Genomic DNA, 133,189 nt, shown 5'->3' with positions numbered 1-133,189 from the left:
AGTGGGGAAAATGTGGGGAACAAATTGTAAAGCGCTTTGGATAAAAGCTGTTATATAAATGCACCATTTACCATTTTAAAAGTCTACTTGTGGCATGTTTAACTTACTTCACTTGATGATGAATCTCCCTGTGGCCTACTGTATATACTTCACATTTTGGCACCAATATTTCCACTGTTAATATCGGACACATTTGTGGAAGATAAATGTTACAACCTTGCATGCATGAATACATTTACATTTAGTAATTTAGCTGACGCTTTTATCCAAAGCGACTTACAGGTTCTGTACAACGGGTCAGCAGGAAGGGTACAACTCGGCTAAGTAACTGTTTGTCAAACAGTTTTGAACTTGGCTGCTACAGTCTTGAGTGCATAGTAGGTAGTAATATAGGCAAGGACGATTATTTAGTAGCAAAGTGTATGATAGTAAAAGACAGTACAAAGGTTAGTTTACTTTTTATCTTTTTCATTTCAGATATTGATTGAAGAAGTGTGTTTTTAGTTGACAGTGGAAAATTGGTTTCGGCTGTCCTGACTGGTGGAAAGTTCGTTCCACCATTGTGGAGCAAGGACTGAGAATAGCCGGCTTCTCTTTGATGACCTCCTGGAGCTCGGATAGGAGTGGGTCTGAGGTGTCCAGAAGATGCAGAGCGTAGGGGTCTTGAGGGTGTGTAGTTAGAGACCATTGACCGGAGGTAGGAGGGAGCCATTCCTTTCGCTGCACGGTATGCCAGTTCAAGGACCTTGAAGTGGATTTGTGAGGCAATGGGAAGCCAGTGCAGTGAAGGTTCAAATGTGAGCTCCAGCCTCCAGGTTGACAATGCAGATGCTACATACCCTACCACGTGATGGCCACCACAACTCAACATGTAGAGAGATAGGCAGCGAGAGCCAGCATATCACCAGGGTTATCAATTGGGCTGCGCACAATAAAAAAAAAGTTTTACATGAAAATGAAAATAAACGGTAGACAAAAGGTGCAGATGAGGGTCTGTATGCCTTATCGGTCATAATATACAGTGTAGGGTTTAGTGGTTAAGAGTCGAGACATTTCTAACAGTTCTCAAGTTCTGCCACCATTCCAGCTGTTGGTAGCAGTCCATGCCCCCCGGTTGTGGAGCCTGATGACCGCTGGTGTGTTGGTGGGGGTAGAGTCTGTGGATGAACGTGCTCCTCATCTTGGCTAGTTCCTCATAGAGGGGGTGGGAGGAGTACTCCAGGAGAGCGGCCAGCTTTTTGGGCCGAAGGCCATTGCAAATCTCTGTTTTATTTCACCAGGTAAGAAAAAACGTACCTTACCAAATAACAGGTCATGTGTTCCTTTTTAATCCCCTTGGGGAAATGCAGGTGTCATAGCAGCTCACGGGAGGGGGAGGGGAGGTACAACCAGGAAGAAAGATAATAATATAAATAGTTATAATACTATTTCTATAAATAATGTCAGATGGGGGCCAGTAAAGTAAACAAAGGGTAAGAGTATTCCTTTTATTCATGTGTGATATTGGTATCAGGATTGATTGATTGATTGAAAACTTTATTAACAGATTGCAGAATGGGAACAATACAGTATGGCTCAATACACACAATTGTTAAGGGGATGCAGACCAGAGAAAGACTTTCATCTTGTTTACATCAGGGTCCCCCATTTTCAATTCATAATGACATTTATGACATACACAACATACAGATATATTATATATATATCATATGTACAGTACTGTTACATTTGTGACATACAAGATATGCAAATATACAGTAGCCTACTGTTAAACAGAGATCCTAACATAAAATATATACCTACGAGGGGGAGGAAACTGTACATTAGGAGGGAGGGGGATGGGTCTTCGGCGTATTTAGACCACTATCAGTAGGGCACGTGCCCACGGGAGGTGCCCACTTCTTTTTTTTTCTTTTTTTTTTTACAATCAGTTTTACAGCATCAGTTCAACATCAATACAAAAATAAATGCTGCCAACTGCCCCCCTCCCCTCCCCTCCCCTTCACCCCGAGTTACAGAAAAATAGATACAAATTAACCCCCCCCCCCCCTGAAAGAAATAAAAAATTATATAAACAAAAAGAAAACCTCAAGACCAGACCCCCCCCCTCCCCCAGACTAGGACCTCAACAAAATCAAAACGTCTATTTATTTTTTTTACACAACTTGAGAATTTAGTAAGCCCAGCTACACCTGTCTGAGCAGGTGCCCATACTTCTATACCAAACAAATAAATATCTAACGGTACATCTTTTCTCTTCAAAGAGCAAATAATAACATTTACAGTATCATTCATTGCAATATATACCCATCAGAAAGACAAAAGTGAGCATCATTAATAGCATACATCATCAACCTACTATGTAATCTGTTCCAAGTAATGCCTAAACCCAGCCCAGCATTTATCGAAGAGATGTGGTTTTTTTCTTAAGATTGAACATTATTTTCTCTGATGCCATGTACGAAGAGATTTCACTAAGCCACATAGACAAGGGGGGGGATTCAGCACTTTTTCACAGCATGGCAATACACTTGTTCCCAGCAATCATGGCCAATTTAATGATCCGCACCTTGCTTCTCTTATCAGGAGAGATGTCAGACATGTCTCCTACTAATGCTAATTTAGGTGTACATGGGATCTCAAACCCTGTGATCTCTTCGAGAATCTCCCAAATTGAGCCCCAGTAAGGTCTTAGTCTGTTACATTCCCAGAACATGTGGAGCAGGCTACCTGTTTCAGTTGAGCACCTAGGGCAAAGGTCAGAGATAGCGTCATTCATCCTGTGAAGTCTTTCTGGCGCAAAATAGGTTCTATGGAGAATGTTAAATTGCATACGTTTATGTCGAGTGTTAAATGAAGGGAGGTGCCCACTTGATAACCCTGCTGTGCTGGCTCTCGCTGCCTATCTATCTCAAGTTCAAGTTTCTTTATTAGTTGTCATACAGAAATACAGGATACTTTTGTATGAAATGCTTCTTTCTGTTTTGCTAGGTAGTGTGCTAGGTAAAAATAATTATAAAAAGTATAATAAGTATGTAGCACCCTGAATATGTGACTATTATTCAGAAGTGCTGACTTGCCTTTTATCTCCCCTTTGTGCACAAAGACATATTAACTAGTTTCCATTGATATTCCCTCGAACAATGACGCAGGTTTCTCCTTCTCTCACCGGCTGGAATATGGATTATAAACAGTAAACTGAATCATATTCTATCCACCCAGTTCTTCCTGTGGGGCTAGTTGGCGGTACCAGCAGGGGGCGGCGGTGGCAGGCGGAGCGCACGAGAGAGGCATAGAGGGAAGCAAGTCAACTGGAACGGAAGTGAGGAGAGCCAACCTCTTCGACATTGGACTTGGACCCGGTCGGTCGTGTCTTGAAAGAGCCCTGTTGTGGACCACACGGGTGAACGTTATTGAACTTGAATATATTACGGGTTATACTAGAAATATAAGCGTAGTAGCGTGTTGCATGTCCCCACTGAATAACCCTAGTGATACAACAAGTTATCCTAGAAGAAAGCGGTATAGCCAAGAGTTGGCTTATGTTAACGTTATCCCCTCCAGTGAGGTGCCCAGCCAGTGTGGCTTGAAGAGGACCGGTGGTTAGAGGCACCCTGCGTCGTTGTATGTTTCGGCTAGCAGGAGGGCTGTCCAGGACCCACAGAGTAGCTTCAGTTAAGGTAGGGCCCAGATTATTATCACGCGTCAACCCAGCCCCGGCAGCCAGCAGCCTGTCTTCACCGGCGTTCTACATCTGCTCTGCACCGGCGGTCGTCCCGTCCAGCAGAGGTCGCCATCACCCAGCACGCGCCTTCAGCCCGCTACTGCTCCCTCTGCCCCACACCGCTTGCTAGCTCCTGTGACGAGAGCGTTCGACGCCATCTTACCACCCGGACAGTGGTGGTGCGGTGAGGCCGCCATCTTGGTTGAGTACATTAGCGCTTCGGTGCTCAGGATCCTATTGCACAGTACACAGTGTGGTGCGGCTTACGGGCGAAGCTAATGTTGCTAACTACAGTTCATAGGGGTACCCCATAAACATTACATGCCGGCATTAGTATAGGACTTTTGTTTGGTAAAGTGGGCCCACCTTTTTCATTTTCTTGGAGTGTGATAACGTGTTTGTTCTTTAATAATATTTTCCCATCTAATTAACCCTTCCCCTGTGGGGAGGTTACCGACCTGTTGTATTATAAGTAAAGCCTTAGAGAGGTATTATCACTACCATATAATTAAAGCCTGAGAGAGGTATTATCCCTGCTGGTACTAACCCAGACGTGGGTGATGAGTCAAGCACATTGAAGTATACTATACTTGGGTCGGCAATACCGGGTTCTATACGGTGTGGGTGTATAATTGTCTATAAGGTATTGAGTTACAAATTGGGTAATAGTAAGACTTCATTCTATTTGACCCATTGCTATTAAATCTTTGTAACTGACCAGTATAAGTAACGATAAAGAATTAGATGGGAGTTCTGTGTGCGTGTCCATTCCTGAGCCTATGAACAACTCTTTTGGTGTGGGTAACGTTAATACAATTAACCCCTTCCTATCCAACTTTTCCCTTTTTACTATAAGGTTTCTAATGTCACAGAGGGAGGGTACTGCTTGCGGGAGGAACTAAGTTATCTATTTACAATTCAGTCACTAGGTGTGGGAGGGTTAAAGGAGGTATTGGGGGAAGTGAGAGCGAGTTGGGGAGTACTGCTGACCGCCCTGGAAGGGCGAGGAAGACCAGAGTACCAGACCAGGTTGGTAAATCCCGGGCCCCATCCACTCCCACTGCCGGCCTCCAGTTGACGCTCCAGACCCAAAGACGAAGGTGCAGTCAGACGGAGCTCTACTGTGTCTCGCTACCCAGTGGCTGTGCACACCCGTTCCCACGAAGCAGGGATAATCCACCCTGCTACATTTGGCGTCACGAACAGGATCAACATCCTAACCTACTCCCTCGAACGTGACGACCAAGAGACCTACGATGTCGGAGAGCGACGCCCCGAAGCCGGAGGTCAGAGCAGAGTCGTCCTCAGCGGAGCGACGAGGTGACTCACCGGCCGTTCTCAAGGAGGAAAGAGAGGAAGCCGAGACGATGCGGACCTTGGCCGCACAAGTGGAGTCCCTGCGGGGTCAACTCCAAGACCAAGCAAGCGTCCTGGACCACCAGCACGAATGCCTGGAGCAGGCCCGGCTCGGCCAGCGAGAGACGCTTGCCTTGGCGCAAGCCGTGCTCCAACAGCACCCTCCTGGACTCCCAGCGACCCCCCCCGGTGGTGTACGTCCAGTGGGAGCGGAAGTGCAGTGAGTTTGGAGGAGAAAAGGAGAGGGGAGAGCTGCCTGTGGAGGACTGGATCCAGGCAATGAGGACCCATCTCCGTGCCAGTCGAGTGCCGGCGGAGGAACAAGTGGAGGTCGTACAGCTCCACCTGAAAGGCGAGGCGAAACAGACGGTGTGCTTCCTGACAGAGGGAACCGCCCCCGACACAGAAGCCTTGTTCGCGCTCCTCGAAGAGACCTATGGAGACAAGGCCCCTGTCAGTGTCCGCCTGGGGGAGTTTTACGACCGGAGGCAGGCCGCCGGGGAGACTGTGAGACAATTCGCCTACGACCTGCTAGAGAGGATTCGTCGCCTACGACGTCGGGCGCCCACCCAGGTCACCGACGCCGCCGCCCTGCTGCAGGAACAGTTTGTGGTGGGCCTCCGAGACGAGACCCTGAGGCGGGAAATGAGGAAGTACATGAGGGAGGACGGGACGTGGGCGTTCCCCCAGGTACTGAAAGCGGTGATCGATTGGTCGGAGGAGGAGCTGGTCCTCCCCCCCGTCAAGGGTCCCACCCGGGGCTTGGTCCACGCTGCGACCCCGGAAAGACGAGAGGCCCCGATGAGCGAAGACATGCTGCAGGAGGCTATTAAGCAGCTCTTCACAGGACAGGAGCGGCTGGGCGCGCGCCAGGAGCAACTCTTTCAGGCCTTTCAACAGGAGCGAGACGCGCCCAGAGAGGCGCCACCGGATGGCGACGACGCGCCCGCCGCTACGCGGGAACCGCCCCGCCGAGACGAAGAGGGCAGGCTGATTTGCTATGCCTGCAATCAGCCGGGCCACATCAGCAGGGATTGCCCCCGCCCAGCCAGCGGGCCACGCCCAGCCTCTGCTCCCACCCCCGAAGCTCCGGGCCCGTCGGGGTACCGATCCGGACCACGAAGGGCGGACCCACCCGCCCGCCCCCAGAGGAGCACCAGAGGTCGGCTACCCGCTCGGTATCGCCAGGACTACATGCTAAAGAGTGTGTTTGTTGAACAGTGTTTCCAATTCATGAAGGAGTGTGTGAAACTGTTGGCCTAATGTGTGACTGTCGATATATGTATGAAACTGTTGGCAAACATCATTCAACAACAATACAGAAGGCAGTGTAGGTATAAAAATTCTGATAATTGAGTGGTTACTTTTTCCCAGAAAATCTTAACAGGAGGGCATTCCCAATACATATGCATAAATGTACCAAGAGCACTGTTTAAACACAAGGAGCATCGAGGGTCTTGTCTGAGACCCATTAGATGCAAACGTCTAGGAGTCAGGTAAGTCCTATGAACAAAATTAAGATTAATCTGTTGGTGATCCGGGTTGCGTGATGATAGCCGAACGTTTGCCCAGACTGCATCCCAATCAAAATCTACTTCCAAGTTTGGGATATCCTTCCTCCAAACCGAGTCTAGGGGAAGGACCTCATATGAGGACGTAAGTAAGTGACGATAAAAGTCAGAGACGAAGCCTCTCGATGTCTCCTTTTCAAAAAGAATTTGTGAAATCTGTGGTGCTCAAGTGGAATATTTAATGGGACTCCGTGAGCCTTCAAAGCTGCTCTTAATTGTAGATAGAAAAAATTTGTGTAACTGGTGAGGTTAAATTTGTTAAAGGGGCTATGTATTATAAATGTCATTTTTGAGTCTCTAGCATTGTATTATAGTAATAGGAGTTCGTATCAATGTGTTTTAGGGTCTAAATACCATATTGGCGGATTGCTCTGGGTAGCGCACAGTGATGCGATTGGCTCTGTGGTTGGAGCTAATGCCCGCCCCCATTCTACCTAGACTGACTGTACACAGCGAAACCATTTCCTCATACTCGAGAGGGAGAGAAAGGAAGAGAGAGGGAGAGAGATAGAGAGCACTTGGGGGGGGGGGGACCTGCAGCGCGCCACACACACGCAAACGGGAGATTGAAAGAAAGAAAAAAAAAAACACAAGCTGCCGGCGGACTCTCATCACCGAGAGCCGAGAGGGAGAGAAAGGAAGAGAGAGGGAGAGAGATAGAGAGCACTTGGGGGGGGGGGACCTGCAGCGCGCCACACACACGCAAACGGGAGATTGAAAGAAAGAAAAAAAACAAGCTGCCGGCGGACTCTCATCACCGAGAGCCGAGAGTGAGAGAAAGGAAGAGAGAGGGAGAGAGATAGAGAGCACTTGGGGGGGTGGGGGGGGGGACCTGCAGCGCGCCACACACACGCAAACGGGAGATTGAAAGAAAGAAAAAAAAAACCACAAGCTGCCGGCGGACTGTCTTTTTTTTCTCTCTCTCTCTCTCTCTCTCTCTCTCTCTCTCTCTCCCACCCCCTCCCTCTCTCTCTCTCTCTCTCTCTCTCTCTCTCTCTCTCTTCCCCCCCCTCCCTCCCTCCCTCTACCAGTGCAGACTGTGTGGCACTGTCACTCAAAGTGCTTATGGGCGGAGCCAGGCCATAACAGCCTGATTTCTTGAGGCTGAAAAATGATGGTTTTGAGTACTTGATTAGAAATATAAAACAATGCATTTTTTTGAAAAAAACCTTACAAATGTCTTCAATAGACTAACAGGAATTGTGTAAAGTTGCCCAAATAGTGCTAGGAATAGCAATACATAGATACATTGATACATTGATACATTGATAACTGCAGAAACCATGGTCATCGAAGATATCCCCCAATGTGTGTATGCCTTTCTTTTCCCATCTAGGAAATCTGATAGGTTGTTGTGCAATAAGGAGTAAATTGTTATTAAATAGGGGAGAATGACTGTGCCATTTATTTTGATTTTTGTTATTGATCTTTTCCCCCCTCCTTTTTTCTCCAATTTTTTCTCCCATCCCAATGTTAGTCGTTATGCCAATTCCCAATCCCCTTCCTGGTCGCTGCACACTTACCCCCCACAGTCGGTCTGGGAGAGTGGAGGCTACCACGTGCTTCCTCTGACACACGTCCAGCCAATCAACCGCTTCTTTTCACCTGGCAGCGCGGATTCTCACTGAGAGGGCGTAGCGTGTGGAAGGATCACACTATCCCACTTAGATCCTATCCGCGCTTAGCAGGCGCCCCGACCGAACTGTAGGAGTCGCTGTTTACAACGACCCGGACCCACCCCGCCAGCTTCTCCCACCCTCTAATACTGCCAATTGTATTAGTGTGAACGGCCAGCCAAGCTGGTGACAACCCCGGAGCTGTGAGCTGGATTCGAACAGGCGAATCCAGCCGCTCCGGGGTTGGTGACGAACGCAATCTCCGTTACGCCACCTGACCGCCCCGACTGTGCCATTTATGGTGGTTTCTGTGTGTCACGCCATATTCGGATCACATGTGTAATAAGAGGGCCAAATCTCAAGTTGCATTGCTTAATTGATAAGTTGGTGTACACTATATCCTGCAGTCTATGTGGTGCCACTATGTTCTCCTCTAATGGTCTCCAGGATACCGATGCTTGAGAATAAAACCAGGTGATCAGTGGTCTTAAAGAGAACGCTTTAAAATAATAGTTGAAGTCTGGAAAGGCTAAACCCCCGTCGGCTTTATTTCTCTGTGCAGTGGATCTTTTTATTCATGGACATTTGTTGTTCCAAATAAATTTATATGCAGCGGAGTGTAATTTTTGCCAGTAACCAACAGGAGGGGGTAACGGCAACATCGAGCTGAAGAAGTAAATTCTGGGTAAAACATTCATCTTAACTATTGACGCTCGGGCCTGTAATGAGTTTTTTTTTTATTTTGACCACCTGCCGAAGTCATTTGTGATCCTATCTAGCAATCCGGAATAATTATACTTCACCGTTTGGCTTATAGTGGGGAATATTTCAACTCCAAGACATCTAAAGTGTTCTACCATGGGTATATTTGCTGGGAGGATGGTAGCCTTCGCAGTCACATTAAGTGGAAGGAAGGCCGATTTTGGCCAGTTTATCTTAAATCCCGATAGATTGCCAAAATCATCTATTAGTTTGAGAAGATGAGGTAGGGAGGTGGTAGGGTTTTGCATGAACAATATTACATCGTCCGCATATAAGCTAATGTGATGCTGTGTGCCCTTAATTGAGATTGGCGCTATGGACTGGGATTGTCTTATGTACTGTGCCAAAGGCTCTAGGGATAGAGCAAATAGTCCGGGACTAAGAGGACAACCCTGTCTGGACGAGCGCGACACAGGGAAGTGTGGGGAGCAGAATTTACCTGTTAAAATCATGGCAGATGGATCTGTATATAGTACTTTGATCATATTAATGAACCCATCCTTCTAAGTACTGTCCATAAATAAGACCATTCCAACCTGTCAAAGGCCTTCATCGCATCCAAGGATAATACAGCTGTAGGAGGCGCGGCATCCTTGCTGGAATCTATCACATGCAGTAACCGTCTAATATTATCCGTGATCAGGCGGCCTCTTATGAAGCCTGTCTGATCAGGGTGAACTAAAGATGTCATATGCTTTTGAAGTCGGATGGCTAGTACCTTAGCGTACAGCTTGAGATCGGTTCCGAGGAGGCTTAAGGGTCTATAACTACCGCATTCGGTGGGGTCTTTATCTTTTTTAAGTAGGACAGAGTGCCATATTGACATCCCTGGAGAAGTTCCCCTCTTTGACTGAGTATAAAATCATATCAAGTAATAGGGGTCCAATTACATCCCAACATGAGAGGTACAGTTCGGGTGGAATGCCATCCCAGCCAGGGGCCTTACCACTTTGCAATTCAGATATAGCCTCCCTAAGTTCCTCTAGTGTAATAGGTGCATCTAACCGTTTAGCGTCTTCCTTTGAAAGTTGAGGTAAGTTAATTTGATCACGAAATGTATCCAGTTTACAAGATCACTTCTGACTTGTACAGGTTGGAGTAAAACGTATGAAAAGTCTCATTGATTTTTTTGGGGTCTGTAATAACAATTCCCTGTTGGTCCTTAATGGCAGGGATATCAGCAAATTGTTCACTGGATCGTATCTTCATAGCTAGTAGGTGACTAGGTTTAGAACCATGAAAGTAATAATGTTGTCTTGTTCTGCGTATTCGAAATTCAGATTGTTGTCTTAAAATGGAGTTAATCTCCTTTTTCAACACTTTAATTTGAGACTCCAGTTGACACGAGTAGTTGCGTTGTAAAGAGGAGAACAACGAAGAGTGAAGCACTTCCAGCTCTACCAATTTGGATAGATGTTTCTTGCGGAGGTTGGAGGCAAAGACAGTAGTGTTATCCTTGATAAAACCCTTTACCGATATCCATAACGTTCTGGGGTCTTGTACCGAACCCGCATTAATCTGCAGGAATTCACTGAGTTTATTTTTGAATTGTAGGTTGAATTCATTGTTTTTCAACAGTGTCGAGTTAAAGCGCCATCTTGGGGCTCGGGATGTCATTCTACTGAATGAGCACTTTAGGAGTAAATAATTGTGGTCTGACAGTGCAATGGGCCCCAATTCAACGTCAAAGCTAACAAATAGTCTAGGGGATGCAAAAACATAATCTATTCTAGAAAATGTCCTGTTTTGCTGAGAAAAAGGAGTACTCTCGCGCCGTTGGATTGAGCGATCGCCACAAATCATTTACTCCTGTATCCTTGGACCAGGCCTGTAGTGCCGGAGAGGCCTGTTTCTGGTCATAGGATGTGGTGAGACTATATTTATCAATCGAGGGATCCCAGATGGCATTAAAATCCGCACCAATTATAAATGAATACCCAGGGAGATCTAACATCGCTCTAGTGAGTGAAGCGTAGAAGTTAGCGTCGTAAACATTAGGGGCATAAGCCGCTACCAAAGCAATTTTCCTGTTACAGTAATCTATTTGAGCAATAGTTACTCGGCCATCTGCATCAGACCATACGTCCAACAATTTAATATTCAACTTCCGTTTCACTACTATAGCTACACCACAGGATTTAGTGCCAAAAGAGGAGTAGCTTATGTTTTGATATACTTTATCCGCCAGCTTTACATTGTCAGCCAATAAAAGATGCGTTTCACTTAAAAGAGCCACATCAACCTGTTGTCTTTTCATCCATGTAAACACGCTTTCGCGTTTATGATGTATATTAAGACCCCCTGTATTCCAAATCAAGATATTTAAATTAGCCATAGTCTAAACAGGTTGCAGTATTCCTGTGTGTAATTCGTCTGGAGTAGCAATTCATAATAGATATGTTAAGGTTCTGTTGAGATCCGGAGCATAAAAACAAACATATAAAATAAACAGACATATAATCCCCTATTCCCACCCCCCTCCCACCATTTAAAATACTTAACCAGTATCCCCATATCGAGTAAATCAACCATAACTCCCCTATGCAAATTGCCATAGGGTCTAAAACTATCAAATCTACCATTAGTAGATTATTCTCAGTGGCTGCTGGCCACTCTCCTGTTAAATAAAAAGGAGATAAAAAATAAAAGATGCCTCAAAGAGTAGAGTACATTCACTTAAACCTTATAAGAACTTGGCTAAGTTTAAACACACAGAAGAAATAGAAAGGAAAGGCATTGGAGTTATTGCAAAAGAAAAGAAGGAGGGGTTAAATACGTGTATGCAGTACGTCCACCATGAAGAGTTTATCGCCGGCCACTAGGGGGCAGCGTCTTACCAGCACCCAACCGGACATGCCTTGATCTGCGCTGTTATTGCTGAGCGGCCATCTTAGTTCTCATTCCCTCACTCGCCTGCGGCAGAGACGTTTCGTTCACTCATTCATGTGAGATGCTTATTGCACTATTGCTGTTCATACATATTATATATATTATATTATATGCATTATACAGATATATATATTTATGTTACCATAGTGTTATTATGTATTCATGTTACACATTGTCAGCTGAGTGTGTTGTCTTGTCTGTTTCAGAGTGTCTTCATCTTTGTCTGTTATTAAATACTGAAACTGACATTGAGGAGTGTGTTTCTTCATGAAGACACCATGGTCGTCGTTGGATGCCCTGCCCCCGGCTGCGAGTTCAAATCCCAAGACTTGTCTGAAGCACTCGTCAGTGCTATATTGACTATTCATGGCCTGAGCCACCAGCACGCAGCGCCTGTCATGGCCGCGCCGGCCCAGGCCCCAGCCCCTCGCGGCCCGAGACTCGATCGGCCCAGGGTTGACGTGGGTGTGTCAACAGAGGAATGGAACGTGTTCATCCGACGTTGGGACGTATTCCGCACCGGCTCAGGCATAGAGGATGCCCAGGCCCCCGTCCAATTGTTTCAGTGCGCCGGGCCTGTGCTTGGAGACAGCCTGCTGAAAGCCGCCCCCGGCACCGCTACCGGACCTTTGCAGGACCTGATCGCCGTCATGCGCTCTCTGGCTGTCATCCCGGTCGCTACATGTGTCCTGCGCACCGAACTACTTCAGCTACGACAGGAACGCGACGAGACATTCCGCGCACTCGCTGCCAGAGTGCGGGGCAAAGCAGAGACATGCGCATATAGTGCGGCATGCGTGTGTGGTGCGAACGTCGACTACACCGACCACATTATCCGCGATGTCCTGCTCAATGGCATTTATGACTCGGACATACGGCGCGAGACGCTGGGGACGACTGACATCCTGGTCAAGCCAGTTAACGAGGTAATCGCGCTCGTCGAGAACAAGGAGATGGCCCGTAACGCTCTCCCGTCGCCCCCTCCCTGTCAGCCATGTCGTCATTTCGGGCGCCTTAAGACGACTCCACAGACGAGCCAGGTGTGCATCGGCTGCTACAGGGCCCGCCGACAACAGAGGCGTCAACAGCCACCATCCGACGGTCAACAGGCCGCCGTGGGGTCGGAGCTGATCTCCCAGGTCTCATCGGTTCAAGCTGGAGCCCGCCCTGGCCGACGTTGCAGGGGCCATCGCCGACGCCACGCCCCTACGTCGCATGGCTGTGTTAACAGACCTGCACCTATCAGACTCGAGCACCACATCTTCTCCAAGGGCAAATGGAAACGAGCCAGGCTGAGAGACCACCCCCGAGCACTGATCACTATCTCGGTGGACATGCCAGTCGGACTGAGGGATGGCACCAGCAACCGGGGCTCAGCCAAAGGGGCTCGGATATCTGCCGTCGCAGACACTGGCGCGCAGTCGGACCTTTGGTCTCTGGAGGAGTTCCTGGCCTGCGGTTTCACGCAGGACGACCTGCGACCCGTCAGCCTCAGCCTGTCAGCCGCCAATCAATCCCCCATAGCCATCGAGGGAGCGTTCTTCGCTAGGCTCTCGACGACCTGCAGCGGGGGGCGCGTTACGTCCTGCCGTTCCATGGTATACGTGAGCAGCTCAGTCCGGGCCATGTACCTCTCCTACGAGTCGTTGCTCAACCTCGGCCTCTTGCCTATGAGCTTCCCGTCGGACGACGTTACAGGGGGGCCCAGGGACAGGCGTAGCCCTGACACGGCTGACACGCCAGACCAGCCGTTGTCCGTCAATGCTACAAGGTCAACCAACGGCGGCTGCGTAGGGCCAGGTGACCCCCAGGACGCACAGTGCTCATGCCCCCAGCGCACGGTCCCCCCCGCGCGCCCTGCGGCACTGCCGTTCCCCTGTACGCCAGAGAACAACAGCAGGATGAAAGGGTGGCTACTCGGGAGGTATGCCTCGTCGACGTTCAACACCTGCCCTCATCGGGCATTGCCATGCATGGAAGGACCGCCTATCGAGATGCACGTGGACCCCGCAGCTACACCCAAGGCATGCCACACCGCGGCCAACGTGCCTCTACACTGGCAGCGGAGGGTCCACGATGACCTCCTGCGGGACGAGGCCCTTGGGGTCATTGAACGTGTGCCATACGGCGAGCCTGTCACGTGGTGCCATCGTATGGTGGTCACTCGGAAGCACAACGGTTCCCCCCGCAGAACCGTGGACCTCTCCCCCTCAACAAGTTCTGCCAACGTGAAACCTTCGCCACCGAGTCTCCGTTCCACCTCGCACGCCGCGTCCCAAAGGGCACCTGGAAGACCGTCACGGACGCCTGGAACGGCTACCACAGCGTCCCCCTACGTGAGTCGGATCGCCACCTCACTACCTTCATCACGCCCTTCGGCCGTTGGCGCTACACCAGGGCACCACAGGGCTTCCTGTCGTCAGGGGATGGCTACAACGGCCGGTTCGACGCCGTCCTCTCGGACTATGAGCGCAAGGAACGCTGTGTGGATGACACCATCCACTATGACACTGACCTGGAGCAACACTGGTGGAGGACCATCGACTTCCTCACGCGTGTCGGCCGGTCGGGCATCGTGTTGAACCCGGATAAGCTTCAATTCGCGGAGAGGTGCGTCGATTTCGCTGGCTTCAGGGTATCGGAGTCTACCATCGAACCACTCCCGAAATACTTGGACGCCATCCGGGACTTCCCTACACCGGGCTCCACGACGGATATCAGGAGCTGGTTCGGCCTTGTTAACCAGGTGGCTAACTATGCCCAGCTGCGTGACACGATGGCTCCATTCAAGCCATTCCTCAGCCCACGTTGTGTGTTCCGATGGTCCCCCGCTCTGGAGGAGGCCTTCCAGACGTCCAAGCAGGCCATAATTGGGGCCATCCGTGAGGGCGTGGAGATCTACGACATGCAGAAGCGTACCTGCCTCCGCCCTGACTGGTCCAAGCTCGGCATTGGCTACTTCCTGCTCCAGCAGCACTGTCACTGTGCCTCGGGCATACCGGACTGCTGTTCAGGAGGATGGAGGATCACCCTCGCGGAGTCGCGTTTCCTGTCCCTGGCGGAGCAGCGTTATGCGGCTGTCGAAGGAGAGGCCCTGGCCGTGGCCTGGGGTCTGGAACAGACGCGGTACTTCACACAGGGGTCCGACAACCTCGTCGTGGTCACCGACCACAAGCTGCTGGTGAAGATCTTTGGCGACCGCACGCTGGATGAGATTACGAACTCGCGTCTATTTAGACTCAAGCAGCGCACCCTCCCGTGGTGCTTTGACATTGTGCATCTGCCTGGCAAGAGCAACTATGCCGCTGACGCCACTTCAAGGCACCCCTCCCCCTCGGGCTCGACGAACGGCATCTCACTGTGGCTGCCGAGCGAGCCTGACGCCGTGGAATCAGCACTCATGGCCTCCATCCGTGACGATGCACGAGAGCTCGGTGCCGTCTCTTGGCCCCTCCTCGCACGAGAGACAGCGGCTGACGAGGGCCTTGGCCACCTCCTCCGCCTCATCGAGCAGGAGGGTGGAATTGACGTCAACGACCCCGCCCTGGCGAGCCTGTCATCGGTCTGTGAGTCCGTCTACGCACAGGACGGCGTCCTGCTCTATCAGGACCGCGTCGTGGTTCCCCCATCCCTCCATGAGAGAGTCCTTCGGCATCTCCACGCCGCCCACCAGGGGACTTCAGCGATGGGGCAGCATGCCCGAGCGATAGTCTACTGGCCCGGGATGTCAAGGGACATTCAAGCCACCAGGGACGGGTGTGCAGACTGCAACCGCAATGCTCCGTCACAGGCGGCTACACCCCCCCTGCCATCATCACCCCCATCCACTCCGTTCGAGGCGGTGTTTGCGGACTTCTTCGACTATGGGGGCCGCCACTACCTAGTTGTTGGGGACTGGCTCTCGGGCTGGGTAGAGGTCCTGAGGTCCTGGTACTGCCCTGGCAGGCTCAGCGGGCCTGGTCCAACACCTCCGTTCGTTCTACGCCACCTTCGGCGTACCGGAGGAGCTCTCAAGCGACAGCGGTCCGGAATTCAAGGCGAGCCACACTGAGGACTTCCTCCGCCTATGGCACGTCAAGCACCGTATATCCTCCGTCAGCTTTCCACAGTCGAACGGGAGGGCAGAAGTGGCGGTGAAGACTGCTAAGCGCCTCCTGATGTCCAACACCGGCCCGTCGGGCAGACTTGATCAGGACCGCTTCCTGCACGCGATGCTGCAGTTGAGAAACACACCTGACCCCGACTGCAACCTCTCGCCAGCGCAGATCATCTTCGGCCGCCCCCTTCGGGGCTCGCTCTCCTTCGTGAACCGTCTCGAGAAGTTCTCGAACCCGCATATCCGCCTGCTGTGGCGCGAGGCATGGGCGGCAAAGGAGGACGCCCTTCGGACCTGTATGTCCCGTACCACCGAGTCTCTGAGGACTCACTCAAGACCGCTCCGCCCGTTGGCACTCAGCGAGAGAGTATTCCTCCAGAACCAGCAGGGCCCGAGCCCTCACAAATGGGACAGGTCAGGGGTGGTGGTGGAGTCACTGGGCCACGACCAGTATCGGGTCAGGGTCGACGGTTCGGAACGCCTGACATTGCGCAACCGGCGTTTCCTCCGCACCTACACACCGGCCACACCATGCGCCCATCAGCAGTCGGCTGCGCCGTCGCCACCACCTACTGCCATGGGACGTCTGCCCCCACCCGTTGTCCCCACCCCGGCCCCCACCCATCAGCCCCCGCCCGCGATGCCCCAGGGGTTTACTCAGCAGCCGGCTGATGGGCCCCGTGACTCGGCTATGGGCGCCTTCCCTACGGCGCCTGCTGATGAGGCGGCATCTGACCTCACCGCTCCTGCCGGTGCCTTCCTGGGCATGCCGCTCCCGGTGCCACGGTCACCACCGACGCTGCCCCTGCCTACTCGGCCGGGCCGCGTGAGGAGGCCGCCTGCACGTTACGAGCCCGAGTCCGGCAGCTGGATACAGGATTTAGACCGTTAATCTATTCCAACCCTTAGCTTTCCGGTCTGGGGGGGATGAAGAGTTTATCGCCGGCCACTAGGGGGCAGCGTCTTACCAGCACCCAACCGGACATGCCTTGATCTGCGCTGTTATTGCTGAGCGGCCATCTTAGGTCTCATTCCCTCACTCGCCTGCGGCAGAGACGTTTCGTTCACTCATTCATGTGAGATGCTTATTGCACTATTGCTGTTCATACATATTATATATATTATATTATATGCATTATACAGATATATATTTATGTGTTATCATAGTGTTATTATGTATTCATGTTACACATTGTCAGCTGAGTGTGTTGTCTTGTCTGTTTCAGAGTGTCTTCATCTTTGTCTGTTATTAAATACTGAAACTGACATTGAGGAGTGTGTTTCTTCACACCAGGCCAGGGAGGGCGATATTCCGCTGTGAAGACTGTTATTTCCTCCGAAGGTGACCTATGCCGTGTGTTTGGTCAACAGAACGAATGTAAAAGTTACAGAATATTCCATTTCATTTTAGTAAAGTGCCATTAGTCCATTGTATCAGGAGAGGGCGCTGTGCAACAGCTCATCTGACATTCTAGAATCTTCTGTACTGTTCCATTATGTCTGGTCGAAGCCTCCAATATGTCAACAACAGCAATAGCAATTGACTAAGGCCCTGTCCACACGAGCGCTGGATTTAATATAACCATGATTGTATGTGCGCAGTTGCACTGTTCGGCCACACACAACCGGGGATTTGCTACACTGCAACCGCGGTCTTGAAAACCGGAGCCCAGGGTGAAGTTTTGCGGTTTTGCAGTTGCGTGTGGGCATAGCAACCGAGGTTATTCCCAGTGTTTACAGCAGAGCTGTCGCAATTATTTCCCATGTTCACGGCAGACTGTCAAACAATAGCAAGTTAGCAACCGAGTGCGGGGGAAAGAGAGATTAGAGAAGAGCCAGCTACACCAGTGTTTACAGCAGAGCTGTCCCAAGTAGCGTTATATGAAAATGATTGTAACAAACTTTTGTTCGAAACGTATCGTCTGTGTTGAAGAGTGTTGTGATCGACTGATGTCTGTTGTCGCATTCCTGACCTGATGCTCAGAGTAAACATGTAGCTGCGGCTAAACTAAACTCATGTGTTGTCAAGTTATTGTTATAAGGAACCCAGTCCAGACTGCATCCCCTTAACAATTGTTTGTATTGAGCCGTATTGTATTGTACCCATTCTGCAATGTGTTAAATAACGTTTGCATCCATTCATAGCGGTAACGTTACCACATTACGTTAGCATTTAAGCTATATACATAGATATAGCCATTCACATTAGCATGTAGCTAACAACACCGGCGGTCTTTTGTGAGACTAAACTATCCGCTCTTGGTGGTAAATTGTGTTGCTGATGGTTTTGTTTCATCAACAAATGAGAGGCAGAACACACAGTGAATGTATCCGTTTGTTTATTGCACTTTTATTGCAGTTTCTTTCTTTGCTGAAAATATATGTTCCGTTGGCAAAATGATGGCTATGGTGTTTCTAAACAGGAAGTTTAGTTTAGTGAGCGTTCAACCTTTTCTGATTGGTTGAAATGGCCTTCATGTCTGAACAACATCGCCGCCTACTGTTTTGGCATTGTACTACATGTATCGGTTGCTGGTTTTTCCAGATGCCGTGGGAAGCAATTATATGGGTTGTTCACCTGTGTGGACAGAGGTTTATTTTTTTCAAACTTCGGTTACATTAAATCCAGCGCTCGTGTGGACAGGGCCTAAGCCGGTGGTGGAAATCACTATATGTCGAGTGAGTGGACGGTAGAACGTGCCCAAAACGTCAATAGATCTCGAAGTCCAATACAAACATGTACACACACGGGGAAAACATCAAAATAATAATAAAAAAAGAACCTCCGGAGGTATTGCCCAGTCATGGCCCAACACGATGACTTGCATAAAAATCATAGATCATTTAAACAGAGCTAACGTTAATCTCCCCAGCCTTAGTGGACGTTCAATGATTTATCAAAACAAATAAACCGGACCAAACCCCCCTTATATCAGATGTAGCGAAACATTAAAATACAGTATCTATTCTAGACGATATCCAGCGTCACATAGTTAACCTATTTATAAAACAAGGTTATCAAAATTTATATGACGCCGTTTGGCGTTTAAGCCATAACGAAGTGTTCTGCACAAAAACAGTATACTGTAGCCTATTTGGACGAGGTGTCCTCCTGGCTCTTCAGGAAGGGTTTAGCTTCATCAGGCGAGGAAAGATGCTTCCTCAATCCGTCTTTAGTGACGATGGACAGCCTCGCAGGGTACCGGAGGGTCGGTCTGAAACCTTGACTGTAGAGTAATGGCATGACGGTTTGCGTTGGATTGCGTTAGCTCTTCGATTAGCTTTGTAAGGTACTCCGTATCGGTTGAAGCGTCATCTCTCTTTGGCTCGTTTGATTTCTTCGGTGCCATTGTGGTTCTTTCAGTCAATATAGTTAGTTGGAAACCTAAGGTGATATATACGTACAGGTTTAACCGAATTGGGGGTATAAAAAAAAGGCTTTTAAAGGCAAAATATAAAAAAACGGGAGAAGCAGCTGTACACAGTGCGACTCTACATACTCGACCCGGAACCGGAAGTCCGAGTATAAAATCATATACAGTGTGTGAATGTGAGCATATAAATGCAGTCCATTTATAAAGGTTAGAGAAGTCTGCTTGTTGACAGGAAGATCACCAGTTCGATCGGCAGGAAATAATTGGGGTAGGAAAGTGAATGAATAGCGCTCTCCCCTCGTTAATACACACCATAGCCCTTGAGCAAGGCACTTAACCCCCAACTGCTCCACAGGCACCTGTGACTGCCTAGTGCCTACTACTTCTAAATAGTTAGGATGGGTTAAACACAGAGTACAAATTCCTGGTCTATGTAAAAATGTAGGCCTGCAATTAAGAGATTATATTCAATGTTGCTCTTCATATGCTCCTGAACATTGGTAAAACCAAGGAGCTGATCGTGGATTATAGGAGAGGACAGCAGGAGACACACACACCACTGATGATTAACGGGGCTACCGTGGACAGGGTGAGCAGCTTTAAGTACCTGGGGGTCCACATCTCAGAGGATCTGACATGGTCAACACACATAGACACAGTAGTAAAGAAGGCGAAACAGCGCCTCTACCACCTGAGACAGTTAAGGAAGTTCAGAGTATCGGGGAAGATACTCCAGTCCTTCTACTCAGGAGCTGTAGAGAGCATCTTGACCGGAAACATCACTGCCTGGTATGGAAACAGCACGGCACAAGACAAGAAGGCCCTACAGAGAGTGGTGCGCTCAGCCGAGCGTACCACGGGTATTGCACTACCTCCCCTGCAGGTTCTATACAACAAGAGGTGCAAATCCAGAGCCTGCAGGATAATGAAAGACCCTCACCACCCCAATAACAGCCTGTTCCAGCTGAGGTCAGGCAGACGCCTGCGAACCCCAGCTACTAGGACAGAGCGGCTTAGGCTCAGCTTCTTCCCCCAGGCCATCAGAGCCCTGAACAATGAACATTGAGTGCCACAGAACACTGAACTATCCACACACAAGCACACATGAACACACACACGACACGCACGCTGTGCACGCTCACACACTAGCAGCCACTTAACACTTTAACATGAGCGGGCACACACTCATGCCGCACACTTATGGCCAAAAGGAAAGGCCACTTTAAATTAGAATAACAGGAACAGTGTATTGCACTACCAAAGCTACCTAGCATGTCCTATATGCTCTGTAAATAACTATGTACAGATACCGAGATGTCACACCATGTTACCTGTTACCTGTTTATTGCACAATGTTTTTTTTTTATTGGATTCTATTATATGTTGTAACACTGTATTGCACATCGTTGCGGGCAAGACCACCCGCATTTCATTGTATACTTGTATGCCGTGACAATTAAAACTCTTGACTTGACTTGACTTGACTTCATACTGTTACTGGTCATGCTTCTCTGTATCAACCTATAGTTACTGTAGTTACTGGTCGTGCTTCTCTGTAACTACAGGTTGATACAGAGAAGCACGGCCAGTAACTACAGTAACTACAGGTTGATACAGAGAAACACGACCAGTAACTACAGTAACTACAGGTTGATACAGAGAAGCACGACCAGTAACTACAGGTTCAGGCACGTGCACACATAGAGGCCAAGGGGTGCTTGAGCACCTGCCTTTTTGAGCCTCGTCAAAAAAGTGCCCTTTTTGAAAAAATAAATAAATAAAAATTATTTTTTCGTTACACATATAGACTGCCCTTCCAACTGAAAAATGTCAGGATAGAATCAAAATATTAGGTAGGGGGGGGGGCAGGTGGCGCACGGAGACTACGTTCGTCACCAACACCGGGATACACTGGATTCGCCTGTTCGAATCCAGCTCCCGGCGTTGCTATCAGCTTGGCTGGCCTCTCACACTGATACAATTGGCTGTATCAGAGGGTGGGAAAGCTGAAGGGTGGGTCCTGGGCGTTGTGGACAGCGACCCCTACAGTTCGGTCGGGGCGCCGCGCCTGTTCAGCAAGGGTTGGAACTAAGGAGAGATAGTGTGGCCTCCCACACGCTACACTCTCCCCGGTGAGAACCTGCGCGGCCAGGTTGGCCTGCCGGCAGGCTGCACATGCGTCGGAGGAAAGCATGTGACAGTCTCCGGTCTCCCGGACCAACAGTAGGGGAAAGTACGCAACAACCAGGAAGGGTGGGATCGGAGAAAAATCGGGGAAAAAAGAGGGGAAGAAAGATAATAATAAAAAAAAATATATATATATTAGGTAAAGAGAGAGAGATGCCCCATATTCCATTGCAGTTTGCATGGCCTCCTCAGCGTGCCTCTTCGCGGACCTATATTTTATGCATAGCGTGGGTGGTGATGATGATAGAAACCACTGTGGCGCATACAGTTGAATGCTGGTATTATACTCATTGAGGGACACGAAGAAGTCAAGTCCGATGGGATTTAGGAATCTCAAATACAAATCGGGATTGGAATAAAAAATGCATTTATATTAAACAATACAGAATATACAGCACTTCTTGGGGTCTGTAGGGTAAGCACTTATTCCCTCCCCCCTGAACATTTATGGAGATGTATGGGCCTTTTAAGTCAGTTATAAAAGTGTCTTTCAAGGATAAGTGAGCTCCTGCACTGATTATTATAGTTCAATATTCAATATTTGATCACCAAAACCCCCCAAAAAGCATAAAAAGGGGGCCCCCCGCCCGAAAAGGGCCCTTAAAAATCGTGCTTGCGCGCTATGCGCGCTCGGTTAATATATACACACAAGTGTAGTGCCCTTTTCAGCCTTTGAGCACCTGCCCCTCTAAAGTTCTGTGCACGTCCCTGTACAGGTTGATACAGAGAAACACAACCAGTAACTACAGGTTGATACAGAGAAGCACGACCAGTAACTGTCTACAGTAACTACAGGTTGATACAGAGAAGCATGACCAGTAACTATAGTAACTACAGGTTGATACAGAGAAGCACGGCCAGTAACTACAGGTTGATACAGAGAAGCACGACCAGTAACTACAGGTTGATACAGAGAAGCACGACCAGTAACTACAGGTTGATACAGAGAAGCACGACCAGTAACTACAGTAACTACAGGTTGATACAGAGAAGCACGGCCAGTAACTTGATACAGAGAAACACGACCAGTAACTACAGGTTGATACAGAGAAACACGACCAGTAACTACAGGTTGATACAGAGAAGCACGGCCAGTAACTACAGTAACTACAGGTTGATACAGAGAAGCACGGCCAGTAACTACAGGTTGATACAGAGAAGCACGGCCAGTAACTACAGTAACTACAGGTTGATACAGAGAAGCACGACCAGTAACTACAGTAACTACAGGTTTAGTTACTGGTCGTGTTTCTCTGTATCAACCTGTAGTTACTGGTCGTGTTTCTCTGTATCAACCTGTAGTTACTGTAGTTACTGGCCGTGCTTCTCTGTGTCAACCTGTAGTTATTGTAGTTACTGGCCGTGTTTCTCTGTATCAACCTGTAGTTACTGGTCGTGTTTCTCTGTATCAACCTGTAGTTACTGTAGTTACTGGTTGGGTTTCTCTGTATCAACCTGTAGTTACTGGTCGTGCTATAATTATAACCAAGATAATTCAGAATACTCTTTCCACATGCTTGCAAACAATCTCTTCATTGCATCTGTTTATGTTTACCATTCATTTGGAGAGATTGTAATAAATGATAATAAGCGTTACAGGGTCTCTATTTTGGAGACTGACATATAACACCTCCTGGGAAGGTAGGAGAGGCTGCCTGCAAAGTACTACATGTGACCGACGCTACACTATTTATAACAACTGAATGGCCAGGCCCCAGTCAGCCACATGCAAGGACAGGGTGACACGAGAGGACATTACACACATATAATATATACCGGCACTATACCGAAAGGTTGAATCCTGGAGGTTTTGTCTCCGTGCAACAGGTATGGACCCGTTCCTGTACATGCTGTAGGACCTTAACACACTAATGAAGGAGTTACAGAACATGTGTTTTGATTTGTTTTGGACCTATGTTCTGTTATAACAAGCTAACAACAGCTTTTAACTAACACAAATGTAAATGTAAACATGAAAGAATTACCCATTTGCAGTTTCTTTTGTTAACATTACCAAAAGGGAATATTCCACATTGAAGCACGACCAGTAACTACCAGTAATGGTTAAAATAATCTTTGCATAAATATATTGATAAAAATCAAAAAGCTAGACATAGAAATCTTTGTGAATTATGTTGTGGGTAATCCTTTTGAATATATAGTTTTATAATTAATTGCTTTGTATTAATCATAGTTTTATAAAGATTGCGTTACTATGCATATAAAACCCCTGCTTGGGTATGTATTTGTATGTGGAACATGTACCAGACTACTGAAGAGTTCATATCAAGTCATATGACCTGTCCTCTAGGAGTATTTTGGGCTCTGTTATGAAACAGACACTGTGTACCTCTTATATTGCTTTCCCGCGTTCTTTCGGCTGGTCTGAGGTCAAGACTTTGCTGCGTAAAAAAAAATTTCTTTGTGTTCAATGATTAGAGAATTTGATTCAGCAAAGTTTCAGACAAGTGCATGTGTTCTGTTTGATCTTTAAAAGTGGGCAATAATAATTACACAACCTTTTAACTGTGATCTTAATGTGGACCTTGCAGATAAACAAGTGTGTACGAGGTCATAATGGATGACTTGGATCACAGCATACACATCGCAGAGTGTGACTGGACGTACTTCTACGCGGAATGTGAGGAATGCTGTTTCCGGCAGCCTTCCCTCGCTGGCCTTGAGAACTCGAGCCTCAGTGACTCAGAGGATTCTGAGAGTCCAGCCACAGACACAGGTGAACTTGACGTACAGCTGAGCCCCATTACGACGACCAAGACGTGTCAACCCAGCGACTGCTACAGTGAGGTATCAGTGCAGATCAACCAGTGTGGCAGTGGAGAAGGACAACAACATGACCTCACAGTCCAAACTAAAGAGGGTACAGTGGCCCTTGAAAGTCCACTTGAATCAGAGTGGGACTCAACAATATGTCAGCAGTATCATGGAGCAGATATCCTCAACTCTAAGCCAGTACAAGGGGAGACTGCGGAAGAGATCATGCAGGTGACAGACCACAGCACGACACATATGTTGATTGCACAACAGAGAACCCATGACGACTCAGCGTCGACGGACCTACAAGAGGCAGACGGCGGTATAGAAAGAGAGAGTGGCGTAATTGAGCTTACATTCATACAAGAACCTGCATCACTCGTTGGCCAACATGCAGAGCTGAATGTGGATATGCACAACGCAGATAGAACTACGAGTGTGAGGAAAACAGACAGAAGTGTTGCCCTGTCGACAGAGAAAGAGCGTTGGTTCGTGACACTCGATGGCGGTCCTTTACGGCAGCGAGTGCCCGCTGGCGCTGGTGCTACTAAAAAGAAAAGAAGGAGAAAAAAGTCTTTTAAAAACACTGACGCTGTGCGCAGCGACAGACCGGAGCTTCCACCTCTAAGTGGCTCAGAGTTCCAGAGAGATGAAGTCAATGGCTCGGAGGCAGAGGAGGATGACGAACACTTGGGACACCGAACCTCTGGGACGCTTCCTCGTCCTCACATATTACCCGAGAGGAAAGAATCACGCAAAATGTCCACAGCCTCTTCGTTTTCTGATGAGGAGGGGAACGTCCCACAAAAGATGTGTTTGGAGGTGTCTCCTCACCCCCCCACTGTCCTTGCAGAGTCATACATGGACAATAACAAACGCGAGACGCGCTGCTCAGCGGTGAGTCTCGAAAAGCCGAAGCCGGTAAGCCTTCCAACGCCAATGATACATGACACACTCAGAAATGGAAATACTAAATGGCAAGACGACGTGGAGTCTGAGGATTTTGAAGACAGTGCCGAATTCTTCTCTACCTATGATTCAGAAAACTACCTCTCAGCCGCAGAATCAGCAACAGACGACCCTGAGCACATAATCAGAGATTGTCTCACAGAACGACCTTCAGATGTGAAACACTTGCCACAGCGGTGCACGTCGTTATCCCAGACCACACTAAGTAATCTCTTCATGTTCCCTGAGACGGCTCACGTCCACAATACAAAGGACACAGAAGTGTACCCGTGTGACATCCAGGACGTACATTTGAATGCCGTCTCCAATGACAAAGCATCTACTGTACTGTCTGAAAATAATTCCCCACAGGTCCCCCGACAAAGTGAAGGTTATGAAGACACAGTGGACCAGACTCCTGCTAAGCCTGCCACGACGTTTCCATCGACTGGTCAAAGTGCGGATCTAGTGCAAGGAGAGGACAACACCACCATGTCAGAAAACGAAAAGCAGAGCTCAGCATCCCATGAGGAGGCACCTGGAGGACACGAAACACCTGCAGACAGTACGTCTTTCACCCACAGTGACCTGGTGGAGGATCAACCTAAATCTCCTCCTCCTATTCCAGATTTCACAGTAACACCTTGTCCCGAAGAGTACGATGAACCGCTGGGCCCCAATCGTCCGGTGTACGCCATCTCTGCCTTCTGGGATGAAATGGAAAAACTGACGATAAAAGACATTTTACAGCTTAGGACGACTAGAAGTCCATCCCCCAAGGAGAAACTAAATGTTCAGGAAACAACGATACCACGGGTGGATGTTACAGATGCCCCGACGAGTTCTCCCGTCGATACCGCGGATTACCTTCTACCTGACAACGCTTCGATGGACACGTCAGATACCGCTGACTCTGGCTACTTCGCGCAGCTCGATGACTCCAAGCAAGATCGCTCGAGCTGTGACTTTTCCATCTCGGATGTTGATGAGGAATACTGGCAGTTTCTCGGTACCAGTAGAAATCCCACCCCTGAACCTCAGGACCTGAAACAAGGAAGCCAAAGCACAACCGACTGTGAATTCCAGGAGGAGGGGGACACCGACGGCGTTGGGACGGAGACGCCCGTTGACGTTGAGCAGCTCCCAGGGCAGTGTTTTGAAGATCGCCGGTCAAATATTTTCCTGTCCAATGAATTTCCGGGCTCCAGAACGATGACGAGAAGAAAAAGCATGCAGAATGTACTCGCTCACGACACGGAGACTCAAGAGGCACCTTTGGAATCTACACCGGAGAAGGGATTAGCGGAGAAGGGATTAGCGGAGAAGGGATTAGCGGAGAAGGGATTAGCGGAGAAGGGACTAGCGGAGAAGGGACTAGCGGAGAAGGGACTAGCGGAGAATGGATTAGCGGAGAAGGGATTAGCAGAGAAGGGATTAGCGGAGAAGGGATTAGCGGAGAAGGGACTAGCGGAGAAGGGATTAGCGGAGAAGAGCGACCATCCGGCCACAGATGAGAACACATGCGCCATGCTAAGAATGAGGACGCTGCCGTCTGTTCTGTCCTACACGGACATCCTCAATGAAAATTACCAAATATCCTTCCCTGAGATATTTGAATACCTTTTTATGGAAGATGAGCCAAAGGATCACTCTAGGACCGTCAAAGTATACGGTTCAAAGGCCGCGCCAGCGGCCGAGACGTATGACGATGCTCTTTCTCAGTACGAAAGTGAGATCTTCCTCCCTCCACCGCAGTATGCCCTGTGCAGTGACGGGAAGCCCGTCCCCATCTTCTCTTGTGCTCGTCCTCCTGTTAGAGATCTCACATTCCCAGAACTGGATTATCTTTTTCTCCCACAAGACCCGTACGCTGAATCAGAGGAGGACGATGACAGCTCCCCTATCCGAGTTGTGTCTCGCTCTCACGGCCAGGCCAGAGATTCTACATACTTCTCCGCCACCCCGGATGGACAGCTGTTAAGGAAACGAGGATGGTCGAGAAATTGGACAGGCTGGTTCTCGCTAAGGAACGTCTGCATCCCCGACAAGGGCAGGAGCTGGTGTCGAAGGTCTGGTGCCTGGGTGTTTCCGATTCAGGACCAGAAGACGCCCATTCAGACGGCCATTGTCATTGATTCAGCAGCGCAGCAGAGGCTATTCAGAGGCAAAACGTTTTCATTATCACGTGAGTGGAGTTTAGAGTTGTTTTACACGTCAATGTTTACATTACTACTCTGTTAGACTGTATTTAAAGGGTCAGTTCACCCAAAATAATAAAAGAAAAAGGAGATGAGAGATGTCTGCGATTACAATGGAGCAGAATGGCATTGGTTTAAAAATACATTTGAAAACCTCAACAACAGTGTCTCTTTCCAGAAACCATGACACGGTTACTAAAGCTAATAAGATAACCCACAGACCTCGTTTCATTAAGGACTATAAATAGTTCTCAATGAAATTGTCCACAACGTTTGTGAATTATCTTGAGAGACCATGTCATGATTTTTGGAAAGAGACATCGCTGTTGACTGTTGACAATATATAATGCCATCAACTCTATATGGCAGATATCTCCAAAACTCTGCTAATCACACTGAGACTACACTGCTAGTGGTGAGCAGCAATGTATTAAAATTCACTAATCCTATGTAAACGTGTCTTTCATGTAGAACAAGAGGGCCTCTTCTCCACACTGAGGCAGTCAGACATGTGTTTGGTCTGCATTGCCGTTGCGTCTTGGGTACTGAGGTCCTCTGACCCACAGGCAGCGGACACCTGGAAAGCAGGTATGGAATTTCTTGAATCATAAATGGTATTCAGATGGTTGTTTTGACTAATCTATAACACAGTATAAAGTGAAACATAAGATATAGGACTATTCAAATTGTCTAATTTCTGATTCTTTGAAATGCTATTCAGCTCTGCTGGCAAATGTGAGTGCAATATCGGCCATCCAGTACCTGCGGCACTATGTAATGAAGAATCCTCCTCAAGATGATCCCTGATGCACACAGTATACAGAACCTCCTCAAGATGAGCCCTGATGCACACAGTATACAGAACCTCCTCAAGATGATCCCTGATGCACACAGTATACAGAACCTCCTCAAGATGAGCCCTGATGCACACAGTATACAGAACCTCCTCAAGATGAGCCCTGATGCACACAGTATACAGAACCTCCTCAAGATGAGCCCTGATGCACAGGATATACAGAACCTCCTCAAGATGAGCCCTGATGCACAGGATATACAGAACCTCCTCAAGATGAGCCCTGATGCACAGGATATACAGAACCTCCTCAAGATGAGCCCTGATGCACAGGATATACAGAACCTCCTCAAGATGAGCCCTGATGCATATACAGAACCTCCTCAAGATGAGCCCTGATGCACAGGATATACAGAACCTCCTCAAGATGAGCCCTGATGCACAGGATATACATTTTAAACTAATATTCTAGTTTCAGAGTGAAACTTAAGTGGCTTGACACAGTAGAACATTTAATGAGGGCATGGTCTGCAGCAGGGTACATAGCTTAGCTTAACAGTTCTGAAAGTTGAAAGAATGTTGATCACAATAAGAGTATGGACCATAGAAGATTTTCTCACAACTTGTCTCTTGCAACTGTCCCGTTGATGTGCTGGCCTCACATGGGTTTGTACTTCATACAACGACAGAAATATTTCACTATACGTAGCATGTGTAAATGTTTAGTTTAGTTTATTTGTGCAGATATATTTTTTTGTGTGCAGAATTACATTTTTGTAATTCAAAAATACATATCACAAATACAATGCAAAAAGAAATAAACTAAAGGAAAAAGTTGAACTTGCACAGGTGAAGGAAAAAACCCTAGTGTGATTGTGGGCACATCACCCGTTAAACAGCTACCAAGAGTGCCTATTTATGATGTATAGATAATATGCAAGATGTACGTGGGAAGTCTGTGGGAAGGGAAAATGTGGTGGTGGTGTGAAAAGAAAAAAAGAGGCAGGATGTTCTAGACTAGAAGATCTCAGGCTGCTTTATGTAAATGTTTGAAGAAAAGCTTAAGAATGTATTTGCTTGTAGTATGTGCTGCTAAAGAGACGTGGTCTTTGTAAGACCTGGGGCCAGTTGCATAAGTTTAGTTTAATTAGACTGATCTAAGCCTGAACTGAAATTCTCTAGTTAAAGGTGCTATAGATAACATTCGGCCGCTAGATGTCGCACTATAGCACTAGCATGTCATTTATCCAATCAGGTGCATTCCATGTGGGGAAATGGGAAGTAGGGAGGGGATACATGCATGCAACATGTAAACAACAATGTTCATTTTGGACCCGCCACATTTTTTGTTTTATTATAGATTCATTATTTAATATTATTTTGGGGGAAAAGCAATACTTTTATTCCACACCTTTCTAAAAGCTCTGTGGATGTATTTTTTTTTTATAATTACTCTACATATAATGTTATCTATAGCACCTTTAAGACCAGTCTACATATAAATAAGTTGCATAAACATCAAGGCAGACTTATTTTGAGGCAGACAATCTAGCCACCCTCCACCCTGGCTAAATGTGAGTTACCGGTAATTAAGACTGCTGTTGCATAACAGCAAAGCAACCAAACTAGAAATGTTTCTATTTCTCAAACCTGTTTTTCTTGTGTTAGTTTATGGAAACATTATGTTATGTTCCTTTAGTTAATATATTTATATATATTATATATATTTAGTGTGTTATTGATTTAGAATGCAGCTAGCTGACTTTTTTAAGCAAGCTAACGTGATACAATACAAATACAGTATGTCAATCTGTTGTGCAATAGAATGCTAAGAAAGAAGAATGTCTCATTAATGACTTGTACATTGAATAGAGAACATCTATTTATGAATAGAGGATATTTAGATCAGTGGTTCTCAACCTTCTTCATGTCAAGGACCCCCACATTGATACACATTAGGACCCCCATATTGATACATATTAAGCCACAGACCCCCATCTGATATGTTTGACATTAGATATGACACAGTCTCTATAATGCAGGTGAAGAGATAACAGTGGAGAGAGTGAACCCTATGATACTCATATATTCTCTCATTCTAAATTCTAGTTCATGAAATATTGAAATTAGGGGTCAGGCCCCTCGTTGAGAACCAGTGATTTAGAGGATAAACTCATTGTTTTATGTCGACACTGTATGGTAAGAATAAAGGAAACCACGGTACCAACATTTCCCACAGCGACGAAGTGTTTTGACTGATGGCCAATTGATGTTCAATTGTATGTCACTGATAGAAAACTATGATGTCATGTGCAGCTGTACGTCCAAATGACTGCTACCAAAAACGTACAGTATTTCTTGTCAAGTAAGTCTAGATACAGGTACATGTATGGTTTTCCATAGATACAGGTTCATGTATGGTTTTCCATAGATACAGGTACATGTATGGTTTTCCATAGATACAGGTACATGTATGGCTTTCCATAGATACAGGTATGTATGGTTTTCCATAGATACAGGTTCATGTATGGTTTTTCATAGATACAGGTTCATGTATGGATTTTCGTAGATACAGGTTAATGTATGGTTCTCCATACATCCATGGAGACCCCATTTGGGATGTTTATGCAATACAATAAACCATCTGAACTTCATAAAAGTCAGACAAAGCTTTCCAAAAGCTCAAACAGTGAACTCCAAGCCCACGTGGTTGAACTAAAAATTCAAAGAAACAGACTAAGAAATGACGTAAACACCATGATCAAAACCGCAAAAAGAAATTTCATCAACGACAAAACTGAGGAAAACAAAAACAAACCCGCAAACTTTGGAAATGACTCAATAATCAACTAGGCTGCAGTAAAAAACTTAAAACCAGATTCTCAAACATAAACATAAAGACGGACAACACGCTCATCACAGACAAGCTGGATGTAGCCAATTACTTAAACATCTTCTTCACAAACATAGCCACAACACTGGTAAACAAACTACCCTCCCACTCAGGGCATTATGGGGTAGAACACATAGTAGCATACTACAAAAACCTAGGGGTCCACAAAGACGACTTCAAACTTGAAATGGTAGCAACCGATGAGGTACTCAAAAAATTGAGCGCCCTCCAACCTAACAAGGCCACTGGCCATGACAACATCCCCTCCAAATTCCTCAGAGACTCAGCAGCCGCCATCACCCCAGTCATCACACACATAATAAACCTCTCTATAAAACAGGGACACGTCCCCAAGGACTTCAAAATTGCGAGTGACCCCTCTGCACAAAAAGGGCAGCAAATTAGACCCAGGCAACTACCGCCCTGTTTCTATTCTTACCTCCATCTCGAAAGTCATGGAGAAAATAGTCTACGAACAGGTCGAAAAGTACCTGGCGGAAAAAAATCTAATCTACGAATTCCAATCTGGCTTCAGAACGTCCCACTCCACTGACACATGCCTCCTCTATTTGAACGACCACATCAAACAAGAGGTGGACGCGGGCAAATACTGCGGCATGGTCATGCTGGACCTACAAAAGGCCTTCGACACTGTCAATCACTCCATTCTGATTGACAAGCTAAAAGCAATTGGTTTTGATAGTTTATCAGTGAGCTGGATGCAATCCTACCTGGAGGGGAGAGAACAGATGGTAGAGGTAAACGGTACTCTATCCCCCCCCTCACAGTGAGCTGTGGTGTTCCACAAGGAAGCATACTAGGACCGCTACTCTTCCTAATTTATGCAAATGACATGTCGTCAGCCTGTGACTGCAACTTGTTCCTGTTTGCGGACGACTCAGCCCTGCTGGTCTGACAAGAACAAGTTGCAGGTTGAAAAAACCCTCAGCTCGGAACTAGGCAAAATCTGCATATGGCTCGCTGATAACAAACTATCATTACACATGGGCAAAACAGAGTCCATTCTCTTCGGTTCAAATAACAAACTCAGCAAGACCGACGGCTTCTCAGTTACAGTGGGTGACAATATTATCACAAGGCAAGACGAAATTACCTACCTGGGTTCCATCCTAGAGGCAAATATTTCCTGTGACAAAATGGCATCCAATGTAATAAAAAAAGTCAACCAACAAACTAGATTCTTGTACCGGATCTCCTCTCTGGTAAACAAGAATACCCTGAAGACTCTGGCAGGAGCACTCATTCAAGGGTACTACGACTATGCGTGCACCTCATGGTACCAAAGCACCTCAAAGGCGCTTAAAACAAGATTACAAACATCACAAAACAAACTGGTCAGACTACTACTTGACCTTACCCCCAGAACCCACCTCACCCCTGCCCACTTTGACAACCTAGGATGGCTTAGAGTAGACGACAGAGTACAGCAACTTGCAATGGGCCTGGTCTACAAGATACACTATACGACTAAGGTACCCATGTACATGTCAAAATACTTCCCAAAGGTCAGTGAATACCACAACCACTACACCAGAGAAAGCTCAACAAATCATGTTAAACCCAGATTCGGCTCAAACAAGGGACTAAACACGTTTCGCAATTATGCCACATCAATGTGGAACGCCCTACCCAAAGCTGTAAAGGAATGTGAATCCTTACCCACATTCAAAACCGCTCTTAAAGAGCACCTACGGGAGGCTGCAATTCGAAACTGGCCACTGTAAATGCCCAAAACCCCCACCACCTCCTAATAGACAGTCTCCTCCCCACCGCATGTATATATTCCCTCCCCGCCGTATGTATATTTCTCTCCCACCCACCCACCCCCTCCTAAAGTACAGTCCCCTCCCCATCATATGTATATACTCTGTCAGGATCTAGGGGTAACAGTACTGTATATTTGAATACCGTTTATGTCACAAATGTATCAGTACTAAATACCTATATGTCCCTATGCCATAAATGTCATGTATGTTGTGTATGTCATAAATGTCTATATGAATTGAAAATGGGGGACCCTGATGGAAACAAGACAAACGTCTTTCTCAGGTCTGCATCCCCTTAACAATTGTGTGTATTGAGCCGTACTGTATTGTACCCATTCTGCAATCTGTTAAATAAAGTTTTCATTAATTCATTCATTCTGCTGTCTAAATCCAAAGTTGTGGGACTTAACAGCACCGCCAAGTGGAGAAACACTGACACTACTTGTGTGAAAACCTCTTAAACTCCAGATTTAGCTATTATATTATACAGCTAGGATTTACACGATCCGTTATGGGTTTAGACGGTTTCATTACCCTAGGGCAGTGGTTCTAAACCATCTTAGTTTGTGGCCCCTCCACTCTTTGTGATTAAGAATGCCTATTATTATGGTAAAGCAGGGCCAGAACAGTGAACTTGGACACCAAAGAATGATTTTTATTTACCCCCCTCAGGTTATTTAACTTGATTAATAATAATAACTATTATTATTTAACTTGATTCATAATAATAATAATAATAATAATAATAATCATTATTGATTAATAATCAGGCTATTTAACTTGATTCATAATTGGCTTTAGACTTCAAGTATCAATTACTTCACAAGAAAAAAAATAAACATTTATACCAGATTATAAATATGATATCTTTGTAATGATTGATTGAACATTTTATTAAGATTTCAGAATGGGTACAATACAGTACGGCTCAATACACACAATTGTTAAGGGGATGCAGCCCAGAGAAAGACTTTCGTCTTGTTTACATCAGGGTCCCCCATTTTCAATTCATGACATACATGTACATGTATGGTTTTTCATATATACAGGTTCATGTATGGTTTTCCCAACCAAAATGATCTTGTGATCCCCAGATTGCTAACCACTGTCTTACCTGTACTGTACAGCAAGAAACCCATATAAAACCCATTGTATAATGTAAACAATGTGAAAAATGATGATCGATCGTCTCACTTCCAGACAAATCGTCTTTGTGGAGATGGAAGGTTTTCGCAACACAGCACAGAAAAGCAGTTATCGCTGCGTCTCTTAGCACAGCTGCTGCACACAATAATAACTCAAACAGATCTAGACGGACAGATGGATGTGTTATTGCAGAAGTATTTATTGAAATAAATATGCAATGTATACACTTTTTTCCTTTTCTTATTATTACACATAAATATTGAATTTTGGAAACAGGTTTTTTTTAATTCCGTTATGATGCCAAGGTTTTGCTTCCTCTTGTATACTCCGCTCATCAAGACACGCCTCTAACACACTTTTCGGTCGGGAGTGACAAGTGGTTTTCCAATTTACATTACTTCCCCACTTAACACTATTTACTGTATATAAGCTAAATGATTCATCTCTATTGTGCCAGATTGAGGGTCAAAGAGTTCACACCTACTGGAATATCAATAAGAATCAATAATATAGAATATTGAACATGTATTATTTACAACCTCAAAAAAATGAGTGAGTAAAAGCTTAGGTTACATTGTGAAAAGATATCTTGAAATATAAAACTTTTTTAGGATTTAGACAAATATTTAGCAGATTCTTAGAATAAAATCGATTTCTACTATGCTTTTTCCAAGTCTAAACACACAAACAATGCAACTCTCTACTCTAGGTCAGTGAGAAAACGGAGGACAAACAGTCATGCTAGGAGTCAATCGTTCAAACACTGATTTTAAATGCCATTCTGTACAAGGGGGATTAGTCAGAAAAATCAAAAGGAACAGTTCAACTAAACATCAGTCTGTCAGATACTTTCATACCCATTTGAGAATGACTCATTATTTCAGCGTATTTATTGTTACTGCATATGAAATCGCTTAATGATATTATTCATATTAGAGAAAACCTACAGTCCCGAGACATCCCACATGAAGGGGTGAGACTGGAGCCAGATACAGATAAAGAGACAGTGGAAATTCTTAACACTATTGACTATTATTGATATGAAAATCTCAGACAAACCTTTTGTTAGACAATCCCATTAAGTGCTGAAGAAGGAATGAACATATAGATCCACAAAGATTTAAAAAAAAAAAAAAAAAAAAAAAAAAAAGACAGTAATATTCTCTTTATATACTTTCCAAAGTACACAGTATTCTATCCATTATGTATAGTATATTTTTCATGCACCATCTGGAGACTCATGACGGCTTGTCACCTTCTTTCTTCAAATGGCTACGGAGACAAAGAAGAAAAAGACATGGAATCACATGGGGGACCGTTAACTGTGCGACACACATTTGCAATCGTAATGAATGTTGGTTCCATGTTGGTTCCATGTTCAGAGCACAACAGCCAATATTAGGACAGCCGAAACACATCCAATCTTTCGCCGTCGACTGAAGACGCACTTCTTCAACCATTATCTGAATAAAAAATAAAAAAAATAAAATATATATATCTAACCCTAACTAACCATACTGTCATGCACTTTTCCTAATAAACTAACCTACACTGTAGCACTCAACACTTTGATGAACATTGTTACTCAGCTGATAGAGTTGTGCCCTTCCTGATGGCTTGTCGTACAGAACTTGTAAGTCGCTTTGGATAAAAGTGTCAGCTAAATGACAATGTAAATGTAAATGTAAATGTGCAGCATTTCCCCTAGACTTGTTTCCAGGCGGGACTGTAGCCGCTCCCGAAGCTACCCACAGTATCGCCGCACGGATGTGTCGTCGCATACAGCAGTGTTTCCCACAGGGTTGTAAAGGCTGGCTGGCCTCTCTGTCGTCAGACTGAGAATACTACTGGTACTATGATGAAGCCACTTTCATACAATATTTGTCCCGGTTCAGTCCATTTTATTATGGGGAGAGTAGGTCTGTATTACGCTCACCTGTTGCCTCTCTACTGTCAAACTGCCACCTGGTTCTCACCTGGTTCATCTCTGTCACACCTGGTTAATCTCTGTCACACCTGGTACATCTGTCACACCTGGTTCATCTCGCTCTGTCTCACCTGGTTCATCTCTCTCTGTCTCACCTGGTTAATCTCTCTCTGTCTCACCTGGTTCATCTCCTGTCTCACCTGGTTCATCTCTCTCCGTCTCACCTGGTTCATCTCTGTCACACCTGGTTAATCTCTGTCACACCTGGTTCATCTGTCTCACCTGGTTCATCTGTCCGTCTCACCTGGTTCATCTCCCTGTCTCACCTGGTTCATCTCCCTGTCACACCTGGTTCATCTCTCTCTGTCTCACCTGGTTCATCTCCTGTCACACCTGGTTCATCTCTCTCTGTCTCACCTGGTTCATCTCGTGTCACACCTGGTTCATCTCCCTGTCACACCTGGTTCATCTCTCTGTCTCACCTGGTTCATCTCTCTCTGTCTCACCTGGTTCATCTCTCTCTGTCTCACCTGGTGCATCTCCTGTCTCACCTGGTGCATCTCCTGTCTCACCTGGTTCATCTCCTGTCTCATCTGTAGGGCTGTCACTAACGATTATTTTGTTATCGATTAATCTGTTGATTATTTTATCGATTAACAACAATTGATTCTATTTACAAATTAGTATTTAAAATGTTTAACGAGTATCCTCATCCTTTTTAGCTTTAGATTTAAAAAAAAAAAAAAAAAAACTACCAGCCAGAGAGATTTTTTACCGGCCAAAAATTATAAATAGCTTTTTAGTATATGTCCATGAATTGGTTATGGTAGTGCTTGTGCCAGCACAAAATATACTATTAATTTTGTATATATTTAGGCTATATACATATTTAAATAAATATCTTCCTTTTGAATAAAATAGGCTCAGGAATCAGGATTGTTAAATATAATTAGCGTAATACATGTAAAAAAGAGTAGCTTATAGTAAATGTATGCACACACACAAGAGAGAGAGAATAACTTATAGCAGACCTAATGATTTTACAATATTTTTGCTAATGAAGTGAGATATTTATTATCATCAACTATCCAGTTCGTTTTTGTAGTGTAACTTTTGGCTACTTCATTGATCATCATCATTGAACGTACAGAGAGAAAGAGAGGGAGAGAGACGGGCTCAGCCCTTTCCTCACTATTGGAACTCCACGAAACTGATTTATCCTGTGCCTGTGTCAGCGTTAGTTAAGGTTTTTACCGTGACGGGCATACAGGAATGGCAAGGATGTAAAGCATGTTAGACGCATTTATTGGAACTGTTGCTCGTGGAGTTTACATAGAAACAGCGTGACTCGCAAGAGGAGTTATCACAGGCTGTAGAACGCAGGGCTGAAGAGCTGCCATAGCTTCTAACATTTAAGGTGGGGGTATCGGGCTCAGACCCTCCCTTCCAGCTGGAGTGAAACACGGAAGTTATCAAATGCGAGCGAAATGCGCACGAAACGCGCACTGTGACTGTCGAGTCCTAGCTCTAGGCAGAATCACGAATAGTGGTTTAAGAGAAGTTATTTATATTTTTTACATGATTCACTGCACATTAGTTAGATTACACGTTGCACATGTTATGACTTTGATTTTCCACCGCAAAAGGCACATACAATTAACAATACGATGCATCATGAATATGCAAATCGACAAAGTTTCAGTCGATGATGTCGACATCGCCGACTAATCGTGACAGCCCTACTCACCTGGTTCATCTCTCTGTCTCACCTGGTTAATCTGTATCTCACCTGGTTCATCTCTCAGTCTCACCTGGTTCATCTGTATCTCACCTGGTTCATCTCTCGGTCTCACCTGGTTCATCTGTATCACCTGGTTCATCTCTGTGTCACCTGGTTCATCTCTCGGTCTCACCTGGTTCATCTCTGTGTCACCTGGTTCATCTCTCGGTCTCACCTGGTTCATCTCTGTGTCACCTGGTTCATCTCTGTCACACCTGGTACATCTCTGTCACCTGGTTAATCTGTATCACCTGGTACATCTCTGTCACCTGGTTAATCTGTATCACCTGGTTCATCTCTGTGTCACCTGGTTAATCTGTATCACCTGGTTCATCTCTGTGTCACCTGGTTCATCTCTGTGTCACCTGGTTCATCTCTGTGTCACCTGGTTCATCTCTGTATCACCTGGTACATCTCTGTCACCTGGTTAATCTGTATCACCTGGTTCATCTCTGTGTCACCTGGTTAATCTGTATCACCTGGTTCATCTCTGTGTCACCTGGTTCATCTCTGTGTCACCTGGTTCATCTCTGTGTCACCTGGTTCATCTCTGTGTCACCTGGTTCATCTCTGTCTCACCTGGTTCATCTCTGTCACCTGGTTCATCTGTATCACCTGGTTCATCTCTGTCACCTGGTTCATCTCTGTCACCTGGTTCATCTGTGTCACCTGGTTCATCTGTCTCACCTGGTTCATCTCTGTCTCACCTGGTTCATCTGTGTCTCACCTGGTTCATCTGTGTCACCTGGTTCATCTGTGTCACCTGGTTCATCTGTCTCACCTGGTTCATCTCTGTCTCACCTGGTTCATCTCTGTCTCACCTGGTTCATCTCTGTCTCACCTGGTTCATCTCTGTGTCACCTGGTTCATCTCTGTGTCACCTGGTTCATCTCTGTCTCACCTGGTTCATCTGTGTCACCTGGTTAATCTGTCTCACCTGGTTCATCTGTCTCACCTGGTTCATCTCTGTGTCACCTGGTTCTTCTCTGTCACCTGGTTCATCTCTGTGTCACCTGGTTCATCTCTGTCTCACCTGGTTCATCTCTGTCACCTGGTTCATCTGTCTCACCTGGTTCATCTCTGTGTCACCTGGTTCATCTGTATCACCTGGTTCATCTGTCTCACCTGGTTCATCTCTGTGTCACCTGGTTCATCTCTGTGTCACCTGGTTCATCTCTGTGTCACCCGGTTCATTTCTGTCTCACCTGGTTCATCTCTGTCTCACCTGGTTCATCTCTGTCTCACCTGGTTCATCTCTGTCTCACCTGGTTCATCTCTGTCTCACCTGGTTCATCTCTCTGTGTCTTGCCTGGTTCATCTCTGTCTGGCACTCTCTCATTTGTCCCTCTCTCATCTGCTGCTGGTGGAGCATTCTCTGAATCCTAGATTCAAAGAAAAAAGCAAAATCTCACATTTTAAACAGAATCCCCAGAACAGCATTCCTCAATATTATACAATGACCAATATGACCACCTGAACCATTTCTTTTGTGTTTAGATGAATATTACATAAACTAAAATTACATAAACATAAAGTAAATAAGAAAATCTTTCCATTGGCTGGCTTGCTGTAGCTTAATATGCTCACCAGCTCTCTCTACCTACCTTTCCCTGCGATCTACACTGTCTCTCTACTTGATCATTTTTTAAAAGCTCGTCAATATTCATGATCTCAAAATGAAGGTGGCAATATTTCAGCTGTCAGAAGTCCTGATCATATGATCCTGAAACCATGGTGTTGTTAACGTTAACGTCACACATCACACACTGCAGATCACACTTTGCACTCAGTAAAAGTCTGGTTAAGTATGAAGTAAGGACGATAACTAAAAAGCAGTGGCTATGTAAAAATTAAATTATAATAATTGGCTCTATTGCACTGTAAAATCTCTCGGCAACAAAAAGTTATTATTGACACCCGATGCCTCTTGAACGAATGACTTGGGCCGTCAGGGTCGCAAACACGTTTCATCACGTCATAATTTCTTATCGATTCCCCAGACTTATATAGATAAAGACACGGCAGGCGACTGGCCCTCGCGAGGCCTCACCTGTAGTAGTCCTCTTGTCCCGGCAGAGGACCTCCGTGTAGGTGGTGGTGGCCGTGCAGCCACTGCTGCTCCATGGCCATCCTCTGCAGCTCTGCAGACTGAGCGTGCATGGCCTGCAGCTGGTGGGCGGCAGACATCTGGGGCATGTGGCCCTGCAGCTCCCGGGGGTACGCTGCGACGAGACACGGGCACAAGAGAGAAGATCACTTCGGATTAGAGGGATCGTTTGCTACCTTCGGGTTAGGGCTGGACGATATGGAAGAAATAAGTATCAGCTTTTTCTTGATAATATACAGGTGCATCTCAATAAATGAGAATATTGAGGAAATATATTGGTTGCCTCCGTGCCACGCCGCATTGATTCATGCAGAAGGAGCCCTGACCAAGTATCGAGTGCATATACTTTTCAGTAGGCCGACATTTCTGTAATATAATACAGTATATATATTTTTTATTGGTCTTATGTAATATTTACAATTTCTCAGATACTGATACTGAAATTAGCTGTAAACCATAATGATAAACATTTTAAGAAATAAAGGCTTTAATAAATATATAATATTTATAAATATTTAACTCTGTAATGAATCTATATAACAAATGATTTTCACCTTTTGAATTGAATTACTGAAATAAATGAACTTTTCCTCGATATTCTAATTCTATGGTCATTTGTGTGAAATCACTGGTTATGTAATCCAGTTGATGTTAATCTAATTGAACTGTATGGTAAATGTAAAGTGTGACAAAAAAACAAAACTGCAATTTTCAAATGACATGCAAATATCTTAGTAATCTTTTTTTTTAATGTTTTGTTAATATGCGCTCGTCATTATCAATTTACCAGTTAACTATATTGTATATTGTTTACACTGCCTTTTTATTCTATTTGTACTTCTCCACTGTACTATAATTCTGTGACCTGTATGTCTTCTACTACCTGTACCTCACCTCCCCTTCCCCCATGCTGATAATGCTATGTTACCTGAATTTCCCCAAGGGGATCAATAAAGGAATATCTTATCTTATCTTATTTAGACAACAGAGTTGAGCATATCCTGACCATCTGCCCCCTATACAAACCACGCTCGGAAGCAAGCCTCTTTGACATGGGACCAGAGTTAAGGGCATGGCTACAAGATACGGAGTTGGACCTCTGACGTTACACGAAAGAAGGAGATATCATCGTTAAGATCCCATTGAAACACGATAAATTATCATATTGAACACCCTAATTCAGGTCCTGCAGGGGGAGGTAGACATTCTCTTGACTTGTTAAGTACCGTTTATGTCAAGCCAGTCAAGGTACCAAAAACAGAGGAAATCAAGTTACTTCTCTTGGATTTCTGGCACGTCACAGATGGTTCTGGGTATTGATCAGATACTGATGTAAATCATAGATCATGTTTTATACTGGTATCAGCTGGATATCCAATGTCAGTATCGCTAATGCTGCATCTTTACTCTAGGGTTGTCATGGTGATGTGGTATTTCTAGGGCTGTCTTAAATACTTTCGAAGCTTCGTTCGATGGGCACGGGATTAGAACGGGAAAATAAAATTTGAATATATTAAAAAAATATATATATATATTTTCTTTTATTATCTTTTTTTTTCTCCCACCTGCAAAATCTTGCGCCTCCAATGCAACAAACGCCATACGCCTCATTAACTCTGCCTCTCTTTGTTAACTACAACAAGCAATGCTGTTTGTTATTTAAGATGAGTTCGGACTCGGCACTGACAGATTTGTGTTCATTGTGCTGCTTTTATAAAGCCTCAAATGATGGCTTACAATATTTCATAAAAGCAAAGTGTTTAGTTTGTCTAAGATTTAAAAAGGTTTAAACTTTACAGCACTGACAATTCTCTATAGTATTTTTTATAGTGTCCCGACCCATATAAAAACATGTCTTAATAAAAAATGAAGTTGAATTCTGCCTTTGTCTCCATTAACTACATATAAATATTTATATAATTGTTTGCTTTATAGACAAAGGTTGCAACATAATTATGTAATGTAATGTTGTTGGATGTGTAACGGAGAGCAGTCGCCCAGGCAGCGCAGCTCCAGACTCATTATTAATTTAATTAATTAATCCAATCCACTTTATTTATAGAGCATATTTAAAAACAACAAAGTTGACCAAAGTGCTGTACAAGTCCCACAAGATAAGATTAGAATTAAATCGCGTCCAGAAGCTTCGAAGGCCAAAAAAAGCTTTGAAGGTCAGCCCTAGGTATTTCCCATGATTAATAAACTTAGAAATGACAACACCGGTATTACGGACTAAGTCGTTTTTTTTTTTATCCATTTGTTGGACATAGAGTTGACGTTAAATTTAAGGATAAACCAATTCCGTAAAATGTCTATCCGTTCATTGATGGATCAATGTAGCTGCAGCCTTATTTAGTGCATCGCGCAAACATACTGTTGCTGGTCTGGACTGGTCCTCTGAGCTCCTCTCCAGCTTTCGCTGCTGCCGTGTTTAAATCTGAAAGATTGCCAAATCATCTGCCATCGTTGTGTAACCCGTCCTGTCGTCTCTAGAACCTCCTTTCTCTCCTTCATGTGAAGTTAAATCTACTCTAAAAGTGAAAGTGAAACTTAAGCTGCTATGTGCTGTAACAGGTCTAGTATTTTACATATTCATTTTTTATTTGATGAATGTGAGCACTTACTGTATATGTAAAAATTAACTAAGTGGGTCTAAAGGAAAAAGGCAGACACCGGTGGGGGCAACTTGGTGGAGCCGGAACACTGAGTAACACCAGTATCACAGACCACCCTGGCAAGCCTACTCTACTCCCAACCACTATAGGGAGGTGTAGTGGTTACGCCATTGTTGTTTCCGGCCGGTCCACCTCGCTTGAAATCGCAATGTATTTCCCCATTGCCCATTTCTAAATCGTCCCGTTTAAAACAATTAAAGCATGAACATTTGCATGGTGTACCTTTCTGTGCATATTCATCCACAATCTATAGCTCAACATGAAAATATTCGCAATTAATCGTAAAATAATTACGTAAAATTTTATTTCAACCAAAAATGCTTAAAGGGGAACTATTTTACTATTTCTTTCACTATTTGGGCACTTTTACACAATTCCTGTGAGTTTATGGAACACCTCTGTAATTTTCTATTTTTTTTAATTCATTGTTTTGTATTTCTAATCAAGTCCTCAAAAACAGCATTTTTCTACCTCAAGATCTTAAGCCGTTTTGAGCCTGGGCACCTAAACCACGGTGGGGCCTGATGATTATCATGCAGCGGAGTCTCTCTGACATCACAAATCAGCACATTTTCAGATGACTCAGTTCAGTGAGGGTGAATATTGTGAGAGGAGAATTGGAAGAATGCGCCAATATGAGAATTAGAGACATAGATCATATTAATATAAGTCCACATATCTAGGAAACAATGCTAAACACTGAAAAAGGCCATTTATAAGATAGTTCCCCTTTAAACAATAATGTTAGTGATAGAAGGGAACTGATTTTGTGCAAAAATGGATAGCTTGCCAGTGTTCATGAGGCATAATTATTACAATTGCCGATAATCAATTTTCCCAATGATAAATCCATAAACGGGTGGACCGCACGGGCGGTCCAAAGTGATGTCAGATTACACCTCCCTATTCCTATATAATGTGAATCCTGGAGTCTGAAGCCATGTGTGTATATTCGTTGCTAAAGTAAGATACTCACCAAACAATGGGTGACGCAGCATATCGTGATCGTGAGGCAGATCATTGAGTAGAGGGTTGGGCATGGGGCCGGTGGGGAAGGGGAACCTGGCCAGACGTGGTCCTGTAGCCAGAGGGTCCACCAGCTGGTGAGGGCTGGAACCTGGAGGATGGTAAAATGGTGCATTCATGTAGCGCTTTTATCCAAAGCACTTTAAAACGTTTCTTCCTCACATTTGACCCATTCACTCACACATTCACACACCGACGGCGAACATGCAAGGTGCCAACCCGCTCATTGGGAGCAATTGGGGGTTAAATGTCTTGCTCAAGGACACTTCGACACACTGCCCGGGAGGAGTGGGAATCAAACCGGGAACCTTTCCGATTACCAGATGACCGCTCTACCCCCTGAGCCACTGTCGCCCACCAGCAGATACATGTTACACGAGCAGAGCTATGAGACACTCACCCTGGTTGAGGGGGTCCTGCTGGTGCAGGTGCAGGTGTGAGTGGATGTGCGAGTGCTGGTGGTGGTGCGGCGTGACGTTGAGCATCTGGAGCCGTGCCGCGGGGTCGTTGGCCACGGACGCCATCCTCTCCGCGTGGAGCCTCTCCGCCGTCAGCCGCTCGGCGTAGCTCAGCTCCGGGCGCAGCTGCTGCCCGGCCAGCGCCATCCGCTCCCGCTCCAGGTGGCTCAGGTGGAACCCGGCGAAGGGGTGGGGCGGCCCGGCCAGGTGGGGCAGAGCCAGGGCTCCGTGCCGGGCGAAGTGCTCCATGGGGTTGGCCGAGGGGTGGAGGGTCTCCATCTCCGGGGGCTTGACCTCGAAGCCGGGCTTCATCCGCTCCCGCAGCTCCCTCTCCCGGAGGTTCCTGAGCTCCCGCTCCCGCAGGCTGGGCTCGGCGCTGTACAGGCCTGGCATGTGGTAGGCCATCAGCGGGTCCCCGGGACTCAGGGTCATGAAGAAGGGGTGGTTGCGGTTGGTGGGCGACATGACGTGCGGCCGCGCGTACTCGCTGAGCGTGCGCAGCGCCGGCGTGTCGGGCCCGATGTAGGGTGGCACGGCGGCCACGGTGGTGGGCGGCTGCTCGAAGGAGGAGCGCATGTGGCCCTGGCACGTCATCTGGGGCTCGCTCATGCGGCTGTCGTGGGACGAGCTGGAGGCCCTCTGCAGGCAAGAGCGAGAAGACGGGAGATCGGAATCAGAAAGGTCTTTATTGCCAAGTAAGTTTGCACATACAAGGAGTTTGTTTTGGTCGTTTGGTGCAACATTCACAGACAATTAAAGTAGAATAAAATAAAATTGAATATATAAACAAAAATACTAATAAAAGTAGAATATAATATAGGACAGGATAGTTGACACATGCACTGTGCGACACTCAAGTAGATAGAGACGGAACAGATGCGCGGCGGTGGTGGTGGTTCTACTCACCTCCCTCTCTCGCTCTCTCTCCCTCTCCTTCTCCCTCTCTCGCTCCTGCCGAGCGCTGAGCTCAGCCTCTCTCCTGGACTTCTCGATCACCTCCTCTCTCTTCTTGGCCAGTTTGGACGACGCGAGAGGAGTGAAGAAGAAGTCCGTTCTGGCGCAGGAGTTGTAGCCGCGGTCCAAGTGTTTGATAAACCTGAGAGGAACAAGACGATGAGAGAGATGAGACGATGAGAGAATAAGACGAGAGAATGAGACGATGAGAGAAATGAGACGATGAGAGAATAAGACGATGAGAATGAGACAGAGAATAAGACGATGAGAGAATGAGAGAATAAGACGAGAGAATGAGACGATGAGAGAATAAGACGATAAGAGAACGAGACGATGAGAGAACGAGACGAGAGAATGAGACGATGAGAGAATGAGAGAATAAGACGATGAGAGAATAAGACGAAGAGACGATGAGAGAACGAGACAATGAGAAAATGAGAGAATAAGACGTTGAGAGAATGAGAGAATTCAAATGTTGAGGGCAGGTTCATCAAATTAATACATGGCAGCCATGAGAGTACATTATGAATTCACATGTTTAGACTCGGGGTGTAAAAACCTACAGACGCATTGCGATGCATCGATGTGGAAATCCGACAGCATCGATATGTGAAATTGATTGTCAAAATGAATGTCTATCTATTTTATGAATCTATAAACACAATACTGTGACCTTGATTATAATACCTCATAATTACATACATAAAGCATTAGTTGACTAAATCAGTCCCGTCACATTTGTGGCAATTAACCTTTAAAAAGAATAATGAAAATCAATCAACTAAAACTGAACTTGGGTCAAAACTATTAAATTTTCTGACATTACTAAATCTTTGCAGAAGTGTCAAACCGTCGTTGGGCTGAATCGTTCCAACCCTAGTTTCAGACATTAGCAACATGTAATGTCTTTCCAACACGTACCGCGCTGACTGGCTGGCGTGGCTGGCGATGTTCACCACGGAGGGCTCCGGCGAGGGGCTCCTGGCTGGAGGGGGCGGGCTTTCCGCCTCCTCAGAGTCGTCCAATGGCTCCTCTTTGATCTGAACGTGGGACCCCCCGAGGAGGGCGCCGGACGAGGGCCGCAGGGGCAGGGAGGGGAAGGAGGGCTGGAGGCTGGGGACGGGGCCCATGCTAGACGGCGGGGCGGAGGGCACGGGGTGCGAGGACGCGCCGGAGCCGTGAGAGGAATGATGGGCGTTTCTGCCGGGGTGGCCCTGCAGCTGGGAGAGCACCGGGGGCTGGGCCGGCAGGGGCTGCATGGGCAGGGACTGGGGCATGAGCTGGAGGGGGGGCGGAGGCGCGCCCGGAGGGTGCTGGTTGGGCAGCGAGTTAAGCGGCTTCAGGGCCGGGGGAGGCGGCAGGTTGGAGGGTGTCTGGGGGAACGGGCTGGCGGACGGGTGCGGCTGCTGCTTGTGCGACGGGGGAATGGGCGTGGTGGGAGGCGGCTTGATCTGGGGGCCGGAAGAGGGCGTCTGTGGGAGCTGGGACTCCCTGGGGAAGTGAGGGGGGCGCTGCGGGACCTGAGGAGGAGGAGGAGGGAGAGGGGGAGGAGGAGGAGGGGGAGGAGGAGGGCCGTGCATCGGAGGTGGCTGGGCGGAGAGAGGGCAGACGGAGGGAGGAACCTGAAACGGGGACGATAGATTGAAACCCACTGGTGGCGGCAGAGGAGGCGGAAGAGGGGGAAGAGGAGGCTGGGGGCCTGACCCGGGGTGAGAGGCAGGCTGCGGGCGGCCGTGTGGGACAGGCACAGGACCCGCCGGCTGAGACGAGGCTGGCTGGGGAGGGTCTGGAGAGGGCGGGGGAGGAGTGTGGGCCGGCTCGGCGGAGGAGGGAGTGCTTTGGTGCGGCTGGGGGTTGGCGAGGGGTCCTTGTTGGGACGGTAGCGCCTGTGGGATCTGCACGTCAGCCGGGACAGCGGCGGGCTCCGCCGGGAGGCCGTGCTGCTGCGCGGAGGAGTCGGAGTCGCTCTCGTTGCCCTGGTGGGGGCTGGGGATGCTGGGGGAGGAGCTGCGGTTGTCCTGATCAATGTCTTTGGTGTCGCTGCTGCCGTCATCATTAGCACTGCGGCTGTCAGAGCTCTCCTCCCCCGCCTCCGCCTCCCCCTCTGATCGAGAGCCCTGGGCTTCCTGGGAGGACAGACAAGCAGGATTAATAATAATAATGATCTTTATTTGTAGAGCACCTTTCATACAAGGAGCCCAATGTGCTTCACAGCAGTAAAATAGACATACAATTTGCATAAGATAGACAGAATAAAAGCAATGCAGAGAATAAGAAAAAGGGTAAAAAGCAATGCAGACAATAACAATACAATGATCAGAAATAGCAATATAGCTGCATAAACAACAATAAAATAGCTCTAATTTGCAATACAATAATCACAGTGTAGATGTAGTGAGTGCAAAGTGGCAGAATGCATAAACACAATGGCCGCCAACGAGTTTACTCGTTATTGGCCGCCAATCGAATAACGCCAATAATGAGTTTACTCGTTTTTGGGATTGTTATTTCGTTTATTCGCTATATCTATTCATAATTCATAGCTGCAGCCTCTGCAGACCCTTCAGAGCCTGTCTGAGCTGGCAGACGGTCAACACCGCCCTCTACTGCCAGGCCGAGCTATTGCATCTCATTGAAAATGAGCTGGTGTGTTTTAGGAGGCGATCTGAGCCGGGCGGGCAGGGTTTAAATATTCAGGCGAGCCTGTTCTATACAATGATGGCATGCAACACTAACCCCGCCCGCCCGTCATTGTGAAACGGTCGGTAATGTGGTGCGGACCTCCACAAGCATTATTTGGAATTACGATCAGATATTTGGATTATCTCTTTTGCATTACATCTAGGGCTGTCCCCGACTAAGGATTTGGATAGTCGACTATGATTGGCCGAAATTAGCCGATTCACTATTAGTCGACTATAATTTTTTATTTAATTTTTTCATTCCATTTGGGCTGTGGGGGGTGCTTAATGTCTGAAGGAGTCGACTGAAGGCTTCTTGTGCTCTGCAAAAGCATGCAATTGGTCCACTGATGGATACATCTTGATATTTGTCTAGTCTAGTGTGTTCATTAGATGGGTGAAATCCTCTTTCAGTGCCTCTGTGCCTGTTTTCTTAGGCAGTTAGCCTCTGGTATGCGTGCCATTAGCGTGCCATTCTAGGCCTCTTTTCTTTTGGAAAGAATGATATTTTTTTTTCCCGACTAAGAGGTTGGTGGGGGGGGGGGGAGCGCCACGTTACGACGGTCATTTCATGTATGGACGAGGAGACATACTAATGATAATCTAGCGTTGATTTCAGGATGATTAGATAATCAGCCGAAAAATTACAACGTGATGACTGGATTACAGTAAAATGCCTTTTCTCACCTTTTTCCTGGAATTACTGAAAAACACCCAAGCCATACTCTATTCAAAACGGTATAAAACGGAAATGTACTGATGAAAAAACAATCTGTCTCTGCAATGTTGACTAGAAGCAGCTCACTGAGACCCGACGGCGTTATTAGACCGATTGATATAATATAAGATATATTTTAAGCACTCGCAAATGTCACAGTCTAAAACTATATCCATTGAATAAAGACCTGGCAATGAATGGGGTATAAGCGCCCCCTGCTGTGGCGGTCAATGTGTCAAAAGGCTACAGTAAGGAGATGCGTTATTTCTTTTATTCAATATTTTTATTCATTTCAGGCACATGGACCTTGGGGTTACCATAGGGAATCATTCTGAGATCGCCAGAGTGCAATACCGGCCGCATCCCGCATCACACCGGGTGTTACACTTAAATCCCTCCGGGCGCCATATTTTGGGTCAGGCGAGTCTAGCGGTTCACCCGATCACATTGAAACTCGTCCAATGACCCTCCCATGCATGTGTGTGCCGGATTATGTTGAGGACACGATGGACACCAATACTGGAAATCGCAAGCAGACAATTGGAATATTCTTTTTGGAATACCCCCGATCAAAGGTAAGGACTATCTGACGTCAATTCCAGCTTGATCGTACAATGTTTTCATATCGATCCAGCTGATCAGAGTGTGGTGATCAATACGAATGCCGTTACTGGCCATCAAAGCATAAAAAACGACCCCCCCCTCATGATGAAACATAATACCTACTATTACCGGTATATACATTTGATTTGGAAATAGTAGCGTGTCCAGGCAAGAAACGGCAATGTTTATAGTAGAATTCACGTAGCGCCCTATAACTCAGCTTTTCAGGAATGATCCCGGATCACTCCTAAACTATACAATATTCACTATGGGATAACGCGTGCACGTATACATGAAAAAATTCTCTTTTTTGCATGTTCGACGGAAGAAAGTCACTGTCAAATGACCATAGTATTGTCTCCATAGCTATAATATAGAATATAGATATAGCTCTCCAAACATAGTGACGCACAGTGAAAGTAGGCATGGAAGTCTGGAGCTCTAGCTACAAGGATAAGGCTAATGGCTGGCGCCCCAATGTGTTAAGAGTACATGTTTTATATAATTTAAATGTGACAGTCATTTAATTTCAAACCCCCCAATTGCTGAAGGGCTCTGGGGCTGCATAACTTATTTTATTTTGTATAAGGAAGTTGCATTGTTCATTTCAATACCTGTAATAGTACAGTAGTCCACACACGTGTGCATTCAGTTAAGTTGGAATATGACTGTAATACAAACAGTTCAGTTTGTCAGGTACATGGAACACAGATGAGTGTTGACATCCGTCTGCTTGAGAAAATCCCATTTGTTGCAATACAAATTATTGAAGTGAGATGAACAGACTGAAAACTTTATTTTATTAGACAAAACATGTTGACAGTTTTACTTGCAGTTGAAAAAAAGTTATAAATCGCAATATATCGCAATATTAATATCGCAATACTCAGCATATCGCAATATATTTTGAATCGCAATACTATCGTATCGTATCGTGACTTAAGTATCGTGATAATATCGTATCGTCAGTCCTCTGGTGATTCCCACCCCTACTAATGACCATAGGTAACGAAATTAGCCAAGGCTGCATCCCTGATTTTCTTTTGGCTGTTGCTGGGAACCTTCAATAAACCAGTAGCAGATGGTCGTAGTGTTCCTGGGGGCATGTAGTTGACTTGGCTATTGGCCAAGAGAATTGGCAGTGTAGATTGGTGCTGTTCCATTTAGGGCTTTGTATATAAAGAGGAGCTGAAAATAAATTCTATATAGACCATTTTGGCACCAATGTAACCAGAGGAAAAGTTTGATGTCACTACAGGAAAGAAAGTGTACTCTAGCGTGCTGGAGTAGTCTGTTAAAAGTGTGTGGTGCTGCTCTCTCACCTGTGTCTTTAAAGAATAACACCACTCAAATTAAACATTCTAATATGTTGTTTCCATGGCCTAAGACTCCTAAGGCTCCTGAGCAGCACTCTCTCGAAACACGTTTCGTCGTCTTTGGTAATGGCGTCTCCTCCTTAACAGCCCTCTCTCCACTGCCCTCCACTCAGCTCTCACCCATCTGGACACTAAAAACTCAAGACTCCAGGATGCTGTTCATAGACTTTAGTTCAGCATTTAACACCATCATCCCCCAACAGCTGATAGTGAAACTGGACCTGCTGAGGCTGAACACCTCGCTGTGCAATTGGCTGCTGGACTTCCTGACCGGGAGACCACCGGCAGTTCGGGTTAGCAACAACACATCCAGCACAATCATCCTGAACACTGGGGCCCCCCAAGGATGCATGCTCAGCCCCCTACTCTACACACTACGGACTCACGACTGCACACCAAAATATAACACCAACCTCTTCGTCAAGTTTGCGGACGACACAACTGTGGTGGGGCTCATTAACAACAATGATGTCTCACTACAGGGACGAGGTGAGCCAACTGACCACGTGGTGCACTGCGGGAACAACAACCTCATTCTCAATGTGGAGAAAACTAAGGAGATTGTTGTCGACTTCCGGAGAGCACACACCCAGCACCCTCCACTGACCATCAATGGTGCAGTGGTGGAGAGTGAGCAGCACCAAATTTCTGGGTGTGCACATCACAGAGGACCTCTCTTGGAACACCAACACTGCATCACTGGCCAAGAAATCTCAGCAGCGCCTCTACTTCCTCCGCAAACTGAGAAGAGCTGGAGCCTCAGTTCCCATCTTGTGCTCCTTCTATCGGGGCACCATCGAGAGCCTCCTGACCAGCTGGTTAACCGCATGGTACGGCGGTTGCACGGCATTCTGCCGCAAGACCCTGCAGCACACGGTCAGAACAGCTGAGAGGATCGTTAGTGCCCCTCTCTCCTCCCTCCAGGACATTTACAACACACGCCTGGCCTACAAAGCACTCCGCATCACGGGCGACATCACCCACCCCTTACACCTCTCTCACCTGTGTCTTGGCTCTCTTGGGGGTGCTCTTCTCAGGCTCGTGGGGCTCCTGAGCAGCACTCTCTCGAACACGCTTCGTCGTCTTTGGTAATGGCGTCTCCTCCTTAACCTTCTGTCGACACAAAACAACGTTTACACATCATTAATTCATGCGTCGCGGAGGAACCCAGACCGGTGATACTCAAACAGTCGAGGCTGGAGGCCATATTCAGTCCTTTTGTTAACTGGTCGAGGGAAACAATTCCCAGGAATAGGCACATTTCTTGTGGCAGCATCAATGACACCTGTATCCTATAGCAAGTGTATTTGAAACTAATATGTTTGTCTTCGTTTTGATGGTGGAACGGTATTTGACAGTATTTGCTCTTCTAAATACTGCTTCATGGAACAACTTTTATTAACATTAACGCTTTTATCCAATTAAGCAATTAGGGGTTAAGTGTTTTGCTCAAGGACACTTCGACACACTGCCCGGGGAGGGCAGGAATCAAACCGGAAACCTTAACTACCTACCTAAACAATGGTATAGAGGCACAGCACCACTATGACAACGCGCCAGCACCACCATGTGTTTACATAAAAAAAATTCTTAGTTGTTTCTTTAAAAGTTAAAAGCGTTGGGCCAGTTTAGAAACAGACGCATCATTGTCTAATACGTGACTGCTCAGTCCTCTGTTCCAGTGTGTGTGTGTGTGTGTGTGTGTGCGCGCGCGCATATGTGCGTATGTGTTCGTGGTCAACGTTATTAAATAAATTACTTATTTGGAACTTACCCTTGTGTTTGCTATTTAATTGTAATTATGATTTAAAGTTGCAGGAAATTTAGAGCACATGACTTTCTTTATTGGAAATGCTTTGCCTCCCGGACAGGGGGCCCTCCGGACCAGCCACCAGGTTGCGACTCCACACCATCTTCCTTGAGGATCCTGGGGAAAGCCTAGCCTCTTTCGGGACTGTGATGCACCGAGTGAATACACTGTCCCTTATACCTGCATTGAAAAATCCTACAATTAAGTCTGTCTCGCTTTTCTCTATCAAAACGCTTGTCGCAAAGACATTTCAAAGGTACTCACAGTTGCACGAGGGTTTCGGACAGACAAACACTAGGGTTTGAAAGCTCAGCGTTGCTAATAAACATTTATAATAATTTTTAGAAACTGGTCAACATGGCTCAAAGCGGCTTTATTTCCGGCTTTGGGTGCCTGATGCTGTGATCACGTTTTGAGCCGCTGTGATCACGTTTTGAGCCGTATTGACCAGTTTCTAAAAATTATTTTAAATGTTTATTAGCAACGCCGAGCTTTCAAACCCTAGTGATTGTCTGTCCGAAACTCTCGTGCAACTGTGAGTACCTTTGAAATGTCTTTGCGAGGGGGCGGCTGGGTGGCGTAGCGGATATTGCGCTCGTCACCAATGCAAGCGATTCCGATATCGAATCCCAGTCTCAGCATTGCCTTCGGCTTCGGCCGGCCGTCGTACTGGCTTATTTGGCAGAGTCAGCGGGTGGAAGTCGATGGGTGGGGATTGGACGTTGTGGACAGCGACCCCTACAGGTCGGTTGGGAGACGCCTGCACAGCAGAGACAGGAAGTGGCGAGGGTAGTGTGAGCCTCCCATGCGTTACACCTCGCCAATGAGAGTCCGCGCTGGCAGGCGAAAAGATGTGACAGGCTGCCTCCTCGTGTGCCGGAGGGAACACGTGATGCAAGGCTTCTATCCTCTCTACAACCGACCAGTGGGGGGCATAGTCGAGCAACGTTCAAGACAGGGGAGGGGAGAATTGGATACACGAAATTGGGATGGGAGAAAAATAGAAAATAGGGAGAAAAAGTGGATACAAACAATTCTTTGCGACACCTGTATGACAAGCGTTTTGATAGAGAAAAACGAGACAGACTTAATTGTAGGATTTTTGTAGGACGGTGTATTCACTCGGTGCATCACAGTCCCGAAAGGGGCTAGGGAAAGCCCTGTTACCACACTGGGATACAGAGGATAAAATGTGTACCTTGTTTGGCTTCTTTGTGGAGTCATTCTTGCTGTCAGCGGAGGAGGTTCTGGACGTGTTGGACAGAGAACTGGCTCCGCCCGGGGAGGGCTGGCTACTGGACTGCTGCTCCTCACTGGGGGGAGAACCTGTCAGTCTCTTGTGGCCACTCCGCAGAGACGACAGCTACAGCAAATCACAATGAGAAGAGAGATCGGTTATTAACACTATGGTTGCCGAAAACGTAGAACTACGTTTCTGGCACCCAACCGTTGAGTGCCAGAAACGTAGATCTACATTTTTCTCACGGTATTTCTTTTAATCGCTATTGCCATTCATAATTCAGCGGGGCACCTTGTGCATACTGTTCTGAGTGTGTCTGAGATGGCAGACTGTCTTATACCACCCTCTAACGCCTTCGGCCATTATTGCACTCCATTAGGAACGGGGTAGTTTATTTTCTCTACCGAGCTGCGGCGCGGGTCCTAAACACTCCGGCAAAACACACGCTTGTAGGGATGGTTTGGACAACTGACCCCGCCCGCCCGTTCATGTTGCAATGCCCAACAATGTCGGAGACAGGATCGCTGTGGATATGGAATGGCGATCAGATAATTGGATTTTTTTATTTACATTACATTACATCAGATACAAGGAAGGACGAGAAAGGATAATAATGATGATCTAGCGTTGATTTCAGGAAGATTCGATAATCAGGCGAAAAATGCACCCAGAAGCACCCAAACTATATTCATATTCAAAACGGTATAAAACGGAAATGTACGGATGAAAAAATAATCAGTTTTTTGCACGTTGACTGGAAGCAACTCACTGACACTCGACCGCGTTATTAGACCCATAGCTATACTATAAAATATAGGTTTAGCTCTACAAACTACAACTACGTTTACATGGGGTTAATGGACGGCAAGGCCAGGTCACTTCCCGGAAGGGGCGTGGCACTCAATGTGTTAAAGATGCTATAGATAACATTCATTCTGTAGTCAGGGATGTGATTGCGCCATAACACATTAATTGCCAAAAGCGAGAATTCTCGTTTCTGTGCCCCAACCGTTCAGTGCCATAAACGAAGATTCTCGTTCTTTTTTTTCTCGATTCTAATACCCTATTCAATCTCAGGGAGCTGTGTGTTGGCTGAAAAATGCATAGTGGGAATCCGAAGGTGCAGTACAGACCGCATCCTACCAGGCGGCGGTATCAAGCTACATTTCTAACATTGTATCCTGGGCTGTGGAATGACCCCAGGTCTCGGAATTCATTTTTTGTTCTCGGGGAGGCGCACAGTTCAGCCGGTTACATAGAAACCCGTCAACTATGCTTGATCCGTATGTTATGGTCGTTTATAACGTCGAGCAAATGGGGATTGCATCTATCAGATGGCGATCAAGAAATTGGAATATTCTTTATGGATTACTTTTGGCCAAAGGTAAGGGCGATTTGACGTCAATTCTAGCTTGATCCTGCAATGCTTTTATAGCGATCAGGCTGATCGAAATTTTTTAGTGTTCAATGCGAATGCCGTTTACGGACGCTCGAAAAATGAGAAACGACCCCCTCTTGTGGCCACTCCGCAGAGACGACAGCTACAGCCAATCACAATGAGAAGAGAGATCGGTTATTAACACTATGGTTGCCGAAAACGTAGAACTACGTTTCTGGCGCCCAACCGTTGAGTGCCAGAAACGTAGATCTACATTTTTCTCACGGTATTTCTTTTAATCGCTATTGCCATTCATAATTCATGCATTCATGATGGAACATAATACCGATAATGTGGATTTGAATCCGGAACAATAGCGGGTTCAGGTGAAGAACCCTAGCGTCTACAATGTAATCGATGTGTAGGACTCGATAGACGGCTCTAAAACCATACTTATATTCACCACGGTATAACACGGGAACGTATGGATGGAAATGTTTTTTATTTTTTGCACTCGGTTTGAATGAATGAACACATTTTATTTGTATAGATTGAACTTTTCACAGGGAAGAGGAACGTGGGAGAGGAAAGGGACAAAGAAAATGTATCAGATATCTCAGTGTCCCCCTAAAAGATTTAAAGTAGGGATGTCCCAATCACGTTTTTTTGCTCCCGATCCGATCCCGATTGTGTGATTTTGAGTATCTACCGATACCGATCTTTCCCGATCCGATCAAAAACATTTAAAATTTAAAATATTAATATATATTTTTTTTTAATCCCAATTTCTCACATTACATTCACCCTGAATGTTGACGTTATCCAGGTGAAAAGTTTACTTCATTCAAGCGAGGCATTGCAATCCTTGACATAAATCATTTGATGTATACCGTAATTCCTCTAATAGTAACCGGTATTCAATTAAAAACCGGGTCTCTATTAATGACCGGGTGCGCTGTTGAGCTAAGCAATTATAAGCCGGCCTCCTAATACAAGCCGGGTTTAATGTATAATTTTTTTTAATTTTATTATTTGCAGCTGAACTTGACTGTTATTAGCCTAACTGTATATAGGCCTATATACAGGTATTTGAATGGGCAATAAATAGGATGGACCACAGTATTGTGGTAGTCTACCTCAGTTGAAGTTAAAGTTAAATTGACACTGTTGCACTGTGTTGATGTTTTTATGGTATTTACCATAGGCAATATATTTAGTTATTGTTGTTATATGCTGGCCTGGCTGTGTAGTAAATACCATATAATGGTATGGTGTTAATGTTTACCAAGAGAGTAAGCCTACCTCAGAATTGTATAAAACGAAGTTATTATTATTATTATACCAGTATTGTGATTGCACTATTTTACTTTTTTTAACTTTTTTTGACCACCTGTAATTGCACCGTTTACTACCGTATTTCATACAGTACTTGCTTGGTTTCAATAAATGAACCCAGTACATTTTACTGGGTTCAAACTGACACAAAATGTTGATTTATTCATTATGATCTGTTTGAAAATTAGAAATATAGGCCTCTCTCTTATACATGCCTCCTCCTAATACAAGCCTGGTATCCGCTACAGTTGAAACAAATACAAGCCGGGGTTACTATTAGAGGAATTACGGTAATTAAATCAAAGGAAATGTGTTTGGGTCTGAGTGTGGCTGGTCTGCCGTTCTGCAGCTGGATACTATTGGTTTGTTTTGGCAAAATTCTTCTGCTCTGTGTGACAATAAATAAATGAATGATATGCAATTTAAAACCAAAACTAAGGCCTCAGTATGAGTTTAAGACGTGAACATGGTCATGTTTGTTGAATAAAAAAATATATATAAAAAGAATTAAAAGAAAATTCGATTTTCACGTGATCGGATCGGGACATACCTAATTTAAAGGGGGTCATCTTGACCCCTCCCAAGTCATCCTGGCTCAAACACTAACGTTAGGACCTTATCTTTTCTTCTTTGCAACCAGATTGTGCAACACCTGTAACCGCCTCCTCTGGAAGTCTTGCCTACTGCGAAGAGCTGCAGTTGGACTAATGGACTATGAACAATGTCTGTAAAATTTGTCATACTATTGTCTCCATAGCTATAATACAGCACACACAATGGGTCTGCAAACATAGCTAAAATGGTAATTAACGCTGGCCCCAAACAGCGCAGATGGCGAAAGCTAGTGGCTGTGAATGAGTTAATCTAAAGAAAAAGAAAAGTAGTAAATCTGAATATTGTTCTTCTTATTGATTGATATTATTTGATCTCCCGGTAAAATAAAATAAGATTCAATAAGTGAAGGCAGATTCTGTTCAATAAGTGTAGAAATATAGGAATGAAAACTTTCTCAAATACAAATCCAACTCATGGTTTCCATTTCTACTGGTTTGTGAACCCACTGCTGTGGACAGGATTAATGAGAAAACATTGCTGGTGTGACTCAATTTCACGTTTAAAGGTTTGTATGGTAAAATGACTGATTTAAAATATATACACTCAATTTCACGTTTAAAGGTATTGTATGGTAAAATCACTGATTTAAAATATATACATTTTTCTGGTCAGTTTCACTTTTGAATCTAAATGCAAAAAGTGGGCTCAACAGATGTTCTGTGGGCTCTACCAGACCAACAACAGATGTTCTGTGGGCTCTACCAGACCAACAACAGATGTTCTGTTTATTGTTTGTTGTTGTTTATTATTTAAAAGGATCCCCATTAGCTGCCACCTAAGTGGCAAGCTAGTCTTCCTGGGGTCCACACAGAAAGACAACAAAAACACAAAACATAATACATGAGATACATATGACAATCACAATTCACTTAATTAACAATGATAATCTAAAAACAGTAAAACATTGTAGACATCATTATAAACATCAGAATATTTTGCTCCCATATTTAAGTAGTGCATTCTCAGGTGGTATTTGAAAGACACTTTGCTATTCAATTTACTTGAGTGGGCAGTTATTCCAATGATTGATGGCACGATAAACAACCGTCCTCTTTAAAGCATTTGATTTTGGACGTGGTAACATAATCTGTTAGGGATGCCCCGATCATGTTTTTTGCCACCGATACCGATCACCGATCGTCTATGAGCCATATCGGCCGATACACTGCCAATACCGATCGTTTTTGGTTTTTGGACAGAGATTCAGAAAACAAAGGTGAAGTCAATCGATGGATTTTATTGACAGGAACACACAGAGAACGAGGAACAGTCCTGGAGCCCAGCCCTCCACAGGGCTGAGAGGCTCCAGAATGATGACACAACCATGGCTTGTATACTATGTGGGTTCCAAATTTAGCGAGCCACTGGTTAATAATGGACGATCCGACAGGCTTGGCATATAAGGTAGTCTAAGGATGAATATGCCATCATGTTCAGGTTTGCTCCTCCTCACGGTGGCCGGAGGCCCGAGTATTTCTGGGTGCATGGCCTGGCTTGGTCACAGCCTGCACATTCCAGAGTGAGGGAGACCTATGCACTCATGATTAACCAGAGGAGCTGGATGTAAGATATTAGATATTATTACATGGCGTTTTAACATTCGCCAAAATGCTTGATTGTGATTGGTCAATAGCGCTCAGTTGCCCCTAGCAGCGGTCCGTTATTACTCGGACCGCTGCCGAGCAATAATGGCCGCTGTTCGCAGCTGGAGCAATCAAGCCCACTGACACACACTGCATCAGTGCAATCAGACAGCGCGGAGCGACAGAACAGAACTGCGCCTGCATTTGATCTCGTCTTGTCGATGGTGTAAAATGAATTAGGTATATTGTTAGTAAGTTAGCCATGTAATAAGCGGGATAATGTATAGCTATACTCGGTCATTGTCGCAAAATAATTTACCTTCACTACGTTTAGAACACCTTGGCGAGGCGCCTCGGTATTCTAAACTCTGTGTCGGTCAATTATTTTGCGACAATGACCTCGTAGCTATACATTATCCCTTACTTAATGAACTGAAAATACCTATCAAACCTATACATAATAAAAAAGACTATGTGCCATTTGAAATCGAATTGAGCTGAATTCAATTAAAAAAGAAATTCTTGGTCCACTTTTTTCTCCTCCTGTTTTTCTCCCATCCCAATTTTAGTCGTTATGCCAATTCCCCCCTCCCCTTCATGGTCGTTGCTCGCATGTGCCCCCCACTGGTCGGTCTAGGGAGCCCTGAAGTCTATCAGATGCTTCCTCCGAGACATAGGAGACAGCCAGCAGCATCTTTTCACCTGCCAGCGCGGACTCTCATTGGTGAGGTGTAACGTGTGGGAGGTCACACTACCCTCATCATCTCCCTCCCTCGCTGGAGCGTGTCTGTCTGTCTGTCTGTGTGTGACTCTGGTCCACTCTGTCTGTGGTCCAATCACATTCCCCCACCCAGTCTGCGAATCTGAAGCAGAGTAGGACGGGTATTCGCAGCATGCTTGGTTGTCTCTCAGCGACCTGCACTGCTCTCACCTGGGGCAGTGTAGCCATAATGTATATATCTATGGTGTAGCGGGGCTCCGTCGTCTCGAGTCTATTGCACTTAGTAAGTAACTTACTCTCATGCTCGCTCGCACATACGCGCTCTCACACTCGACTCGCACACACACGCTCTCTCTCACGCTCGAGTTGCACACACACACACACACACACACTCGCTCTCCACTCTCATTCCAACTCCGCTGAGACTAGAGTTGTGTTTGTTATGTTTTTCACGCGCGTCATCAATCGGTTTCCGCGATCGGCGAGTAGGATGCATTATCAGAATTCCCGATCTCATATTTATACTGATTATCGGCCGATACCGATCGCTGGCCGATCGATCGGGGCATCCCTAATCTGTCCATCATCGGCTGACCTAGTAAAATAAGAATAAGAATGAACCTGACTGCATCTGACAATTTGTTTGTATAAGAAAACAGGTTGAGACAAAAAGACAGTGTTACTGAAATTTTTTACTGTGGGCTCTACCAGACCAACAACGGATGTTCTGTGGGCTCTACCAGACCAACAACGGATGTTCTGTGGGCTCTACCAGACCAACAACAGATGTTCTGTGGGCTCTACCAGACCAACAACAACAACAGATGTTCTGTGGGCTCTACCAGACCAACAACAGATGTTCTGTGGGCTCTACCAGACCAACAACAGATGTTCTGTGGGCTCTACCAGACCAACAATAACAACAGATGTTCTGTGGCAGGGAACAAACTTAACTTTTTGACTTACCAGCCATTTGGCTGGTAGATTTTAAAAACTACCAGCCAGGCAGATTTTTTACCAGCCAAAAATTATAAATAGCTTTTTAGTATATCGCCATGTGTTATTATTACTATATAATACTCTCATATGCTATTTTCCAATTAATATCATAAACAACATAAGGAATATTAGCATAATTTTGAGTGGACTGAAGGAATGAGTCAGCGTTAATAGTTTTAAATGCAAATAATTTATTGAAACATAGAAGTGGGGTCGGGACACACACACACTGTTTCAACTCACCACCCCCGCATCATATTGTAGTCTGTCTTCAAACTTCCACTCCTCTCGAAACTTTTTTATATTTGAATATCAACATTATCCGTCCATCCTCAGTAATCCTCAGTTTACTATAATATACTCCTGTCCTGAGTCCTGACTAGTGACTTCATCGTCTTTCCAAACGCATGCACGCACACACACAGGGAAGGGGAGAGTGCCCCCCCATTTCCCTTTCCCCAGTCCACACTGTGTCTGCTGTTCTCTATGGCTCTGCGCCTCTGCTTCTGATCAGGATTAGCTTGTTAGCTTACGCTAACGTTGTAGTGATTGTAATGGTACATAAACGTTAATTTCGGGCGATGTGGGCATAAAGGAATGGCGACGGTGCAAAGCATGTAGATGCATTTGACCCGTTGTGAGAAGAAAAAAAACACCACAGACTTATTTCGGGTCGTGTAGGCACACTGCTGTGTAGCGCTGCTCTGCTTTCAAGAAGCACGGACTGGGCGGATATGACGTTCGGAGTTGCTACAGGGTTTTTCAAAATAAGAGTATAATATGAACTGAACGTTGCTAGCTGCCGGAGCCATAGATATTATGACTGGAGCTGCGCTTGGGGCGGAAATGAGACCAGCACAGGATTTTCAAAATAAGAGTATCGATATGAACTACACGCCAGGTGGCGGGCAGACCTCTCATTTTTACTCGCCAAACCTTAAATCTACACGCATTTGGCGCTTGGCGGGTGCTTATTTTGTTCCCTGTTCTGTGGGCTCTACCAGACCAACAATAACAACATCAGTTCTATCGGCTCTTCTCTAATGATGAAGTTGTTGGTTGTGTTGTATGAGGCAGCTTAATGATGAAGGTGTTGGTTGTGTTGGCAGCTTAATGATGAAGGTGTTGGTTGTGTTGGCAGCTTAATGATGAAGGTGTTGGTTGTGTTGGCAGCTTAATGATGAAGGTGTTGGTTGTGTTGGCAGCTTAATGATGAAGGTGTTGGTTGTGTTGGCAGCTTAATGATGAAGGTGTTAGTTGTGTTGGCAGCTTAATGATGAAGGTGTTGGTTGTGTTGGTAGCTTAATGATGAAGGTGTTGGTTGTGTTGGTAGCTTAATGATGAAGGTGTTGGTTGTGTTGGCAGCTTAATGATGAAGGTGTTGGTTGTGTTGGCAGCTTAATGATGAAGGTGTTGGTTGTGTTGGCAGCTTAATGATGAAGGTGTTGGTTATGTTGGTAGCTTAACACTTTGAATGCCGACGACGTGTATTGTCGTCTTATCATGCCCCCCATTGAGTGCCGACGACACGATTTGTCGTTTTATTTTTTCATTCATATTTCATCAACCGAGTCTCCCGTTGGTACAGCAGCCCCTCTAGGAGCCCCGATGGGAAAATACTACCCCCTATCGCCTATCCCTGTGTAACTGCAGGTCATTCGATTATACTGCTGGATCCCTGTGGGGGGGGGCCTACTGGCTCCACTGTGCTGGCAAGCCATCTGATGATGAGGGAAATGATCGCGAGTTGGAAAGCAGCGTGGAATATATATTTACAGCCAATAATCAATCAATAAACGCGATCGATATTTGGAATGGCGATCAGGAATTGGAATAATCTTTTTGGAGAACATCTGATCTAAGGTAAGGAATCTATGTTACCAGTTTTAGGATAATCAGAGCTGTATTCACTGAGATATCAGCATGTGCCGTGTGTGTGTATGTGTGTGTGTGTGTGTGTGATGTTGAGGAAATGAGAGAATAGATTTTTCAGCTATAGCGTGCATAAGTACACATATACTATCGATAATCTAGCGTTTATTTGAAAACTATTCATAAATAGGCCGACAAATGACAACGTGTTTTGTGTATTACAGTAAAGGGCATTTATCACAGAATCTTCTGAAAGTTTCAAGAAACTAGCGTTTTTCAAAATGGTATAAAACGGAAATGAACCGATTAAAAAACAATCCGTTTCGACAATGCTGACTGCAAACAAGTCATTGATAAGCGACGGCCAGATTAGACACATAGCCATAATTTAAGATGTAGTTTATGCGTTCGCAAATATGAGAGCGCCATCATTGAAGTGGGTGGTGGCACGCAATGTGTTAATGATGAATATGTTGGTTGTATGAGGCAGCTTAACACTTTGAGTGCCAGCCACGAGAAACTCGTTAGTTCATGCCATACGTTGGGTGCCAATGACAAGAAATCTTGTTATTTAATCGTTATTTTTTTTATTAGCGATTTCCATTCATTTTTCATCAATCTAGCCTCCCGTTACCATTGGGACTGGCTTTGAGCTCGAACAGGGAAAATACGGCCCCTATCGTCTCCTGGATGGTAATGCACCCTTTGGATTGGACTGAATGAAAATGCATGGGGAAAAGAAAATCCGGAATCCACATTATACTTATATATATATAACCCGAGTCGATTGCAGTCATTGTGGTCCCTCAGAACAGCGTGGAATGTGTGTTTCGAGCACCCAGCGTTGGATCAATAAACGTGATCGATATTTGGAATGGTGATCAGGAATTGGAATAATCTTTTTGGAGAACATCTGATCTGAGGTAAGGAATCTATTTTACCAGTCGTGGGGTAATCAGAGTTTTTTTTCACATATATATCAACGTGTCCCCTATATGTGTATGTGTGTGTGTGTGTTGATCAGGAAATAGATAATCGATTTTCAGCCCGCTTCTCTAGCGTGCATAAGTACACATATACTATCGATAATCTAGCGTTTATTTGAAAACGATTAACAAATAGGCAAAAAAATATCGTTTTTGTGTATTCCACTAAAGGGCGTTTATCACAGAATCTTTTTTATTTTCTGGAAATTTCCAAAAACAAGCGTTTTTCAAAATGGTATCAAACGGAAATGTACAGATGAAAAAACAATCTGTTTCGTACATGTTGACTGCAAGCAAGTCATTGATAAGTGACGGGCGTATTAGACACATAATTTAAAATATAGTTTATGCGTTCGCAAATGTGCTCGCCCTCCCATTGACTACAGCGCTGGCACTCAAGAGCTAAATAATGCGCCCCCTGCTGGCACTCAGTGTTAATGATGAAGGTGTTTGTTGTGTTGTATGAGGCAGCTTAATGATGAAGGTGTTGGTTGTGTTGGCAGCTTAATGATGAAGGTGTTGGTTGTGTTGGCAGCTTAATGATAAAGGTGTTGGTTGTGTTGGCAGCTTAATGATGAAGGTGTTGGTTGTATGAGGCAGCTTAACACTTTGAGTGCCAACGGCGCTATATGTCGTTAGTTCATGCCGACCGTTGAATGCCAGCGACGACATATAGCATGTCGGTTTTTTTATTAGCGATTTGAATTCATATTTCATCAATCTAGTCTCACGTTAGTGCTGCAACCTCTCTTTGAGCTCCATTGGGAAAATACCGCCCCCTATCGTCTCTCCCTGTTGTACTGCACCCCATTGGATTAGACCGATGGGGGGGGGGGGGGAATCCAGTTTCCTCATTTTACTTATCCGGCAAGCCATCCGAAGAGATCCAAGTCTTCGCCGACCCTCAGAACAGTGTGGAATCTGTATTTCCAGTACCCAGCGCTGAATCAATAAACACGATCGATATTTGGAATGGCGATCAGGAATTGGAATAATCTTTTTGGAGAACATCTGATCTGAGGTAAGGAATCTATTTTACCAGTCTTAGGATAATCAGAGCTGTTTTCACAGAGATATCAGCGTGTGCCATATGTGTGTGTGTGTGTGTGCGCTGATCAGGAAATGAGAGAATAGATTTTTCAGCTCGCTTCTCTAGCGTGCATAAGTACACATACTATCGATAATCTAGCGTTTATTTGAAAACTATTCATAAATAGGCCAAAAAATGACAATGATTTTTGTGTATTCCAGAATATTCCAGTAAAGGCCATTTATCACAGAATCTTTATTTTCCTGAAACTTTCAAGAAAACAAGGGTTTTTCAAAATGGTATAAAACGGAAATTAACCGATTAAAAAACAATCCGTTTCGACAATGTTGACTGCAAACAAGTCATTGATAAGCGACGGCCAGATTAGACACATAGCCATAATTTAAGACATAGTTTATGCGTTCACAACGCTATCATTGAAGTGGGTGCTGGCATTCAACCATGTTTTGAGACTGGGACCAGTGGCATCCAAAGTGTTAATGATGAAGGTGTTGGTTGTGTTGGCAGCTTAATGATTTAGGTGTTGGTTTTGTTGGCAGCTTAATGATGAAGGTGTTGGTTGTGTTGGCAGCTTAATGATGAAGGTGTTGGTTGTATGAGGCAGCTTAATGATGAAGGTGTTGATTGTATGAGGCATGTTAATGATGAAGGTGTTGGTTGTATGAGGCAGCTTAATGATGAAGGTGTTGATTGTATGAGGCATGTTAATGATGGCGGTGTTGGTTGTATGAGGCAGCTTAATGATGAAGGTGATGAAGTTGATGAAGGCAGCTTACCGGCGCTCTGCTCCGCCGCGTCCTCATGCCGTGCTTGCCGCCGTGTGCCTCCTCTTCCTCTTTAACCGGTTTAAACATGAACGGGGGATCGGCGACAGTCAGTTTCTGAGCCGGCGGCAGGCGTCCGTGTTTGCTGTAGTGTGCACGGCAGGTCGTGCACAGCAAGACGTTGTCCTGCCCCCCACGGTGCCAATCTTTAGAAGCTGAAGAAGAAGAAGAAGAAATGGCTTTGTGGACAGGGTTTGTTGAACTTTTCAAATATCAAATTCAAGCACTTTTCTGGCACGATCAAGATGAATTAATTACATTTACCCGAGTTATTAACACTGTAAAGTAAAACATATACAGTACCAGTCAAAGGTTTAGACACAGTTTCTCATTGAACTGAATGAGAAGGTGTGTCCAAACTTTTGACTGGTACTGTAGGCCTGTTAACAGTACCTATAAATACCTAAATGTTGTGAAGGGCCAGATTAAACCGAATATATATATTTATTTATATATATATATTTAATTGTATCTGTATATTCTCTAATATTCCCTGATATCCCTTGTATATTCCTTGTACAATATGCATTGAATATCCATTCTAGCCTACTGAACATCCCATAATAGTCTCCATTCTACTATTGGTCGAGACCTTGGTGCCAGGCTGCCATACCCCCCAGACCCAGTTCAAACGTACCGCTCAACATGTACGAACAAGTCCTAGTTCCGCGTAGGAATCTGGCTACCGCACCACTAATGGGACTATTTGTTCATAGTGCGTATATATACTGCGCTACTAAAGTAGGACTTCCTTTTCAGTCCAGTTTCTTACCCTCCAATAGAGTGACAGACGTAAAGCCTCCCCGCGACGCCACGTGTGGGAGTAAGGCCAAGTTCGGCCTACCATCGGTATTGAGACATCGTGTATATTAATATTTGAATAGTCATATTTGGCACTATATCGTCGAGTTGGACGTAGTCTATTAAGCTAATAATAGTCTGTTAATATATAGTGCTTCGTGCGGTGAGAATACTACCGTAGTCAGCACCCCATCGTTTCGGGCAGAAAACTGGCTGTTTATCCAGGATGATCGACCCCATGTGAGATTGCACCCGAGGAGCCCCAGAGCCGACGAGCGAGTGGACCTGTATACCGGATTATTCTACCGACGACAGCCCGCCTTCCCAGGCACGGATTATGCTTTGTATACGTTGATTATTCCATGGATAAAGACCCCCGACACTGCCGTGTGTTGGAACCCCCCCCCTGGAGAGGACGCAAGGTGAGGAGACGCTCTGCAAGACGAGGTCGCTTCACGTCTCTCCTCCGTGGACCGGAGGACGCCGGCCCACAAAGAGTCCATCTGCTTTCATCTGCGGTCCAAGGATCGCCGGCGCATTGAACGGCACTACAGTGGGTTCACCTGGGATACCCTTGGCCGGATGAGGCAGCCGGACTCTATCCCCCCCCCCCCTTCCTACTCCTGTCGGCTTACAAGCGACCGGATTAACCCCCCCTAGTGTATCCAGTCTATAATCATTAAAGTATCATTGCTGTTATTCCTTAACTATTCCAGGTCGTATATGTACCACCTGCGCCTTCAGAGATTGGACATTCTCTATTGATATACCGACGAATACTCTTGCCATAAAAGTGCATACTAATTCCCATTCATAAATGTGATTGATTTGATTAAGTGCTTGCTCTACACACCATCGCTGTGTAGAAATAAAGACCTATTTCTAATTCGTACATTTGTGTTGGATCCGTTTCATCTACGTGACAGTGTTCATCATAATATATTTATGCCGAGTACTGGGTGGCCGAATATTAAGTACAAAGGTAGTGGTAGTAAGTATCATATCTAGTAATACAGTCAGGGAATTGTACCCCTCAGTTACACTAAACATTGGTACTTGGCCAAGCCTATTAATCTGTATTCTCAACATTACAGTGTTTCATTTAATTTGCCTTTTTACATGTATTTAAGGAATGGCTTGATGTTTTGAATGTTAGTCTGTAATTTCTCTTCAGCACTTAACACATTGGACGCCAGACCCGAGATAGGTCAAGGTAACTCGCCATCGCTTGAGCACCAAACCCGAGAAAAGTCGGGTTTTGGTCGTTATTTCTTTTATTCACTATTTCCATTCATAATCTGAGGGAGCCTGATGTTATCATTGGGAATGGATCTGAGATCGCAAACGTCCAATACTGGCGCCTAACGCCTTGCGGCCGGTATTGCACATCCTTGGAATCTCTCTGGCTTGGCCTGTACGTCGATCTAAAAAGTCCGGTCCGGGCTTTCCTAGTCGGGCAGGAGTAACGTTTATAACACATGGATTGGGGAGAATCAAGCACCGCCGATTCATGTTCTTTGGTGGATTATGTTGGCAACATGATCGACATCAATACTTGGAATGGCGATCAGATCATTGGAATATTCTTTTTGCAGTACATCCTAGTCATGGTAAGGGCTATATGGCATCAATCTTGCGTTGATCCGAGCATGCCTTTGTTGTGATCCGAAAGTGTTATTGTAACGTTACTCCACAACGTATGCCGTTGGTGACGATCGAAGCATAGAACCCCCCCCCCCCCCTTTCATGATGAAACATAAAACCGATAATATAGCGTTGATTTCAGATTGATTGTTGATCCAGGCGAGGAATGGCACGGTTTCTAGTGAAATGCACTAAACGCTGCTTAGCTGCGTTTCCTGGGATTACACAGAATTACTCAACTATACTCATATTCACCATGGTATAAAACGGGAATGTATGGATGAAAAAATTATTTCTTTTTCACAAATTGAACAATAGATACTCGATGTCAAATGGGCAATAGTTTTATATCCATAGCTATGATATTTAATATAGTTTTAGCACTGCAAACACCGGCATGTATCCCCATTCATTAAAGCGCTGGCACACACGGCCATACGGCCCACAGCAACCTCTGGCGCTGAATGTGTTAAGAGGCACATAGAGGAAAAGTGTATAATACTTGTTCTTTACCTAAAACAGGCTTTAGCATTTTAGCATTGTTGGTCTTTCTCATTGTAAACTAATGTGTATGACTAGCTTCTGTAGCCTAAGCAACAGGCGTTTGCATCGCTTACTGTGTTACGAATTTAGTCACTTTTACCAAATGCGTTCACTAGGTCGATATTTGGTTGATAATTTTTTTTTGAATTTTTTTATTATCTTTATTTTTTTTCCCTGGTCGTGCAGGACCGACAGCTTTTTCTTGGCCACGCAGGACTGACAGAGGAGAGAGGGAGAAACGGGAGGAGAAGAAGGGAAGACATGCGGCATATGGTCACCGGGTGTGGGAAACGAACCCGGGACGACCGTGTCGCGACTCAGCGCGCTATGTGGTGTGCTACTGGAGCGCCCCTGTGGTCAATTCTTGTAACGCTCTGAAACTAGTGGAGACGTCGAGACAAAGGCTACATTCAGGATATAGAGCAGTAAAATACAGACGTCTGCGTATCAGTTTACTACAGGGAGAAGTACAGATGCAGGCATGATGCACACAAAGCAACGCAGAGGAGAGACATCTGCATCCAGTCACTCGACTTTATTTGACATTTCACTTTAAAAAAAATAATAATAATGATTGCATCCTGATGTACATCTACGTGTAAAACAAAAAACACACAACAAAGTCCTAGGACACATTGTGGTCATTGTTGTCGCTGTACTATAAACTATCTACAGCACAACAGTAAGTTAAATGTATTTGATCACATTGCCTTGGCAGATAGTTAACAAGATAAGCAGTTGACTTGGGATGTAGTATAGTATAGAGATTGAAAGGGTGACTGACTTGTGATCAGTGTTAATTTAGTCAACGAAAATGATGACTAAATATGGTCGTCAATGAAGCTTTTTTCCCCTGACAACGAGATGAGATGTCACATTAATGGAGATCATGTGACACTAACGTGACTACCGTACTTTTCGGACTATAAGCCGCGGCTTTTCCCCCAATTTTTCGACCCTGCGGCTTATATAACGGTGCGGCTTATATGTGACTCGACGTGACCAAACCCGAAAATGTAAAAATCTAAATATTGCTTTTTTGACTGCATTGAAATGTTATTTATCTGTTCCCTTATTTGCTAAACTTAATACAACTTGTAAATGAGTTAATTCTTGTTATTTGTCCGACAGTATTGTGTCCCGATGCTAATTACATATGGTAATTAAACATTAAAACACCTGCGGCTTATAGTCCAGTGCGGCTTATATATGTACACATCATTCAATTTAGCTGCTGCGGCTTATAGTCAGGTGCGGCTTATAGTGCGAAAAGTACGGTAAATCATTCATGCAATGTCGTTGACTACAAACAACGACACAAAATGTAGTTTACTAAATAAAATCTTGCCGAAATCTCTCCTCATTTTAAGACAATTATAACTTTTTAGAATAATTCATGTTATTATTAGTGCAGCATTTCCGTTTCCTATGTGTGCAGCGCAAGCGCTTTGATTAATTTCCTCACCTGCGTTATTTGTTCTTAGCCAGCATTCTAGATAGCAGTAACTGCACACGACAGGGGTTTAATGGAACAATGGTGGGGCAACAGGGTCTCGGTGGTCTTGTATGCAATGGACTTGGAAGAAAACAAAGACCAGACCTCTGGGTATACTTTAAATATATAGAGCTCAAAGAAGCTACAGTCGTTTTGGGGAAGAGTGGGGCGCATGCCTGTGACAGGTCCGTTGTTGTGTTGTGGAGTGGAAATAGGAAGAAGGTGAATAAAACGGTTATGTTGATCACCAAACTCAAGTCAAGAACCGTTTCCAATTCTTATTGTCCAACGGCGAATGCTGTCTAACTATACTTTGAAACTAACTGCTACGTTACTGTTAGCATTAGCAACTAGCTAGCTGTCAAATCATCTCTAACAGCATTCCCTTTTCTTCTCACGCTGGACACTAATGCAGGAAACAATCCCACTGCTGCCACAATTGTAACCGAGGAATAGTCCGTCGATACTTTCAGACTATACTAAAATAAAATCACGGGAGAATTGATATCTTCCTCTTTCCACTCCACAAGACAACAACGGACCTGTCACAGGCACGCGCCCGACTCTTCCCCAAAACAAAACCCCAAGAGGGCAACTCCACCTAATAACGTCAGCATCAATAATAACATAGAACACATTAAATAGCTTACATAAGTCTAACCAGCTAGCACTAACGTATTTGTTTAGAAAAAGCTCACGCCAACTTATGAGGCTGTAACTGAGTGGCGAGACTAAACAAAAAAGACTAAATCGAGACTAAACTAAAAAGAAGACTAAATAAGACTAAAATGCTCAACCTGCACTTGACTAAACGAAAAATAGATAACGGTGACTAAATATGATTAAAACTAAAAAGAGCATTTGACACATGACTAAGACTAAAATAAAAAATAGCTGACAAAATTAACACTGTTTGTGATGTAGTATAGTAGAGAGACTGGAAGGGTGACTTGTGATGTAGTATAGTCAGGCATGCGTTGTTCATGGGACGGGGTAGCACGGTGTGCAAGCTCACTGAGTATTAAAGATTTGAGCAGAAGCGCGTGCACGCACATGCATGGTTGTGCGCGCATGCGCGTGCACTCAAGAACGCGCTGCGCTCGACTCGGCTCGTCGTGTTTACCTGCCTCCCGGCGCTACCTCGCATTATCATAACAATAGCCGCTAGGCCGGTGTCTTCAACCACGTCCGCACATACAATGTATAAGTTAACAGTATCTGACTACCTGTCTTCATTCACCATCACAACTGCAAGGATCATGCCATCCAAGAAGAAGATGAGGACGAGTGCGACACTCGTTCAAAGCAAACTTAGTTTTGCTAAACCAGGAGTGGACGCCAGGAGCAGGAAGGCAAGTAACACTAACCTAACAGCAACAGCATTTGAACAGCTTTAATTTTTTAATATAGGCTTTTGTCCAGATTGACTAGCTAGGTTATTTGCCTGTTTTGTTTCTCTTGAAAATAATCGTGGTTCATGATTGATGAGACATGACAAATGCGTGTTTACAGTCTTACAGAGTCCATCAGACATCAAGACATAATCATGTTATTATTCAATGTGATTCACTGCTTAATCTTGTACTGACAGAAATGCAGATATATTATTCTGCTATCATAACAAGGCCAGCCAAAGAAAAATGTATTTGCCACGCGATCACATTGGAAGAATAATAATAAAATAAAAAATACGAATCCTAATGTGAAAAACTGATTTTATATGTCTGCACTTTATGTGCTCATTTTATGCCTGTCTTTCTTCTGTTGTGAAGCACTTTGAGCTGCAGTTTCTGTATGAAAGGCTATACAAACAAAGTGTATTATTATACATGTGCGCAAGGGAACATATGCGCATGCGCGCGCGCGTGCGCGCGGCGTCATTATCCTGCGTGCCGGCTCAGTCCATATTAACAACGCACCACTGAGTATAGTATAGAGACTGGAAGGGTGACTTGTGATGTAGTATAGTAAGACTGGAAGGGTGACTTGTGATTAGGGCTGTAACGAATGTCATTTTTTAACATTCAAAGCTTCTATTGAAGTATTCGAACGAAGCTTCGAATGTCTGTACATTTCTTTGATTTTTTTTAAACACTTTAACTGCCGGAAGACGCTTTTAGGCGTCCTTCCCCGCCATGCTCAAGTTGCCGAGGACGCCGTAACTCGTCTTTGATATCAATATTTCAAAAATCTGTGATCGAAATCATATTTTCTTTCCGGAGCCCTGAGATGTACTGGTGAGCTCCCATCAACTGTTTAACGGTTCGAGAGCGCCATCTGGTGGCCGATCGGCAGATCGGCCAAGAGGGAGGGGCTCGCCAAACAGGAAGTGCTCATCCTATGTGCTCCGGGCACTCGCGATCGGTAGCCGGACTCCATCTCAACACACTGGATGATCAATCGCTCGCCCTAACTCAATAAACAACGTTATTTGGACGTATATAGTATTATACAACCTGAAAATGGTTCATCTGGATAAACATCCCATAATCGAAAACGGTCTACACCACGCTGATCGTCCAACGGCGCGAGGAAGATACGGTAAGATTCAGCGTTATTTTTGAACGTGTTCGATATAAACTGCTCTGATGAACATATGACCCACACTAGATGAATGATATAACGCTGCCCACGGAATTATAAACGATCCCCCGCACATCCGGTCAATATCAGATGATACGTAGAAACTTCTAGAAGTACGTCCAATTGAAATTTTTTATATCGCGCCGATTGCCATCAAACTGTATTTCATCATCAATATAATGCATTTGGGGCTATAGATCACGTTCTGGAGAAAGCTGCAGAAAGAGATGAAAACATACTTATACATTAGACCATATTTTACTATGAATATGTGAATGAAAAAGTTTAACGTTGCTACACAATGAACAATACATATAGGACTTTGAATGGGCCATAATAATGGCAATTTAGCAATAGAATTTAAAAAGTTATAGCCCTGCAAAGAAGGGGTACTTATCCATAGACAAATAGAGCTGGCAACCTATGGTATATCATGAATTTAGCCTTAGGCAATCAAAGTGTTAATGTTAATTTAGAATTCGAATGTCAACATTATGATCGAAGCTTCGACGCATTCGGTACAGCCCTACTTGTGATGTAGTATAGTAAGACTGGAAGGGTGACTTGTGATGTAGTATAGTAAGACTGTAAAAGTGACTTGTGATTAGGGATGGGTACTGTTCACATTTGAACCGATACGGTACCGGTGAATCCATACCGGTACCCAACGGTACCTTTTTTCCGTACTTTAGTCCCTAAAAATGTAATCTACCTACCTCAGTTGTATAAAAAAAATCCAAACTTAATATTTAATTAATAAATAATGTATTATTATTACTTTATTATTATTTACATCTTACTGAGGTAAAGCACTTTGAACTGCAATCCCCTGTATGAAAGGTGCTATACAAATAAAGTTATTATTATTTATTTAGTACATATATATATATATATATTAGAGGTGGGCATAGATTACTTTTTTTTAATCTAGATTAATCTATCTGCAATCCTGGAGTTAATCTAGATTAATCTAGATTAAAATGGCTCATTTGAAGTCTGCCGAAGGCATTCAAAATATGTGTGTTCTACCTAGGGATGGGTATCGTTAGAATTGTATCGATACTACTACTCTTATCGATACTGCTTAACGGTTCGGTACTTTATCGACATTGCTTTATTATTTATAACTTTATAAATAAATATTATTTATTCAGCAACAGCAGCAGCAATGTTCTTTTATATAACTTTATAAATAAATTATAAATAAATATAATAAATAAATATTATTTCTTCAGCAACAGCAGCAACAATGTTTTAAATGTGTCTGAATTATAGACTTTTTATAATAAACAACAAATGTAAAAAAACTATATACACTGAATGATTAGTTGTTACCTAAAGCCCTTGGACTCCACTGTAGAGAAGGGGTGCAGGCCTTTGACAACAAACTGGGTCACTGCCCTGTGACACTCGTTCCCCCTATCCTCGGTCATCCTTCCTAGCTGCTAGGGTGAAGGGACTTTGTGCTTGGCTGGGACCGGTGGTGGTAGAGGGAGGAGGGGTGGGCTGGGACATGGTGGCTGCAGCCTCAGCCTGACGATCTATAAAAAGTTGTCATCTTTCAAATATATTTGTAGCTAAACAATTAGCTAAGCAATTATATTTTATTTATTAGCCTATTCGTAATAATTTGTTATTAGCCTAGCTAACTCCGTATCTTGGCTGCTTACCTGCAGTGGACGTGGATGGAGATGGAACACTGCGAGCAAAGCAGTAGAAAATGGCGCCTTTCTGCAGACTAATGTTATGTTTTGACAACAGATGTTTTGACTTTCGTTTTGTTCTCTCCGCCATGATGAGCGCAGAGCTCGGTCTGGGGGAATTCAACACGGAGCCACGGACAGGCCCCTCCCTTAACACTTTGAGTGCCAACGACGATAATTCTCGTTATTTCATGCCAACCGTTCAGTGCCAACGACGAGAAATCTCGTTATTAATCGTTATTTCTTTTATTCACGATTTCCATAAATTTTTCATCAATCTAGCTTCACGTTACCACTGGGACTCTCTCTGAGCTCGAACAGGGAAAATACCGCCCACTATCGTCTCCCGGATGGTAATTGGATTGGACTGAATGAAAACGCAAAAAGAAAATCCGGAATCCACATTTTACTTGTCAGGCATGTAATCCGAGCCGATTGCAGTCTTTGTGGTCCCTCAGAACAGCATGGAATATGTGTTTCAAGCACCCAGCATTGGATCAATAAACACGATCGATATTTGGAATGGCGATCAGGAATTGGAATAATCTGATCTGATGTAAGGAACCTATTTTACCAGTCTTGGGGTAATCAGAGCTTTTTTCACAGATATATCAACGTGTCCCCTATGTGTGTGTGTGTGTGTGTGTGCTGATCAGGAAATCTAGTGTTTATTTGAAAACGATTCATAAATAGGCCGAAAAAAGGGCGATTCCTGGAGAATCACTTTTTTCTGGACATTTCCAAAAACAAGCGTTTTTTCAAAATGGTATAATGGTATAAAATGGAAATGTACCGATGAAAAAACAATCCGTTTCGACAATGTTGACTGCAAGCAAGTCATTGATAAGCGACGGGCGTATTAGACACATAGCCATAATTTAAGATATAGTTTATGCATTCACAAATGTGCTCGCCCTCTCATTGAATAGAGCGTTGGCACTCAAGCGCTAAATTGTGCGCCCCCTGCTGGCACTCAGTGTTAAGTACCCGTATGTGTATTTTGTGTGTGTGGCTCGCTGAGGCGCCACGGCTCGCTTCTCGTGCAGACAGAGAGAGGAGAGGAGACTCAACTTTTGAGAATAGATTAAGGGCGGCAATTTTTTTATCGCGCGATAACAGTCCGCCGTTAACTTAGCCCGGTAACGGCCCAGCTCTAATATATATATATATATATATATATATATATATACACACAGTCAGTCACACACATATCAAATTATTCTTTTCATATGTATTATCTGCGAGACAGCGCCAACATGCAACAAGTCGAAATTGTCCGCTATCTCAACTGCAAGCAGGAGCAGTGTCTCTGCCACTCTGCATGTCGACTGCTTGTCTGTGTGTCTGTCAACTGAACTCTGCTTTGGTCCAATCACATTCCCCCACCCACAGTCTGCAAATCAGAGGCAGAGTTGGGCGGGTCTTCACGACACATTTGGTTGTCTCTCACCTGGGGCAGTGCAAATAAAACTCTGTGGTGACCAATGAATAATGAATCTTTTTAGAAGGCTCTGGGGCAGTGTATTGCATAATTATGTTTATTATATATATCTATGGTGTAGCGTATGTTAGCGGGCCTCAGTCATCTTACTACACTTAGTAAGTAATTTACTCTCATGCTTGCTCACACACACACGCTCTCTCTCTCTCTCTCTCTCTCTCTCTCTCTCTCTCTCACACTCACACTCACACTCGTGCGCACACACACACACAAATTGCCAACGCTTGGTTTGCACAAGCTGAACCAACGTGTGGTTTCGTTTTGCGGTAAACTAAATAAATAAATAACCGAAAATTGGCACTGTTGGATCTCACGTGAATCGATACTCGGTAGTACCGATGTGTTTCGGTAGGTACCTTTAAAAGTACCTAATTCGGTACCCATCCCTACTTGTGATGTAGTATAGTAAAACTGGAAGGTGACTCGTGATGTAGTATAGTAAGACTGGAAGGGTGACTTGTGATGTAGTATAGTATAGAGACTGGAAGGGTGACTTGTGATGTAGTATAGTAAGACTGGAAGGGTGACTTGTGATGTAGTATAGTATAGAGACTGGAAGGGTGACTTGTGATGTAGTATAGTATAGAGACTGGAAGGTGACTTGTGATGTAGTATAGTAAGACTGGAAGGGTGACTTGTGATGTAGTATAGTATAGAGACTGGATGGTGACTCGTGATGTAGTATAGTAAGACTGGAAGGGTGACTTGTGATGTAGTATAGTAAGACTGGAAGGGTGACTTGTGATGTAGTATAGTATAGAGACTGGAAGGTGACTCGTGATGTAGTATAGTAAGACTGGAAGGGTGACTTGTGATGTAGTATAGTATAGAGACTTACTTGTTGTGGCACAGTGGCCGCAGATGTAGCTCTTCATGTCCTGTTCGCTGTCCTCACTGTCCAGGTCATCTTCACTGGCTGAAGTCATGTCCACTGCAAACGACAGGGACAACTCAGATAAGACCTTGTCCTCCGACTTCACACACGTCAGCAGCATATTAAGTATTTTCATCCGCCACAGTCAACCAAAGAGGGCAATCGTGAGAAAATTAACGGGAGCTGGCGTCCTCACTGAAAATCAGCACCAACGAAGAAATCTGTCAGAAACATGTTTGCACCGGCAATCGTCTGTAGAATAGCAATCAACTAGGGATGTCCGATATTATCGGCCTACCGATATTGGCATTCAAATGTGATCTCGGAAATTATAGGTATCGGTTTTCAAAAAAATATATATATATATATTTTTCTTTTTTACACTTCTATAACCTTTATTTACCCAGGCAAGCAAGTAAGAACAAATTCAGATTTTATTTATTGTCAAAAGTATGCATAATGTTGTGTTAATTCCACAACAAGAGATATGTAATGTTAATTACCTGAAATTATTCCGTTTTGGGGGGGGGGGGGGGGGGGGGGGGCCCTGCATATATCGGTATCGGTTGATATCGGTATCGGAAATTAAGAGTTGGACAATATCGGCATATCGGTATCGGTAAAAAAGCCAATATCGAGCATCCCTACAATCAACTGCTTCTATATTAAATGTCAATTTCACCATTGCAAATTAAAACATTTTGCCATGTTGATTTGTCAACTATATTACCCTAGCCCTCTTCGTGTGCATCGGCATAAAAAGGTCAAATACATCATCAATATAAAAAAGAAAAGACCCTTTTAATAAAGCTGAATGACAATCTTATTGTTAAATATATGAAAAAATGTCTAAGACCCTAAACATTGTAAAGCTCTCGATCTAACAAATACGGTGTACTTTTAAAGGTATACGCTATTTCATGTTGCCCTCCATTCATTTAAGAACTCCTGAGGTCTGCATATTTTTCATGGGCTGCTGACAGAAGTAGACGGCGAGAACAGTTTCACTTCACTTCCTGCTCTCTGGCTCCATTCCAAAGCTCAAGGGCCGTCATCAAGTGAAGACATTCTTAGTCACTGGATTTTTCACTGAATCGATTAGTCCATTTCATTGACAATCTGTCAAAATTAGCTTTTCCTACATTATTGACCTTCTGCAAATGCACAGTCATGTAGAAGGACCTCTTTCAATCTACTGTTTATTATAGACCAAAGCATATGGGTGAATATTATTGTGGTGCAAGAGATGTACTTCATAATTTCCCAAGAAATATCTTATTTAGCATGAAAAAGCCATAATAAGCAAGCAAGTAAGCAACCAATTGTCAGAATCCGCCAGGCAGCCTCTAACACCATTATATCAGCCAACAGAGAAGAGCCTCCAAATGATGGTTGTTTACCTGCTGGTAGTCTGACTCACAGGATGTAGACTGTGGGTATAATCATGCCATTGGCTGACTATTTCAGTCGGAATTCCCCTCCCCTTCCGCTATCTGCAACACTATTTCGTAAGGACACTTTGTGATTGGTTTAAAGAAATACAAAGAAGCCAGTGTTCCCCCCCCCCCTATAGCGGCATGATAAAAGGTTCAGCCAGACCTCTCTCCGGCGCTGGCACAGGGCTAACAGTGTGGAGAGAGGTCTGGCTATGCGAGACTAACCTGCTGGAGTAGCTACTAGAGCAGAGCCATCTCTGATCTCTGGACAACATTTATCTGCATTTGTCCGGTGGCTGTTATTATTTTGGAACGAGATGCAGAAACAATTGACTCCCCTCACCACTTTTAACACTTTCAGCGCCAGCCATTACCCTTATCCCTGTAGCTAATACGCCAGCTTTCCATAGCCTATTTTCACTGTGCTATCTATATTCTATATTATAGCTATTGAGACAACACTATGGTCATTTGACAGTCACTTTCTCCGTCGAACATGCAAAAAAGAGATAATTTTTTCATGTATACGTTCACACGTTATCCCGTGGTGAATATTGTATAGTTTAGGAGTGATCTGGGCTAATTCCTGAAAAGCTGAGTTATAGGGCGCTATGTGAATTTGACTGAAGTTGTTGGCGTTTCTCGCCTGGACACGCTACTATTTCCAAATCAAATGTATATAATAGGTATTATGTTTCATCGTGAATGCATCAAGGGGGGGGGGGGGGTAATTTTTTTATGCTCTGATCGTCATCAAAGGCATTCGTTTTGAACACCACACACGCTGATCAGCTGGATCGATATGAAATCATTGTAGGATCAAGTTGGAATTGACGTCAGATAGTCCTTACCTTTGATCGGGGTTATTCCAAAAAGAATATTCTAATTGTCTGATTGCGATTTCCAGTATTGGTGTCCATCGGGTCCCCGACATAATCCGGCTCAACACATGCATCGAGTGTCCTGGACGCGTTCCAATGTGATCGGGTGAACCGCTAGGCTTGCCTGGACCAAAATTCTCCGCCCGGAGGGGCTTAGATGTGACACAGGGTCTGAAACAGGGTTTCAAAGGGTTGGCGATACTGCCACCTAGCAGGATCTGGCCGGTACTGCACTCTCGGGGTCCCATTATGCCTTTTAACGGTAACATAGAGGTCCGTGACACTGAATAGAATATTAAAATCGAAAAAAAGGAAAAACGATCCATGGTTGGCGGACTGTGTGTTTTAATTACTTCCCTTACCTTGGTGATATATGCATCACCTGTATTTTTTCTATTTTCTATTTCCCTGTTACCCTTTGAGGGAACCTTTTGTCCTCTCGCCAGGCAGTCATTGTAAATAAGAATTTGTTCTTAACCTCTTACCAAGCACCGGCCTGAAATCGGGCCCTCATGCCCATGCACGCAAGTCACGGCACTTTGCGAGCGTCTACCGGCTCGGGGCTGCATTTTTCACCAAACATAATATACCGTTCGAAACATCTATTTGTTGCCGTTCGAACGCCACCTCACTCGACCAATTCCGTGCCTTGATTCTCGAGTTACATGATGATATGTCAGGCGAGCGTCTTTTTGCGCGCCGCGCGTCAGATGACCACGCCGGACTGTATACGCTCCAAAACTCCTATCACCACTGATTGGTCAGCATTGTAGCCAACGAGTGTCCACTTCCAACGATACCCCACGTGGGTGGGTGCGAATATAGGAACTAGGTGAAAGTTGACAGGCGAACATGAGAAGTGACTCAAGACTTCAGAACGCACGGCGGTGGATGAGGAAATGGATTTTGGAACGCTTTTTCTTTGGGGCGTCGGTTTTACTAAAACCTCTCTCAAAGACTGATTTCTGAACGGATTCTTATACAATTTGGGCCTGTACTACATAAGACTTCAGGTTATTGAACCGTGGTGTTTTCCAGCTCACACCTCTATGGTGGAATAATGGAATATGGAATCTTGCAACCACTAAAAGAAAAATGTGAGTACACAAGTTCAAGTTCAACTCAAGTTCAAACCTCTGTTACTCTATTTCATTAGCACTAAAAGTGATTTTCCTTTTTTACATTAGTAACTTCAGAATGTTATCTTTAAAAAAAGACCAGGCTCATGCATGTGCTATAAGTATAAACTATAAAGCCAAGCTTTGCAAAAAAAGTATGCAGTCCTCAAGTTCAAAAGAATTGCCACTTTTCTGCCTGCCTGTTAAGAGGTTAATTGACCTGCCTGGTTAAATAAAGTTTAAATTAAATAAAATAACAACAACCACACTGGGGTGGACGGGGTCAGGTGGACGACGGGACGTGACTTACTGGAGTGAGATCTTGACGACGGGGCGTTGACTGGGGCCGTGGCAGAGCGGGTCTTGGCTTTGCGGGAGGACGGCTGCCGCCGCTGCTGCCGATAGGCCCTCGTTCCTGCCGCCTCTGGCGTCTTCTTCCAGTGGTAGTAGAACGTAATCAGTTCACCCTGATGTGACACAGAGCAGAGGTTCAGGGAGAGAGAAAGCACAGATAGGTCCTGCCCATTCCATCGATCTCCAGTGACTTTGCATTACGTGGTGGTGCTTCATTGTCATTTCGATCTGCTAGTAAATTACAGAAAAAAACGTCTAAAAGCTTCTGCGTGGTAGGATGCACTACCAACAAGGCAAAGAGCACAGAAGTACGTTTTCATGAGCTTCTGAAACGAAAAACTAAGCTTTTAAGAAGAAAACTTGTGGGTCCCTGACACTCAGTAGCCTAGATACCAACGTGTGTAGCAAGTCACTGTAAGCATTAAAACATAAATCAGAAAGCTATAGCCTACAGTATTGTGTTTTCAAGTGTCTTAGTTAACTAGCTTGCTAACACATAGCTAACATTAGCTTGCTAATGGCTAACCTGCCCCATCGTCATTTCAGTTCCAATACATTTCTGCCATGAACCCTCCTTGCTGTGGTGTGTCTAAACTGGAGATATTGACAATATAATGTTTGTCAAACTACCTTCCTCGCTGGTAGACAAGGGGTGTGAAAAAAACATGCTAGCTTCAGGCATGTTGTTAGCATTTCAGCCACTGGTTGCATAATTTTACGGCACCGATTGTTTTCCCCTGCGGTGGGTGTGGTTATCAGAGTATGACTCATTGCACTCTATTATTTCTCTATCAATAAGCTCAGCTTCTTAAACTGGATGCACTGTAGTGTGAACAGATAATTTTTTTTTATCCACTTTTTCTCCTCTCTTTTTCTCTTTTTCTCCCATCCCAATTACCCGCTGTGCCAATTCTCCCCTCCCCTGTCTTGAACGTTGCTCGCATATGCCCCCCACTGGCCGGTTGTAGGGAGGATAGAAGCCTTGCATCACGTGTCCCCTCCGGTACACGAGGAGGCAGCCTGTCACATCTTTTCACCTGCCAGCGCAGACTCTCATTGGCGAGGTGTAACGTGTGGGAGGCTCACACTACCCCCGCCATTTCCTGTCTCTGCTGTGCAGGCGTCCCCAACCGACCTGTAGGAGTCGCTGTCCACAACGTCCAGATTACCACCCATCGACTTCCACCCGCTAACTCTGCCAATTGAGTTAGTATGACAACTGGCCCAAGCCGGAGGCAACGCCGACAGCCGGAGTCGAACCCGGTGTCTCTTGCGTTGGTGACGAGCGCAATGTCCGCTGCACCACCCAGCCGCCTTGCTGTGAACAGATCTGATGAAAAACAACGTTTTCACTTACAGTCTTTTTACTGGGCAGAAGCTCTTTGCGAATGCGGAAGAAGTTCTTGCCGTACTGTCTGAGGCCTTTGATGAAGCGCTTCTGTTGATAGAGGACAAACATATATGGAAGCTATTAAGCGTTATATGACTTATTGATAATACACAGTATTGTGCCGAATATACATTTTTGCCCTAGAAAGAAATCTGAAAAAGTCTTATTTAGAGGTCTAGACTTTTAACAGAACATGCCAAGCAATTTCCACAAGTGAGCCACGATATCTCCCTCTCTGCATCTCCCTCTCCTTCTCACACAAACATGTAGCCTGCATTGACAGGTGCAAAAATAAAACAACAACAACAACACATGTGCGCATACACAGCGACAGGTGCCTGGAGAGATGAAGAAACCCATCCTCCCAATTTTAAGATCATGGTGATCAACGAAGCAGTCATAAAACAACTGTCGAGCAGCCAAAAAATATGATGTCACAGAGTGTAATGTTAGAAGATGGCCCAAAAAATGCAACCAGTCAGAGAAAAGCTTGCTGCAGTCCGCAAAGTGGAGCTTCCAGGAGATTGACATTTACCAAAAGATGTTAAAAACATTGTTTTATTCAATGTATTTTTTTTTTTGGACCAAAAGACGATAAAAAAAAATAACAGCCTATATTGAATAAAACTATCTTTTCAAATACAATTATTTTCTTTATAAAAACAAGATTTGGTAATTTTTCCAAAAAGTTAGTCTTGAAAAGGAGGGGTCATCTTATAATCAGGGTCGTCTTATAACTTATATTTGGACCGATATAGGTAGTTCTCAAAGCAAAGCGGGGCGTCTTACCACATCGTCCTCCGACCACGACTTCTCGATCAGCTTGGGTACCGGTTTCTTCACCAGTCGCTGGAGAGCTTTTGCCGCGTCGTAATGACTCGCGTGGAGCTGGAATCAGAAAAAGACACGATTGGTTTGCGTTCCTGCGATGTTCCTCACGTTGAGTATCAGCAGAGTCCTCCTCCTCCTCCTCCTCCTCCTCCTCCTCCTCCTCCTCCTCACCATGTTCAAAGCGTTGAGCGTGGTGTCATCGCGGGACGCCGCCAAACATCCGTCCTCCGTCGAGCCTCCGTCACACATGCCTGCGAATGCTGCCATGCTCCTGCAGTGACACAAGAGAGGCATGGGAACGGGCTCCTCTTAAACTTGACATGGTGTCAACGATGAATACGAACAACTACACACTGATATAATAAGACTCTTGAATGTAAAAGCGTCTGGGGATATAGAAGCTTGTATCCAAAGCGCTTTACAATTTGTTCCTCACATTTTACCCATTCACACACAGACGGCGGAGGCGACCATGCAAGGTGCCGACCTGCTCATCGGGAGCAATTAGGAGTTAAGTGGCTTGCTCAAGGACACTTCGACACGCTGCGCGGGAATCGAACTGGGAACCTCCGGATTACCAGACGACTGCTCTACCTCCCGAGCCAGGTTAAAGTAACACGTCAACACTGGAGAGTAGATATCGTGTCAAACCTGTGATGATGTCATCGAGGGGTAAAATCGGCTCTATAGACAATCCAAACCCACATGTGTTTTCATCAATTCTAAACCAAAGAAATGCACCCTTATCCTGGGAGAGCGCTGCTGGGTGGTCCCCTGGTCTCCGCTGGGTGATCCCATGGTCTCTGCTGGGTGGTCCCCTGGTCTCTGCTGGGTGGTCCCCTGGTCTCTGCTGGGTGATCCCCTGGTCTCTGCTGGGTGGTCCCCTGGTCTCCGCTGGGTGGTCCCCTGGTCTCTGCTGGGTGATCCCCTGGTCTCTGCTGGGTGGTCCCCTGGTCTCTGCTGGGTGATCCCCTGGTCTCTGCTGGGTGATCCCCTGGTCTCTGCTGGGTGATCCCCTGGTCTCTGCTGGGTGGTCCCCTGGTCTCTGCTGGGTGGTCCCCTGGTCTCCGCTGGGTGGTCCCCTGGTCTCTGCTGGGTGATTCCCTGGTCTCTGCTGGGTGGTCCCCTGGTCTCCGCTGGGTGGTCCCCTGGTCTCCGCTGGGTGGTCCCCTGGTCTCTGCTGGGTGGTCCCCTGGTCTCTGCTGGGTGGTCCCCTGGTCTCTGCTGGGTGATCCCCTGGTCTCCGCTGGGTGGTCCCCTGGTCTCCGCTGGGTGGTCCCCTGGTCTCTGCTGGGTGGTCCCCTGGTCTCTGCTGGGTGATCCCCAGGTCTCTGCTGGGTGATCCCCTGGTCTCCGCTAGGTGATCCCCTGGTCTCTGCTGGGTGATCCCCTGGGCCCAGGAGTTCAAAACTTGTAATCCCTATCTGATTGGATCAGAATTGTATTCATTCATTTCAACTCATTATGAATTGAAAATGGGAGACCCTGATGTAAACAAGACGAAAGTCTTTCTCTGGTCTGCATCCCCTTAACAATTGTGTGTATTGAGCTGTACTGTACCCATTCTGCAATCTGTTCATTAAAAATGTCAATCAATCAATCAATCAATCAATCAATCAATCAATAGGGATTCAATGTTTTGAACTCCTGGGCCCTAGTCTCCGCTGGGTGATCCCGTGGTCTCCGGTGCCATATTTCGGCCAATTCGTTCTGTATGATGTTTACATCTTGATTTAATCATCGCAGATGAGGCCTTGAGCAAGACACTTAACCCCTAACTGCTCCCAATGAGCAGGTTGGCACCTTGCATGGTTGCCTCTGCCGTCTGTGTGTGATTGTGTGAGTGAATGGGTAAAATGTGAGGTATAAATTGTAAAGCGCTTTGGATAAAAGCTGCTATATAAATGCAGCCATTTACCATTAAATTGGATGGTATTTCCCTGTTAACAGCAGCAGACACTGACCTGGCGGCTCTGAGGTACATGAGCAGGTCACAGTCGTTGACCCCAGGCGTCCACACCAACTCCTCATTCTCTATCTGAGCCTGTGAAGTGGGTGCTGGTCGGGACTGCAGCTCTGGAAGCTTAGCCTGCGGAGAAAATACAGTGAGACAATTAGGACTATAAACATGTTAGGACAATGATTCAAACGTCAGAACGGACATACAGCAGAAATAACAATAAGGTAAAAATAAGCAACATTTGCCTAAAGCCTAAACCAAAAAACAGCTACTTACATCGAACACGACAATAAGATCATGTACTAGGGTTGGGTACTTTTAAGGGTACAGACCGAATTACATCCATACTACAGAGTACCGATTCACGCTAGATCAATCAGTACCAAATTTGGGTACCTTTACATGTTTAGTATAAGAGTGTAATATGCTAGACAAGAGGGAGCCTTTTCCAAATATATATATATATATTACTGTCCTGTCTCTTGGGTCTTTGGAAAGACCAGACGAGGTCAGAGGAGTTTGATAGTATGACATGATCATGTGATTTAGTTTGTGTGGTGTGTTACAACAATAAATAACAAAATGTTCTAAATAAATAAACAATGTTGAAATTGAGAACTTTTTTTTACAACTGAAATATATTGTTTTGTTATTACAGAGAGTTAAGTAGCGAAAAAAGGTACCGTTGGGTACCGATACCGAATTCCAGGAAATGGTACTGGTATCTGTTCAAATGTGAACGGTACCCAACCCTAACACATGTAGACTTAGACACACAGGCCTATTTTCTTTTTATTAAACACCCACCTTTTTACAAACCCACTTCAATAAACCTTTCCCACCTTTCTAAATATTTTTTAATCTCATCATTACGTTGTGCAATATATCCTTCCAAAATAATGTTTTTATTAAACATTTAATACTCTTTTTTTTTTAAAGATTTATATTCAAGGAATCCGCCTCAGCAGCTTTACATTTATTTTTTTCCCCTAACTAAATAATCAGGTTAATAATAAAGCTGTTTGTCTGTTTATCACCCAATATCACAAAGGAAAAGACTGGTTGAATACATATTTTCTAACTGAAAGGATCTTAACACATTGGACGCCAGCAGCAGGGGGCGCTGATGGCCTTCAGCGCCAGTGCGTTATTCAATGGATATAGTTTGAGAATGCCAAACTTGCGAGTCCTAAAACTATATTTTATATTATAGCTATGGATCTAATAATGTTTGAGTGATTCTGAGTAATTCCAGGAAAAGACGAGAAAAAGGCATTTTAGTGTAATCCAGTTATCACAGTGTTTCCCCTAGGATTTTTTTCAGGGGGGGTGGTAGGCCCCCCCAAAACTACTAGTGGTGTCGCGTGTCACAGATACGTGGTGTCAACAGTGTCGTCATAGACTCGCGCAGTAAGGCGTTTTTTAGTATCAGTGCATTTCTCTACACTGACCTGAAATTAAATGATTGCACATAAATTAGGTAAATAAATATTAACAATATTTATTTACAACACATACATTTACTTATTTACAATTATAGATACAGTAGTGACAACACACATATGAACTATTTACAATACAGGGAGGCACATACAACACGCATAGCTATTTACAACCTGTGTCAGAGCGAGCGCGCTCAAGTTTTTCTGAGGGCTCAGATAGGGATGGGTACCGAATTCGGTACTTTTGAGGTACCGAACCGAAACACGTCGGTACTACAGAGTATCGAATCAAGTGAGAAACCGAGAGAGAGAGAAAAAAAAAAAAAGAAAAAAAAAATAACTTTTTTCCTTTCATTTCAACGTTCACACGCACAATATATGCTTACCTAGGATTTGACTTGATTCAACAACAAAGCAGTCGGAGCAATGACAAGCCGAAAACTGTCGAAATTGTAGTTATTTGAAGTTTGGATTTTTTTTTAAGACTGAGGTAGGTAAATAAAATTTCTTGAGACTAAAGTACCGAAAATAGGTACCGTTGGGTACCGGTATCGATTCACAGGTACCGGTACCGGTATCGGTTCAAATGTGAAAGGTACCCATCCCTAGGCTCAGAGTGCACACTGGACGCTCTGACCGAAGAGTCAGTTTATCAGAGCGGAGCAGATTTTCAGAGTGAATTTATTAACTCACCTTAACTAGGGCTCTATGAAATCCGTTTTATCTTTTCCTGTTTTCGGATTTCTCTGTTTTAAATGTTCCTGTTTTCGAATTTCTCCGGTTTATTTTTTAACACAAAAAAAACTATACAAAATTATGTTTTAACTAACTTTAATAACAGTACATCTGCAAACAGTGCCAGTGTAGTTCAATGTTCAGTGCCAGTTCAGTTATGAGGTTTATTTTTTTCAATTCAGTTCAGTTCAATGCAGTTCAACTGCCAGTGCAGTGCAATAACTAAATAATAATTAAATAGTTAAATAATACAAAATAATAATTTGTTTAAAAGAAATCAGAAAAAACTGTAAATGTAATTTATTTCAAAGAGATGTCATTTAAAGGTTCATGCGTCTCCCCATCTCTGGCTGACATCACCATTGTGATACATGATGGTTAGGCCTTTGTTTTTTCCTCAGTGAGGGATTCCTCTTTTGTCAGTCAGCAGCGTTTCGTACTTGCTTCTGAAGCTTCTCTCTGTATAATAATTTTTAGTTTAAATATCAACCTTATCTGGCCATCCTCAGTAAATACTAGGGCTGTCTTAAATACTTCGAAGCTTCGTTCGATGGCACGAGCTTCGAACATTAAAAAAAAATAAAAAAATAAAAAAAAATGTTTTGCCTCCAAAATCTTGCGCCTCCATTCCAATGAAACTAAAGTAAGCGGCGCCTCGACTCCACCTCTCTACAACAAGCACGTGGAGATTATCTGTGTTGAAAACAACAAGGACATGTGCAGCAGACATGTCGACAAAGAAGTCATCAGACATGGGGTTACACTTTAAAATATGCAAAGACAATGCCTCTACAACAACTTTGTCAAATCACCTAAAAAACGTAAGTATCGTTGTACACGACGGCGACGCCACACAAAACATTAATAAGGCTATGCCTATGCTGCTATGACTAATGTGTTACCAAGTTGGCTAATTTAATTGTAATCATCTGCTTTTGTAGGTGCATTGTCTGATATAATTATAAATTAAATATAATATAATTGTTAGCTTGATAGACGAAGGTTGCAACATAATTATGTAATGTGACGTCATGTCGTTGGCTGTGAGAGCAGCCCCACTGCACCCAGGCAGCGCAGCCGGGTGAAACCTTGTTGGCTGCGTCACAGTCACGAAAGGGGCTACTTAATTAATTAATCCAATCCACTTTATTTATAGAGCACATTTAAAAACAACAAAGTTTACCAACGTGCTGTACAAGTCCCACAACATAAGATAATAAAAAAAAATTATAAATTTTTTTAAAATATATTATAATTACATTTTTTTTTCTCTCGAAGCTTCGAATTAAAATCGAAGCTTGGCCCCGAAGCTTCGATTGCAAAAAAAAGCTTCGAAGGTCAGCCCTAGTAAATACTATCAAACTTTCCAAAGACCAGAGTTGGGACGGGCACGCACACACACAGAAAGGGAGAATGGCTTCCAGTTCTACTATCCAGTTCATATATCAACTTATATCAACTATCCAGTTCGTCTTTATAGTGTAACGTTTGGTTACTTGAAGGAGAAAGAGAGAGAGAGAGAGCGAGAGACTGAGACTTGTTATGCGCGACGCTAGTCAGTCTCGGAATTGTCTCGGAGTTGTCTCGGAATGGATTTGGTAGCCTTTTTCTCCGTAGACCGCGCCGCGCCATGTTTTAAACTTTAAAGTCTTAGTGAAGATTGATTTATATGAAAACCGATTTATGTATAATTTAGCTAGCCAACGTTACTATGATTAAAGCTAACTTGAATTAAAAATATATATATTAATTATTACGGTATTATAATTTAAAAAAAATTATATATTTTTTTTATTATTATTCTTTTTTCAGGAGGGGTGGGGGGGTCCCGTTGGGGGGGGCGGGCCGCCTCGCCAAGGCAATGGTAGGGGAAACACTATCACGTTGTAATTTTTCGGCTGATTATCTAATCATCCTGAAATCAACGCTAGATTATTGGTATTATGTCTCCTCGTGTATAGATGAAATGTTGCTTGAACTGCGGGGCGTCCCCGACATTACCGAGCGTTACACATGAACTGCCTCGCCTGAGTATTTAAACCCCGCCCCCACGGCTCAGATCGGCTCAGAAAACACACCAGACCGTTTCAAATGGAGTGCAATAACTCCGTAAGGCAGTAGAGGGCGGTGTTGAGTGACCGTCTGCCAGCTCAGACACATTCACCAGGGTCTGCAGAGGCTGCAGACATGAATTATGAATAGATATAGCGAATAAAAGAAATAACGATCATAAAATGAGTTAAATCGTTGTTGGCGTTATTTGATTGGCGGGCAATAACGAGTTAACTCGTTCTTGGCGCAGAATGTGTTAAGAATGTGTCTAGTGTTGTTTTATATATTAGATTGAACACTAAATTCCACGGTATTGGACAATCGAAAGTGTTCTCCCATATTTGTATAAATACTATATGGAATAACGTTTTATGGAATAACTATCTAGAGGTTAAATAAGGTGTAAATACATTTGTTTATCTAATTTCCTTTAAACCATCTTAGATTTCTTATAGCAGGCTGGCATACAAATAACTTAAGTCATCCCACAATTTATCTTTTGTTTCCAATCTTTTCCTAGGGCAGAGATCAATTGATTATAAGCTTGAGGGGAACAGATCGTACCATACATTTCCGTAAACTGGTTAATATACATCATAAGTTTACCATCTTCACACACAAATCATTTACAAACCAAACACTATGATCAAATATTTTCTTCCAATATAGGTTTCCCTTCAATGAATATGTTAGACAGAGCCAGCATTGGATTGCTTCCTTTAAAAACATGGAAACAGTTCCCATCAGATTGTTCATACAATATACAGTATATGAGTTGGCTAAATCTGTAGGAAGGAGTATAATCCTTTTCAATCAATCTGCACGGTGATTGATTGAATGACAATTGTATTATATCACATTGCAGAATGGGTACAATACAGTATGGCTCAATACACACAATTGTTAAGGGGATGCAGACCAGAGAAAGACTTTCGTCTTGTTTACATCAGGGTCCCCCATTTTCAATTCATAATGAATTGTAAGTAAGGTTGCAACTTGCTCTGTGCAATCCATTCTTTGTGGATCTAGCCCACAGTGTCTTTATAATCCATTTTCACCCGGAGGCTTCTTTGGTATTTAGTAGCTGGGGGACCAGCAAAATGTGGGCCAGCTAATGCCTGTGTTATGGTAACGTCACGGACACTTTTGAACAATCAAATGAAATCCTTCCCAATATCAGGTCCTGCCTGTCTATCCTGTTTTGCTTGGTTCAGGAAGCTTTATGGCTCTAAAATGCCATTCCATTGTGTCTTTAAAAAAGGTGCAATAAGTGGCGGCTACGTGGCGTAGTGGGCAAGGCGCTCGCCACGAATGACGGAGACGCTGGACTTGCCTGTTCGAGCCCAGCGCTCCACATTGCTTTCAGTTTAGCTGGTCGTTCGTACTAATACACATTGGCCGTATTAGGGGGTGGGAAACTGATGGGTGGGGATCGGGCGTTGTGGACAGCGACTCCTACAGGTCGGTTGGTGCGCCTGCGCAGTAGAATCAGGAAGTGTCGGGGGCAGCGTGAGCCTCCCACGCGTTACTCCTCGCCACTGAGAGATCGAGCTGTGCAGGTGAAAAGATGCGACTGCTGTTACCTCAAGTACCGGAGGGGACTTGTGCTATGTATGACTTAGTCCACATTGCAGCCGGCTTGTGGGAGGCAAGAAACAGCATCCGTGACAGGGGAGGGTTGAATTGGATGATACGAAATTGGGATGGGAGAAAATATAGAAAATGGGAGAAAAAGTGGATAAAAAAAAAAAAAAAAAGAAAAGTGCAATAATTATTTTCTGACATTTTGAAAAATAATTATGACCACCTGTTATCATCAGAAGGTCTCATACTCTCATTGAGTCATGGTGTCCTCAGTGTTTCCCACAGGATGTTCAGAGACTATGGGGGCATGCCCCCCCGGATTTTTTTTTTTGGTACATTTTAAAGTTAAATGCATCAATCTGGTGCACTTTGAGAGCAAAATAAAGAGGCTAGATCTATGATGAACTTTGTGGTCGAAACACAAAATCGACTAGACAGTAGGGCTGGGCGATATGGTCAAAAACGTTATCGCGATAAAATTATTAAATTATTTTCATATCACTCGATATCGATAATTATCGTAGATATAATTTCTGTCAAGTTTTATGCCCGGCGCCGACGGACGGGCTATTAATAGACTCACTTGTTTTGCTGCTGCGAATGTCTCGAGTTGATGTCGTCATCAGTCCGCGCACGTTCTTCTACGCACCAGTGCATAGATTATTATATTCCACCAGGGGGCAACCTACCGCCACTGGATCATTATGCATTATAAGAATGGAACTAACAGTTAGCCAGTGCAAGCGGTGTATCCCACGACAATGTACTAACTATCACCCTAAAATACTCCGTTCCGCCCCAATACATTGCAACGACGTCCACCGCATACCCCACACTACTCTAACCGTGGCCTCAGAATTCACGCCACACACTAGGGGTGGGACGGTATGAAACCTAACAGTGTACCGTTCGGCACGACCTCCACGGTTCAGGGCGTCTGTGTATTGTACGGTTCCGGGGATGCGCAAATTAAAAAAATACTTCATTTGGCACGGAGCCGGGAGAGGTGAGCGCTGGCTGCAGGCAGCAGCAGCAGCACTGCAGCCAGGTGCTAGTCAGTTTGTGTAAAAATGGCAAGCACAATATAAATCAATCTTCATTACGACTTTAAAAACATAGCCATTAACATTACATAGGCCTACACACATCTTGCCATAGCGTTAGCAGTTTGTACAACACGACACACGTTTTAACTATGGTAGCACTAGCCCCAGCTAATAGTCAACAAAATGTTACCGTAGCTACTAGCTAGCAGTTAACGTAGCTAATAGCTAGCAGAGGAGGAAATGAGAGTCTGAGAGGCGGGGTGTTTAAAGACAATGATAGGCGTTTATTCAACATCCAAGAAGGCTAACATACAACTGTGTTTTACTAACTCCAACCGGGACTATTGCTGCTTTCGTGCTGCTTGTTGATGTTATGAACTCCTCCTAAACTGATGGTCCCACACGCTAAAATGTCCGTGGGGACCCGCGCCAACCCATAGATAGTTCCAACTCAGCGAATTACGTAATCCACCACAGACAGTTGCACTCAATATTTAAATAATGTTAGTCTAAATAAATGTAGACAGATAATGTACGTATTTTAAAAATAGAATGAACAGAGCAGTGTTGTTTTTAAACAGTACAGTGTGTGTGTGTTAGTTTGATGTATGTCAGTTCGGTCTTTGTGTGCCAAACATTATTTAAGGCTGTAAACACTTCCTCCTCATGGTAAAATGATGTGCCTGATGTCAAACTGCCTCATTCTTTCAGTTTTTGCATGACTACGTCCTTGAGAATAACTGAAAAGTTGGATTATTTTTAGGCTATATATATTTTATGCTGAATCTGGTGTTTTTGGAGTTATATATATTTTTTTTTTTATAAAAAAAAACAATATATTGAACCGAACCGAAAACCGTGACCACAAAACCGAGGTACGTACCGAACCGTGGGTTTTGTGAACCGTCCCACCCCTACCACACACCCACTCCGCACGTAAACTATAAAATAGCGGCGTGCAAGCTAATGATCCTAGCCAGCCTTGTTTACTACCCAGACTCCCAGAGGTGCACCACGGGTCTCCTTCCCTGTCGCCATCTCCTTCACTGATTGGTTGTTAGTGCGTGTGCTCATATCCAAGCTTGGAAAATCGATATATCGAAACTTTGCAACCACGTTTCATGTTTATTTCGAGGAAATAATTTATCGCGATAGTTATTGTTATCGTTTTAATCGCTCAGCCCTCTGAACGATTAAACGATTTAAAATCGAAATCGTGATTTGGAATGATGCAATTAGCCAATCGCAAAAAAAAGAAAAGATTCGCAATATATATATATATATATATTTTTTTTATTTAACCAGGAAGTCCCATTGAGATACAAGATCGGTTTGGGAGAGGGGCGTGATTACGAAACCAAGCCGCATTTCTCGGAGACGCTCTCTGATTGGCCGACGCCTGTTTCTACACTGGTTAAGCTTAGGCACTCTTCGAAGTTGGTTAAGGTTAGAGTTTGTCTTAGAACATGGCGATAGAACGCCAGGTAGTTTGCAGGCTGTTTGGCGTGGAAATGGGCAAAGACACAGCTCGTCACGGATTGGGCAAACACGTCAGTGGCCAATCAGAGAGCGTCAGTCAGTGCCAATCAGAGAGCATCTCCGAGAAATGCGGCTTGGTTTCGTAAGCACGCGGGAGAGGGAGGTAAGGGGTTTTAGATTGTGTGTTGTGAAGTTTAGACTTCAGAGAGGGAGAGTAAAGTACAGAAAAACAGGTACCGTTGGGTACCGGTATCGATTCCCAGGTAAAAAGAAACATTTTCAGGCTTGTGTCCCGAAAAGACCCACCGCGTAGGCCAGATGCAAGCCGCATTTTACAATAAACCTCTGTGGGGCTGCTTACATATATATTTTATATTATAATCGCAAATTTAATCGCAATCGCAATATCCGTCAGAAAAATCGCAATTAGATTATTTCAATTAGTATTAGTATTTAGTATTTGTTAGTATTTGTTAAATTCCACCACCAGCACACCTGATTCAACTTAACTAGCTCTTTAATAGTTTAATCAGGTGTGCTGGTGGTGGAATTTAACAAATACATGAAACGGCTGGGGTGTCTCAAGGAGAGGTTTGGGAACCACTGGACTAGAGCATACATTTGAGCCATCAAAGAAATTAAGCAAAAGTGGTTACCTGGGTTGAACTGGTTTATGTTTTAGAAAATAAAAAAATATACTGGATTACTATTACGACTACTACCAATACTACTGATACATCCCTATTGGCGGGCCGCCACAGTCTAGGTAATTAATGGGAAACACTGTGTCCTACTCAAACAACCCTGCTATCAGAAGGTCTCATTGAGTCATGGTGTCCTACTCAAACAACCCTGCACCACCACTGTCTGTCGTTATTCCATCATTTATTTTCATTAGTATTATTTATTTCTATGAAAGTAGTTATGTAGTCGAGTATGCATTAAAAAACTATTGTTTTCAGCGAGTCTCCTGAGGCCAAGATATACTTCATTCATACCTACACATTGTTGGTGTTCAGTAGAAAGACACTTAACCTACTTGCCTCGTATGAATGTGTATGCATGTGAATGAATGTTGGTGGTGGTCGGAGGGGCCGTAGGCGATGATTATTCGCCACGCTTCCGTGAGTCTGCCTCAGGGCAGCTCTGGCTGCAATTGTAGCTTACCACCACCGGTATGACTGTGTATGAACGAATAATGGACTCTGTGAAGTGCTCTGGGTGTCATGAAGAGCGCTATATAAATCCAAGCCATTATTATTATTATTATTAAAGCTATCCGGCTGCAAGCTAGCCTAGTTTAGCACAAATGAATGGAAGCGGATATGGACCAACTATATGGCCAAGGAGCTAGGCTAGCGGTCCGTATCCACTTCCATTCATTTGTGCCAAGCTAGCTTGCAGCCTAATGCACAGAGAGGAAATTGGCATCAATCTTCTTGTCCGACTCTGGAGAAGACGGTAAACACATTTCCCATAATGTTGGCGTGTTCTTTTAAGACGTCATTATGTGAAAACACAATTGTGGTGTCGTCATATGTTTAACTCCACTAAAAATCAAGTTGTCATATATTTCTCATCATAGTTTCGAGTGATTTCTTTATCATCAGCATCTCTATGACCGGTGACGTCACTCACTTACTCACTCAGTAACTCATTTACTCACTCAGTAACTCAGACATTTACTCACTCAGTTAGCCACTCTTCCCCTGGTGGCGGCACATAAGAAAAGCGCTTTGCATCGATGACACTGTGTGTCTTTGTTTTTATAATGCTCATTGTGTTGATAAATTCCACAGAATTTGCTCATTACTGTCCCAAATGAGAATGAGATCATCATTTTAATGAAGCCTCGTCTACCGACAAAGTCTAATATTAGTAATTTTTTATATTAATTATTACAGCCAAAATGTCTTGTGTCTCAGATGGAAAAGTTAGCTCACAGACAACAAAATATACAAAAACGCCATAGGTAGTCGACACAATATACAGTACCCTAAAACACAACTATTTGAGGTCATCACTAAAGTGCAAAGTGACAGTACATGTGCTAATCAAGCATGTTTACTGCATGAGGAAATGTGTTTTAGTCCCATTACTGGTGATGAACCCGGGTCCTCTGAATCTCTGGCCTGAGGAGGTAGGGTTTCCATTTGACTACACAGATCGTTACTTGTGCAGAACTCGTCACGTCACCAGAGCATCTTTGTCACATTCTTCCCCTGGAGAGGGAGAGCTTCTCTGTACTTCCCCGAAATCTGAGTTCCACGTGTGTCGTGTGACATCACAAATAGGTTGAACCGATCATAGGTCCAATATGTGGTGACTGGCGACTTGACATGTCTTGAAAGAATAATAAGCTACCGACTTGGAATTCCTGGTAAATATCGGTGGGTGCTTACTGCTTAGATGTGTTGTGATTGACTGTAACCTTTTGCACTTCTGTATCAAGCCTTGTAACCATAGCTTTCCTATTGTTTTGTATGGACTGGCTGCCGTCTGGAATTGATTTCAATGACACCATTAACGTGAAAGAAAATGGATGCACGTGTTCACTGGGGCTTTGGCGGCAATGGTAGTATTCATATGGGATTTCATTCACCTTTTCACTTGTGTTGACATTTACGGAGAGAGGGGTTGAGCTCAGGAAGCGTATTTCTATTGACCACAAGAGCGCAACAATACAACAGTATCGCAACAGCGCTGGTACCAGTTTATATTTACGTGTGCTTCCTTAAATGAAAGAATAAATACTAACTATTTTACAATGTGTCACAGTGTTTAGCCCCTCGCGGATCTTTTTGACAGCCTACATGTAGCCGCAAAAATATGTCTAGTAACATTATACTGTAAGAGTTATTTGAAGCCATTGAGAAAGTATTCTGTAATACAGTGAGTTTCCTATTCGGCCTGCTTGCTATTGAAGATGAATAGCCCTGGTGTAAGGGACAAGCTGTGGAGTCCAATACAAACTTTCCTTGCTGCCTCTCCCTAAGACATTCCGCATATGAGCCTTCCCTGTATATAGTTACAGTATATCGTGCATGAGTTTGACCTGACAAAGAGGCCTGCGGATCGAAAAGTAGTAAATATTTCAGGTGTGTTGAGGCGGCTGAGCGTGCAGGCCCTGGCAGGCCTTCAGTCCCACGCCCAGCACAGAGTGACGTGCGCCGACAGACACAACGCGCGACCTGGTCGGATTCAACCCGTGATCAACTTCAGCAAACTCAATTAAAAAGCGTGATCAAACAAGAAGGAGTGGTTTGCCTTCGCTGTGAGCGAGCGAGAGAGGGTTTGTGCATTGTGTTTAAAGTTTGTTTTGTTTAAAAAGTAGCCTGTATGTGAAACTGTGAAAGTATCCTAAGTTTTATTTCGGTTCACTTCCAAGTGTTCACACACGCACAAAAAAGGCGCCCTAAACCCTGACTTCACTTGAAAGTCTAAATGGACCAAGCTAGTGATCCTACTATTGAGCAAATACTAATATTATTATTGAGCCAATACTAACATTATTACCGGGCCAATACTGAGTGCACCACTTGTTTTCCCTGTTTTCTTCTTTTCCTCAGCTTCCTGCTGTCCTCTTAAAGGGATAGTTCAGACTTTTGGACATTAAGTGGTATGAAATACTTGCCAGTGGTGTAGTCGATGCAAAGCTATTCGCTTACTTACCGAGTCCCGTGGTCGGAGTTGTGGCAGCTTTAGTCAGGCAGCAAAGGGGGATTCAAAACCAAAACAGTTTTAATCCACGCCACAACATGCAGGCAAAGGGTTACCCATTTCCAACGCAAAACACACCCTCCAGCATTGAAACAGCTGATAGGCCACGTTACCAGCGAACCAGCTCCAGTGTGTAGTAATACACTGGATTTTTTTCAAGAAACAAACAAGTGCCAAGTGATGGCAGAATCCAAAATGCTGGAGGACGGTGGTTTTGTGTTAGAAATAAATAGACCTGTAACCCTTTGCCTGCATGTTGTGGTGTGGATTAAAACCTTTTGGTTCTGTGACCCTGTTTGCTTCCTGGTTCACTTGGAATCCGGCCAGAACTCCGACCACGGGACTCTGTAAGTAAGCTAATAGCTTACTAATGGCAAGTATTTAATACAATTTAATGTCCAAAAAATACAAACAATCCCTTTTAAGTGAATTGCTGGTTGAAAGAAATGAGAAGAGCAGAAAGGAGAAAACGTGGCACTTCATTGAAACCTCTTTCCCTATCATAGGAAGTGTAATAACGTGTGTTTTCTTGTTTCCATGAGACATCTTTGCCAGGATTTTAACATGATTTCACGGACTAACCTGATGACTTGGTCCCACTCTTATCTCTCCCTGTGTGCTGTTCAGACTCCTGCAGACATAACAGACACGGGTTAATAATTCAGCATCAGAAGCCTAGGCCTGAAAAGAACAATTGGTTGAACATCTGATTAAAAGAAACCCTGGGAAGTCTGGTGCATGATTTATGCATGATTTTAGAAACTCTGTCGACTCTTTTTCAAGCAGAAAGTTGAACAGAACAAGTGAATAAATGCTAATCTGTTCACAGCATTTGAAAAAACACACAACATGTGATTTTCTTTTAACCATATCAATGTGGGGTATATTTACATAGATTCTTGAAGAGTTTGCCTAGATCTGCAGATGGAAATGGATGCACTGAAATTAACATGTTGGCCAATACCAATATAACTGATATAAAAATGTCTGTTACGGCCAATAACCAATATATTACAGATGTCGATATAATCTGTATAAATAAAACACATTTCTATTATATTTGAATTTTGTACATATTATTTTTGTACATACTGAAACAATGCTAGCCCATAGGGATGCCCCGATCGATCGGCCACCGATCGTTATCGGCCGATAATCGGTATAAATATGCGATTGGTGAACGGTGATAATGCTTTATTTTCGCCGATCGTCAAAACCGATCTCACTCGCTGAGTTCTGTCTGACACCGGGTGGTGCGGCGTCTGCTCCCCCCTCCAGCCCCTCCTGCACGCATGTAAACACGGGTCTAGTCTAGTGGGACGGGAGGACGGCGTCTCCCTGAGCTAACGTTAGCTACCATTACAAAATGACCCAGTCAACTATTCACTTTAGTTTAATACATGATGAGGCATTGTCTAACTGAACGGTATCTAGCCGGCTAGCTACTGATAGCTCCTGATATCAACAAATGCTCCAGCAAAATCTAGTAGAGACGTGTACCTGTTAGCTCACGTTAGCGCAAGTTAGTTCACTGTTCAAAACAAAATGTCCCATAGTTCAGAGGAGTTGTAGTAACGTTATATATCCGGCTAGCAGTAGCTACAGATAGCTCCTGATATCAATGTCTTATAACACTGATTCAACGCGTATTCGAGCTGAGGGCTTGCTGAGCACAGTAACGTTATACCAATAGGGTCCAGCTGCAGCACAGGAGAATCCTGGCCGTAGCTCGAGGCTACTCGGGTATAGGTCTAGCTGCAGCTCCGGAGAATCCTGGCCGTAGCTGGAGGCTACTCGAGTACACACAGACAGTGGAGCTTGTTGCGTGGTGGCGATGTCTCGCAGATAATACAAGTACAAGTCTAATTATATAATATATATATTTTATAAAAAATAAATAAAAAAAAAATTATATAAAATAATTTTTATTTTTTTTTAATCAAAAACGATCGGTATCGGATCGGTATCGGCCGATATGGCTCACGACGATCGGTATCGGTGGCAAAAAACGTGATCGGGGCATCCCTACTAGCCCACAATCCTCTACTGTGTCATTGTACAAGTAACTTTACAGGAACAAACTCTGCATGGCCAAAAAAAGAAACACACACACACACACACACACACACACACACACAATGGCAGCTAGACAGAGATCAGTTGTTCACTTCACACCGGCCCAGTTTTACTCATCAGATCGATGCAATCAATAAAAAAAATCACTATCACCAACCGAGCCGACATATACTGTATCTGCCCAGTTTTACTCATTGGACTGTTACCAATATATGAAAAAATCACTATTGTCTGTCAATACCGATATGGTCACATATATCGTGCATCCCTAGAATATACACTGTTTGGAACTTTCTTAACTCATTGCATATTGAAATAGGCTACAGATCCATGATTTTCACAAATGTTACCAACGTAAGCAAACCTTTTGCAACCACAAAATACAGTAAATACAATTAAAAACTCATTACATGTCGTCTAGTGTTAGTCCCTGTATTAAGAGCTCAGTCAGTCAACTAGAGAATGAAAATATGTCTCCATTCTTATTATTTTTGGCCGATTTGTTTACTTTTGGATGATTGGTTGGACCCTTAACTCAATCTGCACCATCCACGTATATATACGTGTTTGCTCGACAACCGTTGAACGCCAATCACGTTTATATATACGTTATTTGGTCCGTTTTCCTTTTTTCCGATTTTAATATTCTATTCAATGTTCTATGTTGCCGTTAAAAGGCATACTGGGACCCCGAGGGTGCAGTACCGGCCAGATCCTGCTAGGTGGCAGTATCGAGAGTGCAGTAAACCCTGTTCCAGACTGTGTGTTACATCTAAACCCCTCCGGGTGGAGAATTTTGATCCAGGCAAGCCTAGCAGTTCACCCGATCACATTGAAACGTGTCCAGGTAGGGCTGTCGCGGTAACCGCATTACCGCAATCCCGCGGTGTGTCAAGGCACCCGCGGATGAAGAACAGACAACCGCGGCAACCGTGGTAAAAGGGGCGTCATCATTTTTAACTCTGTTAATTTAATGACGAGAAGTCCGTTTTCCAGTAGCATGAGCTAACTTCACGTTTCCATACAGTTTCCATTTATTTTCATATCCCGGACTCGAGCCCCCAATGTATACTTTTTCCTGTATTAATCTGAATCGTAGTAGAGTACAGGGGAGCGTCAAGCCGGTGGGTGGGGATTGGACGTTGTGGACAGTGACTCCTACAGGTCGGTTGGTGCGCCTGTACAGCAGAATCAGGAAGTATCGGGGGCAGCATGAGCCTCCCACGCATTACTCCTCGCCACTGAGAGATTGCGCTGTTCAGGTGAAAAGATGTGACAGCTGCCTCCTCGTGTACCGGAGGGGACACGTGATGCAAGGCTTGGTCCTCACTGCAGCCGACCAGTGGGAGGCATAGTCTAGCAACGTTCGAGACAGGGGAGGGGAAAATTGAAGGGAGAATTGGCGAGGCAAAATTGGGGATGGGAGAAAAAATTAAAAAAATAAGGAGAAAAAGTGGATAAAAAAAACATGTTTAAAATAGTTTCGGGACTCCTACGACATTAGAATTTTTGTCTAATGACGATCACGGGTAAACTTGCATGTATTAATAAAAAAATATATATACAGGTATATTAAAAAATATATATTAAAAAGAAAAAATCATTATTTTTTTTAAATAGAAGTGCGGTACCACATCCCGGTGTCAGCATTGCTGTAGCGGCCTCTGCCTGGGTCCGCTTCTAGTGGTAGTCGGGGAGTTATTCCGTACGCGCTCCATCCAAAGAATAGTCTCCACACCTTGAGTTCCGTTATCAGATACCAACGTGATATCCGATTTATTTAGAAAATGTATGGGTTACATGGGAGGTGATCAAAGCGATCCTATTTCCTATAATCGTGGTTCTAATTGTTCAAAGCGTTTCTTAAGATAAGACTATTCTAAGTGTTTCCAAAGCGATCCTAAAGCGGTCAGAAAATATTATGCTTTCCCCGTGGCTACAGCCCACAGCTGATTCCCATTACCTATTTATGTCATCAGCTGTGCCGTGGCAGATTCACCTGTCATGTGAACCACCACAATACAACTGAGAACATTCAATTGGCTATACAGATAAATCATAACATTCCCATAAATCGTATCCTTCTATTGGTAATAATAATAATAATAATAATAATAATAATAATAATAATAATAATAATAATAATAATAATAATAATAATAATAATAATAATAATAATAATAATAATAATAATAATAATAATAATGATAATAATAATAGTATCAATAATAATAATAATAATAATCTATAACAAAAACAGTGAGAAAATGTCATACAAACAGCCCTATGTCCAGGACACTCTATGCATGTGTTGTGCCGGATTATGTCGGGGACCAGATGGACATCAATACTGGAAATCGCGATCAGACAATTGGAATATTCTTTTTGGAAAAAGCCTGATCAAAGGTAAGGACTATCTTTCACCTTGTTCCTACAATGATTTCATATTGATCCAGCTGATCAGCATGTGTGGTGTTCAAAACGAATGCAGTTACTGGCGATCAAAGCATCAAAAAACATACATTTGATTTGGAAATAGTAGCGTGTCCAGGGATGAAACGGCAATGCTTTTAGCAGAATTCACGTAGCGCCCTATAACTCAGCTTTTCAGGAATTAGCCCGGATCACTCTGAAATTATACAATATTCACTACGGGATAACGCGTGCACGAACGTATACATGAAAAAATTAAAATATATTATTTTTTGCATGTTCAACGGAAGATACTGACTGTCAAATGACCATAGTATTGTCCCCAAACTCCCCATAGCTATAATATAGAATATAGATATAACTCTACAAACAAGGTGACGCTGCCCCACCCCTATCTTTAAAGGGTGGCCCAGTCAGAACGGGATAAGGGTAATGGCTGGCAGTGAATGAGTTAAGGAGCACTTCACGCTAAAATGAACCGGAAATGTTTTCGTTAGCAAGGTTTTAGCGAAAATGCATGCGTTCGTGAAATACAGTGAAAACAGAGAGACTCAGGCTGCGGTTACACTAGGGCCAGTTTCGTTTTCAGTTTTCAGTTTCGTTTTTCAGAATGCTACGTAATGGCAGGCAAGTTAGACATCGTTTTGCCTCCTGAGCACAGTGATGTATATACATGTAGTAGTGTTGTCACGATACTGGAATTTCGACTTCGATACCTTGAAAAGTATCGATATTTACCCAGGGTAGGTTCGCTGAGCACAGATGCTCTTTTTCAGGAACGCCCTGCTTCACATTCACACAGTTCCATTCACACCTGGGAGCTGCCCAGTACAACCACAGTTGACACCATTGGCCACTGAGCAACTCCACTGGAGCAGTTGATTCAAGCCATGTCACATAGTTCAAGTTTGAAATGATTCTTTCTGTTTTGCTCCTGAGCGTGTGCTAGATACTGTACTGTACTGGTAATATTATTTATTTGTGTTAACTTCTGAATAAAACAACTTATTAAACACAAGTACATCTTATTGAACATTATTTTGATATTTCATTACCAATTATCATAGCAAAACAGCTTTTTCAAACAGTGTGTAATGCATTTTGGAAACGGGAGATGGGCTCATGGTGTAATGGGCCACCTGGCCTGAGAAACATAAGGAGGAAAGAAAAAGTAAGGACTTACTTCTGGTCATTATTTGGGTAGAACACACATATTTTGAATGCCTTCGGCAGGCTTTTTATTTTTTTTAGCCATTTTAATCTAGATTAATCTAGATTAAATCCAGGATTGCAGATCGATTAATCTATATTAAAAGAAATTATCTATGCCCACCTCTAATATATATATTCTTTTTTTTTAACAAATTTTGCTTTTGTTGCTGGTTGATTCTCCTCAGCTTCTCTCTGGTACTATAAGAGAAGATAAATATAACACTTTTAAAACCCTTTGTTTATCTTTAGATCAGACATTTAAAAATAACTAAATTATCTAATCTAAATCAAACCCCTCTTAAAAACAAAAACCTGTTTAACCTAGCCATCTATAAAACATGCTAAAACTGTGAAACAAACTCCCCTAAAGAAAGAAATACATAGCAAACATGACTCAGTTATGCAATAGTGCTGCTGCTTTTTATTTGGTTAAAACAACTACAACAATTTTCATGACGGCGAGAGAGAGAGAGAGAGATTTCTCCGGAGCTATACTCGGAGCATTTATTAACGTTACATTTTCAACAAGATTGCTGCTAATTAAACACTTCATGGAAACGGGGTAACGTTATGTCGAGTTCATACGTGTACTAGTGTAGTATGAATGAACTCGACTTAACGTTACTCCGTTTCCATGAAGTAATTATAAAGGTGGCCAGCTAGCTAGCATAAGCTAACGGAGGAACGACTAGCTAACGTTAGCTATAATAGCTGTATCGTTGGCACTGCTCTGTAACAACGCTTGCAAATGGGCTTTAGCTTTTCCTTCGTCGTTTACTTCAAACCCGAAGTACTTCCAAACAGCACTTCTGCTGTTTTCTTTATCCACAAGCACAAGTTGCGGAGGCTCTGCAATAGCCATCTTCGGAGCTAAAATCTTTGTTTACAAACTGAAGACAGGTCTGCGAGGGGGAGGGCTGCAGCGGAGGAGGAGGAGGAGCAAGCGTGCTCTGCAACAGCGTGCGTCTGTCTGTCAACAACTTGCGGTAGAACACTGCGAGCAAGCCAGCTGGTATCGATACTGCAGAAAGTATCGATATTACGGGAAATGAGTATTTAAACAGTTTTAAATATTCAGAGTCGATATGTAGAGATTTTTCGATATTTTTGACAACACTAACATGTAGTACAATGCCAAAGCAGTAGGTGGCGATGTAGTTCAAACATGAAGGCCATTTTCAACCAATCAGAAAGGTTGAACGTGCCACCACACTTCCTGCTAAAAAACAACAATCCACCATCTATAAATACCTCGCATGAGCCATTTAGCCAAGATAGCATTTATTTTTCAGCAAAGAAAGTGCAATAAACAAAACGGATACATTCACTGTGTGTTCTGCCTCTCATTTGTTGATGAAACAAAACCAACATCAACACAATTTACCACCAAGAGCGGATAGTTTAGTCTCACAAAAAGATCTCTGATGTTATTAGCTACATGCTAATGTGAATGGCATTCTCCATGTATATAGTTAGCATCGAGGCTATTAACGTAGTAACGTTAACGCTAGTAGAAATGGATGAAAACTTTATTCAACAGATTGCAGAATGGGTACAATACAATACGGCTCAATACAAACAATTGTGAAGGGAATGCAGACTGTTGTAGTTTGGAGTACTGGGTTCCTTATAACAATAACTTGACAACACGTTGGTAGCCGCAGCTACTTGGGAGTTGGGACAGCTCTGCTGTAAACACTGGAAATAAACGTGCAGGTCTCTACTGTGCATGGGCATTGGGCAGAACGGCTCCGTATTGCGCAAATTACATGGCACCATTGTCGGCGAGTTTCCAAAACGAAAACACCTTTTGAGCGTTGCCGCTAGAAAAACGTGTTTTCCTGCCAAAACTGCATTTCTTTTTAACTTGGACATGCAAACGTAATCATTTGAAAATAGAACGTTGCTGTTTTACACCAGTGTAACCATGGCCTCAGTCAGCTTCTTCCCCCAGGCCATCAGAACACTCAATACTGATTTCTCCACATACAAGCACACATGAACACAACACATCCTCACTTACTCTCTCACACACCCTCTCACACACCCTACATAATACACTACAAAAAGGCCACTACTAAAGGTGACTAAAAACTACTTTTTGCAATATTCCGAACCCACTGTATATTATTGTTACCTTTTACTTCTTATGTTTAGAATTGTATTGTATGTCAGTCTTGTATTTTTGCACAATCTAGGCGGGCATGGCCACCTACATTTCACTGCATGTCTTGTGTATGTATGTGACAAATACAACTCTTGAATCTTGAAATACTGAGCATAAGACTGGATAAATGAGACTTGGGAGTATACTGCACAAGTTGTGAGTTTGTCAACGGATGTTTTGATATAGTTTTGCAGCTGTTAAACCAAATCGCAAAGTATTTCTACCGTTTCTTGGATTCTACTTTCACCATGGAGAAATGCGAGAAGAAGAAAAATATCTTCATGAATTCAAGGCATCACAGGGTGAGTAATTGATAAGAGTAAATTATCATTTCTGGGGTTAAGTGCTCTTTTAATAAAAACATGTAGAAAACATGATTTGTTTTTTTAACGAGACCCTTGATCTCAGGTTAGCATAAATAATAGAACAATTACTCAAACTAGTCTGGTTTGTGTACATGACAAGTTGTGTTCCGACTTCCTTGGCAATAGGAACTGCATACCGCATAGCATATGAATAGACTTGTTATGATACTTGACTTGGCTGTAGTAGACAGACACATAAATATTCTCCTATAATAATCTTCAGTTTCCATTGGGCAGTGATTCTAGTGACCCGCCCCTACATCTAAGAACCAATCTCTGGCTAATTACGATGTTCGCTTATTACATAAGCGAAATCCGAGGCTCCTGCAAAGAGTGCCAATCAGCCTCATAATAAATCAACATCAGTTTCACAATGTGAATCAGCATATAAAGAACCCGTGTGCGCCACCTTAACAACAGCCGGTCAGCTCGCTGGCTTCCTCGCACAGTTACAAGTATGCCATCATCAATAATGTCAACGTTAGCCGTCACAAGATGGTGTTGACATAACCTAGATAGCGATAGCAACCTATGCAAATCCACAGAAAATATGCATACGTCAAATCGCTCATGTAATTTAACAGTATGACACTTAAAACATATTGATCCAACGTTAGCTAAACGTACATCTCATGCACACATAGACACGTCTTTAAAACGAATACCGCTCAAAACTAGTGTTAGCTAGCTAACGTTGACAATATCAAATGGAATCGAGAGCGAAGCCACGGAAATATAACCGTCTCGTTAGCATAGCTGGCTAGCACCCGTTTAGGAGCTAGCGTTAGTGTGTCGCTCGCGCGTTAGCAGACAACTTCGTGACCGTTGACATTCCCGACTATTTCATACAAACGCTTCATGTGAGCGAAAGTAGCTGCGCGTTTACATAGACATCTGACAGATCTAAAAAATACAATGCAACTTGTATTAGTTAGCCAACTTACCTTCGCGGACTAAACAGGTCGTCCATGTCGGAGGAGGAGGATGTTTGGATGTGGCTTGTTGACACTATGCAGCGCCGTGGTCGGTCGATACAAACTATGCGATTCCCCCCTATTACATAGCTATTCAAAATGGAGGCTGTGAGGGAGTCGGTCTCTCCCTACCAGCGCCGCCGCCACTAGCTGTGCAATGACCTCAGCCTTCAAAGTTTTACCCGGCTATGCTGCACAGAACTGAGCATGTGCGGTGGAGAACACGATGAACATCAGTAGGTCTACAAAACATTTGACAAGTGTCCAATAATGACATGCTATGACTCAAAGTCATTACTAAAGATAAAATTAAAAAACGAATGCCTTTTTTTGTATCGGCATAATCATTTGTAATAACATATTTATAGACTTATAACGAGAATTTTCGAGTACTCATATAGAACACGCCGCAGAACAATCATACATTTCCGACCGCGTTATTATGCGAGGTGATGCAGCATCCACGACCACACGCATGGTCGGAGAGCGGCTGCCAGAAGGCGAAAGTGATTATTAGGCAATATTTTCTTTAGGAATATGCAGAAGGTAGTCAGGTTTGCATTTAGGCTGCTTTATTAGGCTACATCGAACTAGTTGTATTGCTTTAATACATACTATAATATTAGTTATTCTATATCTATGACAAAATGTAATCCATTTTACAAATATGTTTATACAATTAAAATTAAGGTGTTCAGTTCCTTCCTATAGCTATGGGTACTAGTGAACACGAGGACTTTTTTTTATTACACTCTGTCTTGCATAAGTAATTAGCCTCCAGAAGTTTATTGTTCACACCAAGGACCGTTGGGGAGCACAGTATGAAGAAATGGGCTAAACAAAATGTATTTGAATTTTTTTTAAAGCAAAAATGTGTACAAAACTAGGTTTTGAAGCCAACCTTTAAGACTCTACTTTTGTTTCATTTCATGGATTGCAGAAATACATCAAAGCTAACCAAAGAATAAAGCATGAAGGGTTCAAGTGCTTGCACCAAAAAAATAAGGAATTAGTCGGAAATCAAGACAGCCTTCAAATTAAGATTTTACTATACTTTTACCATCAGTCCACAAATGTCCTTTCAGCTGTCTAGTCACACAGACCAAGTCAAATGTCCTTAGTTACCCTTTTTTGTAAACTACCATCTAATGAGTATAACACCATGATACATATTTGCAACTTGCATGCATTAATTTACAGGATTAGTCATTGAATTATTAGGAACCTCCCCCACACCAAAAAAACACATCAAAGTTGACTTTGTCATGAAGCATATTAGTTTATTCACTTTGCCTCTATATCCAACATCTGTGATTACAGAATGTAAATAAGTGCTCAAGTTATAAATAGGCCTATAATTGACTCCACATTAAACAGAAGACATGATGCAATCAAACAGTCTGCATTAAAATAGCTACTGTATACTCCTTCCACAAACTCATTCATGAGATTATTTTGGGAGACTGTACTATGGTAACAATTAGTGCTCTGAATATGTTGCAGGGTATTCTGATTTAAGAAATGCATTAGGATGGATTTGCATCAATGCGTGGCATTGACCGCTCAGTTAATCAGTGGCTTCCTGAAGTTTTTCCCGGCGAAGCGAGCCTTGTCTCCAAGCTCCTCTTCGATTCTATACATGGAAGATAGATTAGACTCAAATTTACCATCATACAGAACAAAAAGAAGTTGGCATCTAATGAGTACAAGGTAACAGTAAAGTGCATTAACAATATACAGTGATTCAATGGAGGATAACAAAGCTACTGAATTAATGTGCTAATCTAATGTACATATAGTATTATGTACAGTGATACAGGTATAAATACACAATGCTAGAAGCCATACTGGCCAGTCGTATGACTAATAAGAGATATATATATATATACAGGTATGTGAACAGGAATATATTCAGATATAATCAAACAGACTTAGATAAATATATTATTATATAGGTAGTCTGTAATTTACCTGAGAATCTGATTGTACTTGGCCAAACGCTCAGAGCGACAGGGGGCACCGGTCTTGATCTGTAGGAGTTAAGAGGTACATTTTACTGCATGTCGACAGTGGTTCCGATACATCTTTGTAAATATTGCAACCCTATAATGTTTAATGCAATTATAAAATCCATACAAAGCTAGTTATAAAACATGGATTTTTCTAAATGTGATCCATCATTATATATTTTTTTTATTATTTTAAATCAGGCAGAGAGACGTAAATTGCATTGGAATCAGTTTCTTATAAAGCCATAATTAGACTGTGCAAATGATATTACTTCATGGACTGATCCGACTTTTTCAGTCCCGATACCTGTATCGGCCAATACCGATTCTCTCCAAAAAAGTTAATATAATTTAATCAACGTTTTTTTTTTTTTATATATTAAAATATATTTTGTTTTTAAGAATTGTAAAGGATCACAAGTGTGTTTTTGATTTGTTGTAAACAAAGACAGAAAATAAACTTCATTCATTCAATTAATAAACTCACTGTCACTGTGTGGAAGAGACTGGGATCATTCTTTTGTGCAAGGCAACATCAGGCTTCACTTAAAACATTACTTACCTAACTTAGTGAAACTAAATGTAACAAATTAACACATCTTATTTAATTTATTATAATTTTATTTTAAAAATCAGATTTTTTTTTTACAGATACCCGATCCAGCTATTTTACTGATATCGGCGGCCGATACTGATATCGGAGCATCCCTAGAATGGACCACTGGACCCTGTTGTACACGATCCAGTGATTGACTTACACTTGAGTGTCTCTAGAGTTTGTACTGAACTTGGTAGATCTACTTTTGTACTAAACTTGGTAGATCTACTTTTGATTCATCTGTCCCTACATCATGGAATACCCTGCAGGTAACTGAAACTAGACACTGATCATCAAGGATCTAAACCAACCCATAGAACCAGGTCACCACAATATGCAATTGTTTTAATATATTTATTATAAAAAAAATGTATGTGCTCAATTGTTATGTTTCTTTATATATTAACGCATTATGACACTTGTGAATGTAACAACTCAATGACAGTTTAACTACTCAGCGTATTTAAAGAGTATAAATAAAGATTGAATGAATTTAATCAAGGATATGTGAATGCCACAACATTATGTTTTATGTAATTAATTATAATATATTTATAAAGTTTGTAGTACTGCCTTTAGGCTATTATAAGTATGTGTAATTTGTGAAGAGCTAATAAAGGTTCACTTTCCCCACATGAATAGATAACCATCGATTCTTGAAACAAATATTAATGATCTGCCTATAGTAACGTGATATCCACCAGCATGCATCCCTCCCATTTAGAAAATAAATGCACTGGAACATAACTGAACTCACCTGTCCGGTGCACAAGCCAACCACCAGGTCAGCAATGAAGGTATCCTCTGTCTCTCCGGACCGATGGCTCACCATCACCCCCCAGCCGTTAGATTGGGCCATCTTACACCTACAGTAATGATTAGATAAAATTAACAAAGAATCTTCTCAAATACAGGATTATTGTATAGTATAAACAATATTAAAATGAGCTATTTGGCTTTAAGAAAATACAATTAATGATAGGCACCTATGTCGCCTCTGTTCACTACCATACATTAGCCAACATTTAAGCACACTGCCGTTTAGTGGACAGCCCAAACTAGCATCGGTTTAGTGGACAGCGCAAACTAGCATCGGTTTAGTGGACAGCACAAACTAGCATCATCAGTAGGGATGGCCGATATTAGGCATTAAAATGTAATATCGAAAAATCGGTATTCAAACTTTTTTATTTAATTTTACATTTACATTTTTTTTTTATTCTTATTTAATTTATTGTCAAAAGTATGCATAATGTTGCGTTAATTCCACGACAAGAGATATGTAATGTTAATTACCTGAAATTATTACGTTTTGCGGGGTGGGACCCAGCATGTATCGGTTGATACCGGTATCGGAAATTAAGAGTTGGACAGTATCGGTATATCGGATATCGGTAAAAAAGCCAATATCGAACATCCCTAATCATCAGTTTAGTGGACAGCACAAACTAGCATCATCAGTTTAGTAGACAGCACAAACTAGCATCGTTTTAGTGGACAGCACAAACTAGCATCATCAGTTTAGTGGACAACATGAACTAGCATCGGTTTAGTGGACAGCACAAGGCTAGCATCATTGGTTTAGTGGACAGCACAAGCTAGTAGGGGTGTAACGGTACACAAAAACCACGGTTCGGTACAGTTGGGGAAAGTTTGGCTTTCCATGTTCCACTGAGGGTTGATGTAGTGTGCAGTAACTAATTGCACTTGTAGGGCTGTCAACAAATATTGTGTATTGAAATTAATAATCGCCTTGTAAAGAAAAAAAAATAATTAATATATTAGATTGTGGAAAAAACAGCCCCCGGTGGGCGGTCATTAGTGGTTAACATACCGTTGTATTCGTTCGGTACACAGCCGTACGGTACACACTGAAACGGTTCGGATACGTCTACCTTTACACCCCTACAAGCTAGCATAATATTCATTTAGTGGACAGCACAAGCTAGCATCATCTCCGTTTAGTGAACAGCACAAGCTAGCATCCTCTCAGTTTAGTGGACAGCACAAGCTAGCATCATCTCCATTTAGTAGCGCGCACAAGCTAGCATCCGTTTAGTGGACAGAACACAGAGGATGAGGACAACACACACTGAGGATAGCACACACTTGAGGACAAGGATAGCACACTCTGATGAGGATAGCACAGGATGAGGATAGCACAGGATGAGGACAGCACACTGCCACTGGACATAAAGTGGCGACATTGACATCCATCTTCTTGTCACACAATGGCAAGACGATTACAGAGCTTCCTGTATTCTTTTAACATGCAAGACTTACGCCTGCATGGACTCGGTGACAGTGCCAATCTGATTGACCTTCAGCAGGAGACAGTTGCAGGCCTTGTCCTCTACAGCCTTACTGATGCGCTTGGGATTGGTCACGGTGAGATCATCCCCCACAACCTGGATATCTGTGCTTCCAGTGAAGTTTGACCAGGCCTTCCAGTCATCCTGATCAAAGGGGTCCTCGATGGACACAACTGTGGAAGAGAAATTGCGCTTTGGATGAGTTAATCTTCGGATGACGACAATGATAATAATAACTAAGAAATGTGTATTCTACATCTGTGGGCCTACGATTCCTGGGTCCATCAAATGCATAGTAGCAGGTAACTCTCAGTGAGGGCAATTTAACCTTTTCGCCTCTAAAAAAAAAGAAAAAAAAGAACATGGGAAATGTGCTTACGGTCTTCTCCAGAGTCAGACAAAAAGATGGATACCAATTTCCTCACATTCAGTAGAAAGCTATCCGGCTGCAAACTAGCTTAGCACAAATTAATGGAAGTGGATATGGACCAGTTAGCCTAGCCATTTGTCAAAAACACCTCCCGGAGTTTTAAGCTAGGCTAGTGGTCCGTATCCTCTCCCATTAATTTGTGCCAAGCTAGGTTGGAGCTGGATAGCTTTCTAATGAACACACAAGAGGAAATTGGTATCCATCTTCTTGTCAGACTCTGAAGACGGTAAGGGCATTTCCCACAATGTTGGAGTGTTCCTTAACACCTTATAACAAAGATGCCTAACGAGGACAGAGATGCCTACTGAGGACAGAGATGGAGTGATCACACCACCCGTCACACATTCACGTCAACAATGGAAACAAACTACATTTGAAAGGCCACCTAGATTGTTCTCTAGAAAAGGTATGGTAAAATAAATAAAGTGACGATGCCCCTAGTGGACGACTATTAATTTCCTCTGGAGGCAGCATCAATTCCAATCACCTCCAACAAAGCTTTTAACTAATCATCTCAGTCCTCCCATCTTTTTATTGGTGGTGGAAAACGCTGCCACTGATGCCACATGCTACAAGAGAGTCGACCATAAATGGGTTGGTATCCGATTATCATCACAAGCGGCTGTAAAGGCGGCCCTGAAAGACTGGTTTGGATGCTCGTCGGGGAAAACAGCAGAGAGATACAGGAGCTGTGGAATGCATTGTCTCTCCTATAATGGCAGCAATTAAGCACAGACAGATCTCCCCTCCTGCGAGCTTCCTCTGGCACATTATGAATAGACTAACGATTGAGTCAAATATTTCAGTAACCCAACGCAGGGTGCATGAAATACAGGCAGCCGTGGTCACATCTTTTCCCAGATTTAAATAGTTTTAGGATTGTGGCATTTGCTGGAGGGGTATTATTCTGTGACAAATTATTTCATATATACTTCTGCCAAAAATCATATCTACAGTATTTTATTTAGATACTTCAAAGTCTGCTCTGTGTTAGACAAGTAACATTTAAAAAGACAATGGAAACTCTATTGTACCCGCCTACTGCCTTACACTGTAATCATAACTACCTACTTCAAACTATAGTCTAGCCATATAACTTATGGTATGTACCTGCATATAATCCTTTTAAACATACCTGTATATACTATATCTATCCCTTACCAAATCTTAGTTATACCACTGTACATGCATCAGATATAATTACTCATTTATTTATATACTCGTTACATTTGCACTTGGTTAGATGCCAACTTCTTTCGTTGTATAATGATACTAGGGCTGTGTTGTGAAGGGCCAGATTAAACTGAATATATATATGTATCGTTTGATATACTTTGTATATTATTTATATATATACACGGAATATCCCTTTACCTGCGTACAGACCAGAGTAATATTCGCTCTCCTATTGGACAGCGCCCCCAGGCGCCAACGCGCAAGCCCCCAACGGCAAGTTCAAAGACAACTCCAGGCATGTCAGAACATGCCCAGAGTCTGCGTAGTAATACGAGACAAGGACTGAGGTTGGGACTAGATATTCACTTAAGTATAAATACGGCGCAGGTGTAAACAGCAGCACTTAATTCAGTTCAGTACCTTACCACCTTCACCACGAGTCAACGGGCAGTGAAGTGAGCAACCTTGCATCTAAATAGAGCATTGAGAACCGCGTGCGAATAGAATGTTAAAGTGTCATAGAGTTTAATGCAGTAACGTTGAGTTCGACTTAATCTAATGTGAAGTAATAGTCGATCATTTATTGTATATCGTGCGGCCACAGTTCTTCCGTGTGTAGCATTACCAATCGGTTCGTCGTGTCTTTAGCTAGTGCACTTATCCAGGCGGTGTGGCCTAAATACGTCGCCCACACCCGAGGAGTCCTAGGCGAGAACCGTTGGACATGTACACAGGAGAATTGGCACCGGCGATTGCAGAACCATTCCTGGTTGGATTATATTGCTTTGGGACCGTGACTACCGGAGAAGAGCACCGTTGATTCCACTATCGTTTGGGATTTAACCTCGTGAGGATTACCACTCGGGCCTGCCTCGTGGAAGGGGCTGGCTAGCTGTCGTCAATGCTGTCGAGCATCTTGGATTACAACTATTGCTTTTGTCTGCGGATCAAGGGAGTACAAGCACCGACTCCTGTACCTGGAGCCTCTTTATTCCTCGTTGACTCAGATGGAGTACCCGAACATTCCTCTACCCATTGTCTCCAGTTGGTACCGGTGTTGCCCTATATAATTGCTACTATACAACAGGTGGCGTCAGCTTAGACCCATCGTAGGATTCCTACTATTCTTAGCGACTTATGCTCTTGACTGACTTTACGTATATTCTTCGCCATACAAGCGCGACCCTAATTCTCAATCTGTAACCTAACGTTGCCTAATAATAATAAATTACCCTCCAATAGTATTTCTGTGTCAATGCCGTGTTCTTGTGAGTGTTCACCATCTATATTTGATGTACTGTTTGGCCAGTAATTAAAGTACATAACTAGCAGTGGTTTAATCTATCACAATCTTTAATACAGTCAGGGTTTTGTAACCCCTCAGTTACAGGCTGTCTTAAATACTTCGTTCAATGGGCATGGGATTAGATTATAAAAAAATTAAAAATGTGCTAAATCAACTCTGCCTCCCTTTGTTAACTACAACAAGCAATACCGTTTGTTATTTAAGATGAGGTCGGACTCGGCACCGACAGATTGTGTTCATTGTGCTGCTTTTATAAAGCCTCAAATGAAGGCTTACAATATTTCATGAGTGTTGTTTGTCTAAGATTTAAAAATGTTTAAACTTTACAGCACTGACAAAGTGCTGTACAAGTCCCACAACATAAATTTATTTGTATTATTTCTTTTTTTATCTCGAAGCTTCGAATTAAGATCGAATCTCAGGCCGAAGCTTCGAATTCCAAAAAGAAAATTCTAAGGTCAGCCCTAAATGATACTCTAATCTAAAGTTGCTCTTCGCTCACTAGTGTGCATGCATGTTGGCCCGTTCCAGAATCATGCTCAAAGGAATGGAGACAAATCAATATAGTTTAACTGCACCAGTCACAGCTAAACGAATATAGACATACGGACGGATTCTCAGCCTGTACCGTTACTAGATAATGCACCACACATGTAAACCCTTCACTAACCAGAATCAGTTAAAAGCGAACACGCAGGTAAAAAGAAATGAGTGAGAGGCAGTTACTTGGATAATCCTTGACAAAGCTCTTGTAGAGGTCGGCCAGCTCGTCGGGTGTGATGTAACGGGTTGGGTCATCGGGGGACTTGAAGTCCAGATCGTATTTTCCATCGCGGTAGAACTCTGAGGCCGCCACGTCCATGCCGATCACGATCTCCTCCGTGTATCCGGCCTTGGCGATGGCCTCCTTCAGCAGCTCCAGAGCTGAAGAAAGACATCCAGAAAGATTAATGAAGCATGAAACGAAGCACATGCACCAATAGTTTTATTTTGAGGAATACAAATACAGGCCTACTCTTCAAAAGGTTGCATGGTGTACATCTATTAAAAAAGGTGCACCATTATGAATAAACAAACTGTACACTGAGGAAAACAGAGTCTCTGGAACACGAGTTTGTTTGATGCTAGAAAGCTACCAGTTTAACCGTTTACAAAGCCAGGGCTCGCAATTCTAGACATTTTGGTTCAGTGATTCAAAATGATATGACGGATAGAACTAAAACAATTACACGTATGGTAAATGTTTTGTAAACCAAATACAGGCTCTGCAAATGTAACCAAATTCCTCCTTCCCCTGAAACTGATATTAGAGCAAGTGAGTCTTAAAAGAACACGCCAACATTTTGGGAAATTAGCTTGTCGTCTTCTCCAGAGAGAGACAAGAATATAGATACCAGTTTCCTCTCTGTGCATTCAGTAGAAAGCCATCTGGCTGCACATTAGCCTAGCTTAGCACAATGAAGGAAAGCGGACAGTGACGGGTAGCCTAGGTATTGTCCAACTAACACCTCTCCCGAAGGCTACCCGTCACTGTCCGATTCCATTCATTGTGCTAAGCTAGGCTAACGTGCAGCCAGATAGCCTTCTACTGAACGCAGAGGAAACTGGTATCCATCTTCTCGTCTCTCTGGCAAAGACAATTTCCCAAAATGTTGGCTTGTTCCTTTAAGTGACATTATTCCTCAGTCATACCCTCCTTGTTCTCCAGGATGTTGGGGGCGAAGCCGCCCTCGTCGCCCACGTTGGTGGCGTCCTGGCCGTATTTCTTCTTGATTACGTTCTTCAGGTTGTGGTAGACCTCGGCTCCGATGCGCATTGCGTCCTTGAAGGTTTTGGCGCCCACGGGCAGGATCATGAATTCCTGCATGGCCAGTTTGTTACCAGCATGGGATCCACCGTTGATCACATTGAAGGCCTGTGGTCACAATTTTTTTTTATAATTTTAATTATAATAAACAACCTTGAATATCGGGTAATACCGGGTGAATATCTTCATGCTACGATGGTTTAGTTTGTGGTCTAGATCCCTCACCGGCACAGGAAGGATGACCTCTTTGTTTCCTGCGAGGTCTGCAATATGGCGATACAGAGGGACTCCCTTCTCTGCAGCACCAGCTTTGCAAACAGCCAGTGACACCCCGAGAATAGCATTTGCTCCAAATTTGGCTGTAGTCATGAAGAAAGCAAATCTTATTTGTTAGTTTTCAACCTGCATGCAGTAGTCTGCATGTAATTAATTACTTCAGTGAAACACTTTCTTTTACCATTAGCACCCGATGATATCAATAGACAGTGTATTTCACTTTCACGTAATTCAAGAGACTATAAAACCCTAAATTACAAACCAGGAAATTGAATATGCCAATTCAATGGTTGCGTTATCTGCACAAAGCAAGCTACGTGAATCACAATACAGCTATGGAGCAGCTGGACGTACAGTAGCGCACAGGTTAAACCACAAGTCACAAGTGCGAGATTAACATCACAATTTACACTTGTTCTCTGTGCCGTCCATGTCGAGCATAATCTGGTCAATCTTCTCTTGTTCGGTCACCGACACGCCCTGATAACGATGGAAACGATTTAGTAAAACATAATTTTTTTTATTAAACAGATTGAATTCTGCACAAGGTAAACATCAAGAATTAAGATATTGCTTATTGGGAAATTCGGAGGGGGGGGGGGGTGCAGGTACGGGCGTGGTAATTTAGTAAACATAAATGTAGGCAATAAAACTATAGTAAAGATAAAAATAAGCAGTGTAAACAATATAACCCAACTCTGAATATGAGCAAGTAAGCAGTGTAATCAAATAGTTATATTATAAGTTACAATAAATATGAGTAAGTAAAGTATACACAAGGTACCCTAACTGGCATGATATACGCCATACGTTGTAGTTAGTGCAGTTTAGGTGGTACGAGTCACTTCTGTGGAGCCTGATGGCCGCTGGCACGAAGGACTGGCTGAGGCGGTTAGTGGTGTGTCAGGAGGAGGTAGGAGTTGTTTTCTAAAATGTTCTCACCTTGGCAACAAGCGCAGGTGCGATCGTTGAGTTGATGTGCCCCACGGCCTTTGAGACCCCTGTGTCGGGGAGATCAGGGAGCAAGTGTCAATTCAACCTAAACGTACAGGAAACGGCTCACATACGGTCGACATGTTCAGTGAAGCCATAGATTTGATGAATCGTGCAAACCTCTGACGCAACGGTTATGTTGATAAGTGTGATTGAAGAGGAAACGTGCAAAGCGTCAAGGTAGTTATTGAACAGAACAGACTAAACGATTTCACCAAATCATCATTATTTCTGCTTCACCTTTACACGGCATACAAGTGTCAGAGCATTTCATTAACACGTTAATGCATTCATATCTCACTGTAAATCAATATTCAGGCTCCACTGCTCCAGGCATAGCTTGTACATTGGAACATCCAACATGCGATACTGGTTTTCAAGCACATGGCACTTGTCAAAAGGTCATTCACAGGTTAAGTGTTGCAGGTTAAGTGTTGTGATTTCTTTAAAAAGGGAACCCCACACAGATTAACAGCATGTAATTTCCGTGGCTTAAGACAGTTCAATCAATTGTTGTGAACATGAGGTACTCTCTCCCCCAGAAGTAGGACTCAAACCTGTGACGTCATCAAGTATAAAGTCTGTGCTCCATTGAAGGGAACTGATTTTGTTGACCCACAGAAGCGTTTTTTTTTTTTTAATACTCAAATGAGCTTTATTCTATAGTTCTCAGTTCTGAAACTGAAAATGTACAGTCGCATACAGTATCCTCAGCACATTCCCCTGGTGTTCAGTGTCACCTTCACCGCCTCTTCCAATTCAATGTCTATGGAGCAGTTTCAGATTTTGTACTTGACTACATCACAAGTTCAACTTTTTGAAGAGTTGTTCATGTTCACTAATGTTTTGGACTGATGTTATGATCAATTAATCTTAATTGAGTTGCCTGGTTAAATAAGATGTTAGACCATAGTAATAACATGTATGAATGGTGAATTCAGGTGTAGTTCCCTTTTAACTAATTGTGCCATTTGGTCCTGGATAAATCTAAGTTCTTAATCAAGCAGGACAGATGACAAAAACTCACTAATTTACTCAGCCCCTTTCACATCTGGCAGAGAAGAAGAGATAGCAGGGGTAAAGATGGTGGGTAGGAAGAGGAGGGACAGCAGCTCAAAAAGAAATGAGGATGTTCCATGGAAGACACAATACAAACGAGGAAGCTAAAACAGAGGAATAATCCCAGGGTAAAACTAAGGAAGCTTAAACAGAGGAATGATCCCAGGGTAAAACTGAGGAAGCTAAAACAGAGGAATGATCCCAGGGTAAAACTGAGGAAGCTAAAACAGAGGAATGATCCCAGGGTAAAACTGAGGAAGCTAAAACAGAGGAATGATCCCAGGGTAAAACTGAGGAAGCTAAAACAGAGGAAGGATCCCAGGTTAAAACTAAGGAAGCTAAAACGGAGGAAGGATCCCAGGGTAAAACTAAGGAAGCTAAAACAGAGGAATGATCCCAGGGTAAAACTGAGGAAGCTAAAACAGAGGAATGATCCCAGGGTAAAACTGAGGAAGCTAAAACAGAGGAAGGATCCCAGGTTAAAACTAAGGAAGCTAAAACGGAGGAAGGATCCCAGGGTAAAACTAAGGAAGCTAAAACAGAGGAATGATCCCAGGGTAAAACGGTGCATCCAAGACATGACAGAAATCGAAGCAACCAAAGCAGTATGTTAGACCTCTCTAAAATAGAACATTTTATTATTTCTCAATTATTTTAATTAAGTGAAATGGTCCAACTTTATAGTGCTCAGTAAAAGTAATGGATTGGAACTCTATATTGGCAGATACTTAAAAATAGTGTGTCAGCAGTGAGTGTATTGGTGCAATCCCTAAATTAAACTTATTCACAACTATTTAGTGGCTTACCATCAAACTCACACCATACACTCTGGTCTACCAAACATAAGAAAAGAGTGGTACAAACCTTTCCCCAGGTAGCGTGCCTTATCATTATCCCTAAGCTCCAAGGCCTCGTAGATACCAGTGGATGCACCACTCGGCACGGCCGCTCTGAACAGGCCTGGGAAATGTAGACGAACAAGGGTGATAATAACATATCACAATATCACAGCGCTTATTAAACGAAGTCGGCTGAAATCATTAAGAATACATTTTCAGTTCTCGTGAAAATGTATTCATTAATATTTTCTTCTTTAATTTAAGAAATTAAATTTAAGTCCAGTAAACATGAAATATGAGCACAACGCTAAACGCAGTAGGAAGAATCAGGGAGTCCAATCACATTTCATTAAAAGCCAGAGATATACCAATAGATCACATTCCATTAAGCCAAATGAGTCATAAATGTACCTTTTTCGGTATAGAGGTCAACCTCTACAGTGGGGTTTCCGCGGGAATCAAAGATCTCCCGGGCGTGGATCTTCACAATGGACATGATGCTGGACCTTCAGAGGAGAGAAAGACATTAGAAGACCTCCCCTTTTGTCCCAAGGATCCACTGAACGCCACAAAGAATATGCTGTAGCCTGAGACACTTATTACAGGCCTACAAATCCACATGGTTATCAAAATGGTAGACAGTAGTGGTCGGTAAGATGGTGGTGGGCCTACCTCTTTGCAATCCTTCCTCCTTACAGCTAACAGTGTGTCCTGACCTAGTTGTAAGCTCAACTCTAACGCGTTAGCTTCCTAATTGGATTATGCACTGTCCAACTGATTAATCACATGACGGTCTGCATGCAGCAGCTACTACTACATCCGTCTGTCCAAGCCAGAGTCGAGTTGCCAGTCATAGCTAAGCCTATGTTATTGGAACACTGGCATGTGAATCAGAATGTGAAGCCCATTTTCATTCCATCATGCTTATGGCGTTATTTCTGCCTTTGCCATGGTAAGTCTGTTCTCACATGGTCCACCAGATCCCTCATTAAAATACAGTGAACAGGTTTGCACTTGCCAACATTACAATTGACCCATCTCAAAACTCTGCCTTCTTTATCCTCAATTGCAACTGTTGCTTTCCTCGCAACAGTTATGATTGGAGGACCCTGATGTACAGACGAAAGTATTTTTCTGGTCTGCATCCTTAGTTCAAGTTCAAGTTCAAGTTCCTTTTATTGCCACACGGCGAGGCCGGTGGAATTCAAGCACGGTGCAGGTGGTAGCTGCGACAATACACCACATCAAACATAAAAAGACACATGGAACAGTACAGTACAGAAAACACCACCTAGAACAAATACATGACAGAAACAGTACAGTACGAAAAACTAAAGATGTCAGTTCAATGTAACATAGACCAGAAGAACATAACAGCAGGGGGTAAATTGAGGAGGAGTTAGAGTTAAGCAGTTGTATGGCCTTGGGGAAGAAACTGTTATTAAACCTTACAGTGCGGCTACCTAGTGACCCGAACCTCCTACCAGAGGGGAGGTGTTGGAAGAGGTGATGAGCTGGGTGCAGGGGGTCACTAATGATTTTATTTGCGCGTGTGATGTTTGTGTATGGAGTCCAGGGTGGGGAGTTTGCAGTTGATGTTAGCAGTAGTTTGTATTGAGCCGTACCCATTCTGCAATCTGTTTCCCCCCCAGGTAAGCTAGCATGGAGTGATCTAGTGTCACCATCCGAGGCACAAAGAAAGAGACAAAATATAAGCAAATGACTTAAAATTATTTATACCAGTAAAAGTAAAGGAGACTTATGTGTTTAGGGTCTTGGAAAGGTTGACATTTTAAACTAAGTGGATCTTCTTTTTTTGTATGGATTTGTTGTATTTTGGGTGTAATGACGACATGTTTACACCTTTGATGATTTAAAAACAAGGGTAAACTTGGCTAGCGATTGTTAGTTTTACATCAAAATGTGAACATATTTTAAATATTGAAATTTATATTCAGTGCAATGTGAAGTTTCTACTGTGGATACATTTTCCCAGCTGATTCCCTCTTCCTATACTCTTATCGCTTTATGCCACAAATGTAACAGTACTGTTGTATATCATAATTAGATTTGATTTTTATATCTGAATACCTGCATGTTGTGCATGTCAGAAATGTCATGAATTGAAAATGGGAGACCCTGATGTAAACAAGACGAAAGTCTCTCTGGTCTGCATCCCCTTAACAATTGTGTGTATCGAGTTGTACTGTACCCATTCTGCAATCTGTTAAAGTTTTCAATCAATCAATTCAATCAGCCTTAGAATTGAGCCCACTAGAGAGAGTTGGCAAGAATGAATAGGAAGTTGGAACCCACCCGCTAAAAAGTCTTGGCATGGTCCTTTATGAGGAATTCAAGCGGCATAACACTAGCACCGACTATAACTAAAGAAATTAGTTATTAGAATCCAAGACCATCTGTAAAAAGTTTCCCACAGTTATGCAGAAGGACGTCTTGAAATGCAGTGCTTACTATTACCAGATAATGCTTGTAATTTCAGGAAGTAGGCTATCCCATTCAACATGGAGAGAAAAACACCACCATCAAAAACCACTTATCGATTTTAATGACCTGGATGAATATGCAGGCACAGCTTAAAGATAATTATTAGGCCCATTTATTACCTCATCATTCAGTCAAGGACATTATTTCTCTCCACCTGAAAATGATGTTTTAGGAAGCATGTCCTCTCAGAATAAAGAATCACATGCCCTCTCCTTTCAAGCAACAGCTTGAATTTCCTGTCGTCATACTAACTAGCTAGAGGGGAAGCTACTTTGAACTTGAACCGTTATGTCACAGCCTCACATGACATGTGTGGGTGTCAAGTCATTTCTCCTGTAGCAGTTACTGGTCAAATGCCTACTGCGTCACACAGCAATGACAGCATACATCACTATTGAATGGTTGAAATATACTAGATGGCATCATGCTAAAGTCACCAATCCGTGAACTGCCATCGCTAAATAGACGCCCCAAAATTTTTAATCTTAGCTAGTGTATGACTAATAATGTCAGCTCATAATATTGTCTAATAAAAATGCTTTATTATCTCAGCAGCAGAGCTAACGTTATAATGTACGTAGGGCTAACATTCATCTAAACTAAAACATCGCCCAGACGTGGATAGTTAACGGTCACCCTAGATGAGAATAGAGTCACGTTTCCGGCTTTTTCCAACTTGAGTCACGTCAAGGTAACGTTAGCTAGCTAGCTGCACACACCGCGGCTAGACAAACTAGCTAGTAGCAGCAGGCCAAGATGACCCATACAATATGAAATAGGCAAAGTAAAGTCAACACGTGTTACATCGAAGAATAACAGAAAAGGACATGTTTCTACTCACAGGCTAAAAGGGAGTGAAGGTGAGAAGAAGGACGGGTGCTGAACCGTGATTGACCACCGCTGACAACTTGACTGCGTGATGGAGGTGGGCGTGGTGACGGGTGAGGTGGGCGTGGTGACTGGTGACAAGGAGCCTTCTTTTGTAGTTTTCCCCCTCGGAGTCAATTAGATAGAAATGCCAGTACTGCCATCTATTGACCAGGAATGTGGCCCAGAGACAGCATGTGTTAAACCCAACTAAACATATAACTAAATGCCATGCTAATAACATCTGAGCTGCATTTATTTTCCAGAAAATATTTAGTTTTTCTATCATGCTGGTGTCTACAAAGGGAGATGATTTCTTCCTCAGATACTGTATCACAATGGCAAACCTTTTCAGTAAACAAGTAACACACATTAGATGTTAGCATGGCATTTTAGTCAAACGTGGTGATTTTGTCACAGGTTGTTACTGTGTTTTTATAGATTTCTTTTACCCAGGTTGTGTGAAGGCCTTACTGAAAACATTGACATTGGACTAATTGGGTAGGGGTCCAGGCTTTATTGTTTGTGTGGGATTGGCTACTATGTTTTTGTGCCTGCCCATCTCTCCTTCTGCTGTCTCTAAACATTCCAATATGAAGATGATGACATAATGGGCCTGAGTTTGGAGATAAAACCAGGAAGGAAATATGGAATGTCTAGTCGATTAGCCCTTCATGAAACATGTAACTGTTTTACCTGATGCTATTGCTGATGTGATTATGCTCCTTGCCACTGCACAAATTACCTTCTGTATTTATATTCGAATTGTATGGTTTTTGTTTAATGCCCTGTTTTATGTTGAAACTTGTTGTGTGCCGTGTTGGTCAGGACTCCCTGGAAGAAGAGATATTGTATCTCAATGGGACATTCCTGGATAAATAAAGGATAAATAAATAAAAAAAATTCATACTGGTTCCTACAAGGAAGTCTCGTCAAGCCTTTACGACCCGGCCTTCTGCAACCCAACCGCTACACAGCACAACCAGCTTGATGCCTCAGTCTGGCAACCGACTCTACTACACCCTCCTGTCTGCTCACATGTTGGTGTTGGATATTGAACTGTGAACAAATGCACTCATTCAGTTTTCCCTTGACAGGTTGACCTATATTCCCTGCACGACTGGAGGAGATTGGTTTCGGATGTGCTTTTCCCCGTGCACACACTCAGTCTCTCTCATATTATGGTAGCCAGCTATTTTGTGGGCTAGCTGTGGCCCTCCTTCAGGCTCTATTTTTAGCTGACCTGGGGTTTGATTGATTGATTGATTGATTGATTGAAAACTTTATTAACAGATTGCAGAATGGGTACAGTACAGTACAGCTCAATACATACAATTGTTAAGGGGATGCAGACCAGAGAAAGACTTTCGTCTTGTTTACATCAGGGTCCCCCATTTTCAATTCATCATTGAAAATTGCTCGTTTACCCCCAATCCAACCCCCCTGTTGTTTGTACCTTTCCTTCCTCATCACCCCCATATAGAGTATTATAGGCAGCCTTTTCTTGAGTGTGAGTTGGGTGATTCAAGGCACCCCACTAGTCAGGGAGGTTTAGTCTGGCAATTGGCGGTAGTCCAACTGGCCCCAGAGAGAGTCCTTTTTGTTGTCTGTAGAGTAGCAGAAAAAGCAAACATGTTTACATTTACATTTAGTCATTTAGCTGACGCTTTTATCCAAAACAACTTACTAATTGTGTACAATTAGGGTAAAACAGTGTCAAACTTGAGTGTTACGCTATTGAGTGCATAGTAGTATAGTATAGACATAGTATGGTAGGTAGTATAGGGATAGGGATAGTAACATGGTGGTAAAGTATATACATTTTACATTTACATTTTAGCTGACGCTTTTATCCAAAGCGACTTACAAGTTTTGTACAACAAGAGAGCAGGAAGGGTAGGCCTACAACTTTATCAGCTGAGTAACAATGTTCATCAAAGTGTTGAGTGCTATAGTGTAGGTTAGTATATTAGGACAAGTGCATGACAGTAAGGTTAGTTAGGGTTAGTTATATAATAATAAAAGAACATAAGAAGGTTATTATTATTATTCTTTTTTTAATTGGGCAGGTTTCAGCTGTTCTGATGGGGTGGGAAGTTCGTTCCACCATGTTTGTGAGTCCAGGCTTGGTGTGTAGTAGTACAGCTTCCCCAGAGGCAGAGCTATATTATTGTGCAGTAGAAGTGTGGCTTACGGTGTGCTTGCGTGTTGTGTATAAATAACTAGTAAGTATTATCGAGTACTTGGCCCCGTGTTTTCCCCACTGACTGGCTAAACGTCACGCCATTACTAACGCATCTACTAACCTGCCTGGCTTAGTACCAGGGTTTGTAGGGCAAGTTAGGGTGTGTAGTCCCTCCACACTACCGCCACCTGTCCACCAGAGGGCCCTCTGACACCTATCCAAAAGGGACATTTCCCATTTCTGAAATATTGTGTTTGTATAAATAAAGTGTTCTTCTCTCAATCCGTTGTATCCGTGTGCTCTGCTGGGACACTACTGTCTACAACCCTTCCAGGGTTGCCTCGACCTGTGCCAACCTTCTTCAATTTATGACGTATTTTCAGGTGCACAGTGCACTGCATGGAAGCTAATGGCAGTGGTGAATTGGCAGAAAATAATATTTCAGTAACGGTAAAATAATATGAAAAAAGAAGGCTGCCTTGATTTCTTTGTATCAAGGCAAGAAAGACTTGGAGCTCAGCCCACCTTGTCAAAAATACTGGTAATGGTTATTTAAGGTCTTACCCCTGTCTGGTTGATTTGTGGAATAGCCTACCCATTGTTATGTCAGTCAGAATCAAGAGTTAGAAGAAGAAGAAGAAGAAGAAGAAGAAGAAGAAGAAGAAGAAGAAGAAGAAGAAGAAGAAGAAGAAGAAGTCTTTATTTGTCATGCAGCAACACACATGTAAGGTGGGCGACACCCAGGAACACACACACACACACATGCGCTTGACCCATCCTGTCGTCCTTCCCCCCAAGGACAGCCGGGGAGCAGACATCGGCTGCAGCGTGGGCCACGCCCGGGGATGTCTTCGCCAGGGACGTGACAGCTGTGTAGCGGTTGGGTTGGAGAAGGTCTGGTTAGCGTCGTAAAAGCTTGAAGAGACTTCTGTTCTGCATGTTTTTCCATTGGGTTTATTTCCTTTAGGGGGGGAAACCCTTGTGAGCTCAACACAGAAAGGCCCGGGAGATATCCTACCTGGGTACCTGGCAACCTGGTCCCAAAGCGGGAATCAAACCCAGGAACTTCTTGCTATGAGGTGACAGTGTTAATCACTGCACCACTGTATTAAAGAGTAGTAATGGAGACAGGAAACTTTAGAGTTGAACAAACCTTTAGCCTACTATACAGTATAAAGGCAAAAATAAACTGCGTGGTATGAGACTACTGTAAATTGAGCGTGGCTGTAAAGAGGAAACTTATGTGGTTCCAATGAGCCGACTTATATTCAGATATCTTGAGGTCAGGTCAAGGGACCCCTTTGAAAACAGCCATGCCCATATATTGGTGATAGGCCAACATCGGTTGATTTATACGAATCAAGCTCTAATCAGCAGTTAGATAATCCATGTCTGTTCTAATCATTCTAGAGCAGTGTTTCTCAACTGGTGGGTTGTGACCTAAAAGTGGGTTCTGAGACTTCCTCATAGGCTCCATGGTTTTTGCTGAGAAAGTAAATCTCCTGAGGATAGCGGGGGGCCACCGGTTCATAGAGAGCTAGTGTTAACGGTAATCATATTGCCACTATAGAATTTACCACAGTAATTAACAAGAAATGAAGAGTCATTTTATGAAAATGATTGAATCTGTGTCAGGTGCACCTGCCACACCTGCCAGTGTGTGTGTGTGTGTGTGTGTGTGTGTGTGTGTGTGTGTGTGTGTGTGTGTGTGTGTTTAATTTAAAGTTCATTTGACAGGGATCATATACTGTATATTATAAATAATTTGAGGTCCAATGCACTATTACTACTTGCCAGCTGGACCAGCTACCCTCCCCACTCCTCCAGACCATAGCACCAGACATCCTCCCATTCCTAACTGCAACCATCAACTCCTCACTCAACTCGGGGGTGGTCCCCACCTCCCTAAAACAAGCCAGAGTCACGCCGCTCATAAAAAAACCAACCCTGAACCCTACCGTCATAGGCAACTACCGTCCTGTCTCTCTTCTCTCCTTCCTTTCAAAAACACTTGAACGTGCTGTATCCAACCAACTTACTGCTTATCTCTTACAGAATGACCTCCTAGACCCTAATCAGTCAGGCTTCAGGACTGGTCACTCCACAGAGACAGCCCTCATTGCGGTCACAGAGGCACTTCACTTAGCAAAAGCGAAAGGCCTCTCCTCTGTCCTGATTCTCCTAGATCTATCTGCAGCCTTCGACACAGTCAACCACCAGATCCTCCTTGCGGCCCTCGCAGGAATGGGAGTGGCTGGCTCTGCGCTGACATGGCTGTCATCATACCTCAATGACCGCTCCTACCAAGTGTCATGGAGAGGGACCCTGTCGGCCACCCGCCCCCTGCGGACGGGTGTCCCCCAGGGCTCGGTTTTAGGACCCCTTCTCTTCTCCCTCTACACTAAATCACTGGGTAACATTATCACGTCTCATGGCTTCTCCTACCATTGTTATGCCGACGATACTCAACTCTTCCTCTCCTTCCCTCCCTCAGATATCCACGTCTCTGAGCGGATCTCGGCCTGTCTGTCCGACATCTCCGCCTGGATGACGTCCAACCACCTCAAACTGAACCTAAGCAAAACAGAATTGCTCCACCTGCCGGCCAAATCCTCCCCCCTAACCGACCTTTCAATCACAGTCGAGAATGCAGCTGTGACTGCGTCCCCGACCGCCAAGAACCTTGGTGTTGTCCTCGACGACCAGTTGAACTTCTCTGCTCACATCGCAGCGACGACCAGAACCTGCCGATTCCTCCTGAGCAACGTCAGAAGGATCCGCCCCTTCTGAATCCTGACAAAAGAAGCCACCCAACTCCTCGTCCAATCAACAGTCATCTCCCGCCTCGACTACTGCAATGCACTGCTCGCTGGCCTCCCGGCCACTGCCACTAAGCCTCTTCAACTCATTCAGAACGCAGCGGCCCGCCTGATCTCAAACCTACCGAAGTCGGCCCATGTCACCCCACTTCTTAGGGACCTGCACTGGCTCCCCATTGCTGCACGAATCCGCTTCAAGGCCCTCGACCTAGCATACCGGGCGGCAAAGGGAACCGCTCCCGCCTACCTCCGGTCAATGGTCTCTAACTACACACCCTCAAGACCCCTACGCTCTGCATCTTCTGGCCGCCTCAGACCTACTCCTATCCAAGCTCCGGGAGGGTCATCAAAGAGAAGTCGCCTATTCTCAGTCCTTGCCCCACAATGGTGGAATGAACTACCCACCCCAGTTAGGACAGCCGAATCACGTCCAATCTTTCGCCGTCGACTAAAGACGCACTTCTTCAACCATTATCTGAATTAAAAAAAAAAACTACAAAAAAAAAATAAAAATCTAACCCTAACTAACAGTACTGTCATGCACTTGTCCTAATAAACTAACCTACACTGTAGCACTCAACACTTTGATGAACATTGTTGCTCAGCTGATAGAGTTGTGCCCTTCCTGATGGCTTGTCGTACAGAACTTGTAAGTCGCTTTGGATAAAAGCGTCAGCTAAATGACTAAATGTAAATGTAAATGTAAATGTATTAAGATGTAGGCTATAGGGACATTTTGTTCAAAATGGTGGCTGTGTGGTAAATAAGCCAGAAGCCCTGGGGTAAATTTAACCAGTGGTTCAACCTATTATTCAACCATTATTATTAACCTAAGATACAGATAGGCCAAGAAGATCTTAATCTAAAGCTTGCTGGTCAAGTTAAACAGCTGGCTGTATCATTATCCCTTGCAGAGAGGTCATTTTATGTAAAAACTGGCTCATGTTACCCCACTCTTCCCTACCGGGTATACTGGTATTGTCAAAATAACATAAGATACAGCTATCTTTCAATGTATTCTCTATGTAGCTATACATTGGTGTGACATGATAAACTGGCCGAACAGGACAAAATTATATGATATTTGAAAGTTGATTCACCCTAAAACTAAACATTCATAATATTATGTTACAGCGTCCCTATGATTAACACAAAACAGGCTAAGAAATGTGCCTCTAATCCACAAACCCTCTATTACCATTAATATTTAACAGATCATTTAAATTGAGAATATTGAGACTGTATTCAGCCTCTGTCTCTAATCTCTCTGCCTCTCTCTTAAACATTGTATAAGACAGCAGTTGTATGAGGTCACACTGTTAGTTCACCTTAGGTCATGAGGGAATCGGACAAAACACGCATCGCGGCAACGCAGGTTGTGTTGTGACTTGCACACCCACCTAATTGGGTCCGATGGGGTGTTGGTGTGTCCATTGGGGGGGGTGGGGGGGTAGTGGGGGACTCATACAGCTATCCTGAGAATCCCCAGACGGCGGGATGCATGAGAAGCCCAGAGGCCACCGAGGAACAACCTCCTTTCTGCCACACCTCACACACTTGCTTCCTGTTAAAGCGCCTGTGCAACATCTACACTGTCAATTCTGTAAAAATAATACATTTAAAAAAAAAAGTAGATGGCGTCGCATGCACATCGTGAGGCTCAGCGTCTATATGCTATACCTGCATATAACCTCTCTATATACTTACTTATACACCTGCATATAACCTCTCTATATACTTACTTATACACCTGCATATAACCTCTCTATATACTTACTATACACCTGCATATAACCCCTCTATATACGTATTATACACCTGCATATAACCCCTCTATATACTTACTTATACACCTGCAAATAACCGCTCTATATACTTATTTATACACCTGCATATAACCTCTCTATATATTTACTATACACCTGCATATAACCCCTCTATATACTTACTTATACACCTGCAAATAACCGCTCTATATACTTATTTATACACCTGCATATAACCCCTCTATATACTTACTTATACACCTGCAAATAACCCCTCTATATACTTATTTATACACCTGCATATAACCTCTCTATATACTTACTATACACCTGCATATAACCCCTATATATACTTATTTATACACCTGCATATAACCTCTCTATATACTTACTATACACCTGCATATAACCCTCTATATACTTACTTATACACCTCCATATAACCTCTATATATACTTACTATACACCTGCATATAACCTCTCTATATACTTACTTATACACCTGCATATAACACCTCTATATACTTACTTATACACCTGCATATAACCCCTCTATATACTTACTTATACACCTGCAAATAACCCCTCTATATACTTATTTATACACCTGCATATAACCCCTCTATATACTTACTATACACCTGAATATAACCCCTCTATATATGTACTATACACCTGCATATAACCCCTCTATATACTTACTATACACCTGCATATAACCCCTCTATATACGTACTATACACCTGCATATAACCCCTATATATACTTACTTATACACCTGCAAATAACCGCTCTATATACTTACTTATACACCTGCATATAACCTCTCTATATACTTATTTATACACCTGCATATAACCTCTCTATATACTTACTATACACCTGCATATAACCCCTCTATATACTTACTATACACCTGCATATAACCCCTCTATATACTTACTTATACACCTGCATATAACCCCTATATATACTTACTATACACCTGCATATAACCCCTCTATATACTTACTTATACACCTGCATATAACCTCTCTATATACTTACTTATACACCTGCATATAACCCCTCTATATACTTACTTATACACCTGCATATAACCCCTCTATATACTTACCTATACACCTGCATATAACCTCTCTATATACTTACTTATACACCTGCATATAACCCCTCTATATACTTACTATACACCTGCATATAACCTCTCTATATACTTACTATACACCTGCATATAACCCCTCTATATACTTACTTATACACCTGCATATAACCCCTCTATATACTTACTTATACACCTGCATATAACCCCTCTATATACTTACTTATACACCTGCATATAACCCCTCTATATACTTACTATACACCTGCATATAACCCCTCTATATACTTACTATACACCTGCATATAACCCCTCTATATACTTACTTATACACCTGCATATAACCCTTCTATATACGTACTATACACCTGCATATAACCCCTCTATATACGTACTATACACCTGCATATAACCCTTCTATATACGTACTATACACCTGCATATAACCCTTCTATATACGTACTATACACCTGCATATAACCCCTCTATATACTTACTATACACCTGCATATAACCCCTCTATATACGTACTATACACCTGCATATAACCCCTCTATATACTTACTTATACACCTGCAAATAACCGCTCTATATACTTACTTATACACCTGCATATAACCTCTCTATATACTTACTTATACACCTGTAAATAACCCCTCTATATACTTATTTATACACCTGCATATAACCTCTCTATATACTTACTATACACCTGCATATAACCCCTCTATATACTTACTATACACCTGCATATAACCCCTCTATATACTTACTTATACACCTGCATATAACCCCTATATATACTTACTATACACCTGCATATAACCCCTCTATATACTTACTTATACACCTGCATATAACCTCTCTATATACTTACTTATACACCTGCATATAACTCTTCTATATACTTACCTATACACCTGCATATAACCCCTCTATATACTTACTTATACACCTGCATATAACCTCTCTATATACTTACTTATACACCTGTATATAACCCCTCTATATACTTACTTATACACCTGCATATAACCCTTCTATATACTTACCTATACACCTGCATATAACCCCTCTATATACTTACTTATACACCTGCATATAACCCCTCTATATACTTACCTATACACCTGCATATAACCTCTCTATATACTTACTTATACACCTGCATATAACCCCTCTATATACTTACTATACACCTGCATATAACCCCTCTATATACTTACTATACACCTGCATATAACCCCTCTATATACTTACTATACACCTGCATATAACCCCTCTATATACTTACTATACACCTGCATATAACCTCTCTATATACTTATTTATACACCTGCATATAACCTCTCTATATACTTACTATACACCTGCATATAACCTCTCTATATACTTACTTATACACCTGCATATAACCCCTCTATATACTTACTTATACACCTGCATATAACCCCTCTATATACTTACTTATACACCTGCATATAACCCATCTATATACTTACTTATACACCTGCATATAACCTCTCTATATACTTACTATACACCTGCATATAACCCCTCTATATACTTACTATACACCTGCATATAACCCCTCTATATACTTACTTATACACCTGCATATAACCCCTCTATATACTTACTTATACACCTGCATATAACCCCTCTATATACTTACCTATACACCTGCATATAACCTCTCTATATACTTACTTATACACCTGCATATAACCTCTCTATATACTTACTATACACCTGCATATAACCTCTCTATATACTTACTATACACCTGCATATAACACCTCTATATACTTACTATACACCTGCATATAACCTCTCTATATACTTACTTATACACCTGCATATAACCTCTCTATATACTTACTATACACCTGCATATAACCTCTCTATATACTTACTATACACCTGCATATAACCTCTCTATATACTTACTTATACACCTGCATATAACCCCTCTATATACTTACCTATACACCTGCATATAACCTCTCTATATACTTACTTATACACCTGCATATAACCCCTCTATATACTTACCTATACACCTGCATATAACCTCTCTATATACTTACTTATACACCTGCATATAACCTCTCTATATACTTACTATACACCTGCATATAACCCCTCTATATACTTACTATACACCTGCATATAACCCCTCTATATACTTACTATACACCTGCATATAACCCATCTATTTACTTACTTATACACCTGCATATAACCTCTCTATACTATACACCTGCATATAACCCCTCTATATACTTACTATACACCTGCATATAACTCCTCTATATACTTACTATACACCTGCATATAACCCCTCTATATACTTACTATACACCTGCATATAACCCCTCTATATACTTATTTATACACCTGCATATAACCCCTCTATATACTTATTTATACACCTGCATATAACCCCTCTATATACTTATAATACACCTGCATACTGTAACCCCTCTATATACTTACTTATACACCTGCATACTGTAATCCCTCTATATACTTACTTATACACCTGCATATAACCAACAGCTCTGTATGATAGCATGTACAATAATGCTGTATATAGCGTATATATATATATTTATTCTCACTGCATATATATTGTGACAAGCCTTGTGGTGTTCAGGTTTGACACGGACTAAAACAAACAATTCCAATGTCCGCACAATTTCAATAAATGGGTGATATTTATTGATCCAAAGTACAAGTCCGATAGGCAAAAGAGTAGTCAAAATACAGTTAAGGGTCAAAACACGTTCCAGGCTCTCGTACAAAAAAGGGAATGTTCAATACTCAAGGTGTGTCTTCCGGTCCAGGGTCAGTTTCACAGGGGGTTATCTCAGCCAGTCCAGGGTCCAGTACCACAAACACCTTCTTGCTCTCACCTCTCCTTCCAACTACCTCTCACCTCACAAACTCAGTCTATCACACTCTCCACAATCTCTGCTCCTTCCTCATCTCCACTCACTCTTTCTCTGTCTCTCCTAGGACTTTATGCTATGTGTATCTCTCTGTGTGTGTGTGTGTGTGTGTGTGTGTGTGTGTGTGTGTGTGTGTGTGTGGGATGTGGGTGATCACGTGGTGCACAGGTGTATTCTATCAGTCCCAATCAACTCCTCAATTCACTCCTCAATTCACTCCTCTGCCTGTGGCAATAGTATCGCCCTTCCTCCACGTAACCATGTGACGAGGGATGATATCTGCTACAATATATACTATCTATGTCTGTACATATCCTACTCTTACTTACGCTGCTGGCCAGTATGACTACTACCATACTGTCCTTATATCTGTTTCACTGTACATATTATACTAAATTACAACTCTGCATCTGATTAGCACTACACTCTTATTTAGTAGTACTAATTTGTATATTTTGTACCCAGTCTAATCACCTGTACATTGTATATTGCTGTTGCACTTTACTGTTACATTTACACTCTGGTTGGATGCCAAACTTATTTCTGTTGTACTGTACTTGTGCTGTATAATGACAATGCATTGGAATCTAATCTAAATTCAAAATCTATTTAGTTCCATAAGATGTTTCTCAGCAATCTAACAAGATCTTAGAGGCGAGATTTAGAATGGGACAATTGACTTTTAACGCCATACTGTAATTTGTATTAGTGTCATTTTATGTAATATTTGTTGTTCATATATTTCATGTACATTGTATAGTATTTCTATTTACCTGCCTGTCTGGGAACTGGAAGTGAAAATTAGTTCCCTACAGTAGCCTACAGTAATGAACAAAAACCTTTTGGTAATTAGTAGACATGTTGTTGTACCTTGGTAGTTCATGAACATGTATGCTATATCTTTTTTAACCTGGCTGAATTTGTATTGACACAAGAGTCATTACATCTGATAT

At 43.4% G+C, this 133,189-nt stretch overlaps 2 protein-coding genes across 4 annotated transcripts; both read right to left on the bottom strand.

The window, feature by feature from the left end:
* Positions 1-34,294: 34,294 nt before the first annotated feature.
* On the bottom strand, positions 34,295-105,360 carry rereb (arginine-glutamic acid dipeptide (RE) repeats b). 3 transcript variants are annotated; one of them, XM_084317752.1, is made up of 18 exons: positions 105,204-105,360; positions 96,589-96,637; positions 83,953-84,077; positions 82,160-82,259; positions 81,947-82,045; positions 81,125-81,205; positions 79,724-79,880; positions 75,943-76,035; positions 64,787-64,989; positions 53,429-53,593; positions 51,423-51,533; positions 45,964-47,168; positions 44,995-45,184; positions 44,031-44,727; positions 43,581-43,721; positions 39,873-40,044; positions 39,108-39,204; positions 34,295-35,387 (listed from the first exon to the last, which is right to left on the bottom strand). In XM_084317752.1, exons 1-18 carry the CDS (start codon positions 105,227-105,229, stop codon positions 35,367-35,369), a joined length of 3,732 nt encoding a protein of 1,243 aa, XP_084173878.1. In that variant the 5' UTR covers positions 105,230-105,360; the 3' UTR covers positions 34,295-35,366. The 3 variants fall into 3 exon arrangements, with proteins under 3 accessions (XP_084173878.1, XP_084173879.1, XP_084173880.1); XM_084317753.1 differs by having other exon boundaries at positions 51,423-51,530; XM_084317754.1 differs by lacking the exon at positions 96,589-96,637 and having other exon boundaries at positions 105,204-105,290.
* Positions 105,361-106,487: 1,127 nt separating this feature from the next.
* Positions 106,488-121,490, bottom strand: eno1b (enolase 1b, (alpha)). The gene is made up of 12 exons (XM_084317758.1): positions 121,385-121,490; positions 118,450-118,544; positions 118,064-118,159; positions 116,090-116,148; positions 115,558-115,627; positions 115,097-115,230; positions 114,757-114,979; positions 113,791-113,988; positions 110,124-110,325; positions 108,598-108,706; positions 107,205-107,263; positions 106,488-106,866 (listed from the first exon to the last, which is right to left on the bottom strand). The coding sequence occupies exons 2-12, from the start codon at positions 118,532-118,534 to the stop codon at positions 106,797-106,799; spliced, it is 1,305 nt and encodes a 434-aa protein (XP_084173884.1). The 5' UTR covers positions 118,535-118,544; positions 121,385-121,490; the 3' UTR covers positions 106,488-106,796.
* Between the last annotated feature and the right edge of the window lie 11,699 nt (positions 121,491-133,189).

The sequence above is a fragment of the Notolepis coatsorum genome, assembly GCF_963971535.1.
Source record: "Notolepis coatsorum genome assembly, chromosome: 6".
In the NCBI taxonomy this organism is placed as follows: domain Eukaryota; kingdom Metazoa; phylum Chordata; class Actinopteri; order Aulopiformes; family Paralepididae; genus Notolepis; species Notolepis coatsorum.
The sequence above is the reverse complement of the archived record's forward strand: the minus strand, read 5'-3'. Positions and strand labels throughout refer to the sequence as shown.

Excerpts from the sequence above, each read along its gene's own strand:
- rereb (XM_084317752.1), bottom strand. The coding sequence starts at position 105,229 with ATGGACGACCTGTTTAGTCCGCGAAG. Across the intron at positions 47,169-51,422 it reads CCAAGAGAGCCAAGACACAG|GAAGCCCAGGGCTCTCGATC; the intron begins GTGAGAGAGGTG and ends CTGTCCTCCCAG. Across the intron at positions 39,205-39,872 it reads GGACAAGAGGACTACTACAG|GATTCAGAGAATGCTCCACC; the intron begins GTGAGGCCTCGC and ends CTTTGAATCTAG.
- eno1b (XM_084317758.1), bottom strand. The coding sequence starts at position 118,534 with ATGTCCATTGTGAAGATCCACGCCCGGGAGATCTTTGATTCCCGCGGA. Across the intron at positions 116,149-118,063 it reads GGCACGCTACCTGGGGAAAG|GGGTCTCAAAGGCCGTGGGG; the intron begins GTTTGTACCACT and ends TCCCCGACACAG. Across the intron at positions 114,980-115,096 it reads AGGTCATCCTTCCTGTGCCG|GCCTTCAATGTGATCAACGG; the intron begins GTGAGGGATCTA and ends TTGTGACCACAG.